We start from the raw sequence: 142719 nt of genomic DNA, 5'->3' as shown, positions 1-142719 counted from the left end.
CACGCCCGCAGCAGCCGCGGCCGCCGCCACCTCTCCCTCTGCTCTTTCCTCCGCCTCCTCCGGCGCCGTCGCTCGCGTAGGGCCCTGGCGTCAGACGCGCGTGGGCGGGGCGAGTACGGCGGGGGGTATAAGTAGAGGGTGCAGGAGGCGGTGCTTCCCCTTCTCCCCGGCGGTTAGTGCTGAGAGTGCGGAGTGTGTGCTCCGGGCTCGGAACACACATTTATTATTAAAAAATCCAAAAAAAATCTAAAAAATCCTTTGAAAAAACCCAAAAAAAATTTACAAAAAATCCGCGTCTCCCCCGCCGGAGACTTTATTTTTTTTCTTCCTCTTTTATAAAATAACCCGGTGAAGCAGCCGAGACCGACCCGCCCGCCCGCCCGCGGCCCCGCAGCTCCAAGCAGGAACCCAGAGATCGAGGCCTTCCTGCCGCCCGGACCCAGCACCGCCAGCCTCGCTCCCCCGGTTCCACGGCCGTTGAGTACGCGTCGATTCCGGTTGAATTTTGTCCCTCTGCGCTCGCCCCCGCTCCCCTCCCCCCGGCTCGGTCCCCCGGCCCCGCACTCGCTCTCCTCCTCTCACGGGAAAGGTCGCGGCCTGCGGCCCCGCGGGCAGCCGTGCCGAGATGAACCCCAGCGCCCCCAGCTACCCCATGGCCTCCCTCTACGTGGGGGACCTGCACCCCGACGTGACCGAGGCGATGCTCTACGAGAAGTTCAGCCCGGCCGGGCCCATCCTCTCCATCCGGGTCTGCAGGGACATGATCACCCGCCGCTCCTTGGGCTACGCGTACGTGAACTTCCAGCAGCCGGCGGACGGTGAGCGGCAGGCCGGAGGGCGGCGGGCGGGCGGGCGGGCGGGCGGCCATGCGGCCGGGGCGGCGGGCCTAGCGGGCCGGGCGAGGGGGCGGGAGGGCACGGCGCGGCAGCCCCTCGGGCCGGCACTTCCTCCTCTGCGACCATTTTCTCGTCCTCCGACGCTCTCAAACTTCAGGGCGATGACGCGCCGGGAGGCTGGGTTGAGATCGCCTGGCCCGCGCTCCCGGCGCAGTGGGTGGAGGCGCCGGGCCACCCTCCGCCTGGCCCGGCGCTCGGCCGGGGAGGAAGTGCGATTCCGTGTTGGGGAAAATACCACGTGTTGAACCCTGTAACCTCACAGGCCCGAGGCCTGCTCCTGCCGGTGGCCCAATCGCTGGGGGGAGCCCAAGGCTTTAGAAGAAAGTTCTTAGACGGTGCCTGGTGGTGGTCCTTAGGGTCGTGAGTCCATGCCTAGTGGCTTACCCTAGCCGGTGGACCGGGTAAGGCACCTTATGCCACGTGCGCTCGCCCGGGGTTTTCCCTGAAGTGGAGGAGGGGATGTGGAAGACTGCTCTCTAGAACACCTTACCTCATTTCAACCAAATTAGTTAGATCTTAGTTTAATAGAAGTGTTTCATGTATACATATCTATTTTTTCTAAAATAGCACCTGTAGTTATGAATTTTAAAAAACATGTTGATGTATATTTAAAATAGCACCAAAAACGTCGTCAGTGTTTGAGCAACATGTGACCGAGTTATGCTGAATTAGTAGCATTCTAGTGATGAAAGTTTTTCTTTTTTTAAAAGTGGTCCATGATATTGATGAATCTTGGGGAATGATTGAGCACAAATAACTGAGTTTATATTCTTCTGAGATTTGACAGTTCACTGAAACAAAAAAAAAATTCTAAGAATCAGATAAGGTTTATGGCCTGATAAGCAGTTAGGTTAAATCTAGATCAGTTGAGTTCCAGAAGTCAGCTTCTCTCTTGAGAAGTTCATTCGGTTGGTGACAATCAGTTTTTCATTGGTTAAAGCTGGTACTGAGAGTTTGGGTAAGCAGCATGTTGAATGACACAGTTAAAAAGTGTGAGCCTGCACAGCAGATTCCAGCCCGGGGCCAGAGTCAGCACGGGTGTAAGATGAGGGAAGGTAATGGGCTGGGGGATCAAGAGAATAATCAAGAGAACTTTAGGGTAACTTGAAAGTAACGAAAATCCAGTTTTTAAATGTCCCAGGATATGGGAAGTTAAACTTGAAGTTGCCATGGTTCTATAGTTTATGCCAGTGGAGCAAATATTACAACTACTCAGAATCTTGCCTCTCATTCTGACGTTCTGTGTCTGTATGTTCAGCATACCATTTTACAGTATTTCTTATGTACTGCAGTAGTGGATAGGGTTCTGTAAGTGAGCAGCTTTACTTTTAATGGGGAGAGGTGACTCATTAAAAAAACTGTCAAGCTCGAGCAAAGTCAGCAGGACCAGGGAAGCTGAGGAGGTGTGGCCAATTGATAGTGAGCTGGCTGCTGATTATCATCATATTCTAGGAACTGGAACTTTCATTTACAAAAAGTGGCTAGAGAGCTGGGCATGGTGGTTTCTGTTTGTCCTGTTACAGCACTGGGTTTGTCTCTTGCATTCATGGCCAACCTGGGCTACATCAAAAGCAAGAGCTATGCAGTGAGACCTTATCTCAAAAAGAAAAGCTGAAAAACTTGTCCTGTCAATAATTTTACAGTTAGTGAGAAAATTGAAATTTGCATCACTTGAACTGTCCCTTCTCTAAGGACTGGTCTTTTTAAGGTAATATTTTTCCATTTAAGACAGATGTAGTGGTACACACTTTTAATTCCATTACATGAGGCAGATGTGGGTGTCTCTGAGATCCAGGTTAGCCGGAGATATGTAGAGAGGCCTCTCAAAAAAGCTTCATCTTTAGCAATTTTTTTGTTTTTGTTTTTCGAGACAGGGTTTCTCTGTGTAGCTTTGCCCCTTTTTCCTGGAACTCACTTGGTAGGCCAGGTAGGCCTAGAACTCGTGATCCTCTTGCCTCCGCCTCCTTCAGCAAATCCTACCGGCGTGTGCCACCACAATCAGCAATTCTTGCACAATACAAGTAGACATAATTCAATCTTTTTATGGTCCTCAAAATTAATTGTAGAGTAGATGTAAAAAAAATGTTTTTTTGATGTGAAGCATAACTATCAAAAATAAAGCTACTGATATTTACCCTGGACATGTCTTTCAGCGGAGCGTGCTTTGGACACCATGAATTTTGATGTGATAAAGGGCAAGCCAGTACGCATCATGTGGTCTCAGCGTGATCCATCACTTCGCAAAAGTGGAGTAGGCAACATATTCATTAAAAATTTGGACAAATCCATTGATAATAAAGCACTGTATGATACGTTTTCTGCATTTGGTAACATCCTTTCATGTAAGGTAAGCAAAGATGTGACTGGTCAATATTTGCAATGTTGATCTACTTTAGTTGTTGAAGTGACATCTGTGATGACTGTTAATGTCTGTGTTTATTTCCAAAATAGCCAGGATTAGGTGGCTGGCATTCCTACAGAGTAGAAAAACAATGGCAAATAATAAAAGTGAGCCTGTCCTTTCCCCAGGTGGTTTGTGATGAGAACGGTTCCAAAGGCTATGGATTTGTGCATTTTGAAACACAGGAAGCAGCTGAAAGAGCTATTGAAAAAATGAATGGGATGCTTCTAAATGACCGTAAAGTGTACGTATAACTTTCAGTGAACTTGTTCAGTCTATTTTTAATAGTTGCACATCAATTTGAAAAGTAATAGGTTTTTGCTCCTAAAATAACAGCTAACTGGAGCTAGACATGATGGCATGCCTTTAATCCCAGCACTGGGCGGTGGGGTTGGGTAGAGGCAGGTAGGTCTCTGGGTAGAACCTGGTTTAGGGACAGTAAGCTACATAGACTCAAGTCTTAAAAAAGAGAGATACAGCTACCTATGTCATCATTTGAGAGCTGGAGACAGAAGGAACTGAGTTTTAAGGCCAGCCCAGCCAAGCTACATAAGAATGTCTCAAAAACCCACCAAAATATATGATGTAGCAAAAAGCACTAAACTACATTTGCCAGGTTTCATAATTGTTAATATTCAGTAATGTCACACAACATTCAAACCTAAGTTGAACCAGGTGAATAGGGATTATTTGGTCATGAGTGCAGTGTTGAACGGGATCCATGCAACCTTAGTAAGGAACTCATTCATTGGCTGGTTTCGTTTCACATTTGGAGAAACTAGCCAAAGTAATTTAATTGTAGGTGCCTTTTAATACAGTGAGTGAGCTGTCTGTACTACCAGTGGTCTGAAGTCAGCTCATTCTGGTGTTAGGGGAGGTTTTGTGATTAATCTTTCCTGAAATAAAACTTTTAAAGAGTTATACAGGCTTTAACACTGAAAACTAATCTGAAAGGCTGTTGCCAATGGACCCCCTCCCCCCCAGGGTGTCTCTGTGTAGCTTTGTGCCTTTTCTGGAACTCGCTTTGTAGACCAGGCTGGCCTCGAACACTCAGAGATCTGCCTGCCTCTGCCTCCCGAGTGCTGGCACCAATAGACCTCTTGATCTGTGAGAATTGGGCTATTAGGGAAAAAAAAGAAAAAGAGAATTGGACTATTATATAAGGCATATATGTAGTAAGTAAGTGAGTGGGTTCTCTTGTTTTGGTTTTTAGAGACAGAGCTTCTCTGTGTAGCCCTGGCTGTCCTGGAACTCACTCTAGACCAGGCTGGCCTCACTCAGATACCCTCCTGCCTCTGCCTCCCAAGTGCTGGAATTAAAGACATGTGCCGCCACCACCACCTGGTGAGAGTGAGTTCTTGATTTGTGGACTGCAATGGCATGAAAATGACGGTCATCAGATCATGCAGATTTAGGGACTAGATCAGCCTGGTGTAGTAGCATATACCCATAAACCTTGATCCTGAGAAACATGAGACCCAGCCTCTGCCTCCCAAGTGCTGGGATTAAAAGTGGGCCCCACCACTGCCCAGCTGGAGTACTCAGTTTTTAAAGTGAAAGTAACGCTGATCCCAGATGTAGAAATCTGATGTCCAAGTGTTCTCTGCAATCCAGCATTTTTTAAAGCATCAGCATGACAAATCAGATTTTGGCATACTAGATTTTCAGATAGAGGTGCTCAGTCAGTAAAGCCTACAAATTGTGAAATCCAAGACACTTATGCCCCAAGAGGTTACTCAGCTTTATCACAGGGGCTGATAGCTTGAGTAAAGATGGCAGGACCCAGGTAAGGACGGGCTGACTGCTGACTTCAGCTGCAGAATGAGGCACCACTCTGGGAAACAGTTTGATTGTTCGCAGAAAGCAAGCACTGCTTGGGAGAACAGAAAGTTGTGTGTGTCTGCAATGAAATGATCTCTCACTGAGGTTCTTCAAACAACTTGGAGGAAGCCCATGCTTTTGAGGATAAAGACAAATCTCCATGTTAGGAGTTGAACAGAGAACAAGACACCTTGATGTCATTTTTTTAGTTGTGGGGTTATAGAAGCTGGAATGGTGTGTGTATTGTATATCATGCACAGTTATATTAGGGAAAAATTGAGTTTTTAGTTATGTTTTTGGTTAATAATGCAATTAGGCCAGGCTGTTGTATTAGTAGAGAGACTTGGACATTTATTTTTATTAAGGAGATGGCACAATGGTAGAACCACTCTGAAACAATGATGAGAGCATTTATGTAGGTCTCTTCCTTGGCACTAAACAGTTAACTTCTGTTGACAAGAGTGAACCTTTTAACCCTAGGTTAACTGGATCAAAATGTGCATTGGAAGAAAACTTTCATTTTAATTATAGTTACTGAGACATTGTGGTATTTTCAGTGGAGACGTTTTCATTTTGTGGTACTTTCTGAAGCAGAATGATGTTCAAGTGCTGACATTTTCTCAGGTTTGTTGGACGATTTAAGTCTCGGAAGGAACGAGAAGCAGAACTTGGAGCAAGGGCAAAGGAATTCACCAACGTTTATATCAAGAACTTTGGAGAAGACATGGATGATGAGCGCCTTAAGGATCTCTTTGGCAAGTTTGGTAATGTGTCCAAGTTAAATCTTTACGCCTAAAGTAATCGTTGAAGTTTAATGACTAATACTTGACTGGAAAGTATTTGAAGTACTTTAAGCTAAAGTCCACTGCTCAGCAGTAGCATACAAGTGGAATGCTATGCAGCTTAAAGTTTAATGAAAGCATTGGGCCAATGTGGCCGGCTGAGTAGATTGTTTTTGCTGCACGAAGATACTTTTTATACAGTAGGACAGTATGGTAAGACTGGAATAAAGTATAGTCTCTAGTTATAGAATGGAAAAGCTGGCCCCTTTTGGTTAGTGTTAGTAACATGTTTGAGTAGTTTCAAAGAATGTTTGTCAGAGATCTAGATTCTTCTACTTGGAAGATCTTTTCAAAGTAAATTCAACCAGGCATGAGTGGTGCATTCCTATAATCCCAACATAACCGGAGGGGGCAGGGATTTAAGAGTTGAAGGTGGCCTTGGGTTACAGGAAACCCGTCTCAGATTTCAAAATAAGGAAGTACAAGAACCAGCCTCACTTTCAGGACAGGAGAAAAAGATGAGGAAATGAGAACTCTGGGTAACTTGCTGCTGTGTCTCTTTAAATTTAAGAATGGGCTTATATTATAGATTTTGTTGTTCAGTTCTTCAAATGGTAATTAGTGCATTTAATATTGTAAGGCCAGCCTGAGCTTGCTTATGTTGGTTCTTTTTAAGGACAAGGTCTCACTTCTATAGCTATAGCCTGCACCTTATAAGAGCTCTACCTCCCTCTGAGCTGGGGTTAAAGGCATAAGGCATGCACCACCACACCTGGCTGAATTCTCTTCTGAACAAAGACAAGTTTTGTTTTGTACCAAGATTAGTCATTTGACATGAGATAAATAACAGTCAAGTTTTATACCTTATGTAAGATTCTCCATTTTAGAAGTTTCTCTTTGGGTTACAGCTATCTTATCTCTCTCGCATCTAAACCTTTTTGTCTTTGTCTTTTTTTCCTTTGAGGGTCACTGTGTAGGCCAGGTTGGCCTTGAACTTGTAGAGATCAACCTTTTATTTTTGGTTTTTCGAGACTTTCTCTGTGTAGCTTTCCGCCTTTCCTGGATCTCCTCTGTAGACCAGGCTGGCCTCTGCCCCCCAAGTGCTGGGATTAAAGGTGTGCACCACCACCGCCCGGCGAGATCAACTATATTCTGCCTCCCACTTGCTAAGTTTGGGCTGGGCTGGTTGTTTTTAATTATACCTCCTCTCCCACACCCTGAGTTGACCACTGTTTAGTTACTTTTCTATTGCTGCACCAGTGCTCTGACCAAGGCAGGTTTATTGGGCTTATGATAGGGTCAGTCTCACCATCACTGCAGGGAGCATGGTGGCAGGCAGGCAGGCTACTGGAGCAGCAGCGGGGGGTTACATGTTAAAGTTCTACCAGCTGGGGACCAAGTTCAAGTGTATGAGCCTGTGAGCGCCGTTGTCACTGAAACCATCACTCCCACTTCTTTTTTTTTGTTTGTTTGTTTGGTTTTTCGAGACAGGGTTTCTCTGTGTAGCTTGGTGCCTTTCCTGGATCTCACTCTGTAGACCAGGCTGGCCTCCAATTCACAAAGATCCACCTGCCTCCTCTCCCAAGTGCTGGGATTACAGGCGTGCGCCACCACCGCCCGGCCCCAGTTCTTACAAGTAGAGATTCTACACCTGATGCATCCACCTGCTGTGGTCTCCTCCACACAGGTGCAGGGGAAGCTTGTCTTTGGAAAACCTCTTCCAGGAACTCAGTTATTTTCTGCCTCAGGATCTAGTATTTCTCTACTCACTTTCAAAAGCAGATGACCAAAGAAAAGCTTTTCAGGTTTATTCTTAATTCTGAGCAAGAAAAATCAGTCAAATTAGTTACTTAAAGGGCTATTCTACTGAGCTAAGAACAAAAACTTGGATAGGTTTGTAAGGCATCTCAATGTAAGAATTTTCAGGTGTGTATAAGATATATATAGAAAGGGTCTGTGAGAACATACAAAAATCTTAGAGCTTGGAAGGCTTGGAGTTTTTCCTCTGGCTGTTTTATGTTAAGATGTACTCATTAATTGTGGACTAGTTTTTATTCAAACACTTTTTCAGGGCCTGCCTTAAGTGTGAAAGTAATGACTGATGAAAGTGGAAAGTCCAAAGGATTTGGATTTGTAAGCTTTGAAAGGCATGAAGACGCACAGAAAGTAAGTCTGAATAATTCTTTTCTATTAAAGGTGTACACAAAGTTGTTCCTCTTGTGGAAATTTACATGTATGTATCTGTTTATGCCAACACACTACATATTATAATCAATTATTTGCATTTCATGTGTTAGAGAGTTGGGAGTGTATAGTGCCTTCAAACCTGAAGGTTTGGGGAGGGGGGTTATCTTTAATGTTGGCAAATGGATAAACTTTCCTTGTTAATGAGATTTACAAGTGACTGAGTTTCCTTTGGTTTCTGTAAGGCTGTGGATGAGATGAATGGCAAGGAGCTCAACGGAAAGCAGATTTACGTTGGTCGAGCTCAGAAAAAAGTGGAACGGCAGACGGAACTTAAGCGCAAATTTGAACAGATGAAGCAGGATAGGATCACCAGATACCAGGTTCATTTTTACTTGAACAAGCAAACTAAGACAGGGATGAGGAGCCCTATTTTACGTTCATTTCAGTTACTGCCAGGGAACTGAGAGTTTGAGAGGGGAAAGAACTGTGGGCTAAAGTAGTAGGTATGCTTGGGTACCACAGGGGCTTCCTACCTCTCTTCAGTTGTCTTTTTTCTTTTTAGGGTGTTAACCTTTATGTGAAAAATCTTGATGATGGTATTGATGATGAACGTCTCCGGAAAGAATTTTCTCCATTTGGTACAATCACTAGTGCAAAGGTATGAGCATAGGCTATATTTTTCTTACTGAAATCAGATGGGAGGCCTTGAATAATGTAGCTAAGTTACTAATTACTAGTAGCAGTTTACTGAGGCATTATCATCTGTTGACAAAGTTCTGGGTAGTAATCGTCCACCCAGCAGAAAATTTACCTTTAACTTGAAATCAGAGATTACAAAACAGTAGGATTCTGTAATTAATCTTTTTTGATTTTTAAGGCAGGGTTTCTCTGTGTAGATTTGTGCCTTTTTCCTGGAACTCGCTTTGGAAACCAGGCTGGCCTCGAACTCACAGAGATCTGCCTGCCTCTGCCTCCCGAGTGCTGCGATTAAAGGCATGCGCCACCAACGCCCGGCTGTAATTAATTCCAAAGCTTTGGTTTAGAAACCTGCTGTGGGTGTTTTACCTATTGTCCATGGTTTAAGACTGCCTTGCAAAGGCAGTTTTGCTGGGTTCAGAGAGTAGAGTGCACAGAAAAAACGGATCGAATGGGCTCTATTGCATTTTCTCAGATACTCCATTGACTAGGGTTTCTCAGAAACATTCAGAGGCGTGGTGGATGATTACAAACAAGGGTTGCAGTAGTTGCTTCGGCTTGTGCTTTTCTAGGATTAGATGACGGTGGTGCCTGAGAGTGGTTTGAACTGAATTTTGTGTGCTACTGTATGGGAGTATACAGTATCTTCTGGGGGTGAGGTGCTGGCAAGCTGAACTCCAGGATATCATTTGTTTATTAATATTTAATAAATAAAGCCATGTTTGCTAAGTGGCTCAAAAGGATGAATAAGATGGCGAAGGTCCTTTGTTCTCTGGTCAGAAAATGCACTTGTTAGTCTAGGCTTTCTTTCCTAACACTGGACAGCATTTCTGGTGGTGATGACTTCAGAGGGGAGACAGTTCTGGGTGTCTCCTACTCTATCAGATGGGTCAGGAAAGCAAGTAATAGTCGTCTTGTCTTTCAAATGTAGTTTTTACTGGTGTGTCTGTGTGTTGTTCATCTGCCTCGTGTTTCCGTTTGGATTGCTATGATTTAAGGACTTGTGCGTTTTATTTTTCTGTTATCGCAGATAACAGGTCCTAATGTCACATTTCTGCATCTGGAAAGTTGCTGTTGTGCAGCTCCCTCTTGCTGTTGTGTGGCTGTATTGTTTGCCTGTCATGCATGTTATGGTGCCCCAAGTATTGATTGTAAGGAAGAACTCAGTTGATACAAGATGGTTCCTGGCTCTAACAGGATTACTTGGTGCAGTGCCTTTGACTGTAAATGACAGCTCTGTGGTTTATTCTACCATTGCACTCACTCTTCCATTCTCCTTTATAGGTTATGATGGAGGGTGGTCGCAGCAAAGGATTTGGGTTTGTGTGTTTCTCTTCCCCTGAAGAAGCCACTAAAGCAGTGACGGAGATGAATGGCAGGATTGTGGCCACGAAGCCACTGTATGTAGCTTTAGCTCAGCGCAAAGAAGAGCGCCAGGCTCACCTCACTAACCAGTATATGCAGAGAATGGCCAGTGTGCGAGCTGTGCCCAACCCGGTGATCAACCCCTACCAGCCAGCACCGCCTTCAGGTTATTTCATGGCAGCTATCCCACAGGTACGTGCAGAAGAAAGAACTCATACCAGGTTCATAGAGCTAAGGCAGTGTGTGTCCTCCGATAATAAAGCACTGAGTTATTAGATGGAATTGGGGTGGCAAGTGTGGAGGGAACTGTTGTGAGAACAGACATTCATGGTTGTCTTGTGGAGGGTTACCCCACTAAAGCTGAGATGGACTTCTTTCCACAGACTCAGAACCGTGCTGCATACTATCCTCCTAGCCAAATTGCTCAACTAAGACCAAGTCCTCGCTGGACTGCTCAGGGTGCCAGACCTCATCGTAAGCCTCTTTTGGTTAGGACGGGAATTGGAGCCTGGGGGTGTAGCTCAGAGATATAACATGTAACCTACCGTGCTGAGCTGTGGGTTCAGTATACCATCTATGAGGCAAATTTATCCTGTTACAGTGGGAAATTGCTCTTGATAATTTATGGCTGAGAGATCTTCAGTTGGGGTTTGCTCTAAGTCTTCATTTGCCTTGGTGGCTGTAGTGTCAAAGCTCAGCCCTAGAAAAGCACTAGCATTCACTTGGTGAGTTTCTCAGTTCGCATGTGTTACCTTTAAATACAGCATTCCAGAATATGCCCGGTGCTATCCGCCCAGCTGCTCCTAGACCACCATTTAGTACTATGAGACCAGCTTCCTCACAGGTTCCACGAGTCATGTCAACACAGCGTGTTGGTGAGGCCTAACCCTTTCTATAAAAAAATTGATCTCCGATTTGAAATAGCACGATACCAAAATGTTTTTTCTTTTCTTTAGCTAACACTTCAACACAGACCATGGGTCCACGTCCTGCGGCTGCTGCTGCTGCAGCCACTCCTGCTGTCCGCACCGTTCCCCAGTATAAATATGCTGCGGGAGTCCGCAATCCCCAGCAACATCTTAATGCACAGCCACAAGTCACCATGCAACAGGTGTGATTCCATCGTTGGTTTGTGGGGCTGTGGTGCTTAGCTAAAATCAAAGGCGATTAATTAGCTGCATGGTCTGTGACCATCTTCCTTACTGTTTGATTTATGTGAAGAGGTTTTAGGACTAGAAAGCAGCCAGCAGTCTCCAAGTTACTGTGTAGTGCTTTGCTTTGATATGGATGTAAGGAATATGTGAAGGAAAGTTTGGTTAAATTGGTTTAGATGTCACCTTTTTCCTAATCATGGCACCAGAACATGATGGTATGACTCCAAGAAGACTTTAAAATGTAACTGTATCTCAAGGGCAGATGGTGTCATGTGAGTGTCTGTATTTCTTAGCCCCCAGCTGCTGTTTCCCTCAGATTCCTATAATTGCCCATTGATGGCTGACGGCCTTGTGTTTCATTGCTTTGGTTGCTAAGAGGTTTCCTGTTTTATATCTAGCCTGCTGTTCATGTGCAAGGTCAAGAACCTTTAACTGCTTCCATGTTGGCATCTGCCCCCCCTCAAGAGCAAAAGCAAATGTTGGGTAAGTAGTTCTGTTGGCCTATCAGAGTCTACACCTAAATGTGATGGCGTAGGGCAGTAGTAGGAAGGAATTCAAATTGGGAGCTAGTGGGAAGTAGTAGGCCACTGCTTACATTGACCCCCACTCCAACTTGGAACAGAAGAAGGGAACTAATAATGATAGTTGAAAATGATTCCACCAGACATGATTAGCTTGTGACAGATTGTGTTCAGATGGGTGTATTAATAAGGTTGCTAAACCCCAGGCTGATAATGGTCATCACTACTTTCTGATGGAGTTTTTTGTTTCTAGGTGAACGGCTGTTTCCTCTTATTCAAGCCATGCACCCTACTCTTGCTGGTAAAATCACAGGCATGCTGTTGGAGATTGATAATTCAGAGTTACTTCACATGCTTGAGTCTCCAGAGTCTCTCCGCTCAAAGGTACTTTCCTTTCTAAAGCTTTATTCTGCAGAACGTTTACATGGTATGATATAAACCTTCAGGTAACCTGTAGTGCTTGTTTCTCCATTTTGAATAATTCACCCAAAGCTCACATTGCTAGATTGTAAAACTTGCTCAGATGATCCTTTGTTCAGCTCCTGCGACCAGGTTGGTAACTGCTGCTGCTCAGAGCTCACTGGTGTGGATTCGTCAGTTATACTTTGGTCGCTTGTTCCTGAGCCGCTTATGTTTGCCCTAGGTTGACGAAGCTGTAGCTGTACTACAAGCCCACCAAGCAAAAGAGGCTGCGCAGAAGGCAGTGAACAGTGCCACTGGTGTTCCAACTGTTTAAGTGAGTTCTTGTCTGTCTCCTTGCCAGCCTCGCCCATCTATACCAAGATTGCCTGTACAAGTAAACATGTTAGTCATGTTTCAGAGGGGAAGATTCATAAGTTAGAGGGGCCTCCTCTGTCTGGTACTGACCAGTATTTTAAGTCAGCACTTGTTTTCACAGTAATTTGTATGAAATGGCCTGTAACAGAAGTTGGCTTTCACACTTTTTTTGTTTGTTTTTCGAGACAAGGTTTCTCTGTGTAGTTTTGATGCCTATCCTGGATCTTGCTCGTAGACCAGGCTGGCCTTGAACTCAGAGAGATCCACCTGGCTCTGTCTCCCAAGTGCTGGGATTAAAGACTTGCGCCACCACCGCCTGGCAAGTATTGCCTTTTAAAACAAATAAAAAAACCCACTTATTTTTATTTTATGTGCATTGGTGTTTTGCCTGCACTTATCGGGTTCCCTAGAACTGGAGTACAGACAGTGGTGAGCTGCCATGTAGGTGCTGGGAGTTGAACCTGGGTCCTCTGAAAGAGCAGACAGTGCTATTAGCTGCTGAGCCATCTCTCCAGCCCCCCAATTAATGCTTATTTTATTGGATGATGGATTCAGTGCTTTTTGGGGGGGGCTCTGTCCCACCACCAGGAAACAGTGTTGCTTGGTGAGTCTAGTGAGGTTAACTACAATTTGGCAAACCCTTTCTGAAAATTACTAGAGCCCTGGGTTTGTGGCCGTGTTTCTGATGTTAGAGTGGGTATGTCTGTGTGCCAGTAAAAACAGGCAGCCTACTGACTTACAGGACTCTGTAAAGGCCTTTAATTATGTGTTACTTTTTTTTTTTTTTTTTTTTTTTTTTTTTTACATTTACAGATTGATCAGGGACCACGAAAAGAAACTCGTGCTTCACCGAAGAAAAAAATATCTAAACATCGAAAAATTTAAATATTATGAAAAAAAACATTGCAAAATATAAAATAAATAAAAAAAGGAAAGGAAACTTTGAACCTTATGTACCGAGCAAATGCCAGGTCTAGCAAACAATGCTAGTCCTAGATTACTTGACCTAAAACAACAAAAAATACAAAAAAAAATAGTAAAATATAAAAACAAATTAATGTTTTATAGACCCTGGGAAAAGAATTTTCAGCAAAGTACAAAAATTTAAAGCATTCCTTTCTTTAATTTTGTAATTCTTTACTGTGGAATAGCTTGGGATGTCAGTTCTGTTTTAAGTAGCAGAACTGATGACTGAGCAAGGAAACGTAATTTGGATTATAAAATTCTTGCTTTAATAAAAATTCCTTCAACAGTGGATGGTTATGCTTTTATTTTCTTTGGTTCTCTTGACAGTAGGCGTGTGTATCGGGCTGGCTTAATAGTGCAGAGCTGGAAGCAGCTACAATCTGAAAATGAGCTGTTCTTGATTTGTGTGTGAGAGTGTGTGTGTGTGTTTGTGTGTGACAATAAGGCCAACCTTAGCCTCCCAAAGTTGGGTTTGTTGGGTGTGTTACTCTTTGACAATACTAGTATTTTATTTAGTTCTTATATATTAGAGAGAGAGAGAGAGTTAACTGGTTTATGTTAACTGGTTTTTAGTGTTTGTATAAGTTTATCACAGCTCTGACTTCTGTGCTACAAAATGGTTAGCTGTCTTCCTGCTGACGGTAGCTACTCAGTGTGTTAGAGAAGAGACAGAATAGACAAGATGACTACTGCTGGGCTACACTTGACCTCATCTCCTTGAAAGACTTGGCATAGTTACAGAATGGGACCTAATTTCAGGATGCTGTGGTACCTTGTCACCCAGACACTTAAGATGTAGGAGTTGTGGCTCGTATGGGGCTTGGTTTACAACATTGATAGGAAGCTGGTACCCAAGCAACTTGCGCATTTGAAATACAGTTTTGTTTTGGACTTCATCTACTTACCAGTAGGTGCTTTTTGTTTATTTTTGGAGACAGGGCCTCACTATGTAGTTCTGGCTGGCCTAGGAATTAGAGATTACCCTACCTCTACCTCCCACATGTGCCTATACACACAGACTAGCTAGCCTATTACCATGTGGATCAGGCTGGCTTCAGATTTGGCAGTTTAGCTGAGAGCTGGGATTATAGGCATGTACTACCATGCATAGCCAGACTTAACCTTGACAACCTGCAAATCTCATTTTACATGTGTGACACCTTGTGTAGCTTTTGTGTCCAGAGTGGTCTTCATTTTAGATTTTGAAATTGAAATCATTCATCTTTCTGAAATTATACTCTGAGCATTTTGACTTGGTTTTGTGTGGCCTAGACTATGTTTAATTGAAGCAGTTGAGTTTAAAAGGGAGGGTGCCCCACCCCCCTGCCCCTTTTTGACAGGTTTCTCTTGTCCTGGATGTCCTGGGTCTCGCTCTGTAGACCAGGCTGGCCTCAATCTCCTGCCTCCTGAGTGCTGGGATCCCATGTAGTTCTTCTATTTGTCCTAGGATTACAGAATGTCGTCTAACTTGGTTTTTGGAGGTGCTTAGGGATGGCAGAGAAATATGCCCATCTTAGAATTTTCGTACAGAAAGTTTCAGGTTTTGAAGTAGGTTCTAGTTTGAAAAAGTTTGTATATGAAGTTAAAATTTTTAGGGAGATAGGATTTGCGTAGACTGGTATTTTGTCAGTTAGTCGGAATTTCTCATGGAGTAAGAAATAGATCATGTGCATGTAAGTATCTTTGTTAATGGATGACTTGGGCAGAAGCAATAAATCTGTTAAGGTCTTATGACACTACAGAAGTTGTTAGAGTGCTCTGTTACAGATCTGTTTTTTTTTTCTTTTTTTGAGACAGGGTTCTCTGGCCCTGGCTGCCCTCAAACTCAGATCCTCCAGCCTCTACCTCCTGGGTGCTGGTTTTAAAGACATGCCCCACCACTGCCTGGTTTAGAATTATCTATTTAAATGAAAACTGAAATTCTGGTTACATACAGTAGCTTGTGGGGCATGTACAGAACAAGGACTTCATTTACCTAACTAAACTCCCAGATGAGGTTTGTGGTTTATTGCTTGAAGTTATGTCATAAACAGGTTGTTTAGGGCTGCAAGTACTTTTTTTAAGTGAACTTCAGGTGTAGTGCAGATGAGATTTTGTTTTTAATTTTATGTGTATGAGTATTACCTGTGTGTATCATCTGTGTGCCTGGTTCCCAGGGAACCTAGAAGAGTTTGAGCCCTTAGGACTGAGTAGTGAGCCACCATGTGTGCTGGGTACCCAAACCTAGGCCGCCTTCTGTGAACAGCACTAAGTGCTCTTAACCACTAAAGCCACCTGCCTATCCCTGAAAGAAGCCTCTTTAGAAGCAATAGGAAGAGTGATGTGCCCTCAGAGAAGTGGGTAGGTAAGCTTTCCCTGGACAGGAAGGACGTGCGTCCTAGCGCTGCTGGCTGAGTTTTGTCAGTACGTGTTAGAGATTTGCCAACCAGTTAATCATAAAAGGGTGTTGACTAGTCAGTCATATCTGGTAGCTAGCATTTCATCTATAATGTGGTTTTTGTTTATAATTTAAGTTGGTGTGACTTTATGATAGAATTTGAACTAGACAGCTGACTTAGACTCCCACAGTGCTGTGCTGAAGGTCAAATTGGCACAACTAGGTAAGTATGCTCCTGTGTAAGGGCTAACTGGAAACTTGTGGCTACAGTCTCTAAATTTCAGCATGTGTACTCAGGCATGCATAGAGAGATGAGTTCAATGTGCCTTGTTCACAGGACACAGCCTGATTTTACCCCTTTCTCTCCAGCTAAAGTTCACCTTGTGAGACCCCGGGGACATTGAGATTCCTTGCTCTTTTTTTTTTTTTTTGCCAGAGCTGAGGACCAAACCCAGGGCCTTGCACTTGCTAGGCAAGCGCTCTACCACTGAGCTAAATCCCCAATGAGATTCCTAGCTTGAATCGCCTGCCATGCCTTTTCTTTGTTTCATGTTTACCTGCAGCAAACAACCTGTCTGCACTTAATCAACCTCTGTCTCACTGTCACTTGGATGCCTTTCATTCAGATGGAGCTATGACTTTGCTAGCTGGTTTTTAAGTACCATGTAGTTACCTGGCAAAGCTATAGTAGCCTTACATGCTGTAGGTTGTGTATTTAAATTTGAGTGTATCTTCTGCAAGGGTAGGAAACCATGCAAGTTACTTACTGAATATTCGGGGGTGAGGGGGAATCCTGTAGCAGGAAGTGTCCCCTCAAACTAGCATTCCGTTTTGTAGTCAAGGGCATATGTATATTCAAAAAGATGATCATCGATAGGGCATATGTTAGGTGAATTTTTGGTTGTTGCTGATGGAATTCTAAGTAAAACATGGCACATGGAGTTTCGATTTGCTGATTTCAAATTGGCCAGGTATGTTAAGACATTCAGAAAGGTCTTTACCAGCCTTTGAATGGTAGCTGTTTCTCACATTACCTAAGTTAGTGGGAGATATAAAAAGTACTGGACTATGCTAAACATACATTCTTTTGAGTTTTGAACTACTTTTAATAAGTGTAATTTTTGTATAGGTAAATGACTTAAATAATAGTTCTTTACAATAAATGTGTACAGCATACGCAGGACACAAGCCTGTCCACTAGAGGTGGCAGCAGTTGGGACCTGTAGAGATTTTAATCCTGGATTGAATGCAGATGTGCATGCAGTTTGAGAGATCATGAGTCGACTTTTGCAACTATAGGCAAAAGTGGTTTAGATGAACAAATGTAATTGATAATAAAAACCTTCCATAGAATTTTCTAGGGAACTCTTGGCCAGGGTACTAAACTCTGCCCATGCATAGTAGGTATACACTACAGAGCAGCGCCTCTGGCTTTCTGATGACCTCTTTACAGAATGGCCTCATTTATTTTTGAGGTAAGGACTCTGTATACCTTTGGTTGTCCTGGAACTTAGTATGTAGATCAGTCTGCTTCCGCCTCCTGAGTGCTGCAGTACCACATACTGCCCATTTAGTTCTGAGAACCACCCTTTGGTACTGGATCCGGGACTACGTATGGAGCCTTTAAGAAAAGGCTTGCCCAAAGTGACTGTGGTAATGGAGGAGCTGGGGTTTGGCTTCACTGACCTACACAAAAGGACCACTCCAGGAATTTCAGGTATCTGGACTGGAAGACAAACACATGTTAAAGTTTATTAAAATAGGTAGTAGCTAAAGCTTGCTTTCCAATGAACATTTCTGAGGTAGTTAAGAGAAATGAAAAATGGGTCTCCATCTAGGCTTGACAAAATTTGATGACAATGTTTCCTCATGAGTCTGGGCCAATTGGAAACACCCCTTATTCTTTTGACAAATCTTTTTAAACCTGTGAAATCAGCATGCTGACCCTGTAAGTTTCTCTAACAGGTAACGATATTAACCTTTTCTGTTTTTAGAAATACACATGTTAAAATGCCGGGTGCTGTCCAAGAAGTGGCAGCTGATGGAGACGGAAGTAATCAGCACTTGATGATTGAGTTGATTGGTGTTCATTGGTCTGAGTGCAGAGAGATGGTGTCATGGCTCTCCACTGAGGCACCTTCTGGAAAGGATGGCATTAGTCGCCACAGAGAACATAACATACAGTACATTATAACATACAGAAGCTACACTGCGGTGGTCTGGTGAGCTTGGATCCCTGCCAGGTTAGCATACCCCTTAGCTTTGCTGTTTTTTTCAAAATCATCTTTTGATTTGACAGTACCTAGTTTTAATTTCCTTTTATATAAGTTTTTAATCAATGTACTGTTGAGTATTAAAGCAGCACATATGTATGAGGCTGGCCACAGGCTCAGGAGCTCTCCTGTTTGGCTTCCAGAGTGGTAGGATTACAGGTATGTGCTACCACATGTAGCTATCTGTGAAAATCATGCAGAATCTTTCTAGCTTCCCCTCACCCCAGTGAAAACTACCATACATTTGTGTTTGCTTTTGAGCTAGCTCACACTGTGTGCTGGGCTTCTGTGGGTCAGTATGTCTGCTTTGTTTGCATGTATGTAAACAGTGGGAATTTCTGTTGCTGTGTTGAGACCATGCATGAATGTCAGTTTGTCTTAGGGGAGAAACCTGGCTCTAGTTCTTGGCTGTAAAGAGCACAAGCTTGTGACTGGAGAGGAATGACGATGGGCAGAGTGGGGTGCTGGGCTGCAGTGACGGCAGAGTGTTGGGCTAAAGTGGCGGCAGAGTGGGGTGCTGGGCTGCAGTGACGGCAGGGTGGGGTGCAGTGATGGCAGAGTGGGGTGCTGGGCTGCAGTGACGGCAGGGTGGGGTGCAGTGATGGCAGAGTGGGGTGCTGGGCTGCAGTGACGGCAGGGTGGGGTGCAGTGATGGCAGAGTGGGGTGCTGGGCTGCAGTGGCGGCAGAGTGGGGTGTTGGACTGCAGTGACAGTTGCTACTGTGACTGCTAGCAGAACACAACTCGATTTATTGTACAGAGAGGAGGTCCAGAACTCCTGGGACAATGTAACATTGATTACTGCAGGACAGTTAATGTTTTCATTGATTTCCAAAGAAAGGAACAATTTCAGAATGTCTGCAAAATCAGTATTAAAATGTGTGTTCTTAATGGATTAGAAAGTTAAATGCTATAAAATGGATCCTATTTGTCAAGTTAAGATAAACCTACTACACTTTTTCTTTTTGAAAATTTAATTTTCTATTTTTTATTCTTTGTGTGAATGTCTTATCTACATTCATGTCTCCACCACATTTATTCCCTTAGAACTGAGGTTACAGATAACCATGTGGGTGCTGGGAACCAGACCTAGCTCTGTCAAAACAGTGTACTTAGCCTTGAGCCATCTTTCCAGCCCTAAAATTTAATTTCTTTAATAATATTTGTTTATCTTATCATGTACATCAACCACATCCATTTCCCTTTTCCTTGCTCATCTCATCAAATGTTAGGAGGATGTTTGCCACTGGGAGATGAGGCCACGTGACTGGCTACAGCAGGCACAAGACAAGGCGGCTTTGCAGTGAAATCGACCCCAAATGCTGGGATTCCAGTAATGTTGAGGATTTTCATAAATGTAAAAGTGCTTAACATTTGGCCACAGTTGTTATTTTATTTCCATCTTTTCCTCTTTGTGGAACTAAGCATGCTGTCTATTTTCTGTTTTGATTTTAGACATTGGCTGAGCTGGCTAGGTCAGCCTCATGCTTGAGTTCCACTTGCCTCAGTCTCCCAAACAGCTGGGATTACAGATGTTTGCCACTACTCAGCAGTTTGTTTTGAACCACTGTAAAATGGCAGGTCTTTGCCCCTTTCTCTCCATCTGTGTTTCCTTTGAAGAAAGTGTATTCTCTTATACAGCATGATTTAGGGGAACAAAAATCAACTTTGCCGGCCAGTACCAAGTTCTGTGATTCCTTGTCCTGCAGCATCTTTTTCCTGCCAAGCTAAGGCTGTCTTCTCTTACTGAGACATTATTTTGTGAGGTTATTCAATTTGGATTCAGTGTTACATCCTTAAAATTAGATTTCAGGTATTACAATCACAGTCTACACTGTGGCTATGTCTTAAGCTGAGTGCCACAGCCAGGCCAGACTACTTTTCCTCTGGTCCTCACTGGTGACTGTTGTGACCAACATGCAGCTGGGTTTACCAACGGGACAGTTACTTACCAAATTAACTATTTTTCCCCCTACCTCATCAGTTTGTGGAGAAACTGACTTGTGCAAAATTATCAAACACCCTATCCCTCCAAGCTTCCCCACCAAAACAAAACGCCACGTGATTCTTGATGATTTTCCCGTTTCACAAGTCTTCACGTTGGTTGCTGTAAGGAAGGGTATCTCCACAGTTACTAATTGATTACCAGTACAAACCCACAACTTCCACTTTCAAACTCTGCTCACAGTCTATTATGTCTTTATCTTGCAGCTCTCATTTTCTCAGACTTGATCTGTAGGCATCCTGGTCTCCGTGAGTGCATCATGATCCCCACTCCAGAGCTTAACCAAGAGCTTCAAGGTTTAACTTGTACCTAATTAACTTTAGCCCTAGAACTAGACGTATTTTATATCTATGTATCTTACACATTTTTAAAATTGTGTGTGTGATGTTTCTGGGTGGCAAGCACCCTTTCCTCTGGACAATTGCTCTAGCCCCCCACCCCCTTGATTGTAAAGAGTTCTTGAAGGGCCTCACAATGTAGCCCAGGCTGACCTTGAACTCACTGTACAGCCCAGTCCATCCCTGAACTTGGCTGCCTCAGCTTCCCAAGTGCTGGAGTTGTAAGCAGTGGTTCTCAACCTGTGAGTCATGAACCCTTGGGGGTTGAACAAACCTTTTCATAGGGGCTGTGTATCAAGTATCCTGCATTTCATATGTTTACATTATCATGCATAACAGCAAAATAATGTTTGTGCTTGGGGGTCACCACAACATGAGTAACTTGTTAAGGGTGCATTGGAAAGGCTAAGAACCACTGCTCTGGAGTCTGAGCTGTGGTTTGTGTCCGAGAGTTTGGCTTCTTCCGATTATTCCTTTCCTTGGTTGTGTGACTGTAGACTCCCTTCCATGCAGTGACAAATAGCAGAAATGCTAGAACTGCTCTGCTCCCGCCCTAGATTCTGATGTCTCCACGTTCGTCAGGCTGGCTGCAGGATATAGTGCCGTACAAGCACACACAATTCATGTAGTGTGTGTGTGTGCCAGTAAATGTGAATACATTGATGCTAAGGAAAATAAGTATTTGTGTATATGTCTACTATGAGCTGTGCTCTTGAATTCATTTGAATTTTTGTGAGCTAGTTAAAAATACATCCTTTATAGGCAAGTGAGGTCCATTCACATGTACCGGTATTTGTTATAATCACTAGATATAGAATGTGACATTTTTTAAATGAGGTACATCTTCACTACTTTAAAAAATTTTGTTTGCTATTTGAAGAAGCATATGTTTTTATTCTTTTTTGGTTTTTCAAGACAGGGTTTCTCTGTGTAGCTTTGTGTCTTTCCTGGAACTGTGTAGACCAGGCTGTCCTGGAACTCAGAGATCCGCCTGCCTCTGCCTCCCAAGTGCTGGGATTAAAGGCGTGCGCCACCAAAGCCCGGCATGTTTTTATTCTTTATGTGGTTTTTCTTGTTGAAACTTTTTTCCTCTTATCTGCCAATCTTTGTGTTTTTTGATTGTTGATTTGCTGTATAGCCCAGGCCTTGAGCTCATTCTGAATGCCAGGCCAGTCTTGACCTCACTGCCTACCTATTCCAGCCTCCCAGGTCCTTAAATGACAGGCCTAGACCAATAAACCTGGCTTGGTCTGTCAATTTTAAATACATATGTTTGTAGGTCTTATATAGCCCAGGCTGGCCTCACTGGCTCTGTTGCAGAGGCTGACTTTGAATTTCTGATCTTGCCTCCTCCCCAGTACTAGAATTCCAGGCATGCATTGCCATGCCCAGCTCTCCCCACCTCTACCCAACACAAAAGTTTATCAATATGAAATGATTCTTGACAGATACTTTATTTTGAAAAGTATCTCCATCTGGCTTGTTTTCTTCTCTGCATCCCACAATCCACAAGTGCCTAGATAATGGGGGAAGCAACTTCAAACATTGTGCACACCTTTAATCCCAGCTCGACAGAGGCAGTCGTGTCTCTGAGTGAGTTCCAGGACAGTCAGGGCTACACAGGGAAACCCTGTCTCAAAAAACCAAGGGAAAAGATTAATACTATTTTGGGGTGGGGCAGGGGGGATTTGTTTGTTGTTGTTAGTTTTATATAGTATAAGATAGAGCCTCTTATATTTGCTCAGTCTGGAAGGAGGTGACAGGACCTGCCTGTACTGAATCTACCAGGTTTAAATGAATTCCCAGGGGTGCCTTGATCCTGGAGGACATGGGAATGGAGGGGAGGGGCTGGGGGGAAGGTGAGGGTGGGACCTGGAGGGGGGAGGACGGGGGAACCCATGGCTGATGTATGGAATTTAAAACACATAATAATAAAAGAAAAAAAAATTATTTATTAAAAAAAAAAAGATAGAGCCTCACTGTGTATCCCGGGCTGGCCTTGAATTTGTGGAAATCCTAGGTAAGCTTTCCAAGTGTTGGGATGATAGCATGTGGCCAGCATGCCTGGCTAAACACACATTCTTTACTACTAATCTATCCAATCAGTGTGAGTGTGTGCACACTTCCCCAGTGGTTTGTGTATGTTTGTAGTCCTGTGAAGTGTACTTCTAAGACTTGCCTGCCTTTTTCTTTTTTTCTCTTTTGTTTCTTGGTTGGTTGGTTTGTTTTGAAGCAGGGTTTCTCTGTGTAACCTCCCTGGCTGTTGTGGAGCCTACTTTGTAGACTGGGTTGGGCTAAAAGAGATCTGTCTACCTCTGCTTCCGAGTAATGGGATTGAAGGTATGCACCACCACCTGGCTTTCTTTTTTCTTTTAATTTTTGGCGCTTAAACCTAGGATGTGAGTCAAATGGTCCACCACTGAGTTACATCTCCAGCCCTTTTAAAAATTTTACTTCGAGAGTTGAAATTAAACATGTGCCCTATCACACCGGGCTCTTAAAAATTGGGTTGATTCTTAATTGTTGAGATGTAGAAGTTGTCTCTGTGTTCTGGATACAAGTCCTAAGTCACATGTGTGCCGTGAATAATTTCTTCCATTTTGTGATGTGCATATTATCTAAATCATGGCTTCTTGAACTGCAGGTCAAGAAGGGCCATATGGAGTAACTGAATATAAAGATGATTTAAAAACTGGCAACAGTGGAAATAAGCATATACCTCTCATTCTTAATAAATACGAACATATGTGTAACCATAAATTTATTTACCAGGAAATGTTGGTTTGTATAGTTTTATACACTTGTATACCCAGGGCCATGCAGGAGTTCCTCAGTGGGAAAGGTCATGAGTGGAAAAAATCTTAAGCTCTACTCTAAATGGTGCCTTTTGATGAGCAGAAGATTTATATTAATAAAATCAGTATACTGATTTTGTATATTTGGCTCATGCTCTGTCCCATCAGTATTCCATAAGTAGGCGTGTTGTATGTACTTCATGTGGATGAGTGTCTAGATGGTGGCAAGCAGTACAGCCCTGGGATTAGCCCGGCAACAGCTGTAAACTCTGCTTCATCTCTCCAACAAAGCTCTTTTAAAAATCAATTCAGAACAAGTAGAAAGTTTCTTATAACTGGTATTGGGGTGAGAATGGAGTTAGGAAGTAAAATTCAAACAGCTTTTCTATCCTGAAGAGTGATTTTAACTTTATATTTTTAATATTTTAAAATGTTATGTGTACGAGTGTCTTGCCTGAATGGAGTATGTCCACCATGTGTGTCTGCAGATCCACTGGGACTGAAGTCACGTGATTGTGAGCCGCCACGTAGGTGCTGGGAGCAGGAGAATGTTGTAAGTGTAAAATAAATGAAAAAATCTAATAAAGTAGTATTAGATCTTAACAGCTGAGTCAATTCTCCAGCCCCCAACCCCAGTTTCTTAATTATATGAATATGACTGTGTGTGTGTGTGTGTGTGTGTGTGTGTGTGTGTGTGTGTGTGTCTGTCTGTCTGTCTGTCTGTCTGTCTGGGTATGTATGTGAATGCAGTGCTGGTGCACGTGTGTGTGGATATGTGTGTTTGAGTACAGTGCTGGTGCACGTGTGTCTGTGGATATGTGTGAGTGCAGTGTTGGTGTGTGTGTGTGTGTGTGTGAGAGAGAGAGAGAGAGAGAGCGCGAGCGCGCAGTACTGGCAGAGTCCAGCAGAGATCCCCTGAATCTAGAGCTACACATGACTGGGAGCTGCCCACTGGGGATGCTAAAAACCTAACTTGGATACAAGAGCAGTGTATGCTCTTAACCTCTGAGCCAACTCTCCAGCCCAGTGACTTTAAAGGAGGGTTTTAACATGGTCAAATCCAAACAACCATGTCTACATCCAAGCCTCAAATTCCCCGTGACAGACTCAAATGTTCACTCCGTTGCTGAGAATGACCTTTTTTTGAAGTTGAATTTAATTTTTTATTTGAAACTATCACAAAAGATGTAAAAGAAGTTTAGAAATATATAGTATGAAGAGTTTATTTTTTAAACCATTTGAAAGTAAGCCTGATGCTTCATGCCCTAACTCCAGAAGGGCAGTCTCCCAGGTAATAATCCCTCTGTCCCCAGCTGTCCTGATAATGTCCTCCAGAGTGGGAGACCTGGTTCAGAACTGGCAGACATTTGGTTGCTGTGGCTTTGTGTCTATCTCATTTAATTTAGAACAATTCTTCAGTTTCCCCATGATACTTTTGAACATTAAGGACCAGTCAGTCCTTCTATGAATAATCCTTCCTCATTTGGGGTGCTGGTGTTTCCTTATTGTTACATTGAGTTTATAGATGTAAGGGCATCACATGTTTTATGTTGAATTCTCTTCATTAGGTCATCAGTTTCTCACAATTTTATTTTGTTCCAAAGCTGAAGACACTCATTTTTAATATTGAAGTTGTCACCTGCCAAGGTAAAATTGTGGTTTTTCTCTGTGATCAATGGATGCTTCTAGTAAAGTCTTTTGAGACAAGGAGATATCTGATTCAAATAACCATTTTATTCACAGGCATATCTGAGGATCCATGGTTTCCTGTTTAGTTTTTCCCAATCAGTTATTGTTACTGACATTAAATTCCAAGAATTTTTCTTTTAGTGGAAGATGTCATTTAGAGACCCAGGTCTGACATGTGTTGTGCAGTCAGGATCTGAACCCTCTCCCTGTTAGGAGCAGAGCTAGGGAGGAGAGATAGTAGGTCTAGAATGCACTGAATAATCTGAAGTTTTAACCAGTGACTCACAGGCACATTAAAGCTAGGGAAGCCTTGCCCTCTACTGAGTGGACTGCAGCATCCAAGCAGCCGTGGAGTCCCAGACTTTGCAGGATTGCAGGTACTGAAGCAGAAGACAGGAGCTGAAGGGTTAGCCTCCTTTGTCTGGGTCTTCCTTTTAGTTCCAAAGTCTCAGAACAGTCCTGCGAGCCTCGTGTTGCTTGGAATTTAGTCACATGACTAATGCAAGGAAGGCAGGGAATCTAGGTCTGCTTTGGGGGGGGGGGGTTGAGATAGTCTCACTGGCACTCACTATATTGCCTAGGCTGGCTTTGAACTTTTAGTGATCCTCCTGCCTCAGCTAGATTCTGCATTGAAGGCCTGAGTACTTGATGGCAATCTGATTTCTTGGCTGGGCTCCTTGCCTCGTGGTTTGACAATATGGGTGATAGCTGCTGGGTACTTTACAAGAATCTCTGTTCTCTGGCCTTATTCGGTAGTGGCCTGTGTCTCTTCTAAGTAGATTGGCAAACTGCTGGTTGCGGCAGTCAGATCTGGGCAAGGAGACCATCAAAGCTAAGGAGAAAAAAATCCCTAATTACCCCCTTTCATGTAGACTGTTCCCCTTTCCTATCAGCCACACGTTAGCCCCTATGTGGAGCTGGGCCCAGAATTTGAAGAGCGGCAAGATAGAGGCACAGTAAAGCATCATACCTCAGGGTTGAGTCCCAGCACCAGTCACTGCTTACAGCTGGAGGGTTGCAGGAAGTTCCCTCTGCTCTCCAGTGTTCAGAGCCAGGGAGCCATCTAGATAGAGTGACCTCCCAGGTTGTCACTAAAATGTAATGGAAATAACTAATATACCAAATTTCAAGAGTGCATTTCCTCAGAGTAGAACTCCGCCAGCAGAGGCAGACCCTCCTCCAGAGCCAGCTGCCAGCTCTGATGTTGGGCTTGGGCCAGAGACCTGTTCTGCAGGAAATGTGACAGCCGCGGACTTGAAGTGCCTGCAGCTTACTGCTCAAGCCCACTATTCCCCCAGCTTAGGGAAGAGCACAGTGGCTGCTGACTGCGCATCTCTGTGGGGCCAGTTCCCAGAGCTCCTGCATCGCTGTGCTTCTGTGGATGGTGGTGTCTTCTTTACCTGAGATTGCCTGTGTCTCTTGACCACTTCAGTTCATATTTTTATTTTTAGAACAGGAGAAACAAACCAGCCCAAACCAAAAACCCATGAAGCAAACAAGCTGCCATGTTTAAGGCACTCACCTGAGATGGAAACCTGCAGCCAATATGGCCCATTGACAAGACCACACGCCACCCATCACTGGCTATGCAAAAAGCAACACTAGATTGTCTTAGTCAAACATCTGGGTAGTTTGGCTGCTTTTACTGGTTTAAACACAACCTGTTCCCCTGACTACCCAGGGGATCCTGAAAGACCGGTTCTTATCGTGGTAACTTTCTCCCTGACTTAGCATTTGACTTTAAAATCCTAACATATTTGCCAAAGATGAGTAGGTACCATTGAGGAGAAATATCTAAAATACACTGAGAATTCTTTTTCTTTTTAAGATCCAGAACTCTTAAAAAGAGCGACACCTGGGTGAAACACTCAAAGGATGCTGAGTGTGTGCGCGTTTGTGTCTTTGTGTTTACTCACAATGGAAATGAAATGCTCCAAACTGCCCCAATTCATCTCTCCTGCCACTTGCCAGCTTGGCTGATGCTGTTGGCACCAATCCCTCTACCTTTTCAACTTCTGTTTTAACTGGAGCCAAGATCTCACTTGCTAGGCCATCTCAGAGACCAGGCTGAGGATCCTGTCAGTGCTGGTACAGTTGTGTGCCCACGGCAGTGAACTGGACAGTGAGTCGTCTCCCTTAGGGTCCCCGGAAGCAGCAGGATTGCATATCTTGGCATCTTGCTTGATTCAAGTTTGTGGTCTCCTTAGGGGCTAGAGACTGGTCCCTCCATCTTCTCTCTGCAGTGGACTGTGGTAACTGCCCCTGAGGTCTGCACCCCCCTTCTCTTCAGGAGAAGTTCCCCAACTTCAAGAGAATCCAGTGAATTTGGTAAGTCACAGTGCCTGGTCATTTCCCTGGGGGTGACAGCATGGCTCATCCACGAGTTATCACCTCTGGGAGGTGTTAAGCCGCGAGTTAAAGACTGTCCCTAATGTCAGGCTCTCCCTTGCTTGTCCCGCTCAAGGCCCATCCATTCTAGTTCTTGGACTGTGGTCCTGTGGATCCAGGAACTCACGTCTTCCTCCTGGACAGCTCTGCTGTGCTGCCACCTCTGCTCACTGCTGCACCAGAGTTAAGGGCAAGTGTGGTCACCTGTGTCACCTGCTTGTCCTCCATTTCTATCCTGGCTGCTCACAAGCTCTGGGGACCTCTTTCCATTAGAGCCCTCTGCAGCCCCCAGCCACAACCCACAAGTCTCCCTGCACACAGAAAACCTCCCCCAGCTCTCTGCCTGGGGGCCCTTGGATGCCGGCTCTAATTTCCCTGACTCCAGTCTGTCACAGGACAGTTCACATTTGCTGTTCCATAGGGCTGGACATAAGTCTTAGCTACTTTTCTGTTGCTGTGACAAACACTGTGACTATGTAAACTTGTAGAAGAAAGTAGTTCATTGGTTTTACTGTTCCTCAAGTCCATGATGGTGGAGCTTGGGTGGTCTGACAGCAGGACCAGCTGAATACTCACATCTTGATCCACAAGTTGGAGATAGAGGGCACACTGGTAACGGCTTTTGAAACCTCAAAGCCTGGCCCCATGACACAGCTCGTTCAACAAGTCCACACCTCCTAATCCTTCCCAAACAGTTCCACCACTAGAGGCCAAGTATCTAAACACATGAGCCTATGGGCCATTCTCATTCAAACTACCATGATACAGTATTATGTTCGTTCAACTTAAGTCTTAAATGTGCTGGAGAGATGGCTCAGCTGTTAATGGCTAGGCAACCAACAATATAAAGCATGTGTTAAATGATGGACAGTGAGTGATTTGGTTCAGGCATCTAACACAAACCCAGCTAACTGGAGCCTTCCCCTCATTTCCCAAATCCAACCTGGAAGAGGAGCCATCTACCCTTCCACTGCGGGGTCCCTCACCACCAGCAGCCATGGCTTTTCCTTCAATTCTTCCAACTCCTATCTCTTCCCCCAAAGTTGTTCCTGATGGCAAAAGCCAAGGTGTCTTCTGTCTTACACCTGTTTGAGTGGGGGTTTTCTCAATAACAACAACTCAACTAAGGCAGTTACCCCAGTGACCTGGGCCTGGAGACATTGGGTTAGGCCACAAAACAACTGCAATTGTCCCTTCAGGAAGTGTCTGTTTGCCACCGCTGGTAGGCATTGGGGGTATGGGTAAAGATTTTACTAGAATACTGAATACACCCTTCACAACCAGTTCTACCTGAAGCCAGCCTGACATTCATGCACCTCACATGCTCTGGGCACTTCCCCTGAGCAACACTCACCCCACAGGGGACCTGGAAGAATGAGAGGCCCCTGAAAGGCCTACAGGATGCTTTGTTGAGACATGTGGAGTGAACATAAACAGGACAGAGTGCTCAGAATTTCTCCCAGGGAGCTGGAGTCAGGCTAGACAAGGGTCGAGGCAGCAGGAGAGCAGGCGCACCAGCCTGCAAGACCTGAGCGCCAACTCTGGCTCCACTGTCCTCTGCTGCAAATGAGGATGATAATGCCCTTGCGGCTACTGGGAAGATTCATGAAGATGATACATGAACTGCCCAGTAGAGAGGCATTCAGTCACATGAACTCAGTGTCATCCAGAGGGACTAGGAAGTCTGCCCGGCAGCACCTCGCCTACAGTCGCCACCTGTCACCTCCTTGGAAGCCACTGTACGTGAGTGACCAACATTAGGGATTAGTTTCAGGATTTATGTTTTGACTTCTAGAAGACCCATGGTAAAGGGCAAATGCACCACTTGAAAGTACAGCTATTACAGCGAGCCATTATCAAGAACTAGTCCAATCAATGTGGGCCTGGGGCCACAAGTCTGCCATTGCATCTACTCAGGAGACAGGCAGGAGGGTCATATGTCAAGGCCTGCTTGAAGAACCTGTTGAGCCCCTGTCTCAAAACAAGCAAATTAAAAAAGAGAGGGGCCTGGAGTAGCTGAGAAGGTGGCTCAGATGTAAAGTGCTAACTGTGCACATGTGAGGACCTGGGTTGGAATCCCTAGCACTAATGTAAAAGTCTGGGTGTGCTGGTGTGTACCTGTAATCCCAGTCCAGGGGGAGCCAAGATGGGAGGACCCCTGGGTGAGGTTCTGGGACAGCTACTCCAGTCATTCAGGGACTTCCAGAGTCAGTAAAAGATCCCCTTTTCTGTAGAGGAAGATACCTGAAGTCAAGCTTTGTCCTACCCATACATACACATGGACACACATACACATACAAACACAACCTGGAGATGTGCTCAGTGATATGGCATTTGCTTAGGCCTGGCTTCAGTCCTCAATAATAATAATAATAATAAAAATCAATTGATTAGCAAAGACTAGACTTGGGGAACAAAGTAAATGATAGTGTGACCCAGCTACCACAGTACCTATGCCATGTGCTTTTTATGCCCATCTGACCATGGACAACTGACCTATGCTCTTGGCCGCTCAGACTCATCATCCAAGGACTCTAAGAACGGTACATTTCCCTTGGAAGTGTCTGGGCAATTAGCAAAGTCAGTGCGTGCCAAGGACAGCTGCCTGGGCACTGTCTGGCCAGGGCGCACCCTGGAAGGGAGAACCCTGAAGGAGAAGGAGGGGGTCTTGGGTGTTCCTGAGGCTGCTCTTAACACTGTGGAGGTGTGCTGCTACAGGGATTTAGCTGGGTGCTGTGCCGTGGGACCCAAAAGAAGAGGGTGGTGCCGGACCTCACTCACCCTAATGCAGCCTATTCGGAATGTTTCCCAGTTATACAAAAGCCCATTTTAAAATATATTCTTTCCCATGCTTCCCCAGGCCTCTGACGCACTGCCAGGATGCCTGACAGCAATGTCAGCATGGAGCCTTCTGCACTAGTCCACAGGGGGGCATTGTGTGCAAGTCCGTAATCTGTAAAATGCTGCACTGTCTGGACGCAGGAGTTCACAAGTGATTGCTGCATGGATCCCAGTGTTGACACCACTGCTTGCTACAGTGGGGAGCCCTGCAAGGTTTTCTGAGCCACAGAGTCAGGGACCACATGATCCAGCTGCATCAGGACCTTCCAGGAAGTGTTGACCCCTGCCCAATCCCCAGGGGGAGCCTCATGGAGAACCTGGGTTGGAAAGCATGGAATAAGTTATGACAGCAGCGGAGCACCTGGAGTTTGATAACTTTTTCTCCCTCTTTGCTGACATTTTAGTGAGCTGTTGTTTACATAGGAAACAATTCACTCATTTAAAGTGTGCAGTTCTATGGGGTTTGCTGTACATATGCGTGGTTGTGTAACCACTGCCCCAATCAATTTCAGAACATGTAGCGCCCCTCAGACCACCCTCTGAGCCTGTGACCCCACTTCCCAAAGCCCTACCTCCAGGGCACTGTGGTTCTTATCTCTGAGTTGACAGTCAGGAGACTCATATAAATAGAGTAGTGAATGCTGTGCCTTTGTCTCTGGCTTGTCACCTTGTTTTCAAGCTTTGTCCCCATGGCACTTGTCCAATATTTACTCCAGTGTTTTTGAGGGAGAATACCATTTCGCTGTGTGATCATCAATGTTTTGCTTCTTGGCTCATCATTTGGTGGGTTTTAGGCATGATGATTCTCTTAAAAAAACATTTTTTAAGTGGGCATGGGCGTGGGAGTCAGAGAGCAAGCTTGCAGAGCTGTTCTTCCTTCCATCTTCTGCGGGCTCCAGTCACGGTACTCAGGTCTCCAGACTTGTACGACAAGTCCTGTCACCCACCCAGTGGCCTCACCAGCCCTTTTATATATGTGTTCTTGTAGGGACAGGATTGACTTATTTATTGTGTGTGTGTAAGTAGTGTGCTTGTGTGTGTGTGCACCAAAAGTTGCTCTCCAGTATCTTGCCCTGACCACCTTCAGTTATTGAGACAGTTTCTCAGTGAGCCTGCAGCTCAGTGCTTCTGCTCCTCTGGCTGGCGTGGGCTTTAGAGACCTGCCTTTCTGCACCCACAGTGCTGGGTGACAGAAATGTGTCACCATGCCCCGCTTTTCATTTGGGCTCTGGAGCTCAGAACTCAGGTCCTCATATTTGCAAGGCAGACACTTTACTGAGTGAATGACCTCTCCAGTCCAACAAGATTTATTTTTAAAGTATTCTCCTACATGAGTGGTTTTCAACCAAGAGCAATTTTTCCCCTCCGATGGACATTTGGCAATGTGGGGGAGTTTGGTTGTCACATCTGTGGACAGATGCTGTGGGTGGCAATGAGGTAGAGTCTAGGGAAGCTGCTAAACATCATCACGTTCGTGGGGGAAGCCACCCCACAACTGTCCTGTGCCAGGAGTCTTTTTTTCCTCCAGGGACCAGGCACACATTTGGGAGGGTTGGAAGGCTCCATGAGTCTTTATTCACTCTTCTTCACTGGAACTGATCTATGTAATCTCACACTTCTAAAAGCCATCCTTGGGCTGGTGGGGTAGAGCGGGGAGTAAAGGCACTGTTGGCAAGGCTGACAGCATAAATTCAATCCCTTGGCCCCACATGATGGGGGAGAGAGCTGATTCATGAACCTTAGTTTTTGATCCCCACAGATGTCTACCCCCTCCTCACCTCCCTCCCACTCTACCCCCATCCACTCCTCAGAGTGGGTAAGGCCTCCCAGGGTAGTCAACAAAGTCTGGGATACCAAGTTGAAGGAGAGCCTAGCTCCTCTCCATTGTATCAAGGCTGAGCAAGGTATCCCACCACAGGGAATGGGCTCCAAAAAGTCAGTTCATGCACCTGGGATAAGTCCTGGTCCTGCTGCCAGGGACCCCACAAACAGATCAAGCCACACAACTGTTGCCCACATTCAGTGGGCCTAGTTCAGTCCCATGCAGGTTCCCGAGCTGTCAGTCCAGAGTCAGTGAGCTCCAACTAGCACCAGTCAGCTGTCTCTGTGGGTTTCCCCATCATGATCTTTATTACCCTCCTCCTCTTCCTCCTCCTTTTTCCCCTTCTTTTTGAATGCCGAATGCCATTTATTGAAGGAGGGAGGTCTTAAATACAGGCTTACAGCACAATGAGAGAACCCCAGTGGCAGAAGTTTGCTTCTGATTTTTTTTTTTTTTTTTTTTTTTTTTAAGCTGAGGATCAAACCCCAAGCCTTGCGCTTGCTAGGCCAGCTCTCACTGAGCTAAATCCCCACCCCCGCTCCTGATGTTTTACAGTCTTGCATCTAAGCTGTTAATGCCCAATATGCTGGTTTTACAGTCTTGCATCTAAGCTGTTAATGCCCAATATGCTGGATACAGACAAGGAGCTTCCCTTAAGCATTCAGGAGGGTGGAATCTCACAGGGAATTAGCATAGGGAGGATATCAAGGTCAAGGTCAGCAAGCAATGCAACAGTTACCCAAAAACAGAGGCCAGGGACCTACAGGTCCCCCCCTTTTACTAAAAAAATGAGCTTCTGACTTAGAATGAGCTTCTGACTTAGGTTGTGTGGGACATCAGCAGATCACCTTACCCGTCATGGAGACACCAGTCCAGGCCACACAGGCATTCTGTCTTAGGTTGGTGAGCGCCCCCCAGGCATTACTGGTCACTGAATACTCATTATCATACAGGCTCAATCATGTGAGAGCTGCAGAGTTAACTGTTGCCAAAGATCTCTAAGTGGCGCTGGGCTTGCAATCTGTGTGTTCGACACAGAAAAGACCAACAGAAGTCTTAACCCACCATAGCTGGTAGGCTAAAGGCAGCTGAGCCATTCCCTTCCTTAATGAGCCTTACTACAAATTGGAGTCCTTGCAAGATGGTATCCTGAGAGCAAATGGAACTTGAGTTTGTAAATTTATAACTTTCAAAGCCAATCAAAATGTATATAACTATTGATTTAAATTTGTCATGCCAAATGGAATGAAAGATTAATTAACTGTGGTAGCTACTTTTGCTGCCAGGGTCTCCACTGTGCTAGCTGTAGTAACCAATTATGAAATGGCAATCCCAGAAACAGTAGTAGTGGTGGTCATTGCTGTTATAACAGCAACAATGGCAGGAGTGATGTCAAATCCCTTCTGGAGTGTGTTGGTATCTGTTAGCATGGACACAACTCCAGGAACACGAACCACCAAGGCCCATTTTTCTTGATCTCAGCATGACTTAAGCTGGCAACTCTGCAAAAGAACAACTAAGAACCATGAAGGAAAAACAGGCAGCTCACAAGGAGCAGAACTAATGATCTCATAATGGCTACATTCAGACTCACAAATTTTAAGGTATTCAAAGGGGGCTAAATGAATTTCAGGAGGCCAAAATATGTTGCACAGAGCCACTCCTGAGAAGCAGGTACTGCTCCAGCTTGAATAGGGTTGTGAGAATGAAAATGCTTAGCTGGCATGCTACTGTTACTAAATGGAGGTCAGTGATCTTCAGTGTTATCCTTAATCTCCAAGGTGTCTGGGTGACACGTTCTCAAACATACTTGAACAAGCAGTTACCTCTCTTTCTCTTCCTTCACTCTTGTTCCCAGGGACTGGTCTCTGCTCTCTTCTATGCCCCTTCTTTGCCCCTTCTCTCCCATCCCCTCAATAAACCTCCCTCATGGGCCCTGTTGTATGGTGTGACTCCTTCCCTGCTGGTTTAAAAATACATTTGGTGCTGAGATTTAGGTTCAGTCTTAGACATGCTGGGACCCTGCACCTGGTCCATCGATGACAGTCCGACTTTTTTCTCACCTAATGAATTGCTGGGTCTCTCCATCCAACATTGACAATTGTTTTTGTGAGCTCCAGGGAGTCAGCTTGGATCCACCTCAAACATCCTGACAGTTCCACAGAGCCTGGACAGTGAAGTGTCCGGCTAGCTACCCCAGGACATGGCCAGCACCCCAGATTTCTCAGGTCCCCCAAAGATGATTGATGTCCCCCAGACCAGCAGGACGTGGTTGGTCTCAAGAACACGGCACCCTCATCCCCCGCCTCACCTGCTACCCCTTTCCAACTCCTCACCTTTTTATAGTAAACAGAAGGGAGGAATGTTGGCATTTAGGCATCTGTACTAGCCTCCCCTTAGGATCCTGTCAGGATATATCCTCAGCTGCAGCCACTAACAGCACCCCCTGGGCATTCACTATGTTTTCTTATGAAAGGGGGCCTTGTACACCTCCCGTCTCTTTCTCTTCCTTCGATCTCATCTCCAGGTACAAGTCTCTGATCCCTTCCCTGCCCCTTCTCTCCCCTCCTCTCAATAGACCTCCCATGAAAAGAAAAAAGAAAAAAAAAAGAAAGAAAAAGCAGTTACCATACATTACCTTCTGGAGAATCCAACCGCATGGCTGCAGTTCCTAGGCTTATGTTAATGCTTGCCAAAGCTGGCCATATTGGGCCCTCAATCCCCATTGGCATTGGAAGGGGAGAGTTTTTCACAAAGGCCCAATAGGTTTCTGCCATGTTGGGCTTCCGCTGCAGCCACAGGGTGCACTCAGCGTTCAGAAACCCTATGAGGAATTTCATTGTCCTTAATAGTGTAATGTTTCATTGAGGGTTGCTCAGTAATTGAGTAATACCAGATCTTATAAACAACAGTCATCCTAGGGTCCTCCATGCCATATATATATATATATAGCCTTATGGTTCTGTGGGTATGCAGTCTGATTGTTCTTTGCTTTCTATCTAGAATCCCGTATGAGTGAGTACATACCATGTTTGTCCTTCTGGGTTTGGGTTACCTCCCTCAGGATGATTTTTTTTTCTAGTTCCATCCATTTGCCTGCAAATTTCATGCTGTCATTGTTTTTCTCTGCTGAGTAGTACTCCATTGTGTATATATACCACATGTTTTTAATCCATTCTTCAGTGGATGGGCATCTAGGTTGTTTCCAGGTTCTGGCTATTACAAATAGTGCTGCTATGAACATAGTTCAGCATGTATCTTTGTGGTATGATTGAGCATTCCTTGGGTATATGCCCAAGAGTGGTATGGCTGGGTCTTGAGGTAGTTCAATTCCCAATTTTCTGAGAAACCACCATACTGACTTCCACAGTGGTTGTACAAGTTTGCACTCCCACCAACAGTGGAGGAGTGTTCCCTTTGCTCCGCATCCTCTCCAACATTGACTGTTATTAGTGTTTTTGATCATTACCATTCTGACAGGTGTAAGGTGGTATCTCAGAGTCATTTTGATTTGCATTTCTCTGATGATTAAGGATGCTGAGCATTTCTTTAAATGTCTTTCAGCCATTTGTGATTCTTGATTTGTGAATTCTCTGTTTAGCTCTTTAGCCCATTTAGTAATTGGATTGTTCGGTGTTTTGATGTCTAATTTCTTGAGTTCTTTATATACTTTAGAGATCAATCCTCTGTCAGATGTGGGGTTGGTGAAGATCTTTTCCCATGCTGTAGGCTGTCTTTTTGTCTTATTGACCATATCTTTTGCCCTGCAAAAGCTTCTCAGTTTCAAGAGGTCCCATTTATTAATTGTTGTGCTAATTGTCTGTGCTGCTGGTGTTATATTTAGGAAGTGATCTCCAGTGCCAATAATAATAATTTTTTGATGTATTCTTGGATTCGGTTTGCCAATATTTTGTTGAGTATTTTTGCATCAATGTTCATGAGGGAGATTGTCTGTAATTCTCTTTCTTTGTTGCATCTTTGTTTGGTTTAGGTATCAGGGTAATTGTAGCTTCATAGAAAGAGTTTGGTAGTGTTCCTTCTATTTCTATTGTGTGGAATAATTTGAAGAGTATTGGTATTAGTTCTTCTTTGAAAGACTGGTAGAATTCTGCACTGAAACCATCTGGTCCTGGGCTTTTTTTGGCTGGGAGGCTTTTGATGACTGTTTCTATTTCTTTAGGAGTTATCGGTGTATTTAAATGCTTTCTCTGGTCTTGATTTAACTTTGGTATGTGGTATCTATCCAGAAAATTGTCCATTTCTTCCAGATTTTCCAATTTTGTGGAGTACTGGTTTTTGAAGTATGACCTGATGACTCTCTGGATTTCCTCATTGTCTGTTGATATGTCTCCCTTTTCATTTCTGATTTTGTTAATTTGGGTGCTCTCTCTTTGCCTTTTGGTTAATTTGGCTCAGGGTTTGTCTATCTTGTTGATTTTTTCAAAGAATCAACTCTTTGTTTCATGGATTTTTTGTATTGTTCTCTTGGCTTCTATTTCATTGATTTCAGCCCTCAATTTGATTATTTCCTGTCGTCAATTTCTCCTGGATGAGTTTGTTTCTTTTTGTTCTAGAGTTTTCAGTTGTGCTGTTAATTCATTGGTATGAGATTTCTCCATCTTCTTTATGTGTGCGTTCAGGGCCATGAATTTTCCTCTCAGTACTGTTTTCATAGTGTCCCATAAGTTTGGGTATGTTGTACTTTCATTTTCATTGAATTCTAGGAAATCTTTAACTTCTTTCTTTCTTTCTTCTTTGACCCATTGATGTTTCAGGTGAGCATTATTCAGTTTCCATGAGATTGTATGCTTTCTATGATTTTTGTTGTTGTTGAAATCTAACTTTAAGGCATGGTGGTCTGATAAGATACAGGGGGTTAAAAAAAAAGATACAGGGGGTTATTCCAATGTTTTTGTGTCTGTTGAGATTTGTTTTGTGACTAAGCATGTGGTCAATTTTTGAGAAGGTTCCATGGGGTGCTGAGAAGAAGGTATATCCTTTTGTGTTAGGGTGTTCTGTAGATATCTACTAAGTCCATTTGAGTCATAACATCTGTTAGGTCCTTTATTTCTTTGTTAAATTTCAGTCTGGTAGATCTGTCTTTTGGTGAGAGTGGTGTGTTGAAATCTCCCACTACTAATGTGTGGGGTTTGATGTGTGTTTTAAGCTTTAGTAGTGTTTCTTTTATGAATGTGGGTGCCTTTGTATTTGGGGCATAAATGTTCAGGATCGAGACTTGATCTTGGTGTATTTTTTCTGTGATAAATATGTATTGTCCATCCTGATCTCTTTCAATTGATTTTAGTTTGAAGTCTATTTTATTAGATATTAGGATAACTACACCAGCTTGTTCCTTAGGTCCATTTGCTTGGAAAGCCTTTTCCCAGCCCTTACTCTGAGGTAGTGTCTGTCTTTGAAGTTAAGGTGTGTTTCTTGTATGCAGCAGAAGGATAGATCCTGTTTTTTTATCCATTCTGTTAGTCTGTGTCTTTTTTTTTTTTTTTTTCGTTTTTTTGTTTTTCGAGACAGGGTTTCTCTGTAGCTTTAGAGCCTGTCCTGGACTAGTTTTGTAGACCAGGCTGGCCTCGAACTCACAGAGATTCACCAGATCTGCCTCCCGAGTGCTAGGATTACCGCCCGGCATCTGTGTCTTTTTATAGGTGAGTTGAGACCATTGATGTTAATGACCAGTGATTGTTGGTTCCTGTTATTTTTGTGGTTGTGTTGTATTGTCCTTCTTTGGTGTTTGCTGGTGTGGGATTATCTATTGCCTGAGTTTTCATAGATATGTTTAGTTTCTTTAGGTTGGATTTTTTTCCTTCTAGTGCTTTCTGTAGGGCTGGGTTTGTGGACAAGTATTGTTTAAATCTTGTTTTATCATGGAATATTTTGTTTACTCCGTCTATGGTGACTGAGAGTTTTGCTGGGTATAATAGTCTGGGTTGGCATCTGTGGTCTCTTATTGTGTGCATAACATTTGTCCAGGACCTTTAGCTTTTATAGTCTCTATTGAGAAGTCTGGTGTTATTCTGATGGGTTTGCCTTTATATGTTACTTGGTCTTTTTCCTTTGCGGCTCTTAATATTTTTTCTTTGTTCTGTATGTTTAGTGTTTTGGTTATGATGTGGCGAGGGGACTTTTTTTGGATCCAGCCTATTTGGTATTCTGTAAGCTTCTTGTATCTTCATAGGTATTTCTTTCTTTAGGTTAGGAAAGTTTTCTTCTATGATTTTGTTGAATGTTTTCTGTGCCTTTGAGTTGGTATGCTTCTCCTTCTTCTATCCCTATTATTCTTAGGTTTGGTCTTTTCATGGTGTCCCAAATTTCTTGGATGATTTGTGTTACTACTTTTTTGTCTACAGTGTTTTCTTTGATACATCTATTTTCTCTATTGTGTCTTCATTGTCTGAGATTCTCTGTTCCATCTCTTGCATTTGGTTGGTTATGCTTGTTTCTGTAGTTCTTGTTCATTTAGTCAGGATTTCTATTTCCAGCATTCCCTCAGTTTGTGTTTTCTTTATTGTCTCAATTTCATTTTTCAGATCTTGGATTGTTTCCTTCATCTGTTTAATTACTTTTTCTTGGCTTTCCTTGATTTCTTCCACTTTTTTGTTTGTTTTTTCTTCCATTTCTTTAAGGGAATTTTTTTATTTCCTCTTTAATGGAGTTCTTCACTTCCTCTTTAATGGAGTTTTTTATTTCCTCTCTAAGGGAGTTTTCTCTTCCTGTTTGATGGAGTTTTTCATTTCTTCTTGTTCAGGTCTTGTAGGTGTAGAATCACTAGGTTCTGATGTTGTCATAAGGTCTTCATGTTGTTACCTGTGTTTTTGCACTGGCGTCTACTCATCTCTCCCTCTGTTCGGTGCAGGCAGTGTCTGTGTCTGAAGGTGCCTGTCTTGTTCTAATTGTTAGTCTTGGTTCACTAGGATTTCTTTGTTAAATTGGTGCTGTTGGGCTCTGTTTCTTCGGGATCAGCTTAGTCAAATCATTGTTAGTGGGTTCTGTCTCTGGGAGCAGTTGTTACCCAGTGGTCTGATGGCAGACAGGAGCTTAGACCATCCCCTTATCCTTCACAGGAAAGGGGAAGTCCATAGGATCTTTTGGCAGAGTGGGTGGGAACACAGAGCATCTGAGTCAGGTGGACCGGAATGGATGTTCCGCCATCACTGGTGGTGTAATATGAGCAAAGACATTGAAGATTTTTATACTCGAAATGGGTGTCGATGGCAGTTGGTGAGCAGGTGCTCCCAGCTACTCAGGAGGCCAAGGTAGGTGACACAGAGGTTCAACGTTAGGGCCAGTGAGATGGCTCAGTAGATAAAAGCACTTGCTGCTCTGCCTGACAACCTAAGTATGAACCCCGGAACCAATGTTAAAAAAACAAATACTTTGGCGTCTGTAATTCTAGTCACTCTAGAACTCCTACAGGAGGCTGGGAAGCCGAGATGGAGAATCACCTGGAAGCTTGCGGGCCAGTTCACTTGGAGTTTGCCTCATCTCAGTGACAGAACAGGAGAGACACCCCACCTTAACAAGGTGGGAGGAGAGGACTGACTGCTGAAATATCTGCTCTGGCCTCCACATGCCCACTTCATGACATTTGAATGCCCTTTCCTGACACACACTCAAATAAGAAAAAATAAAAACTGTTTGAAGTTTCAAGTTACATAGAAAGTTCAAGGCCAGCCTGAGTAACTTAGGGGAAATCCTTCTCACAAAATCAAGAGCTGCAGAATGGCTCGGTGATTGAGAGCACTGACCGCTCTTGCCGAGGACCCGGGATTAGGTTCAAGCTCACAAATGCCTGCAGCTCCCAGCTGCCTGCAGCTCCGGTTCCAGGGAATCCCACGCTCTCTTTTGACCTCCGTGGCTACCAGGCACACATGGTGCACAGACATGCAAGCAGGCAAAAACACCCATACACACAAAATGGAAAGTAATTAGAATACTTTATTTTTAAAACAAACAACACAACCTTTAAGGGATTAGTTTATAACTCAGCAATAAAATGTTTGTTAAAACAATTTAACCCACTATTTATTCTGTAATCTTCTGTGAGGGAAGAAAATGAAGTGGGTGAAGGCACAAGACTGGAGGGCAGGAGGGGCCTGGGGAGACATCTCTAAGAAAGTGGCATTTGTTTGAGACGTGAAAAAAGTGAAGGACGAGGGGGTACAGTTGCAGCTCATCTGGTAGAAGGCTTTCCTAGTGTGCACGAAGCCCTTGGGTTCAAATCCCAGCATAAAATAGACCAGAATAGTGGCACAAGCCTGTAATCCCAGCCTTTTGAAAGGAGAGGTAGGAGGATCTGAAGTTCAAGGACATCATTGGCTACATAATATATGTGAGGCTAGCTTGGGCTACATAAGACCCTATTTTAAAAGAAATTAGGCAGGGAATGGGTCATGTAGCCATCAGGGGAAAGAACATCCTGGGGAGGACACAGCAGGAGCAAAGGTCAGAGGTGTGTTTACTTCAGCTGTGGGCTTGGGGAGAAGTAGGAAGAATCGAGATCAGAAGAGCAAGGGGCTGTGTCTGGCCTGGAGCAGGAGCAGGAGCATGGCCTGCTTTAAGGGGAAGATGAAGCTGTGAGCACAGCCCATCCAGAGTGTGCTAGCCCAGATCAGTGGAAGATGGTGATGATGACTCTCTGGATGTCCAAAGGAAGAGCCAGCAGGCTTGGTGATGGATTAGACCCAGGGTGGGAGGCAGCAGAGTCCAAGCTATCTCTGAAGTAAACAGCACAACTTGGTCAAGTCCTGTCAACACCTTAAGCCGTGCTTATACATCAAATGTGTTTGATTTTAAGCACCTCTAATGTGAAACTTATGAATTAAACCTCCTCCCAATACTTAAACAGCTATACAAATACCTAATGAATTAAGTATTGGCAGTGATTTACCAGATATCCAAATGTTACATTTTTGTTAATTGTCTCCACTACATCCTGTTTTGTCTTTCAGCTTAAGGCTAATGTCTACAAGTGATTACTCCATTACACACCTGAGCCTGGGGCCATACTCCAGTGTGTGTTACACACTAGACTTACTGTGTTCTTTTGTGTATCATACACATCATAGATAACAATTGATAAATATTTTGTAGACCAGTTCTAAATTTAACACTAACATAGTGATACAATGGCTACAGTTCTGGACTCTGAGACCAGGCTTGGAAGTTTCCTGGGTAAAGCCACATTCCTAGGGGGTGAGTGGTGTCACTATCTGGGCAAAAAGTATAGGGACATTAGTGTGAAAGGTGCCTTCTGATGCTTGAGTTGAGTCTGGACCAATCAAACAGTCTTGTTGGGGCACAAGTTTTAAAGATACTGGGGCAAAGTTGGAGGTGAGGGGCTCAGAAGTAAGAGCACTGCTGCTCTTTCATAGGACCTTGGGTCAATTCCAGCACCAGGAGGGGCTTGCAGCTATGTGTAACTCCAGTTCTGAGGCACCTGATGCCCTTTTTTAGCCGTCTGAGAAACCAGCATGCACACAGTGCACATAAACACACAAAAAACACATAAAAATAAATCAATAAAAATTATTCTAGGAGAACGAGTCCACCCTTCCTTCTTTTCTTCTTCCTTTCGTTTATTTTTGGGCAAGGACAAACAAGTTTATGGCAAAGGGAAAGGTTTCTTTCTTGCTCTCCTAGTGGGTTGAGACGGTTTAGGGATTGAATCTCCTAATTCAAATTACTTTTTGCTGTTGGGTATATGCCAGGATTTGAGAGATAAGGTTTTATAATTTCCACCCAGGTTGACTGGGCTCAAGCGGCTCACAACTCTGACTCCATGAAGGCGTCAACTGCAGAGCTTTGTTGGGGAAGAGGCCTGTATCCCACCACTGGCCCTGATTCTGCTAATGTGAAGTGAGGCCAAGGCCTTGAAGGTTTTTTTGTTTTTGTTTTTCATATTCAAAATTTCTGACATCAAAGTGTAGTCACATGTCACTCATCTGAGAAGAAGGGACAGTCAGTTACTATTGTCCCTTGTGTTCAGTCTCTTAGTAGTCATCTCAGCCCCAGCTGCCTGGCACAGTGGCACAGCATTCATGGTGTTCTAAGTTTAATCATTATGGCCCTCAAGGCTGAGTGGTGACTCGGATCGCCAGAGGCACCTCCTGTGAGAAAGTGAAAGTATAAGGCAGAGTTACAGGGCAATAAAGGCCCCGTGGACTTCATTAGCCCAAACTTCTGTTGTCCTATCGTATGATAGGTTTTGTCTCTAATGTCTTACTGTGTCTGATTTATAAATTTGTCATACATCCACTTATTGGGAGAATATGGTGTCTCTCTGTGTGTATTGTTCAGCATGATCCACTGGCAGTCTTGGAACATTCCTATAGATGAGGGGACAGCTGTCGTTACCTCCATTCTATGAGAAGATGGTAAGGGTGCTGCTGTCCAGCGTCTCCCAACTGAATCAAGTTCATGTACTGTGATTCTAACAAATATTCTTCTCCACTAAGTCATGTGACCTTCGATGAGATTCTAGAAGCACAACATGGATTTTGTTCATTTCCCTGGTTCTTAAGTTCTTAATTAGGTACCTCGTGTGGCTCAGGGCAGTGGCACTACCAACACCCTTCTGTGATGGAGAATTTCTCTCTTTACTAATGCAGGTTCCAGGTGCAGCCAGGGTTGCTGGAGGCGGTGACTCTTGCCAAGTCTCAGTACCGACCACAGCTTCCCACACCCTTCTAACTGAACTCCCAACACTCTTTAAAGGCTTGGGGTACCTAGGACCAGGGCTGACACCTGCCATCACCACCATTCCTGCCAGCATTGTGGAGGACCAACTTGGTGGCATGGCTCCCCAGGCCCTGGGTGCCACAGTGGGTCACAGAGATCTCTGTCCCCTGGGAGCTTACATTCAAGTGTGGACAATGGACAGACAAGCGCAGCAGCCCCAAGATAGTGACAGTGTGGCATTGGTCAGAGTCCACACTCCAGCCAGCGGGGTCCCAGGTACAGCATCGTGTGGTAGCAAACAAATCACTTAACCCTTCTTGCCCTGTTTCCTCATCTACAAAATAAGGAGAACAAATGTACAACAGAGTCAACCCTGCCTGACCTGTGAACTTTGCAAGTTAATGGCAGGAGAGTCACTGTTCACAGCAGAAGTCTTCGTGATGGACAGTGGGAGGATGCAGTGGGAGCTCTGTCCTGCACATGCTTTCCTGGAACCTACCACTGCTCTAAAAATAAAGCTTCTGAGAAATTAGATGATAGTAGCAAGTGTATTGCCAGCTCATAAAGTGACGGGAGAATTAGGAATGAATGCGTGCAGCCAAGTGTGGTGAAGCACCCTCATAATCTCATTGCTCATAAGATAGAGAGGAAGGAGCATTGGCAAAAAGCTTTTGTTTTTGTTCTTAAGATTTATTGATTTTATGTTTATGTATATGGGTGTTTTGCTTGCACGTATGTTTGTGTATGCACCACGTGATCTCTAAGGGAGGTCAGAAGTGGGACAGAATGCACCCCTGGAACTGGAGCTACAGACAGTTGCCAGCCGCCAAGTGGGTGCTGGGAACTGAACCTGGGTCTTCAGCAAGAAACAAGCACTCCTAATCACTGAACTGTCATCTCTCCAACTTCAGGACTTATAAGGCACTCTGGTCTACACATCAAGGGTGGGCCAACCAGAGCTACATAAGGAGACTGTCTCACAAAAAGAAGAATAGAATTAATGTGTATAAAATCCTCCAGGCAAATTCAGAAAACTAGAAAATATTGACTAAGAAGTAGCCATCTTTGCTCTAACCCCATTAGCTATTATTTTTGTATCAGATAGAGATATTATCTCGTTTTCTCCAGCTTTATGGGTAAGACTTTTGAAGGGAAATGCATCCGGTTAGGTGACTGGAGAGGTGGGAATGAAAGAGGATGAAGGGTCGGAAGGACACGTCAAATGCCCAGGAGCCAGAGAACATCGGAACAAGGTCCTGAGGCAGGTGGTCCACATCTAAGAAGAGGATGCAGGGCGGCACTGGGTGGAGGCCACAGGCAGAGCCCACTGTGTCTCCAGCTCCTGGGTGTGGATGCCAATCTCCCACCAGACCACCTCAAGCTGTGGAGCACGAAGTACTGGGGCAGGCCATGAAATATGCTCTCCAAATGTTAGTGAATAAAGAGAAATTATTAACCATGCCTTGCCCCCAAGAGTAAATTAGCATTTCAGTATTCTAGGTGTAGCTATCCCCCCCACACACACCAAGGTTTATGCAGAACCCACTGAGAGAGCTTCGCAGGCTTTGTTTTCATAGAAGGCAGAGTCTGCAGCCCAGGAGGACCATCCAGGGTCCACTGACGGAGAAGAACAGTGCAGGCCTGTGCTTGGTTCTATCAAGGGCACAGTTCTCTCTAGGGCCATTCTGACATGCAGCCAGGACTACCAAAAGAGTGCTTTGCTGGGGTCTCCCAGGGAGGACTCAGTGCTCACTGGAGTCTCCCTTGAACATGGTCCACAGAGCTAGGATTCCTGTCATTCTTCAGCGGGAACTCTGGCCGTGGCTTCCTCGCCTCTCCTTCCCATAGCCCATGGCCTTCCTGTGCACTTTTTGTTCTGCTCAGGGTGTTCTGTAAATCCTAAGAAGGTGGCAGAGAATGTTTCCTTAGCACTTTCCAAAGACTTGGGCTCCTAACTTGTGTGTGTGCTGTGTGCTCATGTGTGCATGTATGTGCACATATGGATATGCATGGGTGTATGTGAATGTGCATGTGTGGGTGTATGCATGTCTGTGTTTATGAATGCATGTAAGAGTTCATGTGTATGTCTGAGTATGTGTGTGTGCATCTGTGCGTGTCTGCAATGTATGTGAGTCTGTGTGTGTATATACTTGTTTGCATGTACCTGAGTGCATGCAGATATTCATGTTTTTGTATAAGTGTGCTTGTGTATGCATGTGTTAGTGTTTGGGTGGACATGTGCTTGAGTCTGCATGTGTGTGCTTGTATATGCACTCACTAATACTGGTGTGAGTGCACACGCACGTGTGCATTTGTGTGCCTGTTCATGTGTGTGAGCATGTATATCAGCACATGCAAATCAGTTGCTTTTACGTTGCTTTTCTTAGAAAGTTTAGAGCAGCAGGGCTCTAAGCTTGTTTGTTTGGATCTCTCTCTCCGCCCCATTTTACAGAAGTTTGCATATGCAGCCAGGTGTTGCATGGCGCAGTGGAACCAGTGTGAGTGACTCCACCTTGGCTTTGCCAGCTGGGCCAAAGCAGCAGCTTGGTGTAAACAGTGACCTCCTATGAATTTTATATGATGATTATTAGCATTGATTTATCTTTAAATTCAGTAACCCAGGATAGAGGGACATGAACACCAGGTGTTATGCTCTGGGAAGTCAGAAACAGCCTACACACCCTAGCAGGCGTGTTCTATGGCCATCTAGCATGACAGGACCATCCCTGCCATCACCTTCACTAGGCTGGGCTGGGGGAGTTGACTGGAGGCAGTGTGTAGCCCTTGGCTTTCACTAAAGGTCAATACACAAAGCAAATACAGTGTTTCATATTTGAATCTGGGCTTTGACCCTCATGGTTTGTGTATCTTTGGGTACATTATTTAATTCTTTCGCTCTTTACATGTGAGATAATGAAAACATACCACTTAGAGTAGGCTCAAGGTTAGCAGAGTCTAAGTCAGGTAAACATAAGTATTTCCTCCTAAGTTCCCCTTTCCTCTGCCATCTTGTGAGATTTGAAGGGACAGCCAGGGTATTGCCAAGGGGATTAGTACCCTTATTTTTATAATCAGAATTTCTTCCTAGGCACAAAATGATAGACAAGTGGGGGAGGGGCATTTTAGAGATCATACAGTTTGGGGCTTAATGGTCTCCTCCCACGATATCCTTCCTTCTGAAGGTTTTAGGAACCCCTGAGTGTACAGATATATAAAGCAGTTATACAAACCAGATATTTGCTGATAATAAATAATAAGAAATGTATTTTCCTTATTTTAGTGGAATTGCTTTGAGTTTCTCTCCGTTTAATTTGATGTTGGCTGTTGGCTTGCTGTAGATTGCCTTTATTATGTTTAGGTATGTTCCTTGTATTCCTGATCGCTCCAAGACCTTTATCATGAAGGGGTGTTGGATTTTGTCAAATACTTTTTCAGCATCTAATGAGATGATCATGTGGTTTTTTTCTTTCATTTTGTTTATATGATAGATTACATTGACAGATTTTCATATGTTGAACCATCCTTGCATCCCTGGGATGAAACCTACTTGGTCATGGTGGATAATTTTTTTAATGTGTTCTTGGATTCTGTTTGCCAATATTTTGTTGAGTATTTTTGCATCAATGGTCATGAGGGAGATTGTCTGTAATTATCTTTCTTTGTTGCATCTTTATGTGGCTTGGGAATCAGGGTAACTATAGCCTCATAAAAAGAGTTTGGTAATGTTCCTTCTGCTTCTATTGTGTAAAACAATTTGAAGAGTATTGGAATTAGTTCTTTGAAAATCTGGTAGAATTCTGTACTGAAACCATCTGGTCCTGAGCTTTTTTTTTGTTGGGAGAATTTTAATGACTGTTTCTAAAGAAATGTATTTTGAGATAATTCTTTAATATACATATAGTTTTCTATTATTAAAGATGAAGTAAAATTGTATACTAATAAGATGCATGCACTTATTTTCATAAAGAATTAAATCTTGGCTGAGTATTTGCAACAACAAGATATAGGTTATCACCATTTTTTGGATTTTGATCGTCCATAATGAGAATATCAATTAAGAGAAACATATGGCATAAATGTTTTCAGCCATTACAGAAATTGTTGGAAATTCTGCTCTAATTCCCAAGCCAAATTCACTGAATATTTTTTGTTTTTGTTTTGAGATAGAATCTCTGGCAGTCCAGGCTGGCCTTGAATTTGTGTGTATCTGAGAATGACCTTGATGTTCCTGTCTCTATCTAATGACTTTTAAAATGAAACTCAAGTCAGCAGCTTACACAGTGTCTCAATTTTCTCGTTTATTTTTGAGACAGGGTTTCCCTATGCACCCAGTCTTGCCAGGAACTGAAGGTAAGGTTCCTGCCTCAGCCTTCTAAAGTGCTAGGATGACAGGCGTATCCCATGAGGCCAGGTTCAGCTCAGCTCAATCTCAAGCCTTGTCTCTGTTCCCTCTCACTGTCTACACTCCTCTTTGTCAGCTAATCTTGGCTCACACTTCAACTTTTGAGTTAAAGGTCCCTGGCTCTGGTGACACTTCCTGTCCCTAGACACTCCTGCTCTGGCATAAGACTAGATGCTGGGACAGTGTCTGGCAGGTCTACCGTGGGCCCCACACCCCAGGCCAGAATCCAGACATGCAGTAGATATCTGCTACCTGAATCATTCCTCCCTTCTTGGCCGAAGGCCAGGCCACCTTCCCTGCCCCTCACAGAGCAACCACCCTTCACCTTGCCCCACCAGTCCCTGCCTGAAGATGCAGAAAATCCAGTTGTACCCAGTTCATGTCTATTTAACCAAGACCCAAAGTGCCCTGGCTGAATGGTAGCACAGGCTCAGCAGCTGGGACATGCAGGCTCACCCTCCTTTACAGGGCACCCTGGCATGGCTGAGGATGCTGGTCCCTTGTCCCCATCTTCTTCATGGGAACCCTTAACTGTTGGGGAGTCCACAGGTAGGGAGGTCTGCTCCTACTGCATCCTCCCAACCCCGAGGCAGTGACCTCTGAAGCAAGGAGGGCCTTCTGCGAAAGCCCTGGGCCATTGGCAGCAGTACTATGGAGGGAGGTCGGTCTCTGCCTTCTAACCCTCAAACTCAGATGCTATTCACTGGAAATCAAGTGTTCCTGATTTTTACTAATTTCCTTCCAAAGGCCAAAAATATTCATTTGTTGTTGTTGTTGTTATTATTATTATTATTATTATTATTATTATTACTTTATTTTCCTGGAGGACCAGACCCATGGCCTTGTGCTTGTTAGGCAAGCACTCTACCACTGAGCTAAATCTCCAACCCCTTATTACTTTTTAAAATTAGACCAATTATGTTCTGATCGTCTGTTGTTGGGACAGAAATCAAACTCATACCCAGAAACATTGTCAGTGACTGGATGCTGTGGAGTGGAGCTAGACATCTGGAGGGTCAGAGACAGAAAGATAATAGATGGAGTGTGGGAGCGGCAGACCCCCTGGGGCACGGCACCCCCCCCCCTACCTTTTTTTAAGTTTACAATGGTGCAAAAGCAATATACATTCAACAGACACACACTGTGATAAAATTTCTTTCTGATAATTTCTCAATGTTTTAGTTTTAGTTTTAGGTCTCCCACTCCACTTGCTGTGATGAAAATACTTGGAGGAAAGCAACTTAAAGGAGACGGGCCGGTCGTCAGGATGGAGAAGTCAAGGCAACAGGGGTGTGAGGCAGCTCATCGCAAGCATCCATAATTAGGAAGCAGAGAATGCCGAACACTAGTGCTCGGCTTGCTTCCTACATTTTCTGGGGAATGGTAACACCCAGAGTAGGCAGATCTCCCCAACTCAGTTCATGGGGTCAAGATAACACCCCACATGCTCAGAGGCCTGTCTCCTATGTGATTTTAGAGAACTTGACAATAACCAACACTGACCATCACAAGGGGCTCTCAATACATGGTCCAGCCCTCCCATGTGTCTGTGGGGAGTGGAAGCTGTTGGACCATGACACTCTACCACATACTGTCTCTCTAAGCTGGGGACACACTTCAAATGCATTAACCACTTACCGTCTTCCCAATTTACCACAGATTTATCAGGAACTAATCCCATCACAAACTGAGTAGTGTCCTTCCAGAAAGTTGTAGGAAGTGTTTAGCCTAAAGCAATAGTTGTAAAATATTAATCATAAGCCACAAATCATGCACAATGAAAGTGAGCTTACCAATAGGTCTAGACAAACACTTCATGGCGCAGATACACAGTGGAATACCACTCAGCAATGGAAAGGGGGGCAACTATGATGCGCAACATCACTAAGGGGAAAATAAAGAGGTATAAACTCTGCATATAGCCTAGAAGAGTCTCGGAATAACTGCTGGGCAGAGGGACCTAGGCCATACGGCACACACTGCAAGGTTCCACTTATATCCAAACAGTAAACTAATCCATAGCGACAGCGGCTGGGCGGTGGCTGAGGGAGGCAGGAGGAACCTGGTGACATGAGCCTGGGACTCACAGGGTGGAAGGAAAAGCCAGACTTTTGTAAGTTGTCCTGCAACCCCGACACATTCTAATGAATGCACACACAAACGAGTAAGTGTAATTTTAAAAGAATTAAAGAGTGCCAATTTTAAAAAATTTTGTTATTTTCTATATATGGTGTTTTGGCTGCATGTATGTGCCCAAGGAAGCCAGAATAGAGTGTCAGATCCCCTAGACCTGGAGTTACAGACATTTGTGAGCTGGGTGCTAGGAATCAAACCCAGGTCCTCTACAAGAGCACCCAGTGTTCTTAACCTGAGCCATCATCTCTCCTGCTTTCCAAATGTAGTCCTTGAAGAGGACCCCTCAGGGCTGGCGCATAAGACCCCTGCTTCATCTCCCTCCTTGATCATTTGCAAATTCTGCAATCGGGAGGCAGCGAGAAATTGACAGCGCTGGTGAGAAGCTGATTCTTCTTTTTATTCACTCCAGTTCCCAGAATGGTGCCGCCAAGTCCATGGAGGTTCCATCTTCCAAGCTCAGCTAAGCCAACCTATTGACAACCAACTTCTCACAGATGTACCCAGAGGTTTGGCTCCTAGGTGGTTCCAGATCCCATCAAGCTGACAATCAATAATAACCACATTCATAGTTAACATTAATACAAACAAGGAGGAAATGAGAGTCCACTGAAAGACCCAAGGAAGAAAGATTTATATGAAGCCAGCTACAGGGAGAAGCATCTACTCAAGATCAGGGCTCCTCCCGGTAAGAGAGACCTAGCTCACCTCCATGTTTTCGGTGTTCCTAATACATTAAGGGAAAAAGAAGATGTAAAAAGCAAAACAAAACACCAAAGCAGTGCGACATTCCATGTGGCATGCCATGATACATTTTAACAAGATAAAGACAAAAACCAAAACAAGATAAAAACAAAAAAACCCTGAGCCTAATACAATTGTGATGGTCATAGGATACTTCCAAGATCTACCTCCTTTTTTTCCTTTCTAATCTCAATCCAGTTTACTGTAGCCAGTGCTGGGTGATGCAAAGTTCTCAAACCGTCGAAGCAACCCCTGTAGAGATGCCAGCAGTTCCGGTATGAGGCAGATCTGAATGCCACCACATCCGCCCAGCTCTGGAAGTACACATTCCCTTAGTCACAGACACTAGACCCAGGCCCTAAAGTGGCCCCTTGGTGAAGCTGTTTTTCCAGGTAAGCTGCCTGGCTCCGATGATTTGAGGCAGGGTAGGGTGCAGGTGGGTCATGACTTTCTGGCAACTGTATAGAACGTTCATGTGGCTAGAGCCAAGTTCTTCACTTGGTGGGTTCAAGAAGCCCTCTGAAAGAAGATTTCGACACTTTCCGCCCACAGAGGCACGCTTTCCTCCTTAAAGTCTCTCAAATTCTGGCTGCTGGCCTCAAGGGTGACCCTGGCCCGAGAGGCTCTGGCGCTCCTCAGGGCCCCTCAACCCTGACTGCACCTCCAGTCCCGCCTGGCACCTGGGGCAGTGCAGGGGGCGGGGCGGGGCCAGGCGCCGGGCCCCGCCCACCCGCGGACCTCTTCCCAGAGCCGGAGCTCAGGGCGCAGCCCAGACTCTAGGGTAACAGGTCCAGTTCGCCACGCTGTCCCTGGTCATCGCCAGAGCCATGAAGATGCACTTCTGCATCCCGGTGTCCCAGCAGCGGCCAGACTCGCTGGGGGGCCGCTACGTGGTGGGTCTGGGGCCCGGGACGGGCTGAGTGGGGAAGGGCTCAGTGACCCTGCGCACCTCCCTCCCCCCCACACCCCGCATCATCATCCTTGCCTTGGATAACCCGAGTGGGTGTCTGTGCTTTCAGCTGTACTCCGTGTACCTGGACGGGTTCCTCTTCTGCAAGGTACGCTACAGCCAGCTGCACCGCTGGAATGACCAGGTGAGCCTGGTGGGGAAAGCGTGCCCAAGGGCTTGGGCTGTGTGACTCGGAAAGACAATGGACTGTGTGTGTAGCGGGGGAGGGGGCGTGTAGCCAGCCCCCTAATTTGTGAACTTCAGGCACTCTTTAAAACCCAGAGCAATCTCCTATGCCAACATCTCCAACATTAGCTTGTAACAGGAACAGGACCATACTGATCAGCTGCAGAAGTAACCTCCTTCTCTGGCTCCCTGTGCTCACAACCCTCATACCTCTCCCAGAGTGGTGTCTAGTGGGACCAGAGGAATTATAAAGGGTCCTTTGTGCAGTCTCTGTTTCCAGCACTGACTCATCAGACCCACCTCTCCAAACCCCTGTGCTAGCAAACCTGAGACTCACCAGCTAAAGGGCCACTCTCAGAGCAGACTGGGTTGTGGCATCTAAGCAGAAAGTCACAAGACTCAAAAGCATCTTGTGCAATCCAGGAGGGCTTCTGGGAGGAGTTGGGGGGGGGCTTGAGAAGGGACTGGTTCCAGGTTGTCCAGGAGCAGTCTTTGAAGCAGAGGACGTGACAGTGGCTGACAGAAGCAGGAGCTGAGAACAGGAAGAGACTGAGGCAGGGGTTAGAGAATTCAGTCAGACTTGTCTCAGCCCCAAAGGAAAAAGGGGTGGTGTGGGTAGGAAAACAGATTTAGCTTAGAATGAGGAAGGAGCCAGGTAGGCCGGCTCATGGCAGGGAGGGGCACCCTAACCCTCCCCCTGTGCAGACGCAGGCGTGCAAGTTGACATTGCCTTCGCAGACTTCTCTAGATTTGGGGAGAACAGTTCAGGAGAGAAGACAGAGGCATCAGTCAAACTGGTTGTATTTCTCTATAGGCACAGAGAGCTTGCCAGAGCACCTCACGGCAGCAGAGGGTACGCTGCCAGCCACTGAGGGAGTACCACTGGGGGACAGGGCTGCAGCTAACCATGTCAGAGAGCACAGGTCATGCCTCACCTCAGAGACACACCCTTCTCTTTCCAAGACTAGCTCTCCATATAGCCCGGTCAACAAGAACCTGGACAGGAATGCCTTCTTGATCTTACCGGTGTCCGATATGTGGGATATAAATCTAATTCACTCTTCCTTCCTTCCTTTCTTTCTTTCTTTCTTTCTTTCTTCCTTTCTTCCTTCCTTTCTTCCTTTCTTCCTTCCTTCCTTCCTTCCTTCCTTCCTTCCTTCCTTCCTTCCTTCCTTCCTTTCTTTCTTTCTCTCTCTCTTTCTCCCTCTCTCTCTTTCTCTTTTGAGACAAGGTCTCACTATGTAACTCTGGCTGTCCTGGAACTCACTCTGTAGACCAGGTTGAAGGACCTGCCAGCCTATGCCTCCCAAGTGCTGGGATTAAAGGTGGGCACCACTATGCCTAGCTAAATTCAGTTCTTGCAGCCAAAAACCATGTTGCTAAAGTTATAACCTTTATTTAACATAACACACAATAAAAGCTTCATACAGAGCTCTTAAGGAAATAAACTGGAAAGGAATCTATACTCCCCACATACATGTACAAGGCTTCCTTTTTCACAGTGCTTTGTGTTTGGTCAGATCAGGAATTTGGGGCTGGCAAAATGGCTCGGCCCCACCTGCTGCCAAGCCTGTTGACCTGAGTTCAATCCCACCGACTCACGTGGTGGAGGAAGAGCACCAACTCCTGCAAATTGACCTCTGACCTCACACATGTGCTCCACCCCCATCATTGAATAATATGATAAAAATGGTTTTTAAAGATTTTGGGGCCACTTCACATCCATTTAAAAAAAAAAAAGGAGGAAAAATAAAAACTGTCAGAGAAAGGTCTGGGAAAGCCTTCAACTTTTTGATGCCAGTCATGGGGAAGACACACACACACACACTCAGTACACATACACACTCACACACTCAGTACATATACACACTCACATGCAGTACACATACACATACACTCACTCACACACGTGCAGTACACAGACACACACACTCACATACACTCACACGTATACACACAGTCACACATACACACACACACTCACACACAGACACACTCACACACATGCAGTACACATACACACACATACACACTCACACAGAGACAAACACACTCACATACACAGACAGACAGGTACACACACACAGGCACACATGTGCGCACACACACACAGGCACACACACACACACACACACACACACACACACATACACACACACACCAGGCTGAGGATGGGGTTTGGTTGGTAGAATGCTTGCCCAGCACATCTGAAGCCCCAGGTTTGATTCCAGGTATTTAGTGAACCAGGCTTGGTAGCACGTGCCTGTGATCCTGCACTTGGGAAGCTGAGGCAGGAGGATCAGTTCAAGATCGGCTTCAGCCACACATTGAGTTCAAGGCCAGTCTAGGACACAAACAACAAAACAAACAGAAAAACTCAAACAGGCACACAGCCTGACGACAGCGGAAGAGCCGGGCTCCCTTCTGAGGTCCTTCATGGAGGTTTTGATGGAGACCGAGCTCAACTCTAGAGCTCTTGCTGTTCATATAGTGTTATATTTCTTGTCCGTCCGTCCCCCATCCCCCCAACTACCCCCCTGCTTTAGACTGCATACAAAAGGCCAGAGGTTTCTTGAGGAACCAGTCCTGGCTGTAAAACCTGCTGGGAAGAATTCTGCTCTGTGACAGGCCATAGATTCTCAACCCTGTTGACTTTTCCCACTTTATGGCTTCGGGGCAGGGCTCCCCTAGATTCAGTCCAGCAGATGGGTGATTCGGGCAGTCCTGTTGTCTCAAGGCTTCTGTAACTAGAGCCAATTCCAATTAGGGAATGTCTGCAACATCTATGGACACATATCAAAGAAGACAATTCCCTTTTTGGCCTCACTTAATCAGCTGCCAGCTAACCAAGAAATGATTGCATGGAAAGAAGACAAACTTCTGCTTCCATTGAAGGAAATGAGCAGAGATGGAGGATCAGAGCGCCCTGGTTGGTGGAGCAGCCCTGGCTGATGGCATTGCTGCTGGGCCCTTTGACCCCTGGGCGTGGCGGCAACATTTCCTTGGCTTCAGAGAAAACATGATTGCCACGAGAGTGTTTGATACCAGGACCGGCAAGAGCTGGGTCTGCAGGGTTAGGCAGGCCCGAGGCATGGTGGGAGTTATGATGCCGCCTCTCAAAGATGATTGCCAGAGAATGTGACCCCGTCACTTTCAGATCTTCTCATTTTCTGAAGAGAATCCAGAACATCAGGGTTTCTGGGTTTTTTTTCCTATAAGCTTAATTTTTGTAGCAATAGTTTTAGTTTATAAATAAGCACAGAGTTCCCCCACACCAGGCATCCAGTTTCCTCTATTCTTCAAAATATTTTAAAGGTTTATTTTAAAACGTTTTAAATGTGTCTGGGTATTTTGCCAGCATGTATGTGCTTTGTGAGAGTTTAAGTTATTTCTAAATGTGCTGTACCCTCAGAGTTCAGAAGAGTGTCAGTGAGATCCTCTGGAGATGGAGTTACAGACAGTTGTGAGTCACCATGTAGGTGTTTAGAATCAAACCCAGGTCCCCTGGATGAACAGCCAGTGCTCTGGACACCTTCTCAGCCTGGTGTCCTCTGTCTTAGACACCTTTAGGGTGCACAGTTGTTATAATGACCCAGTCAGCAAGGATGCACTAACTGCACCCACAACTTATTCAGATCTGATTAGCTTTTGTCTAATATCCAGTTTCTGTTCAGGACCCAGCATTCCATTTCATGGCCGTGTCTCTTTTGGCTCTCTGATGAGGGCACTTCCTTCAGACTCCATCTTTTTCATGATCCTGAGAGCTTCAAGGGGACCGGTCAGCTCTTCTGTGGCTGTCCATGTTTTACATGATGAGGAGTGAGCTGTAGGTTTTAAGAGTGAAGGCCCCCGTGGTAAAGTGCACTCTACCTACATTGTCTCAGAGCTGATGTTACCCATCTCCTGGATGAGGAGGCATCCATCTGGTTTTCCCACAGCAAAGTGCCCCCCAGACACACCCCAATGTTGTAGAGTTCTTTACATCACTGTGCACAACCCACCCTTCAGGAGTAGAAATTCGTGTTCCCTGATCTCATAAATTATCTGAAATTCTACATGAGAGACTGGCCTGTTCTTTCCTATTCATTCATTCAGTAACAAAGTTAGAGCACTGTGGGTGATGGGTATCGATGCTTTGGGTTATATTCGATGCTGCTTTGTTTTATTGATCAGGTTGTCTGAGCTTTGGCCACAGGAGTCAATGGTTGCTGCATCTCTGCGTCTCTCTCTCTTTAAGAGATTTATTTATTTATTATGTATACAGAAGAGGGCACCAGATCTCATTACAGATGGTTGTGAGCCACCATGTGGTTGCTGGGAATTGAACTCAGGACCTCTGGAAGAACAAGCAGTGCTCTTAACCTCTGAGCCATCTCTCTAGCCCTGCTGTGTCTCTCTTACACTCAGCCATTGAACACTTCTATACTTCCTGGTGCTCCAAGCTGCTCCAGGCTCTGTCTTAGAAAGGGTGATTTCTTCATGGCTCTATGGTGGCTTTCATTGAGGAATGCTTTTAGACATCAAGATCTGGGTGTCCATGTGTGCACCGCTCCTACAGTGTCTCGTCTAGGTCTTTATCTGCAGAGCTAGGAAGTGGATGCCATGTGCAGTAGCCCAGGCTGAGCTCTATGGATTTCTAGGATAGCCCTTTGTCTTAGTTACTCTGCTCGTTGCTGTGATGAAGAGCTGTCAGAAGTGACTTCAGTGAGGAAGGGCTTGTTTGGTTCACAGTTTCTATCGTGGCGGGGCAGCATTTGTGGTGATGGCAGCATCCGCAGAGGCTTGTTACAGGAGTGATCACAGACCTGAGCCACAAGTGCCCATTCCTAGTGACCTACTGCTGCTGGTTAGACCCCATATCCCAGATGTTCTATAACCTCACACACCTGGAGACCAAGTCCTCAAACACCGGCATCAGTGAGGGACATTTCACACCTAGTCACAGCACCGTCTGTATGTTTATGCCAGTAATCAGGAGCTCACATTAAGCATCCACACAGGTCATTCCAGCCTCTTACCCATCAGCTCACTGCAGCAGTGAGAAATCTGAGTGCCCACCACTCATTTGCTTCATTGCTTGAGTGTGTGTACCATACAGCAGCATGAGAATTAACTACTTCATCCACAGTCCAGCGCTCATGTACGGCTGATTTGTGTGCATTCTTCCTGTGGACCTCACATGTTCCCGACGTTCTTAGGTCACTGTCTCCCCTCACTCCCTTCAGTGAGGTGGAGCAGATGTTTGTAATGCTCTTAGATTCTGCTGTCACGTGACGCATTCCACCCTGAGGGTCTCCTGACTGCTTAAATGATCTTTAAAATATTCACATATGTCAAGCTTGTGCTGTAAGTCCAGCATGCCTGCACAAGGGTAGAGCATCACGCCCCCAGGAGTAGACGCTCGCACAGGTGTTTACCACACTAAAATGTCCGTGTGTTTTACCTACTCAGTACCCTCCTGTCCCACAGCCCTGGTGACAAGTGACCTTTTCCAGATGGTCATATAACTGAAATCGTACAGTAGCTTTTCCAGACTAGCTTCTTTCACTAGCAACATGCATTGGAGATTTACGTGTATCACCTTGTGGCTGCATAGTTCATTTCTTTTCATGGATGAACAATGTTCTATTGTAGGAATAGATCACTGCTTACCCTTCCTATTTTGAAGGACATCTCTACAGGGTTACAGATAAAGCTGTCACAAACATCTACAAGCAGATTTGAAACCTTAGGCTCACAAATGTAGATACAATATTTTATTTAATTTTGTCAAATACATATAGACTAGATATTATAATTGAAATTCCTGCTTGATAACTGTTCTATTATGTGTAATTTTACTATGTTAAAGTTAAAACCTTCCTTTTTGATGAGACAGAAAAGGGGAAGAGCTGTGGGATGTCTTTCCATATGCTGTGAATATGTGTTGTAATGATTGGTTAATAAAGAAGTTGCTCTGGTATATGGTGAGCCAGGTTACAGCCAGGCAGGAAATCCAAGAGAGAGACAGGAAGAAGAAAGGAGACAAGAGGAGACACCAGCCCACCGCCCAAGGAGAAGCAAGATGCCAGCAGACTGGCAATGCCACTGCCACGTGGCAACACATAGATGAATAGAAATGGTCTAAGTTATAAGAGCTAGCTAGCAAGAGGCCTGCCACAGGCCACACAGTGTGTAAGTAATATTAAGCCTCTGAGTGATTATTTTATAAGTGGTGCAGGACCACAGGGCTGGGCAGGAACAGAGAAACCTTCCAACTACACAGATTTTTTTTTTTAAAGATTTATTTTTATTTGTGTGTGGTGTGGTGTGGTGATGGAGGTGGTGGTGGTGGTGGTGGTGGTGGTGGTGGTGTGTGTGTGTGTGTGTGTGTGTGTGTATGTGTGTGTGTGTGATGTGTGGTATGTATGTGTGATATGTGTATGATGTGTGTGCAGGTGCCTTTGGAGGCCTGAAGAGGCTGTCAGAGCCACTGCTGCTGGAGTTACAGGCAGTTGTGAGCTGGCTGATGAGGTGCAGAGAACCGAACTCTGGTCCTATGGAAGAGCAGCAAGTGACCTTAGCAGCTGGGCTTTCTCCCCAGCACTACATGCAGATTAGTGAGGACATGGTCTGCAAACCTGTTCAGGAAATTTTTCCGAGTGGGACTGCTGGATTCTAGAGTGAGACTATGCTTAACACTGTAAGAAATTACCAAACTGTCTCCCAAAGTGGCTATACTATTTTGTATTCTCTGCAGGATATGTTTCAAAACTTGAAATCAAAAGTAACTGCTGGCCTTGAACATGGTTCTCTAAGAACTGAACAATGCCAAGCAATGAGCAGCAGGAAGCCATATTTGTTCGTAGCCAGACAGTTAGTGACCTCTCTATATTCAGACCAACATTTGGCTGGTAGAAATTTCTGTGCCAATAGAGATGCTATAAATGTACTCCGCCAATTTGGTAGCAACTTGACACATGTTACTGTCTATCAAACACATGGAATGTGGCTAGTATGACTTAGGAACCAACGTTAAGTTTATCTTATTTAAATAATTGAAGTGTAACTTTACTTACAAGTGACTAATTGCATTCATACAGGTGTCAGAGTTCTCGATCACTGGAACGATTTTGCCTTTGACTTGGGGCTGGGGATACACCACAGAAGATTCAAGGGGGTGTGATGATTCCACTCACAGTTTTGAAACATTACCTGAGATGCTGTGTTAGGAGACAGGAGGTCACAAGGGAAGCAGAGAGCCCGCCTGGAAGGCTGCTATTACAACCCAGAAAGCAAAGGCTAGCTCACACCAGCACAGTGGTGTTGGAGTGAAGAGAAGAGAATGGGTTCTCCACGTGTGTCTAAGCTAGCGATCATGTGAACGGCCAGGTACACACTATAATTATGGCAAAGGCACCTGAAATTAAAGGTCCCATCTGTTCGCCTGCTCCTTTCTCTTGCAGCTGGTTCCACTGTTAAAGCTGAGGGCTCTAGGACTCTGGCTGGTTTTCCTCTCTTTAAATATAATCATTGTTATTGTGTGTGCAAGCACATGTGTGTGTGTGTGTGTGTGTGTGTGTGTGTGTGTCTGTCTGTCTGTCTGTCTGTGTCTGTGTCTGTGTCTGTGAATGTAGGTGCCTGCAGAAGCCAGCAACATCAGATCCTCTTGGAGCTGGAGTTACAGGCAGTTGGGCAGTTGTGCTTGACATGGGTGATGAGTTAAATGTGAGTCCTCTCTAAGAGCACAGTGTGTTCTTAATTTATACACCATCTCTCCAGCCCCTAAAAGTTATTTTTGTGTATCTTTCATAAAAATAATTGCCTCCATAGTCTTGGGTTCTATATGGTGGGTAGAAGGAGAGGGCCTGCCTGTGATTCTATTGGACTTTATGTCAGCCTCATAGGACCTCTGTAATTAGCACCACCCTATAGAAATGACATGAAAGGCACATATTTAAGTTTAGGTGGCCACATTAATTAGAGTAAAAAGAACCAAGAATGGTCAAGCACACCTTTAATTTGACTTGGAAGACAGAGTGAGGAGGATCTCTATGAGTTTGAGGTCAGCCTGGTCTACACAGTGAGTTCTAGGACAGCCAGAGCTACAAAGTGAAACAAATCAAAAATTTAAAAAAAAGGGCCGGGCGGTGGTGGCGCACACCTGTAATCCCAGCATTTGGGAGGCAGAGGCAGGCAGATGTCTGTGAGTTTGAAGCTAGCCTGGTCTCCAAAGCGAGTTCCAGGAAAGGCGCAAGGCTACACAGAGAAACCCTGTCTCGAAAAATTAAAAAAAAAAAAAATCTAGTCGGGCAGTGGTGGGACAGGCCTTTAATCCCAGCACTTGGGAGGCAGAGGCAGGCGGATCTTTGTGAGTCTACAGAGCAAGATCCAGGACAATCACCAAAACTACACAGAGAAACCCTCAAAAAAACAAAAACAAAACAAAACAGATCCTGATTATAATCTCTGATATTCAAGATATAGAATGAATTTAAGGAAATGTGTGTTATGAGTGGTGGGCGGTCACAAAAAATAGTCAGTTTCACCAATGCAAGATGGATGTTGTGGGGCATCTGCAGAATGTACACTGGAGGGTGTCCCTCTCTCCTAAAGGGAATCTCTTCCTCCTCCCTCCCTCTAGCCACCAATAGGGATTGTTTTATCTTTCCCTTTAAAGAAAGTGTTCCAAGACAAGGCACTGTGTCTCAGCACACTTGGGTTAGTGCTCCAAGACAAGGCACTGTGTCTCAGCACCCTTGGGTTAGTGTCTCACTTTGACTGTGTCTTGGGACCTTCCAGCTGAGACGAGTGTTCGGAAACTGCCTGCCCCCTTTCCCACCAAAGCACTATCTGGCAATGACCGCCACCATGGCTGAAGAGAGGAGGGACCAGCTGGAACGATACCTGCAGAATGGTATGTACTTGAACTCTGTTTCATAGCTGAATTGCAGTGTAAATTCCCAGTCACAAAAGCCATCTGTTTTAAAGCCTGTGCTTGGCATTTTTAACATGGTTGTGTAATTGTGCAAACTGTACCATAATCTAGTTTTAGAATATTATTGTCACCCCACAGGAGACTTTCTGTCCACTGGCAGTTACTTCCCATTTTAGCCTCCTCCCACCAGGCCCGGGAAGGTACCACTCTACTTTCTATCTATACCTGCTCATTTGGGTATTTCCTGTGTATGCGATTTTACAATGGTGTTCTTCATATAGAGTATTTACTCAGTAGGTAGAGGCAGGTGGATCTCTGTGAGTTCAAGGCCAGTCTGGTCAATAGATAGAGTTCCAGGACAGCCATGGCTGTTACACAGAAAAATCCTGTCTGGAAAAAACAAAACAAAACAAAACATTAAAAAATAAAGGAGTATTTAAAGTAATTTAAGATTTACTCTGGAGTGTTGTATATTGGTTTGACTGTGGACCTGAAGAATTAAGACAAAATGATGGGCTGAGCTGAAGCTTGGGTGTAGGAAGCATCTCGGGGCACAGCATAAGTGTGTGTTGACTACAGTGCTGGCCTGGCACCTCAACCTTGGTCTTTATCAGGGTCATTTGGTCACCATGGATGCCGGAAGAGCTGCTCTCACCCCTGTGAGGCTGACAGGGTCAAGCAAGGATACAGTACAGCTCAGTGTCATAACTCGAATTTAGACTTCAGAGTTAAACCTAGAATCAAATTCCATTTCTGCTGTGTGACCTCAGACAAGGTAGCCACCTCCTCTGCGTCTCCGTGTTTCTCTGTAAAATGGAGGTCACGGTAGCTCTGTGGTGTGAAGATTAAATGAACTAATACACAAGGTGCTTAGCTGGCCAGCACCTGGTGCCTTGTACTAAGGACTGGTTGGAGAATATGTTTCTCAATAGCTTTCTGTTTTCCCAAGAATCTGTGCTAAGGAATGTAAACTCCCCCCCCCCCCCAATACTATCACTCAGGATTTGTTTGTTTTGTTTTTGAGATAAAGTCTTGCTATGTAGCCCAGGCTAGCCTGAAACTTATGATCCCCTGGCCTCTGCCTCCCAAGTGCTGAGATTGCTAGCACATGCCACCACACCAGGCTAGTAACACCTTTACAAACAGTTTCTCGGGGCTGGCAGGATAGTGCACTTGGTAAGGGTGTTTGCTGTGTGAGAACAAGGACCTGGGTTCAGATCCCCAGCATGTGTGTAGAAGCTGTTGTGGCCATGTGTGCAGACTCAGCGCTGAGAGGGTGGAGACCGGAGGAAGGGTGAGAAATCCTCTCTCAAGTGAATGAAGGGAATGACAGGCAGGACACCTGCCCCACTTTCTCTTTCTGTTGCTGGAATAAAATCCATAGGGCCAGGAGACTTAGGGTTGTTTCAGCTTACACTTTCAGATCATAGTCATCATTTAGGGAGGTCAGGCCAAGAACGGGAAGCAGAAACCGTGGAGCAATGGCGCTTGCTGGCTCACTCACACTGAGTGTGCACTCTCTCTCTCTCTCTCTCTCTTTCTCTCTCTCTCTCTCTCTTTCTCTCTCTCTCCTCTCTCTTTCTCTCTCTCTCTCCTCTCTCTCTCTTTCTCTCTCTCTCTCTCTCTTTATTTTTTTGGTTTTTCAAGACAGGGTTTCTCTGTGTAGCCCTGGATGTCCTAGATCTCTCTTTGTAGACCAGGCTGGCCTCGAACTCACAGAGATCCACCTGCCTCTGCCTCCCGAGTGCTGAGGTTAAAGGTGTGTGCCACCACTGTCCGAGCTACCTTTCTTATATGACCCGGAACCACTTGCCTGGCATGGCACCACCTACAGTGATCTAGGTCCTCCTCCATCCGTTATTAATCAAGACATTACCCACAGTCAGGCCCACAGACCAAGCTCATCAGTTGAGGCTCTGCTATCACACAACTGACAGTGTTAATCAGGACAACACGCAATGTCTTCCTCTGGCTTCTGCACATGCACATGTGTGGACATGTGCTGGAACACACATATATACACACAGACTCATATGCAATGAATATCTTCAAGCATGTGTGCTCTCCCGCGTGTTCACACACACACACACACACACACACACACACACACACACACACACACTCATGCGTAATGGAGACTGAACCCAGAGCCTTGCACACTCTACCACTGAACTACACCCTAGCCCATGCTGTCCCTCTGGGGGTAACCCCTTGAGAGCCCCCTGTCACGTGACGAGGCATCCTCAGTTGGTGCTTTGGGCAGACTTAAAAATTTCAGATTGCCAAGTGTCTTACCAAACTGGCTGTCTAGACTCAACTTGTAATATATTTTTGCTTTTTGTAATAATAGTTCCATCATCATCCCAGAGGGTAATGGCTACTGAGCAGTGTGGGCAGCTTGAATAGAGGGAGGTTCCCCGGAACACTGTGGTCTTGAACTGTCACGATGGATGGGCTCATATCGTCCAGGCCACCCCAAGGGCGCAGACTCTGTCAAGTGTCCTGCATTGAGAACTCTCCCTTCCACGCTGGACCACATTGCTAGGGCAAGGTCTCAGAACTCCTTGGGAGACACAGTTAATCGAGCCCTGCCCTGCTCATGCTGATCTGGCTTGCTTTCCATGTTTTTCAGTAACTGCGGACCCTCGTGTGACAAGAAGCGATGTCTTCACCCAGTTTTTAACCCTGGTGCAGATGGTAAGCTTCCTTCCTGGGGAGCTATCAGCCTCTACAGAGCATGCCCGCTTCCCAAATGCACAGACTTTCTGGACTTGGGTGAAGTAGAATCATTTCTAGTAAGCTGGAGGCACTTCCTGTTTGGATCCTACATGGGAGATGACATGTGTCACTCACATTTTGGCTTATGGTTTAGTAGATAACTTGTTCTGTAGCCTGTGTGCCATGCATCCCCATGCTGCTCTCAAGAAAGGCAGAGAAAGCTGGAGTTTTAGCACTCAGGGACCCCATACTGAGATGAGATCCAAGGGCTGTAGCCATAGTGCAGACTTCAGGACAGTAGGCCCTGCTTGCTGATGTCTGTCTGTCTGTCTTCCTGACTTGGTTATCCACAGAGAACATGCGGCCTGGACAGAGTGGCACAAAGCAGCTCCCTTCCATGGAGCAGCAGCCGCTGGTCACTGACCACCTAGGCCGAAACTTTGGCAAGCATTTGTTCAGCACACCTTTCATTCCCTTTGCACGTGTGGAGACATTTTTGTGCCTGTGCTTGGGACCTTGACTGAACATAAAGGGAATGAAGAAGTTACATAGTCACTTACTGTTGGATTAGATTCCTGTTTCAATTACTCCCACGGGCCATGACCAGAATGAAGGTCAGAATCAAGGATGAGATGTTCACTTTGGTCATCATTTCCGTCCATCAAGGTGGGAAGGGCTCAGCATCAGGAGAGTGTTGGAGAATGGCCACGCATATCACTGCAGACAGCACGCAAAGGACACACCGGAACCAGGACTGGACCAGAAATTCCAAAGGTCCGCCTCTAGTAGTAGGCCACACCTCCTAAGGGTTCCACAGCCTCCAGAAACAGAACCTCCAAATGGGAAGCAAAAACATAAACAGGAGCCTGCCAGGGGCTCCTGTCAGATCACACCACAGTATTAACCCCTCATGGGGGGAGTGAGACCTTGATGAGACTCCCAAAGACTCAGGAAGTTTTACTAACACAAGGTCCACATATGTGCATGTGTTAAATCAAATAGAAACGGCTCTAGAATCTTCCAGTATAGTGGTTTTATTTTGTAAGCACTCTTTCCTTTTTATCACGATGCTGGGATATGAGCAATTACGCACATGCGAGGCAAGTGCTCTGCACTGTGGTCCGTCTGAAGCCCTTGTACGTACTTCCGGTGGCTTAAACACACACAAACTCCCTTTTGATTGTGTTGTAGTAATGGTGATGGTGGATACTTCACCAGAATGCACACGGGGCAAAGCAAAGGAACTCTGCTCTTCTTACAGTCTCTCTACCCAGGAAAACTCTTCTTTTCCATTCAGTGTGTAGTCTTTCTAGATGATCTGGGCAGGTCCAAGAATATGAATACACATTTTCTTTTACAAGTAAGCACATTCTAGACACACTTCCTGTTTAGATATTGTATTCCAGGCTGCCCTTCCCCACCCTCTGTGTAGCCTGTGCTGGTCTGAAGCTCCTGCTTCAGCCTCCTGCGTACCGGTATTGTCGGCATGCACCAATGTGCCTGGCTCACACTTCTTAAAAGTTGCTTTTTAAAACTTGAAATCTGGGCTTGGAGAGATGACTCTCTGGAAAAGACTGATTATTCCTCTAGCAGAGGACCCCAGTTAGGTTCACAGCACCCATGTCAGATGCTACACACGACCTATAACTCCGGTTCCAGGGAGATCCATGCCTTCTTCTTCCTTCGGCTTGCATGCATGTGTGCATATGAGTGTGTGTACATCTGTGTGTGCGTGTGTGTGTGTGTGTGTGTGTGTGTGTGTGTGTGTGTGTGTGTGTACGCACGCTCACGCACACACACACCTGCGCATGAATGTCAGTACACATGAAGATAAGTTTGACATGTTTTGGGGGGGTACATTATAGCTTTTGCTTTTTTTTGCTTTAAGAAAATACCTCTTGTGGGCTATCAATGTTGTGGAGTTTTGTTTTGTATTAATTCTTCCAACAATTTTAAAGGGTTTTTGGCGAGTTTTAGGGTCTTGGGAGTTTTACTTTCTAGCTTTGTATAAAGCCGTGCTTTGTGGCGTCTTTGTGTGTGTGTTCTGATTAATTTTCACTCTGGCAATAACTTTTTCTTTTCCATTGTTTGTCCACGAGCTTTGCCAGCTCACTTTTCTACTCATTTCCCACCTCTTAGCTGGAGCCTGTCTCCACTCTTCTGAGGAGTTCATATGGAGACGGGGTGTTCTTACTGGTACCCCACCTCCTTGTCTGCACGGGCTAATGCTTCCTGTGCAGCGTGGCCCACCTGCTGGTCAGGCTTTCCTCGCTTTGCAGCTTTTGGTTTTGATTGGTCAGAGCCCAGGCCCTGACAGCTCATTGGCCCTTGTTTCCTGAGCAGCCACTGGCTGATACATACCGGAGAAGGACTGTCATTGAGTCGCTGGAGTCTGAGGTATTCCTGGATCTTAGGTCTTGTTTCTGAGTCTTTTCTCATTAATTGCTCTGTCCTAAGATCCCTGCAGCCTGGTCTCTCCAGCAGCGATGTATAAGCCACAGTGTGTCTTCCAGTGACCCACGTTTCAAATGCTTCTGTCCACTCAGTTGAGCAGCCACAGATCCGGCTTGATGGTGAATCTGGCTCAGGATCGACGGTGATATTTTGGTTTCTGTGACTTGGGATGATGTATTCAAACAATCCCCTCCCCTCTCCTCCCCTTCTCTCCCCTCCCCTTCCTTTTCCTATGACCTCTCCGACCCCTTCTCCTCCTCTCTTCCCATTTCCTAGTTTTCTTTCTCTTTTACAGACCTCACCATGTAGCACGGGCTGGCCTTGAACTTTCGATCTTGTTTCTGCCTCCCAACTGCTAGGATTACACGTGACAGCAACACTGGGTTTATTTAGTTTCTTTGCACGTCAGTTTCTCCAGCTGGAAAATGGGAGCCGAGCTCCTGTTTCAGGTCTCCTGGAGGATTAAACCAAAATGTTCTGAGCACTGGTGGTGGCATACTGCTACCTCGCAGGAGGTCAGCACTCTTGGGCTGACGCCAGGCTCGTTTCCTCTTCCTGCACCTGCCGGAAGGTAGTCTTTAGGGGCCACATCTCTTCAGATGGCCCCTGAGCCTTGTTCTTAGCCAAGCCTTTGGGATGAATTGCTCCAGACAGCTTATGTGGACTGGACTGGCTCCTTTGCTGGTGTCATGACGGGGTCCATTTGGCTGTGCTGAACAGCCACCCAGAGTGCCTTGGGCTCAGGCCTGGGAGTGTTTTCCAGTTTTCAAAGATGACTTCCTTTTCCTTGTTTTCTCCTTTCTTCCAAAGGGCGAGCAGTGCAGAGGAAGCCTTATTCCTGATGGTGTCTTCAGAAGAGGGTCACATAAAAACTTGAAAAGCAAATTAAGTTTGAATCAGGAACGTGGTCATGTTAGACACCATGTCTTTCTTTTAAATCCCTTTATGTGTTCTATACTCAGCAAATGTGTCTTAAGGGGTTGCTGTCAATCAGCACTTCACTAGAGACAGAAGACAGTGCTCAGATTGGCTCATGGGCTCTGTCGACTTGGGGTGACAGAGAACATCTCTAGGTGTATAAGAAGTGTCCCAGGCCCTGCCTGTGCTGCGGTGTCCCACGGGTAGACACTCAGGTCCAGCACTTTGGCCACATTCCTGGAGAGAGTAAACCTGTCCAGATGTTCATCCCCTCAGCCCTGGTACAGCATTGGCGGGCCCTGCTGTCACTAACAACCACTTACCTGAATGAAGTCTGGACATGCTGTTGTTTTCCATGAGGTTATGTGAGATCTAGAGAGGAGGGACCATGGTTGGGAAGATGATATAAAAAGGTGATGAATAAGCTGGTCTTGAAGGTTCCTAGAGTGGGCATGGCAGAGTATATATTCTCTAGCTCTGCCTCTCGTTGGGGATAAAAACAACAGAATCTGGAGGCGTGTGTGTGTGTGTGTGTGTGTGTGTGTGTGTGTGTGTGTGTGTGTGCGCGCGCGCGCGCGCGCGCGCGCTCTGGGCTGGTACTTGTAAAAGGGAAGCAGCAATTGGTTCCCATGGAGTGTGGGTCTGCAGCTCACTGTACGCCAGCTCACTGGCTGACCCACAGCTGGGGAATGGATTCGCAACACAGATGTCATCAGTAGGGAAGAGAGGGGGTGGCTGGGCTCACACAGTGAGATTGCTCCTGCAGGCTGGTGGGAGACTGGAGAACCATGATAAGCAGGGGTGTGTGGGTCTGCCACGCGGTCAAGGAGCCCTCCTGGATAAGGACAAGGGCATAAGGCAGCTTAGCCACCTGGATATTTGCACTGCATCTGAGAAGTGCAGTGCCTACGGTCTCTTGGTGCCAAATAATCATGTGGTTCCTTCTGGGAGAGCGTCTCCTTGCCTCTGGGCAGGGACATGCTGTATGGAACCGGTGTGACCATCTAGGAGCCCTTCTGGGAAAAGTTCCATCGAGGATGGCAAAAGCCCAGCTGCAAAAGTAAAAGGGAGTTGGCCTTAAAGAGGTGTTTGGTGCCAGGTTCCTTGTACCCCGTTATTTCTCATGATGTGTAGAGAGAGGTTATTTGAAGGTGACATGCTTCTAGTCAGCAGAAGATCTGGACCCAAACCCACAGAGCCTGGATTCAGAGCCCTGGATCCTCCACACTCCACAGAGCCTAGATTTGGAACCCCAATCCTCCACACCCCACAGAGCCTGGATTCGGAGCCCCAAATCCTCCGCACTGCTAGGTATTCCTGGTGGACACAGCTCCCTGTACCTCCATGCAATTTTCCTGGCCTTGTGTGTCCAGACTTCACTCACCAACTAACGATGCTCTGGATTTTCATTCATGTACGCTTTAGAGACAAACGGATTTTGAAAGGCAAGACTGAAGTCTGTAGACTGAAGATCTCTTCTCCCACCTTCTCAACCAATCACAGTGTTCCTTGAAGCTGTGTGAAGTACAGTTAAGAACAAAGAAGGCAATAAGAGCTCCTTCACCCCTGGGAACTTAGGACAAGTACTTACTTAGGAAGTTTTCCCTAATGGGCACATTGGGACACTGGTTCTCCATTTCCCCTAGAAAGGGATGATTAGGGCGCATTGTTCAAGCAGCAGAAGTGTGGACTGTGTGAGGTCATACCTGAGCTTTCTCAGATAAGGTACCTCAAGAAGGAACACTGTGAACTTCTGATTCTCCAGCCTCCACCGTACAGTTTTTATGGCACTAGGGTCAAACCTAGCGCTTTCGTATTCTATCAACTGAGTGCCTGGAGCTTCCCTGATGCCTTCATTTAATATCTGTTACCACTAAGTGAAATCAAAGCTGTGTGACTTTCTCCTCAATCCTACCCTAACAACAGGAAAACAATGTATATGGCACCTGAACATCTAATGCCGGTGACGAGCTCTGCTCCACGTTCCTTGAGCATCCCCTCCTGAACCCTTGCCACAGTCTTCTGAGGTAGACACTGTTGTATCCCTTACTATAGAGCTGAAGGAATGAGGTATGGAAAGGGGAAGGAACCAGTCTAGGTTTACACTAAGTCTCTTGCCAGAGATAGTAGAACCTCCACAAAATCCCCAAAACAGTGGAGTTAAGAGAACTTCCAGAGTGCTGAAGATGTGGAGATGCTAGGGAGACACTGAGGCCCCATAACCCTGAGTGTCTCTTCCATTCAGCTCTTCCCTGTCATCTCCTTTACAATATGCTGGCAATAAAGGAAGCCATTTCTCCAGACTCTTCAAGTCAATCTAGAAAATTATGGAGTTGAGAGTGAGACTTGAAACCCACCCCCTCACCCCCACCCCCACCCCCGTGAATCTGAAAAGAAAGCTGGGTAGCCTGGACTTCCCAGGTGTTACAATTTGTTGCTCCAAAACCTGACCTCAGTGTCTTATGCTAATGCTAGGCAAATCATGCCAGCACCAGGGTGAATTTCACTGGGAAACTGAGCTAGGCATTGGTGGCGCACACCTTTAACTTCAGCACTCAGGAGGCAGAGGCAGGCTGACCCTGTGAGTTCCAGGCCAGCCTGGGACCCTGTCTTGTAAAAGGGGGTGAGGGTGGAATTGGTCACTGTGGTGGAAAGCCCTGTCCATACAGAGTGTCACCCGAGAGCTAGACTTTTAGGGGTGCTTAGAAGCATCTAAAACAAGTCAATTCTGAGATTATTTAAGCAAGATGTGGATAGTTCTTATCAAAAGATTTTTTCCCCTCCCAAATGGATGTTCTGTTGTTATTTGGAAGCAATTCAGGCTTCACACTATTGCCTCGGCTCCTCTTCCGGCCCCTCTTCATCCCTACTCTGCCCCACCAAGAACATCCATTAAATTCTGCGCTGGGTGTTTGCTCCATTGAGTACTTACTATCTCCTGCACACAGCGGGGACAGGCAAGGACTGCTGGCTTCTTCTGTGCTGGGTGTGGAAACTGACAGCTGTCTTTTTATTTATAGCACACATTGAACATCACCACCCAGAAAACTACTCTGGCTGTATTTCTGCCCAACGGAAGCAACATTAATGTGGAGGTTCTCACGTCAGACACAGCTGAAAGGACTCTTGAGGTAAACTTGGTTTAGCTTCAGCTCCTGGAAATGCAGAAGCAGGGCTTATGAGGTGGAGACCTGAATGTGATTACCTTCCAGAAGTTCCCTGCCTATCCTTTTACTCTGTGGATGATCTGCAGAGGTCTGCATATAAATCACCCCTAAAGGAAATTGACCGAGGGAGCCAAGATACAGCCCATCCTCAGGGCCTCCTTGATTTTACCCTTCCTGAGACCTCGGAGGTCATCCTAAGGTTGTGGCTACTTCCCTGGCATTCACCAGGCTGGGCCCTGGAACTGTGCAGAAGCCTCTGTCTCAGGATGCCACATGGATGCAGCAGGAAGGAGGGCAGTGCCTGGCAGAGGTCATACCAGTGGGTAGTGGCAGGTCACACCTGGCAGAGAGTGCCAGGGGCATTTCTTTCTTGGCAGGGCAGGCAGTCTTTCTTGAAGACTTCTCTCATACACAGGAAGCCCCAGGAGCTTCATCCACAGGGTCTCATGCTGGGTACCAAGGGCCTGACCTGAGTTTGAGTAATTTTGAGGATGACAAAGAACATTCTCCCGCTTCAGATGTGGCTCTCAGCAGCTCTGCCTCCTGGGCCAGATCCCTCTGCCCAGCTGGGTTGCAGAGGAAATGCTGTCTTCCCACATCTTAAATGTGTAGGATAGGTGGAGGAGAGGGGTGGCCTGTGGTCCCTGCTGAGGGAAAAGCGAATGGAGGTACATTTTTGTGAGGCCACGCTTTGTGGTAAATATGAAGCCACAGCTATTGAAATGAAAGCCAGCTGATGTCGAAGAGGAGCGCCCTGGACCTAGAGCTGGAGATCTCCATGGCACCAAGGCCATAGTAAGTTACACTAATGGTATCTGAAATTTACACTGGACCAAAGCCTTGGTAAATTACACTTGACCATGGCAGGAAGCAGCAAAGAGGAGCAGGCCTGGGTGTCAGAGGAGAGTACCCGTACGTTTTATACACCACTGAACAGTGGGAAATGCCTTTTGCTTGGTGCACACAGGAAGTGCAAGCCCGGGGCTGGATGTCACAGAAAACAGATGTTTGTGGAGAATGCTGCCCTCCTCCATCAGATGATAAGCACTGGAGTAGTCCAGGATATATGTCCAAATTCAAGCAGACAAGCGGTCTCAGTAGAGGCCAGAGTGGCCACTGAGATGACACTGGTTTTGATTTTATTCACTCTAATTTCCTATCTTCCCAAGATTTCTAGAATGAACATTTCATTAGCTACTTCTCTCGATGCCCCAACAGAAACAGTTTCAGGGAGGAAGCTTTCTTTTGGCTCCTGGTTTGGGAGGGTGTAGTCCGTCATGGTGAAGCTCATGATGACAGGAATGTACAGCTGTAACTTCTCACATCCCTCTAGACCAGGATTTCAGGTGGAGTTTCTCTGTGTCCTAGCAGCTGCCCCCAAATAACCACACAGAGACTTGATATTAATTATAAATGCTTGGCCGACAGCTTAGGCTTGTCTCCAGTCCCTCTTACAACTTAAATTCACCCATTTCTATTCATCTATGTGCTGCCTTGAGACTCGCTTACTTCATCTATGAAATTCCCATGTTGCTTCTTTCTAATCTGGCTCAAAACTCCCCAGACTGTGCCCATCTTCTTCCCACCATTCTCCCTGCCCTGAAAATCCTGCCTAGCTATCGGCCAATTAGCTTTTTATTAGCAATGAGAACAACACATTTTCACAGTGTACAGAAGTATTATTCCACAGCATAGGATGGAGAATCTGGGCTAAAAGTAAAACTGGTCCATAACCAGTCTCAGTTCCACAAATTTACAATGGCTCCAAGTCCAAAAGTGTTCACAATTCCTAAATGCAGTACCACCAGCTGGGGACAAAGAGTTCAAGTGCGTGAGCCTGTGGAGACCATTTCAGATTCAAACAGTAACAGATATGGATGATTTTTAGATTACAAAATGTTTCTTTGAATGTCTGCTGGCCTGCAAAAGCATTTGCTGTTGGTGTGCACTGGTCCTTTCCAGTCCTGCCACCACAGCCTGGAAGTATGGCCATTAGCCTGAAATTCTCCCTTTGCTTATTCCTGGATAAGGTGGTGGCGCACAAACTCGGACTGTATCCAGAACTCTTGGGCTACTTCGGCCTCTTTCTCATTCGGTGTTTCCCGGAGGGCAAGATCTCTGGTAAGATGGAAAAGGGGAACAAAGGAGATGGACAGGTGTGAGCAGGGGGTTGGCCCTGAGGTGTGTGGGGCACCCGCAAAGGGACTGGCCACCCCCCAGGTCATGGTACTACTGTTCTCAGCCCCAGATCAAAGATTTAGAGAATGTAGCCAGGCATGGTGGTGCTCACTGTTTATCCCAGCACTCAGAGGCAGAAGCAGACGGATCTCTGAGACTGGTCTACATAATGAATTCCAGGACAGTCAGAGCTACAGTGAGACCCTGTCTTAAACAAACAAAGATTTGGAAAATGAAAGCTTGTGTCATTGCTCAGAGAGTAGGGACGAGCATTCCGTAGAGAGGTAGTATGTCATTTCAACTTCACATTATGGTGGCATAATGCCTGACAGAAACAACGTAAGGAAGAATTATTTATTTTTCCCATGACAGTAAAGCATGGAGGAATAGAAGTATTTTTTAACTCAAGCTACAGGGGCAGAGCAGAGCAGTTCACATCATGGCAGACAGAGGGTAGAGAGAAAAAGAGTAGGGAAAGAAAACAAAACAAAGGCACATGCCCAGGGGTCCACTTTCCCTAACTAGGCCGCCCTCTTTCTACCTTCCAATAATGCCATTATATTATGAATCCAAGAAGGAATGAAGCCGTGCATTACGGCATTCCCTTTGTGATGTAATTGTATCTGGAAACACACACACACACACACACACACACACACACACACACAGAGAGAGAGAGAGAGAGAGAGAGAGAGAGAGAGAGAGAGAGAGAGAGAGAGAAGGAGAGGAGTTAACCATCACAAGTGCTGTAGTCAAAACCTAACTCTAAGGCTGGTCCACTAACTGCACTTCCTCTGGTGTCTACTGTGGTCTTAACCTTGGGGTCCCCTCATCATCACTCCTGGCCTTGGGACTGACTGGCCGTGCCACAGCCTCCTGGTTGATGAGGTGCTAGACTCTATCAAGACAGATACCCCACAAACACACAGTGCCTCCCTGTTACGGAATATTTGTTAGGAAATGTGGATGGTACATGAGTGCTTGGATTCTTTTTAAAATTCTAACTGTGAAAGATGACAGTGTGCCTGGGACTTTTGCTTTCTCTCCACTGAATTCTAGTTGACACAAGGCCTTTAAAGCTGTGAAATGCTATCAGTTACTTTAAAGCAGTGGGGAGGTGGGGAGGTGTTTTTGAGTTGGAAATCAAAGGACTTGGGGTAGGCTGTACCCCAGAGTCTGTGGGGGTCCTGGCATGGCACTGGCACCCCTGTACCTAGCTCTTCACAGGGTTAAATACTTTACCCAATGTTCTTGGACTTGATGAGAATTAGATAGTATTGACTTTTTTGGGATGACTTTCAGAAAGCTAAAAATACATATACATGCAAGAGAGTATTTTTGTTCCTTCCTACCCCCAATAATATTGCCTTGCTTCTCATTTGAAAGCTGTTTGTAAACTGTGTGTGCTGTTTCAACCAGGTTGGACCACCTGTCATGAGCACACTATTCCAGAACCAGACAAACACGTTTGTGCTTTATCACAATGTCAGGTTTTGTGGAATGACAGACACTAAGTTCACAGGGAGCAGCAGTTTCAGTGGAAGCGATCTGCTGGGTTACCCTTCCTGCCCAGGTAACCTGGTAAAGGTAGCTTCCTGTGCTCCTTATCTTAATTACTAATAGTAACGCTCATATCACACACCATGCAGAAAACAGCTAATCCACCTCTATGTATTTTTCTGTATGTGGTTTCCATAGTGAATACAAGTTAAAGAGAAAGCAAGGGAGTACAGAGGTTGAAGAAATGGGTAACAGAAATGCCGTGGAGTCAGTGCTGCCAAGACTAGAAACCCGAACCAGCTGAGGGAGGTTGCTTCGCTGTGGACCAGGTCTCAGGAGACAGGGTTGAGAGGAAGTATGTAGTTAGCTGCAGAGAGGGACAGCAGAAGTGGACCCAGAGCAGAGGCAGGAGGTCCAGGTGGAAGTGGACAAACAGGAGCATGTGGACAGACAGACAGCAGCCAAGGGGGCTCCATCAGCATCGGGAACCGAGGCATGCTGAAGGCTTAGGGGCAGTTAGCTGGGAGTTCTCTGGGAGTTCCTTGCTGTAAACACAGGGTATCAGACGACAAGTTGGTGTGGGGTCAGGACATCAGAGCTTGGAGGTATCAACCACTTTATGGGATCCAAGTGAAGGAGTTCCACCCTTTCCTTGGTGTGTTGTCTCTAATAAGTTTTGGAGCCTTGGGCTGGAGAGATGGCTCAGTGGTTAAGAGCTCACCACCTGTAATGAGATCTAGTGCCTTCTTCTGGCCTGCAGGGACACATGCAGACAGAGCACTGTATACATAAACAAACAAACAAATAAATAAATCCATAGGTGAGAGAGAAATAAGTTTTGGAGCCTTGTTTCCCCAATATGATTTTAATATATCCATATGCTCCCACAGCCTCAATTCATCCTGGTAGGGTAACACCACCCCCCACCACCCCCACCCCCGCCAAGAAATGTCATTTCTCAGTCTGTGCTGGGTGGGTGATGCAAGACAGATGGTGGTGTCATCATCAGCCCTCAAAATGAAACAACAAACAACAAAACCCAAACAAACAAACTAAAGCAAAAGCTTTAATTAAAATGGAGTTTCTAAGGGCGAGGCATAGGCTGGAGAGAACAGTTTTACCCGATGTGGGATAACTCAGAGCAGGGCATAGCCTGACCTCCACGCTGCCTTTCCCTGTCTAGTTGTGAAGAAGCTGGCTGACTTTGAGCTGCCGTCCACTAGTCTTCAGAGTTCTGAGCTGGAAGACTGTAAGATAGGACTCAGAAAGTGGTGAGTATTGTGAGAGAGCCTGCCGGTCTCACCAGCTGGAGAGACAGGTGGGGGTGGGGTGGACTTAAGCAGATAATGGCCAGGAGCTGATGATGACCACGGCTTTGCTGAGGGATGGATGGTGAGCTGTAGAAACGGGAGGATTTGTTGATAATTACAAGCACATCTGATGTCTGTTGATCTGTGATATTCCTTGAAGGCTGGCTGAGGGGGCAACTCAGCCAGTTTGCACTGAATTTGACCCCTTAAGCATTCAGCTCACATTCCCAAGGGTACGTGCCAGGGCCACCCACATTTAATTCCTAGATTAAAAGGACACAAATGTCTCTGCAGAAAATGCTCTTTTTTTTTTTTTTTTGAAACAGAAGTCCTACTGAGAACAAATGAACAGAAAATCACAATGGAAGGCTTTCCCAGCCCCGTCCTACAGTCTGGGACCCCCAGCCTTTATTACCATGACTATGTTGAATTGCTACTCAAGTTGGCTCTGTCCAGCTCAGTTATTCTCTAATCTGAGGATACAAACTTAAAAAAAAAAAAAAAAAAAGGCATCTTGAAATCTGAGATTGTGATTTACTTAACCAATGTTATCTTGCTGGGTCTATCTTGCGGCTTTGAATTTTGAAGGGATAGCCCCAGCTATTCAGAAACTTTTGAGAGTCACTAAAACCTTGTGGTTTGGATATTGAAGAAAGGGAAAGGACTCTGCTTCCATTTAAGAGTTCAGACTATTCTGGAGCTGCTATACATCTGTTCCAATACTGTACATCTGAGCGTGGCTGTTCCTGGACACGCCCTAAGCCCCAGCTTGCCACACTTTCAGCCAAGTTATTTGAGCTCCTTAAGCCTCAGTTTACATATTTGTAAAATGGAAAATAATCCTCTGAGGACTGTTGTCAAGATTAAAGCAGTCCCACATACTCAATAAATGCTGTTCATGTTGTTATTGTCACATTGATAAGAAAGGTAACAGCTGTAATAACAGGAGATCCCTAGGCTTAGACTCCTCAAGTTCACACACTTTCCTTAGAGCTGGACATCAAAGGAGGTGAAAGTCCTTCCCCTCGCCTAGAAGCCTGAGTTAGACATTAGGCTGTGCCTAAGTCTTCCTCAAGTAGGTACATCCTAGATGGCCAGATGCAGATATGAGATAAGTCCGCCACGTCACCAGCCAGCACTGCACCCAACAGACTGCTTTTGCTTGTGAATAGGAAGAAAAGAGGCACAGTGCTGGAGCTGGAGCTGAGGTTAAGAGTTCCACAAGGGGACAACATGATTAACACCCTGGGGTGTCCTGCCCTCTCTCCAGAGGAGGCCTTTCCAGTGGCAGCAGGGAGGCCAGCTCCAATGGCTGCCTGATTCCGATGGGCGATGGGCGGGTCTTTGCAGAAGGGCCCAGCTGGAGTTTTAAGGATTTTTCTTCATCCAGGACTTCTCTGAGCGCTCTAGTGATGATATGGTTCCTCCTAAGCCAGAAGATGTTGGCCATGGCAGCTCAGAGCCCAAGCCTGGAATGTGTCTCAGGGATGTCCAACTGTGATGCAATTCTCAGCCACTCAGGGCCTCCGAGGAGTGTGGACATGTAGCTAAAGGGGAAGCTGGTTGGAATGTTTCAGTGGCTTCTCTCCGCCAGTATGCGCTTGTCCTTCAAACCCCACTTTCATCCTTTCACGGTCTGGTCAAGTCTCTGTGGTCACGTGAGGCTCTGACGTGGTGAGCTGCTTGGCTCTGTCTTTGGTGAGTTGTACGCCACCTATCTCTCCACTTTGTGCTTCTGTCCATTCTCAGAGAGCCACTCTACTTATGAGTCTCTGTTTATCTGGTGTTTCTCGTCTGACAGACAGACGTGGATCCCCTGACACTTGCAAGTCACTCTGCTAAGACCCAGAAGGGCGTCCCTAGGCTTAGGGCTGAGTCCTCTTATCTAGCATCAAAAGTTGGGATAAATTCAGGATGCAGAGGAGTGCTAACCAGCCTGGGGAGCAGGGCCCAGAGAAGGGGGATGCTGCTGCTGCAGAGCAGGCTTTCAGAGAAAAGATAAGTCAGGGAAGGAGGGGCTTGAGGCAGTGGCCTTGTAAGCAAGAGAGGGAGGAGGAGAAGGGGAGAGAAAGCGCGGTTGGAGGGCAGAGTTGGTGTGGGAAAGGTAAGGGATAAAAGGAATATGGAAGGAGAGGTGTACCACCCAGTGCCTCAGACGTGAGCAGAAAATATTCCAGTTCCTAAGACCCTAGACTTGAAGGGCTGCTCAGGAAGAGTCACACCAGGAGGAAGGAGCAGAAAGCCTGGTCTGGGAGAGTTCCTGAGCTGCTCCAGAGGCAGGAGAGGGTAGCCAGGTGCAGGGTGGTGAGTGTGGATGGGTGTGGGGGGGCAGGGGGCCAGGGCAGGTGTTATGCACAGTGGGGGATGGACTGCAGGATGTAGTGGCCGAGACAGAGACTAAGTGTGAACAGGATTGCATACCATTAAAGCGCTATCTCTCTCTCTCTGTCTTCTCTCTTTATCTCTGTCCCTGTCTCTGTCCCTGTCTCTGTCTCTGTCTCTGTGTGTGTGTGTGTGTCCATGCGTGCACACACAAGACCGTGACTCTAGAGCGCACCAGGTGAAAACTCACAATATAGAGATAATAAGACAAGGACACAGAAGGAATACAGGAATAAATCAAAGGCTGGGCAAGTATAACAGTATATATAGTTTATGAGAGAAGGGGACCCATCTCCGGGGGGGAGGACCCTTGCTTCCATGTCACCCAGGATCGTGTAATTGTGCAGGTACCTGGACCCGGCCCTGGACTCTGTTCTGATGGACTGCAGAGCAGCTGGAGACCTGCTGTACATGCAGGTGAGGTCAGCATTGGTCGCTGGGATTGGAATGGTACAACTTTCCCCAGTTTTGAGAATCTACATAGAATAGGCAATTCACAGAGATGCTCTAAGTGGACGTTCCCAGGGACTGGGGAGGAGAGGGGTTGAAAGGACAGCCATTATTTGATTTAATGGGTGGACAATGTTTTGTTGTGGTCACTGTTACTTGGGTTTGTATTGCTTGGAATACAGCCTTACTATGGAGCCTAGCGTGGCCTTGAACTTGTGATTCATCTGCCTCACAGTTTGGAGAAGAGTCCCTCTTCTTTCCTCCAGTTTGGAGTCTTTGTTAGGATCTATGAAAGGTTTTGGTGGAGCCGGGCAGTGGTGACACACGCCTTTAATCCCAGCACTCGGGTGGCAGAGGCAGGTGGATCTCTGTGAGTTCGAGGCCAGCCTGGTCTACCAAGTGAGTTCCAGGAAAGGCACGAAGCTACACAGAGACACCCTGTCTCGAAAACCAAACAAACAAACACAGAGCACTGCTGCTCCTGCAGAGGAGCCAGGTTGCTCCCAGCAGTCACGTGGTGTCTCACAACTCTAGTTCTATTTTCAGGAATTTGAAACTCTCTTTTGGTCTCTATAGGCACCAGGCACACACATGATGTACATACATACATACATATACATACATACATACATATACATACATAGAGGCACACACTCATGCACAGGAAAGGAATAAAGCAGGTGTGGTAGCACATGCCTGTAACCCCAGCACAGGGGAGGTAGAGGCAGGAGAATTAGAAGCTTAAAGTCATCTTTGGCTTCATAAGTGAAAGTTCAAGGCCATCGTGGAATACATGAGACCCATTTTTATAAATTTTTAATATTTATTTATTTTCATTTTATGTGCATTGGTGTTTTGCCTGCATGTATGTCTCTGTGAGGGTTTCAGGTCCCCTGGAACTGGAGTCACAGACAGTTGTGGGTGCTGGGAATTGAACCCAGGACCTCTGGAAGAGCAGCCAGTGTTCTTAGCTGTTGAACCATCTCTCCAGCCCGAGACCCGTTTTGTTTGTTTGTTTTTTGTTTTTTGAAACAGGGTTTCTCTGTGCAGCCCTGGCTGTCCTGAACTCACTTTGTAGACCAGGCTGGCCTCAAACTCACAGAGATTCTCCTGCCTCTGCCTTCCGGGTGCTGGAATTAAAGGCGTGCGCCACCACCACCGAGCTCCATTTTTTTTTTTTTTTTAAATTGGAGTCTGTTATTACTATACTCATTTATAACTTACCATGTACAAATAGCATGCTGCTTTTACTCATGTTGTTAATTGTCCTACACAATTCTGAAAGCTAGCATAACCAAACATTTGATTATATAGACACCAACTCAGCATCCTATTTCGGGGTATTTCATAATGCACTGTCTCACAAGGCAGGGATGGACTTGAAAGCATAAGAATATTGCCTGACACATAGTCAGTACTCCACAGCCATCTTTTCAGGGCCCACGGAGGATGGTACCATTCCTCCAGCAGCTACCAAACTCCAGGGATGTTCAAGACCCTCCTATAAAATGGGTCGCATTCCAACATAAATTACACACCTTGTCCCGTGGACTTTAAACCTTTAGGTTACTTACAACACTGAGTTCAATGAAAATGTCATACAGGTAGTTGTTGGATGCATTGTTTAGGTAGCGATGGTGAGAAAAGAATCTGCTTTGATCCTGAGAATCTTTCACTACAGTTCATTTAATCCAAGGCTAAGGAACCCACAGATTCAGAGCGCAGGCTTTGTGTGTATTTACCACTAGTCATAAATATGATCTTATTTTTATGTACAATAGCAGTAATGTTGGGGTTTTTGGGGAGTTTTGTTTTAGCAGTAATAGCTTTGTCTACATATTTTCCCACCCCCTCTTTTTTTTTTTTTTTTTAAATTTTAAAGACAGGCTCTCACTATATATAGCTTTGGCTGGCCTGGAAGGTGCTCTGTAGACCAGACTGGCTTTGAATTCACAGAGATCCTCCTGCCTCTGCCTCCTGAGTGCTGGGGTTAAAGTCATGCATTATTGTGTTTGGCTCCTTATGTTTATGATTCTTATATGTGGTTTTAGATTTGTATTGTCAAATTACCTCTAGAGGGTCACATGAATTAAATCTATTGTATATCACGCTGTTTCTCCAAACTCCTGTCAACCCTAATTGTGTATGTTTTAGCCTTATCAAGTTAAAAGGCAAAACACTCTTTGATTACTAATGAGGCTGTGTGTTTATATATGTATTTGTCATTTGGAAATCCTTTTGATCAACTGTCAATATTGATCTGCGGTCCATTTTTAATGATTTTACATGTGTCCTATTGTGTGTAAATGTTAACCCTTTGCCTGGTTTAGCACTTCCTTTTTCTAGTTTTGTTTCTGGTGTTTTGTGTACAGAAATTTGTACTTATATATGATTACATATGATTATTTCTGCATTCTACTGTCATATCTTTAAAAGATAGTCCTTCCATCAAGATAAACATACTCATTTTAAATTTTTTACTTTAAAAAAGATTCATTTCTTAAAAATCATACATGTACTTATCCGTGTGTGGGTTTGTGCATGGAAGTGCATTTGCCTGTGATGACCAGAGGTGTGAGACCCCCTGGCTGGTGTCCCAGGTGCCTGTGATGGCCAGAGGTGTGAGACCCCCTGGCTGGTGTCCCAGGTGCCTGTGATGACCAGAGGTGTGAGACCCACCTGGCTGGTGTCCCAGGTGCCTGTGATGACCAGAGGTGTGAGACCCCCTGGCTGGTGTCCCAGGTGCCTGTGATGACCAGAGGTGTGAGACCCCCTGGCTGGTGTCCCAGGTGCCTGTGCACCATCTCACACAGGTGATAGGAATGAACTCTGGTCCTCTAAAGAGCAGCACGCGCTCTTACAGTGGAACCATCTCCCCGACCCCCTTCTCTGCCTTTTAATGGAGTTTTATACTTTAATCTCTTAAAAAGTAATTTGACTGGATGATATTGAAGTTACTTTGACTTTCTTTGCCAAGTACTCTAATTGTCCCAAACTGCAGGACAATCTTTTCCTACTTGCTCATTTAATTGGCCAGCTGTGGTGGTGCATTCTGGTAATCCAGGCACTTGGGAAGATGAGGCAAGAAGATCATGAGTTTGAGGCCAGCCTGACCTACATAAAGAGTGCTCAATATTAAGATCTGTCCCAGGACTGTAGAGAGGCTCAGTTAAGAGCACTGACTGCTCTTCCAGAGGACCTGGGTTCAATTCCCAGCATGCAGATGGCAGCTCACAACTGTCTGTAACTCCAGTTCGAGGGGATAGAGCCAACATCTTAGCACAGACATACATTCAGGCAAAACACCAATGCACATAAAATAAAAGTAAATTTTAAAAAAGACCCTGTCTCAAAACAAACAAAAAAAATCAATCTTTATAACTGTCAAATCATTACGTAGATCCATTTGAGTCTAGGTTTTTAGCCCTTTATACAGATGAATTCATTTCTACTAAGGTTGTTAATTATATCATTGTTGTTTCAAGGCAGTACAAGACATTGAAATAGAATGGGTGAAACCCACACAGGCTCAGAGGGAGGAACTAAGGGTGCTCCAGGAGGAGGAGAACCAAACAAAGGTGAGTTAAGCCTTGTACTAAGAAAGAAGTGTCCCTCAGAAGCGAGCTCCCGCACACTGTAGAATCAAGCTGTTGCCGTCACTCACAAACCCATCAAGCGCCTCATGAGAGTGCCTCCGCCGATCTTTCTGATTCTGTAATTAGAAAAGTTTATTGTGTAAGGATGATAAAAAATATAGTATACTGCGTCTTTGGACAAGTTAACTTTGGCCAAGATAATTTAGACCCTCCCCATTATTATACAACTGTAGAGCATTCTCCTTCGTGATTCTGTTATCGTTTGGCCAGCCAGTTTCCTTTTACTGGAATTCAAGTTGTTAGCAGCTTTTGCTGCGATGAATCACTTTGGCAGCAAGTCCCAGGAGGCCCGGGACTGCGTCTAATTCACACTCCTCATCCTATTCCTGTGTGCACGTCTGGTGATGAACAGACATGCTGGTAGCACCACTTAACCTTGTGCTCACATGTAAGGAGTCTGAACTGAAGATGAATGAAAAGACTCAAAACCATTTGATGTAAATCAGACTCACTGTCCACTGTTCTTATAAATAAAGTTTTATCGGCACACAATGGCACTTCCATTTATGTGTGTCTAAAGTCATTTTTGCACTACAGTGAAAAAGGGATGAAGTTGCTGTAGAGACAGCAGGCTCCCTGATGCCATGGTGGGGACCACATCCAGGACCTTCCACATAATTTTAAGAGAATTAAAAGAATGGAATTCTCAAGTGTATAATCCTTAAGAGCCCTACCCTCTGGTTTCCATGAGTTAGTACCTCCTTGTGTATGGCGAATGCCAACAAGTATTTTGAGTTATATTGCTTATTCATTAGCTGTTTTGCAACATGTAGCTTTACTTTTAATTAAATACTTTCACTTCCTTTAATTCACAACAGCTAAAAGTTTATTGAATTTTTAAAAGGTTTTCCTTCCTTCCTCCCTCTTTTCCCTCAGTGCTGGGGATTGAACTCAGGCCTCATACACACTGGCAAGGGCTCTGCCTCTGAACCACCCCAGCCCTTATTTAAAATTTAAAGAGAGAGACAGAGTTGTGCAGGAAGGTGGCTTGGGGGTAAGAGAACTTGCTGCTCTCACAGAAGACCCAGGTTTGGTCCTCAGCATGAATGGTCCAGGAATAGGAAGAGCGGAACATAAGAATAAGATGGAAATACAGAAATGAGATAGGAATATAAGAATAAAAATTGTTAAGAGTTTAAGAGATGGAAGCCGACAGCCATCAGCTCTGCCAGCAAATGGGGATTACCCTTTAATTGGGCCTATCTTTGTTTTACGATGGGCAGCTCTGTCAGCAACCCAAACAAGCACTTCCATGCTGGTTCATGACATCCATAGCTCCCCCAGGAGATCTGAAGTCTTCTGCTGACCCCCATGGTACACACATGGCACACAAACATACACGCAAGCGCAGCACTTCTGAGGCAGGGTCACAGCTACTCCTGTTTCCTCCACACCGCTCTTTCTTTCCTTACCCGAGTGTGCTGCTTCCAAGCTCTAAGCTGGAGCAGGAGCAGAGCCAGAGTGGAGCGAGGCAGGACCGAGAGCCTCATTTCTATGCTCTGGAGGAAAGGGGCTTGCTGTGAGCCTACCCTGTGGTTTCACCAGCACAGCAGTAGCATCACCCCCACCTCCCCCCCCCCCCCCCCCCCCCCCCCCCCCCCCCACCTGCCCCTGTGAACTCTGTATCTGAGGAAAGTGGTCTCTTGCTTCCTTCCGCTCCACCCCACCTTGGAGCAGTTTCTGGAGCTGTCCCAGGAGGTCCGGCACTACGGGTACATTCAGCTGGATCCCTGCACCTGCAACCACCCAGAACCTGGCTGTGGGGCTGTCCTTTCCATCGGCAACAACGAGATCAGCTGCTGTGTGACCCTGCCGGACGGCCAGACCCAGGACTTTGCTTTCCAGATGAGCCGGGTGAAGTGCTGGCAAGTCACCTTCCTGGTGAGTATCTGGCACCTGCTTTGTCTGTACTGTAGTTTCCCTCGGCATGCTCCGGCTAGTCTCAGGGCTCACAGCACAGGTGCATGGATCACGGTGGTTCAGTCACCTTACAGGAACCCCATGGTGATCTGCCCACAAACTCTCACCTCAGCTTAGTGCGGCTCCCTGTCTCCTCAGCAGGCCTCTGTCTTCTTTGGGGCTCTCCCGCTCTGGGCATATCTAGAAACCTCTCTAGGCTCTCCCTTTCTCTGTGGCATCATCTGAAAACAGCTATTGTTTATCATCTGGAAACAGCTATTGTCCAGCTTGCTCTTCATACAGATTCTGTAAGACTAACATTTCTAGGCTATAAATCAAACCGCATTATCATCTAGCTTTGCCAAATCTCTTAAGGAATGCCCCCTGTCCGCAGGATGAAGTCTGGAATCCTCAGCTTTATTTACAGTCATGAGTGTCAAGCTCCTTGTTAACTAGCACTAGACACCTGTACATTCTAGTCAAGGAAAGGACAAGTTGGAAGGGTCGTGTTGATTACTCACGTGTCCAAAGGAAAAGGGAAGCAGAAGTTTAAAGTCAGAGCCAAAGAGCTTGGCGTTTCCAGGCAACGGGGACTTGGTGGGGTCTTCGTGGGCATCTCAATTCTGGAGTCAAAGGAGAACACATGGAGTATTTGTCCAGCTGACCTGAGCTTGGCCATGTGCCTTTCTCTGACATCATTTTCAGAGGGGTCTCCACAGCCTACAGAGGAAGAGGCAGCTTTCCTTAGGGGAGTTCAGTCTCCATTCCTAGGAGAAATGGATAGATGCTGTACAGGCAACCTGCAGCCTTCAGAATCCCCCTCTAGTCTGACTCTCTGGCCCCTCACTCCCTGTCCCTCACGTGTTTCCAACCTCCAGCCTCCTCATGCCTCAGGGGTTTGCCCTGACTCTATTCTGACAAAAGGAGGGAAGCTTCCTCTTCTGCTCACATGCCCCTCCTTCCGGGAAGTCTTCCTTTACCCTCCTAGCCTGGGCTACCATCCTGCTTCCTCCCACAGAGCTCTTCCTGCCTCCTTTCTACTACTATGGTGTCGTACTGTACTGCGCTGTTTACTTCCATGGCTCCCTGGGGGACCGACAGCCTTTGGGGGAATTGTCTCCTTGATATCAAGCCCAGGATGTTCAAAGGCACTCTGATGATCTCTTTTCCTCTGCAGGGAACTCTGCTGGATACAGACGGGCCCCAGCGAACTCTCAACCAGAACTTAGAGCTGAGATTTCAGTACAGTGGAGATAGTCTCCAGCCCTGGTTTGTTGTTTACAGCAAACAGGTGAGTTCTCAGACAGAGCCAGAGTGTGAAAGCCAAGGAGCCTTTGGTGCTGAAATACTGACCTGCTGGATGACAGGAACAAAGTACAGCTGTGTGTGTGTGTGTGTGTGTGTGTGTGTGTGTGTGTGTGTGTGTGTGTGTGGCGGGGGTCCTTCACCAGCATTGGCCTGAGAGATACTTTTGTTTTTATTTTGCTTTATTTTCCTGGTCACCCTGGTCATGAATTCAAAGAATCTACATGGTAGCCAGCACTGAGTTGAGATAAAGAACTCAAAACAGGTTTCTTTCAGCTCTCAATTCCAGAGGCTTCAGACTGTGGTCACCTGGCCCCACCAGGGGACCTCCTCTCTCCTCCAGATCCACTTCCTTCAGAGTAGTCAGGCCTCCTAGACATATCAACCAAACATGGCATCACGTTACAAGACTAGGCACATCCCTTCAAATTAAGGCTGGATGAGGTGACCCAGTAGGAGGAAAAAAGTCTCAAAAGCAGGTAAAACAGAGATACCCCCACTCCCACTGTCAGGAGCCCCACAGGAACACCAAGCTACACAACCATAACATATGTGCAGAGGACCTAGGTCAGACCCAGGTAAATTATCTTCTTGAGAAATATTCAAGGGGGTGTCAGAGATGCCAATCACCTGCTTTCAGTGTTCTTGTTAAGATAATAAACATCTGTATGGTCAAAGCAAGGGGTCAGAAGAAAAAAAATCCACCCACTGTGTGTTTCCCTTCCCTTTCTTTTTGTTTGGCCTCAGGCTAGCTTCAGACAGAGATGGTGGGAACTAGGAGGGCCCAGTGTGAGAAAGTAGATGACCGGAGGCATGACCTTCAGGGACTCTTTTTTTGTTTCCTGCCACTGGACCTGAGACAGTTTGGTTCACCACATGTTTCTGCCTTTGCCTGGAAGGAGAGGAGTGGAGGGCACTGGGGGTGCGGTGGGGACACGGGACTGCAGTCAAGAGAGGGAAAGAGAAAAAAGAGAAAAATAATGCCTCTCTTACCCGATAAGCAAACAGCTTCCAAGAGACTTTCCACTTGTCTCACTGGCTAGAACTGAGCCCATAATGACTCCTAGCTGCAAAGGAGTCAGGAACCAAGCAGCTTGCAAGGAAGGGACAGAGTGCATGATTTAGAGCAAACATGAGCCATTGCCTGGGGCCAGGCACATAGCACCCAAAACAAACAGGGTCTCTTAAGGGAGAAGATCAGTGGCTGTTTGCTAATTAACATCCAGATTTTAAGTGTTTGAGTAGAACAGAAGAGAGACACCCCCCGCCAAAGCAAAAGAACAATCACCAACAAAACCCCTATCTTAGCTATTTCAAGTTAGAATCAAAAGTCCAGGTGAAGCACACTGGCTGCTCTCGCAGAAGGCTTGGGTTCAGTTCCCAGCACCCACGTGTAACTCCAGTCCCCGGGGACCTGATGCCTTCTCTGGCCTTTGAGGATATCAGCATGCAGGCAAAAGCTCATGTACATAAATAAAAATAATAACTCTTAAAAGCAGGTAAATGATTAGCTCCAGGTGTTCTAAATTCTACTAAAAATATCAAGGTAAACTTTACATTGATGATGTATTCAACTTGAGTCCTGCTTAGTTCCACAGAGAATTTTGGTTTCTGGTCACCAAAGCCTGCCTCTAATACAGATGTGGTCATGGTGTCTGTCCTCTGTGGGGAAAAAAAAAAACAAAACCCACAATCCTAAGTGAAAGAATGGTCCTTAGGCTTCCTAGTTAGTGTTATTATTGCTGTGATGAAACACCATTGCCAAAAGCAACTTGAGGAGGAAAGGGTTTATTTGGCTTACACTTCCACATCATTGTTCATCATTGAAGGAAGTCAGGACAGGATCTCAAACAGGGCAGGAACCTGGAGGCAGCAGCTGATGCAGAGGGATGGAGGAGTGCTGCTCACTGGCTTGCTCTCATGGCTTTCTCATAGAACCCAGGATGAGTAGCCCAGGGATGGCCCCACCCACATGGGCTGGAACCTTCCCCCATCAATCACTAATTAAGAAAATGCGCTAAGGCTTGTCCCATCTTAAGCTTTTCTCAACTGAGGCCCTCCTCTCTGATGACTGCAGCTTGTGTCAAATTGTCATAAAACTGTCCAGCACAGCTGGTCTCCTTCAGTATGAAGCATCCTCAGGGAGATGGTAAAAAGTTTTGTGCAATTTGCAAGTAGTCAGGAAGACGGAGACTCGAAATCATCTTCCCTCACACTCTCCTCAGGACGCTGTGCAGTTAAATATAATCCAGTCTTTCCATCTAAGCAGCAGCAGGTGAGTTAAAGCCACCACAGAGAGGAGCAATAATCATTTTTAAAGCATTTCTAGTAAGATCTTACTTCCTTTGGAGGATGAACTGTGTAGGCGGATACCCAAGGGCTGCTTTTACAAAAGGCAGAAATGTGGCTGTGTGCCTTCCAGATACAGATGAGGGATAGAGCACAAACTCCTTTAAACAAAAGCTCAGGGTTTTTATTTTTTATCTAGCAAGGCTGGTCCAGTTGCTAGTGATCCTGGCCTACACACCTATGTGCATGGGATAGGAAAATAGTGAAACCGGTCCATATCTTAAGGAACACCATTTAAACATCCAAGCAGTGGCATCAGCTCAGGGTTTTATTTCTTTAACTCATATCTCAATTTTGCAGGTTACATCTATGTGCAGATGGCTGGTTGTTACAAATTAGGCTTGTACACACCACAGAGGTTACACTTCTTTTATCCCCTTTTTTTCTCTTCCCTCCTCCCACCCCTGGGGGGAGATTTCATTCTTCTTATGTTCTGTAGCCATGCAAGATGTTAGTCATAGGTCACCCACTTCCCCTTTAATTCTACTGTCTGTGGGACCCTCTGCGAGCCCTCGGCCATCACCGTAGCCTGGTTGTCTCTTTCTCTCCATCATCTGTTCCAGCAAAACAGCCATCACTGAACTTAAGGCAGGAGTGATATAGGAGCTTATAGTGGCATGAAAGAAAATGGCCCCGACGGGAGTGGCACTGTGGAGGTGTGGCCTTGCTGGAGGAAGTGTGTCACTTTGGGGGCGGACTTTGAGGTCTCTTTTGCTCCAGCTTCTTTCAGTGTGACACTCAGTCCACTTCCTGTTGTCCTTTTGATCAAGAAGTAGCCAACACCATGTCCGCCTGCATGCCGCCATGCTCCCCACCATGATGATAATGGAGGGAACCTTGGGAACTGTAAGCCAGCCACCCCAATTCAATGTTTTCCTTATAAGACTTGCCAAGGTCATGGTGTCTCTTCACAGCAATAGAAACCCAAACTAAGACTTTGGTGCCTTAAAACTTAATAAAGCCAAACCAAGATTTAAAAAAAGAACAATTTGAAGAGAAGGGATGTGTGGGAAGGACTGTGCTGGGCAATCACAAGGGACCTTACATCTGGCATACAAGGTACAGCAAAAAGGAGCCCTTGCTTCCCTGTGAGATACACAGCATGCCCATTGGGGCACTGACACCCTCACTTCCCTGTGAGATACACAGCATGCCCATTGGGGCACTGACACCCTTGCTTCCCTGTGAGATACACAGTATGCCCATTGGGGCACTGACACCCTTGCTTCCCTTTGAGACACACAGCACACCCACTGGGACCCCTGTGAGATACACAGTGTGCCCACGGGGGCACTGACACCCTCGCTTCCCTGTGAGATACACAGTGTGCCCATTGGGGCTCTGACATTGATGACTAAGCCACAGAGGAGGCTGTGGTAGATACCTGTCTGCAGGTGAGGGTTAAAGATCCTGGAGAAACAGAGTGAAGATTGATGAGTTTTGAGGGTGTGAAAGCAGGAGAACTGGTCCTGCCCCTTGCTCATTACTGTAAGGGGTGAACTAGCCAGGGTAATGTTGGAGAGCTCACCATGGTGGTGAGAACAGGGGAGAGCAGGTGGGCTGACCAACCCTGTAACTCCTGTAACTACCCAGGCCCAGAACCAGGGTTAAGAGTTGGCCAACCCCAACATCCACCCCATCTGTGATCTGTTGGAGCACACGAAGGGGCCGGTCCTGCAGACCCAAAGCTGCAGGATCTTCACGACACAGGGCAACAACAGGATATCCAAGAGGAGTCCCAGTGAGGGCCCAGCATTGGTAGTGTAGCAGAAACCAGAGGCCTCGAACCAGACCAATGAGTCTGCAATGAACGCTTGCAAGTAAAGATGTATGAACAAGAGTTTACTGCGCGACTCACTGTGCCACACTGCAGCTCCCATGAGGAGATTTTTTTCTTTTTTTTCCTTTTAAATTTTATTTTATTAGGGGGGAGGTTGTAAGGGCAGAGAGTAGATATGAAGGGATGGAGAAATGAGTGGGATGGAGATACATGATGTGAAAGACACAACAAACAAATAAAAAGAAAGTTTAAAAAGATTTCAGTAAGCCAGGCATGGTGGCACCTACACTCAGGAGGCAGAGGCAGGTGGATCTCTGAGTTCAAGGTCAGCCTGGTCTACAGAGTTCCAGACTACACAGGCTACACAGAGAAACCCTGTCTTGGAAACAAAACAAAATAAACACAAAGCAAAAGTTTTAATATTTTCATCCTAATAGACAAATTAGTACCTATGCCTAATGATGGTCTCTCAATAGTCATTACACCATTAATGAAGGACTTATTTATCTGATGATTACTGTGAATAGTTTGTTGCTTAGAAACAGAAGCTGCTCATAGCATAGCAAAAACATGGACTAGAAGAAGGATTAAGAGAGGAACGGTTAGGAATGTGGTTCAGGCCTGTTTATTGGCTGTCTTTAAAATGGACTGTCACTACATTCTTGTAATTGAGAAAACTTACATTTACCTGCTAATTGCATTTTAAGCCAGTTTCTGAAAGTTAAAGACAACATTCTTTAAAGTGTGCTGGTGAGTTGTAGCCTCCGTTAGGCAGTGAGAGATGGAGGATGGAGGGCTTTGTTGTTGTAAAGATTTGTTTATGTTTATTATTTTTTGTATGGATGGATGTTTCATCTGCATGTGTCTGTGTACCGTGTGCATGCAGTGCCCAAGGAGGCCAAAAGAGGGCGTCAGATCCTCTGGCACTGGAGTGACAGGTGTTTGTGAGCCACCATGTGGGTGTTGAGTCCTCCAGATGAGCAGCCAGTGCTCTTAGCCATCTTTCTGACTCCACATTTTTATTTGTTTGTTTGAGACTCATGATGAAGCCCTGACTGGCCTGGAACTTGCTAGACAAGGATGGCCGCAAACTCGCAGAAATCCTCTTGTCTCTGCCTCCTGAGTGTTGTTGGAGTTTTCCTGCCTGGCCCATAGTCAGGACAAGGTATAACACAGTCCGGCGGTGTTCTCTGGAGAACTCTGCTCGGTCTACCTCCTGCGTCCAGCGTCCCCCGAACCAAGAGAGCGACCTCCTCTTCATCCTCAGTCTTCCGCTCCCTCCTCTGCCCCACCTTGTGGGCGTGATCATTACTGAAGCCTCAATGGGGGTTGGAACTTCCAGGCCAATGCTGGGATGGCTATCCACTACACCTGAGTGCTGGGATCAAAGGCAAGCACCACCATACCTGTCCTAAGAACAATCTTTATTTCCGGTTTCTTAGGCTTTTTTCCTGAGTAGCTGCCTGAAGAAGATGATCTCAGAGAAGATGGCAAAGCTTGCTGAGGAGAACCCAGAAATGGTAAGAACTCTGAGATGTTGCCATGTGCTAACACACGAAGCCCAGGGTTTGTGGATCTTGTCCTCTAGGAAGGCAGCCACAGCTCACAGTGAGCATCTGACTGTGTTACCAGGGTTGTTAGGGGAGAGCCTGGGTCCTGGCAACTCTTACAGAGCGGCTGGGCCACTTTCAATAGTCAGCAGTAGGGAAAAGCAGGGAGAGGAGATTTATTCCATCCTGTAGAGCAGGCCTGAAATCCAATCAGAAAGCAGTCAACTACCCCATAACCTCACATCACTATTGTACCAGTGGGTGCAAGGTCCCTTTTATAGCAAGCAAGGTCCACTTCTGGGTAAGTCCACTGACGGTTTTCTCCCTTAGTGGCCGACATAGCTCCTCCTGACACCATGGAAGGTAATCAGTGGGAGGAAGTTTTGAGGCCAGTTCCAGGTTGATTTCTCTATGTCCTGCAACCAAAGTGTGTTGAGTCTTTAGCAATAGGGTCATACCATCTACATATGCTGAACATCCAGGGGCAATGGCAATACCCTATGCTGTTTTGGGTGCTCTGGGGCCCATCTAGCTGATCACTTAGGAGGTATACACTTCCTACAATGAGATTTTCATGTAATATGTTACCTAGATCTTCCAGGGGAAGCATTGTCCACTCATGCAGGATAACTCCACTCAAATGCAATTTCTTCTTTGAATTATATATTTTTAATTAGCTTAACAAGTTGTGAGTTTTGGCCAGGTAGTGGTGGCGCATGCCTTTAATCCCAGAACTCAGGAGGCATGGGCAGGAGGATCTCTATGAGTTTAAGGCCAGCCTAGTCTACAGAGTGAGATCCAGAACAGCCAAGGCTGCACAAAGAAGCCCTGTCTCAAACAAACAGTTATGAGTTTCACATTTCCTTCATTTTTCTTAATCCACCCAATCTGCTCCCCTGAGTCCTGGCTTATGCTTTCCTTTAGTCCCAGTACCCATTATCACATTGTTCTACTACGCCCTCCCCTTTCAGACCTCTTTGCCTCCCCATATTGTTGAAGTCAGGATTTTGAGGGGCTCTTTAACACAGCAGGGATAACCTTCAACAATCTCCCGAGTTTTCTAAGAGGAAGCCATAGCTCCTTAATACTTCCTGTCCACCAAGTAGGAAGCCACAGCCCCTGACACTTCCTGTCCACCAAGTAGGAAGCCACAGCCCCTGACATTTCCTGTCCACCAAGTAGGAAGCCACAGAGTGAAAGAAACTCTCAGGGCAGGTTTTTTTTTTTTTCCTCCAAATTAACTTTATTTTTCTGATCTGCCCGTTTCCATCAAAGGCCTAATAATGTAGAGAGGCTTGGTGCATATGCTATAAAACAAAGTAAGAACAAATCTGTGATTCTAGACTTTTATGATTATCTTATCATTACTATATAACCATGTTCCAAATAAGATAGAACAGGTTGACTGACATTTGTGTTGATAAATTTAATATTTTTACAGAAGGTTACTGATCATTTTAAAATGATTTATTTGTTTTATTTTATGCATGTGAGTGTTTTGCCTATCTATATCTATATGTATGTATGTATGTATGTATGTATGTATGTATGTATGTATGTATGTGTATCATGTGGCTGCCTGGTGCCCAATGAGGCCAAAACAGGTCATCAAATCCAATGGAACTGGAGTTACAGATGTTTTTGAGCTACCCCAGTCTTCTGTAAGAGCAGTAAGTGCTTTTAACTACTGAGCTATTTCAGGCCCACACATTCATCTTTAAAATTACAACAGAAAACATTGGAACACTTTCCCTAATGTTTTCATTTAGATTTAGTTCTTTATAAGTGGATGGGTGGCATCTTCACTTTAACATTAATAGTTAACCCCCCCAAAAAACAACAACAACAACAACAAGCCAATTGTGCTTTGGACTTAATTTCTCTTCTGGATCCAAAAATATCTTCTTAGGGAAAATAAACTCGCTGCCTCCTGGTGATTGAACAATTTAAGTTGTACGAGAGCAGTCGATGTAGGAGGCTCTTTTTAGAGTAATAAAATCTACCCTCTTAGGCATAGTGGTCTCTCTTAGGCTTTGGTTATTATATATGTACAAAAGAAGAAAGAAAAGTAATTAACTGAAGGAGGCTTTTTTAAAAGAGAGACGAGACATGCTCTCAGATGTAGAAGAATCAAACAGTGTCCACCTGATACAGGAAGTACTCAGATGGTGAATAGCTAAGGAGCCAGCTCACTACAAATCAAACAGGCCACACGCCTGTGGTTTGCACATCACTTGAAACTTACCATTTATTTCAGCAAACAACATCAGAATCAGCTCTTTAGCCAACAGGCATAGATTGGTTCATCAAAATATTCAACAAGTTTAATTTCCATGAACTCTTCATTTATTTTATTTATTTGTGCATGGCTTATTCTGGTTCTTGGAAAGAAATTGCCTTCAAAGACAAACTACGTGTTTCCAGCTGCATTTCCCCATAACACTTCAGGAACAAGGAGTCCCAGCTGGAAACTGCCTGGGCCGCTTGAATTCACGACTCAGGGCTGGGCCTCTTCACAGATGATAGTGGACTGAAGTCATTTTGTGACTTAAAGTGGCACTATAAATGCAAGACAGTGACATTTGCTCATTTTCTAGGTAAATACACACTTGGAAGAAAACATCTTACAGAACCCTGTGGAGAAAGGCAGACAGGTCTCTATTTAGTGACAATCTTCAAGACTCTGAGGCAAAGGGGAAAACCCTGGAGAACTTTAACCAAATGAGCCCTATGGTTAGTGTTGACAGTCCCCAGAAATACTGGGTTTTCCCATTTAGATGGAATGAAAGGATGAAGACATTTGGTGTCAAATCAAAATTCATTAGTCTTGTTAGTTTATGTAGTGATTTCAAAAGTAAGGCTTGAGAAAGGACAATAACTCCATGAATTCAGACCCCCGGCCCACATGGAACAGGCTGGTTGGGCATGGCAGCCCTCTGGTAATCCCAGAACAGGAGGTGGAGGCAGGGCTCCTCAGAGTGAGCTGGCTAGCCAGACTAATTGCAATGGCAAGCTCCAGGTTCAGCGAGAGACTCTGCCTCAATGTATAAAGTGGAGTACTATAGAGAAGGACTGTGGATGTCATCTGTGGGCCTCCACAGGCTTGCCCACAAATGTGCATGTGTGTGCAAACATAACACACATACACAAAAACAAAACAAAAGTAAACCTTGGAATGTTTATAAGAGATCATTATTTTTTTTTCAGACAGTCTTGCTCTATACCCCAGGCTAGACTTGAACTTATAGCTATTCTCCTGTTTCAACCTCCAAATGCTAGGATTACAATCTGCATCACCACAGACATCATTAAAATTTGAGTCAAACACTTGCAGTGAAGAACAGCATAAATGTACACCCACAAAAATATTTAGAAAATTTAAAAGATGTATTCGTTTTGTTTTATGTGTATGGGTATTTTGCCTGTATGCGTGTATGTGTATGCACACGTATGCCTGGTGCCTGTGGAGGTCAGGAAAGGGCGTCGGACACCCTGGAACTGGAGTTACAGGTGGTTGTGAGCCACCATATGTGTGATGGGAATTGAACTTAAAACCCCCTCTCCAGTCCCATATATTTAAAATTGTAAAGCCAATATTAATTATAAACCAGAGAGGTAGTGTGTGTGGGGGGGATATAGCATCCTTAAAGTTCTCCTCCTACACACAGGCCTGAGAGTTTCTCTAACATTTGCTGCTTTTTATATATAAGTAGGGTGCGAAGGCTTGGGAGGAGAAAGGAGACCTGAGCGGAATTATAAAGATGTTTTATTTAAAAGAAAGTCTGTTGGTGAGATAAAATCTAGCTGCATAGAGCAGGAAGCACAGCAAGTATCTTCGTTAGGTTTCTGTTGCAGTGATAAAACACTGACCAAAGGTGATGTGGAGGACTGGGGAGGACTGGGGAGGATTGGGGAGGACTACGGAGGACTACGTGCGTCAGCTCACGGCTTCCTGTCCATCATGGAGGCCACGGCAGGAGTCTGGCGGGGCAGGAACTGAAGCAGAACATGGGAAAACACGGCATACTGGCTTGCTCTCCACAGCTTGTTAAATTGGGGAGTATAATTTACTCCCCTAGACACCCCAGGAACACATGCCCAGAGGTGGCACTGCCCACAGTGGTATGGCCCTCCCACATCAATCATTAATCCAGAAAATTCCCCACAGGCAGGACTGATGGAAACATTTCCTCAGTTGATGTTTCCTTGATGTCTAGGTTCCTATCAAGTTAACAAACAAACAAACAAAAAAACCAAAGCCCAACCAAGACAGCAAGTGTCCTAAACAAAATGGAAGTACGCTTCTCTCTCATCTAAAAGAAGCTCAGGTAGGCCTAGACTAGGGCTGGGCTGCGGCACCGCAGTGTAATAGAGACCTTCCTGCTTGCTGTTCTACCTCAGTGTGAACTTCCAGCTCTAAATGCAGCTCTGGGGCCGGCCATCACATCCACTAATGCAAACCTGGAAAGTATGACCGATGACTCCTGTCCTTAAGGCAGACTCTCAGAAGTCTCACATCAACTTCATGCGTCTGACTCAGCAGCCCCCCAAGAACCAGTCACCCCAGAGCCTGCTGGAGTCTCTGGTGTTTTTCTTTCTGGCTGTCTTCTTTAGCAATAACAGTTTTATTTGGAGAGACAAAACACCCTGTTAAAAGTTACATTTACTGGAGCCTTGAAGCAGGCACAGGCCTGCGATGGGGGTGACTCTTGGCCACTGGGCCATAGGTGTGAACTGTGAGACTTCTGAGAGCCCTCCTTAAGGACGCAAGTTATTCTTCAGACCTTCAATAGAGTGGAGTGCTAGGCACTGCTGGGGAGGTGTACAGTCCCTGGCTGCTTAATAGTTCTTTCCTCTCCCATGAGGAAGCATCCAGAAGCCTGCCCCAACCCCTGGCAAGCTAGGTTACATTCACTAGGGATGCCAGGCACTCCTCCATCCTGGTCCATGCCCACAGAGGACCTCTGGATGCTCTATGACTTGGCTTCCCATGGGTCACCGCGTGGAAAAAGAGGTTGGGTACAGTCCTTGCCTTTCCTCACCTGGTCTTGACGGGTCTCTGCAGCTTTGTATCTCCCCATGAAGGTTGCTGAACACTAACCTTCCTCACACAGTCCTTGGGGGTCCAACACCCCTTCATGTGTTTTAACCCACCTCTCCCCTCCATCAAATGCTATGTAAATAGTTCTTTTGAAAACCCTCGCAGCACCAGGTGTGGTGGTCCAGAGCTGTGATCCCAGGATTCAGGGGTCTCAGGCAGGAAGATGGAAAGTTTCAGGTCGACCTGAACTATGAAGAGTACAGACCAGCCTAAGTTAAACAGCAAGAGCCTGTCTCAGGAAAACCCAGGGGTTTAGGCCAGCAAGATAAAAATCAGTGGGTGAAGACACTGCTGCAAGTCCTCACAACTTGAGTTCCATCACTAGGGCCCACGTGGGAAGGAGAGGAATGACTCCCCAGGGCTGGCCTCTGGTGTCCATACGCACGCCATGGAACACACGCGCACACGTGCACGTGCGCGCGCACACACACACATACAACCACACACACACGCACACATGCACACGCACACATGCACACACACGCACACACACAACCACACACACACAACAAACAAACAAACAAATAAAATCATAAAAAAATCACAGCTAAGGGTTCAGGATGTAGCCCACTGTTAGAATATTTGCCTTTGCACAAGACGGAGTGTGATCTACAAGTATCATTGTAATAACTATAATTATTGTTGTAACCCTGTCCTCAGCCCAGATTGCCACCTGCCTCCTCTGGACCCCTAACTGCTGTACCTTACACACTGGAGGTCAGCCCAGAGCTCTAGCCTGGTTCTGATTTGATGAATGGTGCCTTTTGACTGTGCAAAGCCCATCTGGCTTTGTTTCAATGCATGCATCTGTGCTCCATGGATGATCTTAGGTATTAGAAGTACAGTTTATTTCCTATAAAATCCTTTTAAAAGCTGTGTTAAATTACAGGATCCATAGGCAGCCACCAGTGTTAGACTAGTGTACAGGAGCCAGACAGATGTGCAGGTGCCAGACTGGTGTGCAGGTGCCAGACAGGTGTGCAGGTGCCAGACTGATGTGCAGGTGCCAGACGGATGTGCAGATGCCAGACTGATGTGCAGGTGCCAGACAGAAGTGCAGGTGCCAGACAGATGTGCAGGTGCCAGACTGGTGTGCAGATGTCAGGGGGTGTGCAGATGTCAGGTGGATGTGCAGATATCAGGTGGGTGTGCAGATGTCAGGTGGATGTGCAGATGTCAGGTGGGTGTGCAGATGTCAGGAGTATGTGCAGATGTCAGGGTGTGTGCAGATGTCAGGGTGTGTGCAGATGTCAGGGTGTGTGCAGATGTCAGGGGGTGTTCAGGTGTCAGGGGGTTGTTCAGATGTCAGGGGGTGTGCAGATGTCAGGGGGTATGCAGATGTCAGGTGGGTGTGCAGATGTCAGGGGGTGTGCAGATGTCAGGGGGGTGTGCAGATGTCAGGGTGTGTGCAGATGTCAGGGTGTGTGCAGATGTCAAAGAGTGTGCAGATGTCAGGTAGGTGTGCAGATGTCAGTGGGGTGTGCAGGTGTCAGGGGGTGTGCAGATGTCAGGTGGGTGTGCAGATGTCAGGTGGATGTGCAGATATCAGGTTGGTGTGCAGATGTCAGGTCTGGTGTGCAGATGTGAGGTGGGTGTGCAGATGTCAGAGTGTGTGCAGATGTCAGAGTGTGTGCAGATGTCAGGGGGTGTGCAGATGTCAGGGGGTGTGCAGATGTCAGGGGGTGTGCAGATGTCAGGGTGTTGTTCAGGTGTCAGGGGATTGTTCAGATGTCAGGGCGGTGTGCAGATGTCAGGGGGTGTGCAGATGTCGGGGGGTGTGCAGGTATCAGGAGGGTGTGCAGATGTCAGGGTGTGTGCAGATGTCAGGGTGTGTGCCGATGTCAGGTGGGTGTGCAGGTGTCAGGAGGGTGTGCAGATGTCAGGGAGGAGTGCAGATGTCAGGAGGGTGTGCAGGTGTCAGGAGGGTGTGCAGATGTCAGGGAGGAGTGCAGATGTCAGGAGGGTGTTCAGATGTCAGGTGGATGTGCAGATGTCAGGTGGGTGTGCAGATGTCAGGGTGTGTGCAGATGTCAGGGGAGTGTTCAGATGTCATGGGTGTGTTCAGATGTCATGGGGGTGTGCAGATGTCAGTGGGTGTGCAGATGTCAGGGGGGTGTGCAGATGTCAGGGGGGTGTGCAGATGACAGGGGAGTATTCAGATGTCATGGGGGTATTCAGATATCAGGGGGGTGTGCAGATGTCAGGGGGTGTGCAGATGTCAGGGGGTGTGCAGATGTCAGGTAGGTGTCCAGATGTCGGGGGGTGTGCCTATGTCAGGAGTGTGTGCAGATGTCAGGGGGTGTGCAGATGTCAGGGGGGTGTGCCGATGTAAGGTGGGTGTGCAGATGTCAGGTGGGTGTGCAGATGTCAGGGGGTGTGCAGATGTCAGGGAGGAGTGCAGATGTCAGGAGGGTGTGCAGGTGTCAGGAGGGTGTGCAGATGTCAGGGCGGTGTGCAGATGTCAGGTGGATGTGTAGATGTCAGGGTGTGTGCTGATGTCAGGGGGTGTGCAGGTGTCAGGAGGGTGTGCAGATGTCAGGTGGGTGTGCAGATGTCAGGAGGGTGTGCAGATGTCAGGGGGTGTGCAGATGTCAGGAGGGTGTGCAGGTGTCAGGAGGGTGTGCAGATGTCAGGGGGTGTGCAGATGTCAGGTGGCTGTGCAGATGTCAGCTGGATGTGCAGATGTCAGGTTGTGTGCAGATGTTGGGGCTGTGCTGGTGTCAGGAGGTTGTGCAGGTGTCATGAGGGTGTGCAGATGTCAGGTGGGTGTGCAGGTGTCAGGTGGATGTGCAGATGTCAGGGGGGTGTGCAGATGTCAGGGGGTGTGCAGGTGTCAGGTGAGTGTGCAGGTGTCGGGTTTGTGCAGATGTCAGGTGGTGTGCTGGTGTCAGGAGGTTGTGCAGGTGTCAGGAGGGTGTGCAGATGTTAGGTGGGTGTGCAGGTGTCAGGTGAGTGTGCAGATGTCATGTTGGTGTGCAGGTGTCAGGTGGGTGTGCAGGTGTGGGGGGGTGCAGATGTCAGGTGGGTGTGCAGGTGTCAGGTGAGTGTGCAGATGTCAGGTGCATGTGCAGGTGTCAGGGGGTGTGCAGATGCAGGCAGCTGTGCCTGCTGGCCAGCAGCTGAAGGATCACTAGGAGTATGACTGTGGAGGAGAGACATGTCAGTTAATGGATTATTCGTGTGCTGGCTTTGCTGTGCTTGCTGACATTTTACTAACCTATTCAGCAGATCGAGGTTCCAGAACAAGACAGAAGTAAGAAGCAGCCAAATCAGGTCTGTGAGTAAAATGACATAATTGATGGGTTGTAATTGGGGTGACTTTTCCCAGGCTCCTTTATCAAAGTCCTTGGCATTCAAGCATAATTACATAGCTGCTTCTTAGATGCCCTGTGCAGACAGGCGGGTGCAGGCCAGCCCCAGAACCGCCTGTTTCTTCAGCTGGGCTCAGGACAGGGGACACAAAATTCCTTTGTGATTTTCGTCTTCATCTGGAGTGTTCATGGAAAATCCTCTTTGTGGTTTACAGATTTGGGGGTTGACTTATCTGTTTCAGTCTCCCTGGTTTTCTGCAGTGCAAAGGTACTTCTAAGTTTGTGAGTTCTCTTGAGTGGTAGTTTGGAGGGCACTCAGCACCACCACCTTCCTGTAAGTTAATGCTCTCCTCCTCTTGCAAGCTGCAAATCCACGGAGGGATTAAATGGGCAGAGGTTGAGCAGTAATCAGTGTGGAAGAATGCAGGGCCTCTGACCACAGGCCTGCTTCCTTCATTACCCTGGGACCCTTCTTTCTGTGTTCCAGGACAGGGAAATGGGATAAAGTGCCCTGTCAGCAGCATCTGCTGGGTTTTCCCAGCACCTGTTTCAGGGTCTGGTGTGCGTATACAGGTGCGTCATATAGAAACACACACTTAAATATGTAAATACAGAAGGTGCTTTGAGCTTAGAAAATAACACAGTGCTGGTGAGGAGATGGTTAAAAGTGCCTGCCACTCCAGCCTCAGGACCCGAGTTCAATCCCTGGAGAAGGAGAGAACTGACAGGACACACACACACACACACACACACACACACACACACACACCCTCCTAATAAACAACCAGTGTGTCTGTAAGAGGCAGTCAGCTGACCCAATGAGTCCACTCCAGCGCAGTGACTGAGGTTTGATCCCTGGAACAATGGAAAGGCTGGCTGTGAAGGCACACACCTATAACTCCAGCATCTCACCATGAGATGCTGAGATAGGAGAACTGCCCAGAAGCCTGAGGGCCAGCTTGCCTGGAGCACACAGTGGGGCAGATCCAAGAGGCCATGCCTCAATAAGGTGGATGCAGAGAACTGACTCCCCCAAGTTAACCCCTGACTTCCACATGTGCACCTGGTGGCCTGCATGCATGCACACACTAAAATAATAACCATTTTAATGTAAAAAAGCATATATAAAACCTTTTGCTTTTATAATAGGCCTCTAGCTAATTAGCCTGGCACTTCTGCCCTTCCAAACTCTAAGTGTGCACCAGGGACTCCTGGGGTGTGACCAGCAAGGTTGATGCTGATTCCCAGGCCGTACCACAAGACTGGTGTAGCAGAACTAGGCTGAAAATCATCAGCTTTCTCACAAGTGACACCCAGTGCACCAATGGTCGATTTCCTCATCTACAGTTGTAGGTGATGACTCTAAGTCCACCCATTGCTACAGCACGCTCATAGTTAGCCCCTAGGATCTCAATCTTCTGGAGAATTCTAAAACCCAGCGATGGCTGGCTCCACCCCCGAAGTTAGCTCAGTCTGTAAGCACCTGTGGTGCAGCTATGAGGACTGTGTAAGCTGGGAGTGGTAGTGTGCACACGCGATCCCAGCACTTGGGAGTCAAACCTCACGGTGTCCCAGGGGCTTGCTGCAGGTTCCATGAGAGACCCTGATTCAAAACATAAAGTGGAGAGTGAGGAAAACATCTGATGTCGACCTCGGGCCTCCTTTGCGCACGCATCTCTGTCTCTGTCTCTGTCTGTCTGTCTGTCTGTCTGTCTGTCTCTCTCTCTCTCTCACACACACACATACACACACACACACACACACACACACACACACACACGCACACACACACAGGCACTTTGAGAGCTCATTAAGTACTGAAGGCAAATAAGCACTGATACTTTAAAAAGTCTGTGCTTCTGTGCACAAGAAGGTGAGGCGAAGAACGGAAATTCACGTGGCTCTTAAAGAGTGGGGAGGAACAGCAGGCAGGGTAAGTGATGGTGGGAAGACTCCGAGAGCCTAGAGAGCGTCCTGAGCTGGCCAGCAGGGGGCGCTGTCCCCAGTCCTCCCACAGTGCAGGACTGACCAGCAGGGGGCGCTGTCCCCAGTCCTCCCACAGTGCAGGACTGAAGCACCTTTGAAGGTGATCCTGGCTTACGCAGAGGTAACCTTTCGCTGTGCCCTTGATACTGTTTCAACCTCCTTGAGGTTTTCTTGTTGTTGTGGAATTTCTTCCTCTAGCTTACATTTCTGACCTCTCTGTTTATTTTCCAGCACAAGGACTATTTTAATTTTCTGAGAAAAAGCAAGATGAACAAAGACGAACAAGACTGTGTTTGGGGAACCCTCACAGGAGGGCTTTGAAGGCGTCTCCGTTAAGCTGTCTTGAGGGCTGTCTCACTGTCTCTGACCCTGAGGTGCCCTGTGTCCATCGGTCTAACTGTAACGCTCTGTAACTCTTAGGGTTTAAATGGTGTAGGAACCAAAGCTATAGATAGCGTTGGCATAAGTGGCAGGTTCAAATCCACCAACAGGAGGTTTGTTCTGTGTCCCTCTAAGGTAGATGTGTATTTGGCTCCATGAAGGCTTTTGTATGTTCTGATATTGCAGGGATAAAAAGCTTGTTCTAAACCATAAGAATGCATTTGGCACCAAGATAGATTCGCCCGTGTAGTTGAAAGCATTCTCTGGTCCTGCCCGGCCCCTTGGTCCCACAGCCACTTATAAAATAATCACTCAGAGGCTTAATATTATTTACAAACTGTGTGGCCTATGGCAGGCCTCTTGCTAGCTAGCTCTTATATCTTAAATTAACCCATTTCTATTCATCTATGTTTTGCCACGTGTTCCATGGCTTACCGGTCTGCTGGCATGTTGCTCCTTGGGTGACAGGCTGGCATCTCTCCACACTCTGCCTTTCTCTTTCCGTCTCTCTCCTGGGATTTCCCACCTGCCTCTAAGCTGCCTTGCCAAAGGCCAAAGCAGCTTCTTTATTAACCAATGGGAACAACATATATTCACAGCATACAGAAAGACATCCCCCAGCACACCAGTCCAGAAAAACATGGCTTCTCTGACCTATCCAGAGAGCAAGAAGAGGTAGTGAAATTCCGATCTGCTTCTTTGCCTGCTCCTGAGTCTAACACAGATGACCCCAAAGTGATAGCTGCCCTGGCCCGAGCCCCCCTGCATGTTGTTCCCACTCTTTTTTTGTTTGTTTGTTTTTCCCAGACAAGATTTCTCTGTGTAGCCCTGGCTAGCTATCCTGGAACTCACTCTGTAGAACAGGCTAGCCTTGAACTTACAGAGATTGTATTCCACTCTTAGGTTGAATCCTGGGCCTGGAGAAATGGCTCAGTAGTTAAGAACACTTGCTACTTTTGTAGAGGACCTGGGTTCAATTCCCATAACGCACATGGTAGCTCACAACCACCTGCAACTCCAGCTCCAGAGGATCCAACATCTACTGGCCTCCCCTGGCACCCATATATATGTGGTGCGAGCGCATGTACACACACACACACACACACACACACACACACACACACACAAAAAAAAAAAAAAAAAAAAATTCTATCCAATAATCATCATGCCTACTTAAATATTTTACAAATGTGTGTTTTTTCTACACTATACAACTTCTGGTATACCATAGTAATTAACATAATTATGTATGGAATTAAGAGCAAAGCAAAGAGGGGAAGATGGATATGCAAAAATAACTGGGTAAGAGTATAATATTTCTGTTCTGAGTTAGCTAATTATGAAATAAATATAAAATCTAATGAATATGAAGTTTGCTGATGAAAAATGTGTGGTTTTTTGACATGTAGAATCTATGAGTCCTCTAATATGTATAAATCAATGCCTATAACCATGACTTCTGGACGTTAAAGATCTGAATTTGTGTTCTAGGCTGTAGTGGGGTCTCTGTAGAGACATTCGGCATCATCTGCACTGGGTTTATTAGTGTGTTGGGATCACCGACAGAGTCTGATGGAAACTTGTCCACTATTTTTTCAATTTAAGAGTAGTCAGGATCCCTTGAAATCTATGCGGTATAAAGGGCCATCTCAGACTCTGGGAACAAAGAGTTTGTGCTGGGATTAGAAGACTGAACGCAGGATTACTGCTCTTGTAGGTTAAAAAATTATCTGATGCCCATTTTATGTTTGGATCTGACATATGAAAATAAGTCATCGTACAGAATGTATAGTGACCGTGCACCAAGGGCAGCTGGGAGCGCTCAGGCAAGCTCCAAGAGAGACCGTGGAGAAAGAATAGTGAGTGGGGCGGGGGAGGGGCCGCTAGCCGAAGGGAAGAAGAGTCAGCCATGGGAAAGAGAACGTGTTCAGGAAATGGGCCAAGCTGCTCTTCCCTGCTGGAGCTTCAGGTTAAGGCTGGGTGTGTGGTGCTTGTCTGTAATCCCAGCACTCAGGAGGCTGAGGCCAGAAGGTCACAAGTTCAAGGCCAGCCTGGGTTACACAGCAAGTCCCTGTCTCAAACAAAGCACATGTAGTTTTAAGTTAGGGGAGTCCATAGAGGATAAGAGGAAACTGCCTGCTCTACTAAGGCAGTGTCCCAGCAGTGTAAGGCAAGCCTCTGTCTATATAGTTTCTACCCGGAGTGCCTGCTGCATCAGCTGCCTGCAGCACCTGCCTCTTAACTTAAGGAGAAGTAAGCATCACATAACATTCCGGCCCCCAGCATCTAGGACTTTGGAAGTTTGACTGACTTCAGAATCTAAAGACTTGGTCATCAGTCTGTCACAGCTGCTGGAGTGGTCAGCCCCACTGTAGGCCCTGGGGAAGCTGTCGAGTGAGCCTCCAAAATCCTGGAACTGTCACCGCAGCTGTATGGACCCCACCACAGGACCACCTCGGCACTGGAGTGAGCGCAGGGCTGGAGAAGGTAGGCTGCAGTTTACTCTCGGGAAGGCCTTGGGCATTTGAGGAATACACCCTCCCTCCTTTGGTGCGGTCCGGACCCGCAGACTCTGCAGCGTGGATTTAGCTGCCTCTCCACCTTCATCCATCGAGGCTGCACAGGTCCTGGACATGTATAGACTTCACTTTTCCAGCATTGTTCCCTAAACACAGCACAGCAGGATTTCCCATTGTACTTGCTTTGTACTGGGTATGACATGTGACCCAGAGGGGGTTTAACATATGTGGAGCCACATGAAAGCTTCATACAGTGGCATGCCATTTTTCACAAAAGACACGAGCATCTGTGGATTTTAACCCCATGGGTCCTGAGGGACAATTGTATCTGTAAAAAAGTTCCCATCAGCTATTTTTTTTCTTCTGACATAGGTACATTATCCAATAGCTCGTCTAAAGCTAGGCTTTTTTTTTAAAAGACTGAATCTCACTATGTAGCCCTGACTGATCTGAAACTCACTATACAGACCAGATCAGTCTTGCACTCACAGAGGTCCACCTGCCTCTGCCTTCCATTGCTAAAATTAAAGTTGTGCACCACCATGCCCAGCTGCATTCTTTAAAATTTTGATTTACGTTCCAAAATAACTATCATAAGTAAACTTAAAGTGAAAATCCCACAAAGGCTTAATTGGGGTAAAAAAAGAAAAAAAGGGGGCTGATTTAACTGAGGTCAGTGCCATTGTCTGGGGCACTCCTGTGGTGGGGAGCAGGCTTTGCCTGCAGAGTGGGCAAGTCCCACCGCTGTGCTGTGGTCCATGTTAGGGCGGAGTACTGGCAACCTATACCTGTCCTCCCGTGAGCAATTAAGCAAGTTTTATGTTAAACGTCCCAGTTAGAAATAAATTAAGATCATCCCCAAAGTAAGTTTAAGGAAAGTTAAATGATCTAAATTTGTGGAAAACCAAATGGGTTTCAAGCTTTGGTGAGAAAACACAGACGAGAAGGATCCTACAATACAAAATGGGAGAAAACCACAAACAACTCAGCGGCAGAAGTATCTGTATGTTTCTGAACGCCTTTTGAGTTATCCGTCTGTCTTGTGGTCAGTGTGTGCAGTGCCAACCAGGCAAGCAGAGAGATGGCTGTGGGAGACATGCTGGAGAGTGCCTTTCCTTCAGGCAGCCTTGTTCCTGTGCTCAGTGAGCCGAGAGTCTCAAGGAAAAGGTGAGTAAGTGTGCCATAATAAAAGTGTGCTGCGTGAACTCAGTTATCCCGTGCATGCAGCTTTCGGGTCCCACATGCGCCCCAACCTTTATTGAGTTGCAACTGTACTTTGTTGACAAGTTTCTCTTTAATATAAGAAAATCTCTGAGACTGGATAATTTATGAAACACAGATGTGTCCCTTCTCTGGAAGCTGGGAAGATCATTACAAGGATGCTGACAGCTGGCCATCTCCTGCGGGTGCTCTCTGCTTCCCAGAAGCCACCTGCTCCCCATCCTCACTCAGATGGAGGGACTGCAGGAAGGGACTATAGTTCTGCAAGGTGATCATTCCGACCAGGGGCCTCTGCCTTTGTGACTTGACCATTCCCTAAATGCCTGACCTTTCTATACTGTCACACTGGTTACTAAATTTCACCATGCGGATTTGGGGACAGTACAAACAAAACCATGTGAATTTTCACTCATTCCTTACTTAGTCATCTCTTGTGAGCTAGAAGATGGATATGTAGTGCACATTTGTCAGGTTCTTAAAAAAATTCATCTGTGGTCACTGTTAGGGATCTTCTCATTCTGGATGCCTTATAACAAATGTGTGAGCTGAGAGCTGGCTCTCATTCCTGGCCCATCTTCCCTATAAATAACAGTCAAAAGTCCCCTTCTTCCTCATCAGAAACATGGGCTCTGAAGAAGTCTCGGTCTGCTTGTGTGTGCAGAAATCCCTGGGAGAGCTTGGTGCCCGAGTCTCCGTGATGTCAGTTTTGTAAAGGTGGAAATGAAGGAGAGGACTGGTGTTGGAAAGGACAGCAGGGCTGAGGCTGGCTCAGACGGGATAAAGAGTGTCCTTCCTTCTGTATAATAATCACCAAGCATTTGTTTTGAGATGAAAGTGGGAGTCACGTTCCCCTGGGGTAGATTTCCCTTCTGTGGAGTCCCTGGGGTGAGTTCAGCCTCACACTCTGGCTGATTCGAACCCTCCAACACAGACGACAGGAATCATCTCAGCAGCTCATCATGTGGACTGAGCAGACACTCCCAGATGTCAGGGACCAGTAAGAATCTTTAGCTTTTTCTGTGACCAATAACAAGCCTGGAACTAGCATGATTTCTAAGAAGCGGCAGGGTTAAAGGGTTAGCGGGAACTTGGGGTGGGAGTAGCCTCTGCTTGGAGCCTTTCTGATGATGTCTTCTCACCCTTCTTTGTTTCTCATAAGACTTTTAAATCTAGTGACTTTCTGGGAAGCAGAGCGGTTTGTTTCTGGTAGTTGTTAATTTATAAAAATATTCGAAACTTTCACACACACATTCCGATCCTGTTTACCCCCAACTCAGAGCTACTCCACCTTCCCTACATAACCAAATCCAACTGTGGGCTCCCTCCCTCCTCCCCCTCTCTTGCTCTCGCTCTCTCTCAATCCATCGAGTCCATTTGTGTTTCCCAGCTAGTCTTGTAGTGTGGTTAACCCCAGAGTCACAGTAGTAAAGCGCAGACACTCTCCCAGCCGCCACCAAATGCCAACAGCGCCTCGGCTGGGGTGGGACTTTGAGAAGGTTCTCACTACCTGGCTTAGGTTGGACTTAAGTTCATCATCTTCCTGCCTCAGTCTTCTGAGTGTCGAAGTTCTATCTATAGAACAGATGTGTTCTAGGGCACAGCTGGACAATAAAGGGAATGGCAGGTGCTGGGTAGATGCGTCGCCTGAAAGTACTTGCTTCATGAGTATAAGGATCTGCTTTCGATCCCAGAATTCATGTACACACACACACACACACACACACACACACACACACACACACACACACACAAATTAAGAAGCTAGCCATAGAGGTTCATGTTTGGTATTCCAAAGCTGTTGATGAAGTTACTGATGGATCCCTGGGGGCCACTGGCTAGCTTACTTGATGAGTTATGAAAAAAGAGAGAGAGAGAGAGAGAGAGAGAGAGAGAGAGAGAGAGAGAGAGGAGAAGAAGAAGAAGGAGAAGGAGAAGGAGAAGGAGAAGGAGAAGGAGAAGGAGAAGGAGAAGGAGAAGAAGAAGAAGAAGAAGAAGAAGAAGAAGAAGAAGAAGAAGAAGAAGAAGAAGAAGAAGAAGAAGAAGAAGAAAAGGAGGGAAGGAAGGAAGGAAGGAAGGAAGGAAGGAAGGAGAGAGGGAAGAAGGGAGGGATAATGTCTTTTGTACCAAGAAGTTTTGTTACCATTTTCAGTGACGTACAATGGCCTCTTCTGGACTTTGGAATCCATGTTAATACACCCTAAATTCCAAGCAAGGCTCTTCTTCGATGCCCAGAAGTTCCTATTGCATTGTTCTCTCCTCAAAGCCCCTATGAGCAGGCCTACCTCAGAGCTTTTGGAACAAGTACCACTGGCTTGTTCCGACAAAGGCAGGCAAACTGCTTACAGCCTCTCAGCTCGGGAAGGGGCCTTGCAGGCACTGCATAACATTTTCCTCCTGGAAATGCTTTCAAGTATTCACATTGCACAGAAGATGACAGGAGTGATAGCAGGGTGGCCACTCTGACCCTCACTCTCCTCTTCAGCTGATGCTGAGCTTGTTCCTGCTTCCAGAAGGTCTGACCTGGATGCTCTCAGTTTTCTGGCCTGCAAAATTAGCTGTAAGAACAGGTCTCAGTTTTTGCTGGCTTGGCTTATGTTGATAACTATGTTTCCCAGAATCCCCTCCCTGGAGTGGCTCCAGTTTAGAGTTGGACTGAAGAGGTCCTTGTGTGTAAGGTGGAAGGCAGGTGAGGGACGAGCCATTGCTCCTTAGATGGCTTTTCACAGTCAGATACAGTCCCACGCAGAGGGCAGTCTCTACCCACACTTCGAGCTTCTGGGCCCATGCTCCTGCTCACCTCCAGAACCGCAGTCCACACGTGTTGGAGGTCTGGCAGGGGCAGTAGCTATAGAGAGAGCAGTTCTAAATCTAGAATCCTCAGAAGGACTGCTGTGTGACTTTAACAAAATGATTTTTGCATCTGTCTGTCCGTCCGTCCGTCCATCCATCCATCCATCATCTTCTGTGTGTATAGGCAGGTGCATGTGTGTGTGCATCACAAGTTTTCAGAGATGACTTGTGGGACTTGGTTCTTTCCTTCCACCTTGTGAGTCCTGAGGATTGAACTCAGGTCAGCAGGTCTGGGGGCAAGTGCATTTGCCAGCCGGAAGTTAGTTACTGCTCCTCCAACACGCTGTTCCAAACCTTCACTTCCCGAGCAGCTGGCACAATTGCATAAGGTAACTCCCAGAGCAAATCTTTTATCTTATCAACATGTAGTTCTGCTTCTGTTCCTCCGCAGCCCAGCATCTCACGAGTCTCCAGTACAGGATTTGCAGGGCGTCAGCTCAAACCTTCCCAGAAGGAAATTGCTCACAGGGCTGCCTCTGTGTAGCTGTGGGAGGGAAGTTAATTAGTGCCAGACACTATCTGTGTTCCTGTAGAGTCATTTTGTCTGTGGTGAAGCTGGATGATTCTGGATGGTTCTGGTGTGGCAAAGAAAAACAATCTTCTTCTTCCCAGGGTTCCAGCTGTATTTTTGTAATTAAAAAAAAAATCAAGTCCCAAGATGTTTATTTTGTAATTAATAAGGGAAAGAGGTCTCATCTTGAAAGTCTGGCTTGAGACACTTTCTAATTACTCTGGTTCCTAGAGGCTTTGAATTTTTCCTCAGTTTTGCAAAGACGCTGCCTGGCACATGTATTTTCTTGGGGTTTAAGTGTTTCAAAGCGTTAGAGGATAGAGATGGATCCAATTTTAGTGAATGCATGCTATCGTGTGGCGTTCAGTGGTTTGCTCAGTCTGTGGTTCTGAGAATCCAGGAACCTTCCTTACACCTGACACAACCTGAGTCACAGTGGGTTAGACCTGTGGGAGTGGCTCTTCTCAGGAGCATGCCTCCCTCTCCTGGTTATTCGCCAGTACTACAAGAAACAAGATGGCCAGGGACAAGGACACTGGCCCTCAACGAAGCCCGGCTGTCCTAGAACTCACAATGTAGACCAGGCTGGCCTCGAACGCACGAGAGCTGGGACTAAAGGTATACACCACTAAGACTGGCTAAGGATGGGCCTCTTAGTTTAAAGTCCTGAGTGTTTTAAAAACACTCCCCATTCTGAACATATCTCTTTCTGCACAGAGAACTGGTTACAGCCAGAGGGCCATGCTTTTCTGATCAGGTCAGTAGTATTTTAAAAAGTCTTCTGCATTTTTTGAGACCATGTAGGAAGGCTTAATTGGCACAGCCCAGACTCATATTTCTCCTAAGAAGAAGGAAACCTCCTGGGTGAAGAAAATCTTGCCCTAAGCATTCCTGCATCCATTTCCTTGCTCAGTGATTCTCGCTCAGCCCTGTTCTCTGCTCAGCTCAGCCCTGGCTACATGTTAGAATTCCCTGAACAGCGACACAGACTCCCAGACTCTGCTGCCAAACAACCCTGAACTGGTCTTGACTAGGCACAGGTGATTTTAAAGCTACTGTGGTTAGAATGTGCCACTAGGGTGGAGGGCCGCCCAGCAACCATCCCCAAATACAGCCCATGTGCTGTATTTGTGGACACGTTGAACATTCGGGGGTAAAGATGTAACTTGGCCACATAGATTCTTTGCCCCCACCGTGGTCCCCCTTAACTCCTCAAAGCAAATATTAATTTGAGTCTCAGAATAAATGTTTATCCACAGACATCGCTGCCCTCTTTTCTCAATGGGAAAGGCTCCTCTTTTTCATTATTCAATGAAAATTTTACAGTCAGAACTTGGGATGAAGACAAAAATGCATGTTTTCCTGATTGGAATGAAATTTAAGATTCAAGGCCTCAGATGCATAAGATGGCAGTCCTTCCAAGATGCCCACAGCCCAATCCCCAGAACCTACACACACTCAACCTTGCATAGTGCCTTAGCTTCTTTTTCTATTGCTGTGATAAAATAACCTGACAAAGAAAACTTAGGGGGGTACTGGAGAGATGGGTCAGTGGTTAAGAGCACCAGCTGCTCTTCCAAAGGTCCTGAGTTCAATTCCCAGTACCCACATGGTGGCTCACAACCATCTGTAATGAGATCTGGCACACTCTTCTGGCCTGCAGGGATACATGCAGGCAGAATACTGTATACATACATAATAAATAAGTCTTTTAAAAAAAGAAAACTCAGGGGATAAAGGGCTTACTTTGGCTCACAGTTCAGAGTACAGTCCATCTTCGCTGGGAAGCCATGACAGCAGGGGCTGGAGACCAGCGGTCGGAGTGTATCCATGCTCAGGAAGCGAGAACAGCAAACGCCTGCTTCTGCTCAGTTCCCTGTCTCTACACAAGCCAAGCTCAGAGCCAGGGAATGCTGCCGCCCACAGTGGATCTTCTTACCTCAGTTAATGTAATCAAGATAGTCCTCCCCAGGCACCCTCGGCCTAGATTCTATCTAGAAACCATCACTCATGGGAAAGGGGCTTTGCAAGAGTGGTTATCCAAAGGTCATTCTAGATTATCTAAGTGTGACTTCCTGTAAAATGACAGTATGCAATTGCTTAAACAATCAGCTGTGTGGCAGTTTGTCACCCTGACGATAGGTGACCGAGGTACAACCCCTCTTATACAGACCCCCTCCAAGCCCATGAAGGGATTCTGGAACTGTACTCACATGACTATGTGTTTTGTGAAGTTAATATCTCAGCTCCCATTGATTAAGATTGCTACTTTCTCTTCAGACTTCCAAAGCAATTCTTCCCGGGAAATCAGCACCGGGTGGGTCCAGGCATTCTGAGGATCAACTAAGCAAGGACATGGTAGGAGACTCCAGTTTGCGTTTAGTAAGATGTAATCTTGTGATTTATGGTCCTTCCAGTAAGTATCAAGATATTGCTAGGATGTAAAAATACATCTATGAAGACGTTCTGTCCACTGAGTCAAAGTACCCAGAGGCAGTGACGAGGAGGAGTCGTAAGACACATGCAACTTACAGTCCATTTCCTTAATGTCATCAGAGGAAGAAAAAAAACAAAACCTGTCTTCACCATCCCTAAATTCTTCCTATTGAACAGAAGCCATAATTCATGAAGAAGAGAAGATAAATTAGAATATAAGCAATCAACAAACTCTCAGGTTATTTGATGAGCCAACAACTAGGGAAGAATAAATTATATGAATATAATTACCATTTAAATTACCCAATGATTTGACACAGTGCTGGGGCATAGATGAAGATATTATGAACTCAGTCACTGACAAACTGACTAATGTGTCACCAACTTAAGGAATATTTATGATTAGTCATTGTACAAGTAAATGTAAAATATCCTAACATGATTTGCAGCCCTGGGGATTGCTGAACTCAGCCTGCCTTGGTATCTTAGAATGTGTGTGTGTGTGTGTGTGTGTGTGTGTGTGTGTGTGTGTGTGTGTATGTGTGTCCGCCCTGGTATCTTAGAATGTGTGTGTGTGTGTGTGTGTGTGTGTGTCTGTGTGTGTGTGTGTCTGTGCATCCTTATGTGTCTGTGTGTACATGTATGTGCTCTTACACATAGAGGTCAGAGGTCAGCTTCAGGTGTCATACCTCAAGAGCCAACCATCTTGTTTTGGAGACAGGATTGCTCACTGAGGCCTGGGCTCTCCAGGTTGGCCAGCCAGGGGACCCCTGGGTTCCCACTGTCTCCCACTCCACAGAACTGGGATTACAACATATGGCCCCATGCTTGGCGTTTCATGTGGGTTCTGAGATTGACTTCTGGTCCTCATGCCATGCAAGTCCTGGACGACTGAGCTCTCTGCAGCCTCCTTATAATCCCCAAGGGAAGGAAATGTGAGATTCCCTCAAGCCAGGCTGTAATCCTAAACACTTGACATGGCAAGGAAAAAACTTAGACTGAATCCTTGAAGCGATGACACCTTCCAGGGTCGTCGGTGGGGTGGCTGGTGCTAGAATCCAGAGGAGGAATGGTTAAATGTTTGTAAGTCCCCCTGTAAGACTGGAGCTGATACAACGTGAAAGAGTGTTCCGGTAAACGGGTGTATCATCACTTTTCAGGTCTGGCCGTCACAGGTCATGGTAAGTCAAGTGTAAGCATTCAATCCGAAAAATAAACAACCCGTCGGAGTCTTATCTTAAAGTGGGACTGTCAGCCATTCTTTGCTAATATGTGGGCTTGAGTTTTAAACGTCTCTTCCGCAGCCAGAAACTAATAAATTAAGCCCGTGGCACTTAATAAATTTGCTTTTGCCTTCGAAATTTCTACTTAGTGGAGGGAGTGGACGTGCATTTAGAAAGAGGTGTCCAAGTGCGAGATGCTGGCGCCAGAGCTCCAGCGGGAGAAACCTCTCTGCACGGCAGTCTACTTCGTGGAGGCCGAGCCTCCGCGCCAGCCTCCCGCCTGCAGGGGGCGCGCTGCCGAGTGGCGCCAGGCCGCTCTGCCCCGCGCGGGCTCCCCCTCTGTGGCTGTCCGTGCCCCGCCCGCCGCCGCTGGAGAGGAGGAGGTGCTGCTGTCGCCGTGGCCTCGGGCTCAGGTACCAGCGCCGGGGACCGTGGGCAGCCGCTGGGCGGGAGCCGGTGACACTTGCCTTGCGGGCCCTGACGGCCGGAGGAGCCGGGCGCGGGTCCGAGCGGCTCCCCCGCGGGCGATGCTGGCGGGAGGGCCCGGGCCAGGCCTGGAGTACGCGCTCGCGGTTATTCGGGAGTCCCCGGCCGCCCGTCCTAGCGAGGCTCGGCTGCAGAGCGTAGTTAGGAAAAGGTGAAGTCCTTGGCGGGTCACAAAGGCGTGCGCAGTCACTGCCCAGGGTGCCCACGGTAAGACAGGATCTGCACCCTTTCTGCTTAGGCCTCAGGTGATCATGAACTTTCACACTGGACACGCGTCGTTAAAAAGCAGATCGCATACTTACCTGGCAGGGGAGATACCATGATCACGAAGGTGGTTTTCCCAGGGCGAGGCTTGTCCATTGCACTCCGGATGTGCTGACCCCTGCGATTTCCCCAAATGCGGGAAACTCGACTGTGTAATTTGTGGTAGTGGGGGACTGCGTTCGCGCTCTGCCCTGAAGAAAAAAAAAAAAAAAGCAGATCGTTTCCCTCCCGATTTCCCATCAACTGCGTTGGGGAAAAGACATTTATTCATTCTTTACTGTGTTCCACAGAACTTAGAATTGGCCGCAGAATGTAGTGATAAGCATGCACCACTGAAGAGTGATACTCCTCACTCTTGAGGACACACCGCACTGGTATCTAGGCACTTCCTAAGGTGCTGTCAGTGGCATGATGGTGTTCATGTTACAGTAACAGCTGGCTGTCTTCAGTCAGGTATTGTACCCAGTCATGTACCTTTTTAACATCTTTGCAACAACCCTAACAAGTACCGTCTCTCATTTGCAGATAAAGAAACAGAGGCAGTTTAATTTAGAAGAGGAAACAGTTTAAATTAATTTGTCTAAATCCAGAGAGTTGACAGAGAGTTAAATGGGGTCGGAGACTCCCAGGTCCCACTCTTGCATCCCATTTCTGTTAACTTCCAAACATAGTGTTCCTTAAGATTTTTGTTTGGTGATATACTTTGTAGCCTGAAATGATTTCTTTAAGACTTACTGTGTGTGACAGTATGGAAGAGCCTGTACCATTGTCCTTTTAATTTAAATGGAGTTTAATGAGAAAACAAGTTTGCCCTTTAAACTTGTAGTGATAATAAAGTTAATGTCCTGGGTCCTCCTGCTTCAGTACAGTTTGATTTGAAGTAGAAGCTCGTCTGTGTTCGTTCACACACATTAGTTATGTGTTCATTAATTGTATTTTCACAGTGAGTTTACCTTGCACGTGCAGCATTATGTCAAACAGAAAGAGGTGGTTTTTTGGTTGTTGTTGTTTTGTTTTTTCTTCCACAGTCAGCTAATGTTTTATAGGACACTGGGAAGATGTGGGACAGAAGCTGCCACCCAGTGAGGAATGAAGGATCCCCAGGGCACATTGTGTAGAGCAGATTGAGTTACTGGCTGCAAGGTCAAGGGTTTTTGATGTGAGACTGGAAATGGTTATTTTCAATCCTAGAGACTGGGACTTGTACTGTCTTCTTAGTCCCTTAACTACTGCTGGGATAAAACACCCCGGCAGAGCAACCCAAGGGAGAAGGCTGGTGACTCCGGGGTGCAGTCTGTCACTGTGGAGAAGGGAAGGTGGGGGCCCATGAGGCAGCTGGTCTGTTACAGCCACGGTCAAGAGCAGAGAGCAGTGAGTGAATGCATGCTGGTGCCCAGCTTCCTCTCCTTTCCATTCTATCCGAGGCCCAGCTCCGGAAATTGCCACCCACATCCCATTTGACCCAACTGAGGAAACCTCTCCTAGGTGTGTCCAGAGGCCAACCTAGTCTGAACACTCCCTCACTGAGACCCCCTCCCCAGGGGCTTCCTGCTTGTGTTAAGTTGAGCACTAAAGCTGACCATTACCAAGTCCCGACTCATTTAGCAGTACCAGGTTTAAGGGTGCATTGTCAAGGTTCATGTAGCATAAACACAGCCGTCTTTCATGCTGGGGCAATTCCAAGAACTAGGGACATAATGTAACCTAAGTCCTTGATCTAATGGAGCTAACATTCCCTTGGAGAAAGATAGGCCTAATAAAATGATTGGTTTAAAAATGGAAACATATCCAGATAGATGGAAACAGTTACTAAGAAGAAAAATAAAGGAGTGAGGGGTAGGAAGCACTGGGAATGGAACTCACACAGTTTTACGGTACGGAACGATGTCGCCGAGAATACACTGGTGTGAAGTTGAAGGCTTGCAGGGAAGCCCTCCGGCTGTGGGGAAAGTGTACAGCAAACACAGAAGTCCAGAGAACATCAGCCTGCTAGAAGACTAACAAGGAGTCCACCAGCTTTGAGCTGAGGAAGGGAGAAAGGAATGAATTGGAAGCTGCATGGATGCTAGGAAAGGCTGGCTTTTACTCAGGAAGAAAGAGACGGTCAGAGGGATTTGAACAGAAGAATAAGAGGGTCTGACTTAATGTGGTCAGGCTTGACTGTCAGAGCAAAGATGGAGTCGGAGAGACCAGTTAGGGTACCATGGTCATTCACTATTCCTGGGGATACAATCCAAGACCCCCTCCCCATGGATGCCTGAAACCTTCAATAATACCAAGTACTATATACAGTGTGCTATTTCCTTTATATACATGCATATGATAAAGTTGTCAAAGTAGGCACAGTCGCACTAACAGTAATAAAATAGGACAATTAATAGCATTATGCTGCAATAAAAGTTGCATGCATATGACCTCTGCCTGTTTAAAAGTATACATTGTATTCACCATCTCCTGTGGGGTTTGAGGTGATAAAATGAAGCAAGGTGAGTGATAGGGCATTACGACATGGGCCACAAGCATTGCATTACCGATACTGTGGCAGTTGATCTGTCCTAGTCCAGTTGGCAGATAGATGACAAGGGGTGAGTCATGTCTAAGCTGGAGGAGAGCTGGATGGCTTAAGATTTCATCATACTGTTCAGAATGGTGTGTTGTTAGAACTTAGGAATTCCTTCTGGAATTTTCCATTTATGTTTTGGGCTACGCTTGACCGTGGGTTCTTGAAAGTAAAGAAAGACACGGATAAGAGAGATTTGTATAGTTAACAGCAGTCATATTCTAGAAAAGGAGTTGCTGATAGATTGAGCGTGGATGTCACACAAGGCAGAAATCAGGTTTAGTTTAGCCATACTTGAGATGTCTGTTCAAATAGATTATTAAAAACTAGAGTTCAAGACAAAGGTTTTACTAGAAACAGAAATTTGATAGTTATCAGAAAGGTGGTTTATTGGCCAATTTTTACTCACTATGATAAAATTTCTGATATAAATAAGTTGAAAGGAGAAAAGATATATTTATTCCCAGTTTAGAGACTTTAGTCCATCGTCTCTGCTCTGTCTAGAGCTGTCGTGAGACAGAACATCACAGAGGTGGGAGCAGGTGGCAAGGCTGCTCTTCTCATGGAGACAGGGAGCCAGGAGAAAGAGAGAGTCACAGGCTCGCAGTGACTCACCTCCTCCAGCTGGACCCACACACTGAAAACCTCACAATCTTCCCAGATAACCTCATCGGCTGGGAAGCAAGCCTTCAGTACTTGGGCCTTTGGTGGGAACAGTCATGTCCAAACCGTAACAGGAACATCATGAGCTTGTGGCATCCAGACTAAGGAAATGAGAATCAAGCCATGGAGCCTTCTGTGTTCAGTGATGGGTGTGGTTAAGAACATTAAAGGGTCTTGGGAGGAGATGCTTTGGGATATTTGAGGGATGGGGTAAGTGTAGAGGGCCTGAGGAAAGTAATCAGCTGTGTCACCCTGCTGGTTTGACAAGCCAGATGGATGGATTTGAAAGGGGCATGTGATAAAAGGGTCTTAAGAACAAAGTTGGGATGCTTGCCATACAAGAAATGAAGAGCTGTTATAAACAGAGGCAATTAAAACACTGTAGCATCCAGACACATGGACCCTGTAGACTTGTGCACAGTGGAGAGTGGGAACAGGTGCATACAGTAATGTGTTATGTGCTAGAGCATGCTGCCTGTACAGTAGCTGTGGCTGCATATGTCTGTTTAAATTTTAGACATAATATAGTAACTGTACTGTATAGCCCTCAGCCTTCTGATGCTCTGGGATTTACTAAAATTGCTTAAAGTCTTTGATCTGAATTATCGCTTTAGTAAGCTAGAGGGGCAGTGGTACCCGAAGGAAGGAGTAGACAGAATTAGAGCACAGTCTACGAAATTGAAAGTGGGAGATCAGGAGCCAGGGACCCCAAAGCTGGCTCCTTGGAAAAATCAGGAGTCAATAAATCTGTAGGCAGCTGAAGAAAAGGGGGACACAGATTTCTATATGAATCAGGAGGCCTGGTGACCCATGCTCAAAATCTCAGCACTTAGAGGGCAGAAGCAAGAGGATTGTGAGTTTGAGGTCAGGCTAACCTGGGCAACATAGAGAGACACTGTCTAAATATGTATATGAATGAAAGGCTAACCTGGGCAACATAGAGAGACACTGTCTAAATATGTACATGAATGAAAGGCTAACCTGGGCAGCATAGAGAAATGCTGTCTAAATATGTACATGAATGAAAGGTCATCGTTACAGATCCCGTAGCCGTTACATGAAAAAGAGTACTATACTGTGCCCACACATTTTATAATCTAGATGAGTGACAGCCAGAAGCAGGCCCAGATGGATGCATGGGTGAATTCTGTCAGACATTTAAGGAAGAAGTTGCCAGTTCTGAGAAGCCTCTCTGAGGTGAATAATTACCTCATTCTATGAGGCCACTATTACCCTACCAAAACCTCACAGCACTTAGGAAGCTATAGGTGTATAACTCAGGTATAAAAATCCTCTAGAAAGTATTAGATAAAATGGTCAGCTTATAAAAAGGATTAGACAGCAGGCTAGAGAAGGGAAGAAACTGGATCACATTAGACGCTCAGTAGTGTGGCCTGCATTAGGCCTGGAAACAGCCTCTGACAAACAGAGAGGAACCCATCAGCTTGGTAAAGAGCATCTACAAACCCTTCAGCCAACCTTGGACTTAGACAGATGTTGTCTCTGTCTTTTCAGTGCAGTGGAAGTCCTGCCCAGCTGCAGTCACGTAAGGGATATGAAGGTCAGGAGGGAAGAAGTGCAGATTCTATGATATCGCTGCAGAAACTCTTATCAGCAACTCCAGCAGTGATGAGTAGCCACAGCAGGGCAGGGATACTGACGGCCCCAGTACAGGAAAGCTCTAGGCCACCTTTAGAGGCTACATCAGAGGCACAGTGTGGAAGAAAGGAGTACGAAGGTGGAGTTTATTAAAATTAGATTTTCTTTGCCCTGGGAAAGATGAACGCAAAGGCAAGTGGGAAGAGACTGGAAGAACATGTGTAAGACACACATGACAAAGGACTGTTAGCTAAGATGTGAAAATTCTTAACTGAATAATTAGAATTTAACCCAGTTTAAAAATGGGGTGAAGACTGTTGTGGTTAGTTCTGGTTGTTGCTTTGTTGTGTTTTTCCCACTTATTTACTTCATGTGTGTGTGTGTGTATACATGGCACACATGTGGAGACCAGGACAGCTTTGGACAGTTGTTCCTATCAGTCTGCCCAGTGTGTTGGGGCTCGAACTCAGGCTGCCAGATGTGACAGAAGTGCCTTTACCTCCGACCATCTGCATGGCCCCGCAGCGAGGAGTTCTGTTGTTTCCTTTGAGACTGGGTCTCTGTGTAGACCTGTCTGTTCTGGAACTGCCCTGTAGACCAGGCTGGCCTCGAATTCACAGAGATTCCCCTGCCTCTGCCTCCTGAATCCTGGCATTGATTGATTCATTGACTGATTGGTTGATTTTGGTTTTTTTGAGACAGGGTTTCTCTGTGTAGCTTTGGCACCTTTCCTGGAACTACCTCTGTAGACCAGGCTGGCCTCGAACTCACGGAGATCCACTTGCCTCTGCCTCCCGAGTGCTGGGATTAAGGGCGTGCACTACAACCACCCGGCTGAATCCTGGGGTTAAAGGCGTGATGGTTAGTGGTTTTATTTATTCATTTTATTTGTGAAATTATAATATAATTCCATCATTTCCCTCTTTCCTCCCTCCAAACCTTTCCTGTTCTCTTTCAAGTTTGTATCTGTGCAGGTTGGCCTGAGGACATGTTTGAGGAGAATTTGACTGACTGAGGTCGGAGGACCTACCTAGTGTGGGTGGCACCATTGTCTAGGCAGGTGATCCTCGCTGTGTAGAAGTAGAGAGAGTGAGCAAAGCAAGCATTAGTTCATTGCCCTCTGCTCATGGCTGTGGGTGCAATGTGATCAGCTGCTTCACGCTCCTGCTGCCCGGAATGGTGAGGCAGACCCTTCCTCTGTAAGTTCTCAGTCAGGGTTCATCACAGCAGCAGGGAAGGACACTGAGACAGGGACCTTAACAAACACTGTCCAAGAAGATACAGGAACAAATGGGCATGGAAACACTCCAGCATGTGCTGTCAAGGGAAGGCAACCTAAAGCAATGCTTAAGTAAGATGCTTAAATCCAGAACATGAACAGCGTGGGATGTTGTTGGTAAGAATGTCTGTCAGCAGCCTGGCATCATGGTGCTTGTTATAATCCCGCCCTGATGGGAGGCAAGGTGGAGACAGGAGGAGCTTCAACTGCACAGTGGGGTTGAGGTTGACTTGAGCTACAGAGCAGACATTGCTCAGAATGCAGCTGAACGTTTGAGTGTCTGAGTGCCATGCAAGGCTCTGCACCACAGGACAGAACAAAGTATACATCTCCAGGGTTTTATTCATTACGATGGGAAAGTAAAACAGTACAATCCACACTGGAAGACAGTTTGACACTTCTTACTGAACTGACTATTTCTGCCACAAAAGCCAGAAGTGATATTCTTTGGTAGGAGTCAAAACATGTCCACACAAAAACTTGTCTATAGGTATTAATAGCCCCTATGTTCAAACTTGAGCAAATGTGGAATCAAGCAAGATGTTCTTCAGTAAAGGAATGGATTAGCTGACTGGTACATCCAGACAATGTCCTATCATCCAGCACTGAAAACAAAGGAACCAGTAACCAGGTGAGACAGTAGAAGATGCTGATGTGTATGCGCTGAGTCAAAGCAGGGCAAAGGCCGTACTGACCGTCGGAGGCCGGCCTTGAAGCTGACAGATGGGACCGTACTGACCGTCCGAGGCCGGCCTTGAAGCTGACAGACGGGACTGTACTGACCGTTGGAGGCCGGCCTTGCAGCTGACAGACAGGACTGTACTGACCGTTGGAGGCCGGCCTTGAAGCTGACAGACAGGACTGTACTGACCGTCGGAGGCCGGCCTTGCAGCTGACAGACGGGACTGTACTGACCGTCGGAGGCCGGCCTTGAAGCTGACAGATGGGACCGTACTGACCGTCGGAGGCCGGCCTTGCAGCTGACAGACGGGACTGTACTGACCGTCGGAGGCCGGCCTTGAAGCTGACAGACGGGACTGTACTGACCGTTGGAGGCTGGCCTTGAAGCTGACAGATGGGACCGTACTGACCGTTGGAGGCCGGCCTTGCAGCTGACAGATGGGACCATACTGACCGTCGGAGGCCGGCCTTGCAGCTGACAGTCAGGACTGTACTGACCGTTGGAGGCCGGCCTTGAAGCTGACAGATGGGACCGTACTGACCGTCGGAGGCCGGCCTTGCAGCTGACAGACGGGACTGTACTGACCGTCGGAGGCCGGCCTTGAAGCTGACAGACGGGACTGTACTGACCGTCGGAGGCCGGCCTTGAAGCTGACAGATAGGACTGTACTGACCGTCGGAGGCCGGCCTTGCAGCTGGCTGAAGAGACTTAGCAACAGTTGTGCAGGCAGGTGTCCCCCTGTTTGGGGGTGGCCAGGGCAGCTCGAGCAGAGACTGGAGGATAAACTGAGGGAATGGGCTCTGGAAGAGGAGAGATTCTTGTGGGTGGTAGGAGGACAGCAGAGATGCAGTGAGGCTGGAGGGACTCGTGTGTGTGTGTGTGTGTGTGTGCGCGTGTGTGCGTGTGTGCAGTGATGTCACAGACCTAGTCATCTGGTAAACCATAATTAAAGACTAGAATCGGACCAGTGCGGCTAGCGCAGTGGCATGGGGATCTGTTTGAGTCCTGCTGCCTTGAACCTGAAAGTGTCCTCTAGTGTGTCTTCGTCTCTTCTTCTGCTTCTGTAGATAAAGATGCAGAACAGTTCTGATTTCAGGTCACTTTCCAAAATCCAGAATTTGTGCATCCTGAGATACAATTTGTTCTATGTATTCAAAAATATGAGACGTATTACAAATTTGAAGCCTGTGAGGCCATCATCTCCTGAAAGCCTTTTAAAGAACAATCTCATGTCACAGTGATCTTTCCTGAACAGCGTGGTTCTTTTGAGTGCCTGAACAAAAGGTCACAGTTGATTGGTAAGTGTTGTAGTCTGTCACGACCCCATGACAGGTCAGACAGAGCATTTTAAAGAGAGAACAATTACCAGTCTCCGTAGTGTTAGTCAGAGTGTAAATGACTAAATACTGGGTTTAAGAGATTGTGAACAAGAACTGGAAGGAAACTGAGCTGTGTAAAATAGCAGGGAGCTCTGACAGGTGCTGTCTGATTCTTGCAGGCCATTGAGGCAGGGGATTGGACTACACTAGAGGACACTTCCTGGAAGGTAGTGGGGCCGAGTGAGGCCTGCAGCCAGTGAGTCCTTCTCTACTGTGTTACGGTGACTCGTGAGCTTTTGAGCAGTCTGTAAAGATAGTTCCTGGGATGGAGGCTGAGAGCAGTGTGTTCTTCGAGAAGACCCTAGGTCAGCTCCGAGCACCCATGTCAGGCGGCTCATAGCCTCCTATAACTCCAGTTCCGGGGACCCGGTGCCTTTGACCTCTGTGCACACATGCACAACACTACCCCACCATATGTACACAATTCCTGGGAGCTACTCAAGAGAACCTCTGTTCCCATCTCTGAAAGATTCCCAGGGCTCTCTGGGAGACTGAGCCCTCCCGTTGTTTGCCGCCTTACTTGGAGAGACTGTGGGCCGGCTCAGTCAGGAAATGCTGCGCCTCATTGCTTGTCAACTTGAGGTGGTTATTCTGCCTGAGAAACTCTGGAAGCTGCTGGTCCTGTTTCGCCTCTGGGTCTTGGCATTTCCCACTTTCTACCCCACCAATTGGTTCCTACGTATCTTATTCTTATCCCCATAATCTGAGCTTGGAAAAACAGGAAGAAGAGAAAATTCTGTTTTCCTTTCTTAAATCAGATTGTCGCACTCACTCCTGTCTTCACTATCTAGGTATCAAAGGACAACCCCTCAGTGCCAAGAGAGAAAAGGACCAGCGCTCCCTGTAAAGCCTCGGGTACCCCTCCCATCCCAGAGGCTCCAGCTGTGAAACATCCACCTCCTGTGTGGAGGTGCTTCTCCCACTGCGGGGTCACTTAGCGATATGCCTGCCATTTTAAATGGCTCCTCAGCTCCTGCAGCTGTGTTAGGTCTGTGCAGAGGTCTCCGGGTGGCGTGTTGACAGTAGGGGCTCCAAGAGTGGCTGATGTGGAGGCTCTGGGGTCTCCTGATGGAATGGAAAAGTAGACCGTAGTCTCACAGCAGTCAGACAACCTCAGGGATGTCTACTGGCCCTCCCCGAGGCTGTGTGAAGGAGGATGTTGTGGTCCTCACACTCGTGCTATTAGGATGGAGGCTTTGCATGGAGGTGGGAGCCTGCCAGCACCTGTGCATGTTCCAACTGGATTTTCACATCCCCGAAGGAGTTCCGTGTTACTGAAACGAGACGGGCAAACCCAGAGGCTCTTCCCTGGCTTTATACTGGTGCCAGATGTGAAGTTGAACTTGAAGATGAGGTGGGTGGCATACTGTAACCCCAGGACTCAGGAAGCAGAGGCAGGAGGATCCAGAGTCTGAGACAAGCCTGTGATAAAAGGCAAGGTTGTCTGCAAAACTGAACTAAATTGAGGACTAGTGGACCCACAAGGTGGCGCTGTTGGGCCATGTGGGCAATGCTGTTAACTCAGCTGTTGTCCACAGCCTGACCTCCCGGGACTTCAATGTCCTTTGCCATAGGAGTTTCAAACACCGCATAATTTCATAGTAAAGAGTCTAGAAAGCAAAGGTATTAAGCTATCCAAACCAGCAATTGCTATTTTTTGAAAATTTTATTTAGACTTATTTAAATCTATTATCTTTTCTAAAAGTTCAATTGTGACTGTACTTTAGTCATTAAAACAATACATAATACGAATATTACCAGAACATATCAAGACACCCCTGTTTAGTGTTTTTGGTTTTTGGTTGGAGGAAGAAAAATTTGGGTAAAGGTAAGAAATACTTAGGAACAGCAAGTCCAGGAATTCAGTCACTTCCTGTAGAGGATATTTCCAAAGATTTTGTAGTTGTTTTTCCACAAACGCTTACTTTGTGTTCAGTGACAACAAGGTTGCTTCTGAACACTTGTACCCGGCTGCTTCCTGTGGAGCAGGGGACCCTGCAACCCTCCATTGTTCTGGGGTGAGGAGTCTGTTTGGAATGTGAACACTAGACTCAGGCCCCTTGTATGGGCTCTTTGATGGAAAGGATTCAGTTCATGGATCTCATGATCAAACACAGTGCCTGATGTTTTACTCAGACAGTGAAGGTCATGCCTAGCGCCCAACACTCAGGGTTTCTCTGAAGAGCAGATGTGTTATTTCAGGAGAAGGCGTGCCTGCTGCATAGTAACTTTATGTGTGTAGATGTTATGATTTCTACCTCAAATGTTACAGGCAGTTGTTCACATGATAAGACATAGGTGTAAGAATTCAAGTGTTTCTTGTTTTGATTTGTTTTTCCTTCTCAATAAGCTTAGTTCCCTGAGGGCATCTACTAAGTAATTCCTGATTAACCTAGTTTAAATTAGTTTGTGAATGCCAACATAATGCACTGGCCCTTTAAAAAGTATCATTCAGTAATTTATACATTTCTAATTCACCTTTCCCTTTGCTGTGTTAATGAAGTTTTAATTATGAAATAATTGATAGGATGGCATTGAGGAGGTTACAGAATTTAAATTTTAGGCCTTCAATGGAGTGCAGTTGGTAGGAGAGTTTTTGCCTCAAATGTGGGAACCTGGCTTTGCTCCTTAGTTCTGCACAAACTGGGTTTGATGGCACAAACCAGCTACACAGCCACATTCGAGGCCAGCCTGGGCTGCCTGAGGTCGTGTCTCAGAAGTGGAAACAGGGCTACAGTGTTAGAAGTGCCACAGAACATGGCTTCTCTGCAAGCTTGTCTGTAGAGTGCAATGTATCCTGCAGTAGACCCCGCTCGTCTACACATTGCCTATTGGAGTGTCTGTTGTTTCCCGCCTCGGAAGGCGGCTCTGATGGCTTCCTCCAGGGACCAGGCTGTGCTCAGGGCTGTCCACAGCTCCTTTCTCAGTTCCCTTCTCCAGTCTTGGAGAACATGACCAATTGCCCTCCTTTTAAGATCCCCGGCAGTGGCTGGACAGTGGCTGAGAGCACTGAGTTCAGGTCCCAGGAAGGGCTCAGGGGAGTCACAGTTTCCTGACCTTCAAGGGCACCGAATGCATACATATAAATAAAAATAAATCATTTTTAAAGGAAAAAATGAAAAAGCACCACAGGTAAATATTTGCATAATTATCTTTATTTAGGAGAGATAGCTCAAAGCTTAGAAGTTTGCATTTTAACCATAGGACTGATAAATAGAAACTTAATTCTCAGGCACTTCTAATACAAGAGTCCTAAAAATAAATAAATAAATAAGCTTTCAAATCCAGCGTAGTTTAAGGTGAAGCACCCACCGGACTCTAGACGCTTTCACAGTGACACTAAGCTTGCTGTTGCAGTATCAGGTGAGCCATAGAGAGAGGAGCCAAGTCCCAGAGCCACAGGCACAGCCAGCCTCATCTGGCCACAGCTCTCACCCACCTTGGAACCTGTGGTGATAGTCAGCTGTCAATCAAAAATGGTCATTTTTTTGTAGCTGGAGTTTTCTCTCCGGGTCCCGCCAAGCCCCGGCAGTCCGACAGCCCACTTATAAGATAAACACACAGACGCTTATATTATTTAAACTGTTTGGCCTAATGGCTCAGGCTTCTTGCTAGCTGTTCTTCTATCTTAAATTAACCTATTTCTATTAGTCTATAAGTTGCCACGTGGCTCATGGCTTACAGGTACCTTACATCCCCCTTGTCATGGCGGCGGCTTGCAGTGTCTCTCTGCCTCAGCCTTCCACCTCCCAGAATTATTCTCCTCCTTGTCCCACCTACCCTATCCTTCCTGCCTGGCTACTGGCCAATCAGAGTTTTATTTATCAATCAATCATCCACAGCAATTTTTAACTTCTCTTAGGCATGATTTAAAATGCCAATGAACTTGAACCTAGGTAATATGAGGCAAATAGCTTGTGTTAAGATTCAATAGGAAAATTGTGATACATGCATGTAATAGAATAATCTTCACCCATTAAAACTTGATTATAAGATGCCAGGCACATGGCTGTAATCTCAACACACAGGAGGTGGAGGCAGGATCAGGAGTTCAAGGTCAACCTTGACTACATAGTTTGAGGCTTTGGGGCTACGTGAGCCTTTGTCTTAAAAACTGTTCTAAGGCAGTGTTAATAGTGATGGATGTTTACAGACTAGTAAAGGGTTAACGTTGGTCCATGTGGTAAGTGTTAATACATATGTGAACAGAGGGAAGAAGAACTGGAGGCCCACAGCAGCAACTGTTGGACCTTTTAGGTGGTAGGAGTGTGGGTAACTCTCCTTTGTTCGTATTCATTTTCTGAACATTTGACCATGAGACAGAACTAGTCTCAGGAAAAGCTGAAACTTTGAAGTCCTGTGACAATGAACCTAAGTAAGGTACACTCAGGAAGGACTCAGCAGGTTCTCCTGCGTCTAGCCATCCTGAAACATTAGTGAGCTGAGCACCGTGCCTCTGCCAGGATACTCAGACAAATAACACCCATTTCTTGCCCTGTAGAGACGTGGTCTGAAGTTGTAGGACCACCATGAGCAAATAGCAGTTTGTTGTTCTTTTGAGTTAGGATCAGTCCACCCAGCTGACCCCCATTCCCTAAGCATGAGTTTTGCATGGACATTTGTTCTGGATTTCCTGATTGAATGTGTAGAGTTGCATGGGCAGTTAGAAATATTATATGAAGCTCCACTCTGTCACAGCATAGCAATAATGAGCTCATATCTCTGGGTCTTTGAAATGATTAAAATCACTCTATTAGGAAGAAAAGAGGCTGAGGAGATATGGGATTCCCCCTATGTGTTCCTGGCCTGAGACCTGTGAATCTGTGTAGATTAGGGTTATGAACAGTCACTGCTCACTGGGAGATCTGTGGATCTGTGTAGACTAGGGTTATGAACAGTCACTGCTCACTGGGAGATCTGTGGATCTGTGTAGACTTGGGTTATGAACAGTCACTGCTCACTGGGAGATCTGTGGATCTGTGTAGACTTGGGTTATGAACAGTCACTGCTCACTGGGAGATCTGTGGATCTGTGGCAGGACCTGACAGCTCCCTCAAGCTCTTGCTGTGTGGCTCCTTAAGGTTATATTCTGGCTGGAAGCCACTGGATTCCTCTAAAGATAAGACAATAGACAACAGGACACAGAGAAGCCAGACGGGCTCCATCAGCTCTGCTGTCTTCAACAGTAGACTCGGTAGGCAGTTAGGCTCTGACAGCCCCTTCTGGCTGTGCCAGTTTTTGCTGACATTTTGCTCCAGGGTCTTAGCTCTAATACTTCCTTCCAGTTGCTCCCTAGGTATGACGTCATCAGTGCTTGAACCAGGAATGTAACACTTAGTCATGCCTTTCCCAGTGACTTTCCAAATGAGAAACAAATCGATACAGTATGTACGGTTGTTGACATTGGATATAGAAATAGATTTAAGGTTATCAGCAAGTCGGACTGAAACAGAGCATCTTCCATTAGTTCCTGACCGCCAAGAATTTGATCCTAGAACTTCTGTACATTGATCCAAAACTGGATCCAGAATTTGGGATATAAATGGAAAAGCATGGTCAATAGAACTTTCCATCAAGTCAGTGACTTTCAAGCTTCCACCCAGACCTCCTTTCTGGTTTGTTGTTTGGGTTCAGGGTTTAGGTCAGAGCTGGTTGACATGGGGGAGAGCTAAGTGACTATTTCATCCCACAGAGTATGTAACTGCATCAGCGCTCTACATAGGGTAAGAGTTCTAACTGCACCCCACCCCACCCCAGACTTGACCCCATACTCCCATGACAGTGCCCACATATCTGCCTCTATTCCCATCCATGGACAGCTTCATGTATCCTGCCCTTCAAACCAGGGCTCTCATGAAGAGCAGGGTGCTTTCTGGGGCTTGGCTGCCTCCCCCACAGGCTACTCATGTTCCAGGTCATTGTGTTTTTACTCTACCAGGAGCCAGTTCTTTTTCCTGGAGGTTTTGCCCCCCAACTAGATGTCACCCCATTGCTGGAAGGCACTCCGTTACCAAGAGATGGATGTGCCTTGCAAGCTTGCCTCAGCATGGCAGGCTGCTGTGCTCAGCCTGGCATGGTGATAACCTGTGGACTGAGGGCTGGCTAAGCCATACAGCTGATGAGGAGCTGAGCTGACTTTACTCCCAGCGCCACACACATTCTGCCGTGGCCAAGCTTTGATAGTTTCTAGCACAGGAACACTAGCTGTGCAGTTCTGAGGTGCTCCTCACGGGAGCCAGGCTCGTCTCCCTCCCTCCTGCTTCCTCCATCTCAGAGTCGGCCCTCGTTGTCTACTTAGCTTTCAGACCCAGTTCAGGGGTCTGACTTAGCCCTTTGTGACGTCAGCTGTTGACATTCTTGTGAGTGCCCCTAACTTTGTGTTCGGGATGGGTCTTGGTAAGTACACCCTTTGGTAAATCCCAGGGCTTCTAGTAGTCCTTCCAAATGCCCAGTCCTACAGAGATGTCTATAAATAGCTTGTTCCTCAGAAAAATGTCCCAAAGATGACTTTGTTATGCTCTTTTTTGCTTGTGAAAGATGACACCATTGGACCCAGCAGACTTTCAGTCAGAATTTTTAGGTTTTCTTGCAGCCCAGTGGTTACATTCCTAACCACTTATCCTAGAATAAACAAGAACCAACTTCCCATAGCCTGTACACCAAGTCTGACAGCTTCACTGTGCGATGGCTCCATTGTGAAGGAAGGGGCCTGCCATCAAGCCTGACAACCAACATAGACCCCTGGTAGAAGGAGAGAACAGAAGGTATCCTCTGGTTTCCTCAGCCACACCATGTGCTCCACGGGCAGATAGAAATAAATGTGATACCTTTTTAACAGCTCTGATATGATCATTAATTCCCGTAACAACCAAGTGTCCTTCAGTAACAAGCTGATCAACAAGTGTTGGTTTGTCTGTAACATGGAACAGTACTCGGAGTGAAAGGGGCAGTCGCATATACAGCTGTGTATGGAGAGACTGACGTGTGCTCCTGTGTGGTTTCACTGACACTGTACTCTCCAGTGGTTACAGAAGTGGAAGGCACACAGTGGCTTGTCAGGGCTGAGAAGACAGAAGAAGTGGGGGTAGGGCTGGGCGCAGGGTTACACTGCTCCTGCAGAGGACCAGCACCCGGTTCTCTGCCATCTCTAACTCAGTTTGGGGGTCCAGTGCCCTTTCCTGGCCCTTGTGGGTACTACGCATATAGGTGATGATCAAGCATGTGTGCAGGCCTACACACACACACACACGCATGTGCACTCATGATACACATGATGAACATAAATAAATCTTAGAAACAAAACAAGAGCAGCATGCCAGCCCCCCAGTGTTGGGAATACTTGTGTTTTGGCCATGTGGGCGCGGGAATTCTACCTGTAATGTCCTCCTGCATCCTGAATGAGATGACCTTCCTGCTGTGGTTGATAAGGTGTTGTCACCAGGGTCACAGGAAAGGAGACACGGGGCCTCCTGTGTTATCGTACAGGTGGGTCTGGAGTTGTTTCCAAATACATTTAACTGTAAAGATCTTAGTCCCGACCCCTGGGGCAGTAGTTGACTTCTGTTCTGGTTTTTATTCATTTTAGGACAAGGTCTGAATAGATTTCTAGTGATTGGTGTATAGATTGAGATTGTTGGGCGGCTGTTTTCTCGTAATTCAGGCTGATGTGTTCGTGTAACATTAAACATGGAATCACATAGTTCTGATCTGTAACAGGACAAGTGTACCTAGTGCCTGGACACTGGTGTGTCAGAAAGACAGCAGCCTGGCTTTTCCTGTAGACCGGAGGGGACAATAGGGGTGATTGGGATGTAATTGTGTGGTCTGTCATTGGACCCACACAAGGGCACAGCTTGCTCCTTCATAACGTGAATTCCCTTCAAAACACCCGCTCACCTTTTCATACTGAAAACTAAAGCCAAGTCTATGCCAGAGAGGCAGTAGGTGACAGTTGCACTTTGCCACTCAGGAGGAGAGATGGAGGGTACTCAGAATAGTTGTCCAAGAACATCGAATTACATGCTTCAGTACAGGAAGTTTATCCAGATTGATAGGGAACCCAGAAAACTAGAAGCAATAGAGGATGTTGTATGCTAGCCTGTCTTTGGGATGTCTCTGGGCCTCTGTGGTCCTCACATGAGCTTGACAGTGTTGTCGCCAGCTCCTGTCCAGCACTGCCAGCCCACGTGTTGTAGCCTGATGTGCACATTGTAAATGAAGTCTTGCCAGATACCATTAGTGGTTTCTCCGTGTACATTGATTAAAGACAGTGGATCGCAGCCTTGCATGACCAACACAAGTTTCAGCTTCATGGTGACTCTGGGATTTGGACTTTATATGAAACCAGCTAATAAGACACATTTCATGCCCACAGTGAATTTTGTTTATTGATTGATGATGCTCTTCTGCAATCCAGGTTGGCTGCCTAGCACGCTGCTTTCACAGTTCTTCCTAAGAACTGAGTGTTTAGACAGTGCATTAGTGTACAGAGAGGCCACATAACAACTGAGTGGTCAGACAGTGCACTAGTGTACAGAGAGGCCACATAACAACTGAGTGGTCAGACGGTGCACTAGTGTACAGACAGGCCACATAAGAATTGGGTGGTCAGACGGTGCACTAGTGTACGAGAGGCCACAAAAGAACTGAGTGGTCAGACGGTGCACTAGTGTACAGAGAGGCCACATAAGAACTGAGTGGTACAGGGAACACTAGTGTACAGAGAGGCCACATAAGAACTGAGTGGTCAGACGGTGCACTAGTGTACAGAGAGGCCACATAAGAACTGAGTGGTCAGACGATGCACTAGTGTACAGAGAGGCCACAAAAGAACTGAGTGGTCAGACGGTGCACTAGTGTACAGAGAGGCCACATAAGAACTGAGTGGTCAGGACAGGTTGCACTAGTGTACAGAGAGGCCACGTAAGAACTGAGTGGTCAGACGGTGCACTAGTGTACAGAGAGGCCACATAAGAACTGAGTGGTCAGGACAGGTTGCACTAGTGTACAGAGAGGCCACGTAAGAACTGAGTGGTCAGACGGTGCACTAGTGTACAGAGAGGCCACGTAAGAACTGAGTGGTCAGGACAGGGAACACTAGTGTACAGAGAGGCCACATAACAACTGAGTGGTCAGACGGTGCACTAGTGTACAGACAGGCCACATAAGAACTGAGTGGTCAGACGGTGCACTAGTGTACAGACAGGCCACGTAAGAACTGAGTGGTCAGGACAGGGAACACTAGTGTACAGAGAGGCCACGTAAGAACTGAGTGGTCAGACGGTGCACTAGTGTACAGACAGGCCACGTAAGAACTGAGTGGTCAGACGGTGCACTAGTGTACAGACAGGCCACGTAAGAACTGAGTGGTCAGACGGTGCACTAGTGTACAGAGAGGCCACATAAGAACTGAGTGGTCAGACGGTGCACTAGTGTACAGACAGGCCACGTAAGAACTGAGTGGTCAGGACAGGGAACACTAGTGTACAGAGAGGCCACGTAAGAACTGAGTGTTCAGACGGTGCACTAGTGTACAGACAGGCCACGTAAGAACTGAGTGGTCAGACGGTGCATTAGTGTACAGACAGGCCACGTAAGAACTGAGTGGTCAGACGGTGCATTAGTGTACAGAGAGGCCACCGAAGTGGGCCCAGGGCAAGCCTGAGGATGAGATTTAAGAGCACAGCCTGGCAGCAGGAGGGTCTTGCCAACCAGAAAGGACAAGGATTAGAATAATGAGTTAAACCTAGTTAGTTTGGTCTAATGACAAGCTGTGGCTGTTTGTTTACCTTTTCTCCCTCTTATAAACGGTATTTTCTTTTCAAGAGTGCTTCTGTGGATCTGGGGATGTAGTTCAATGGGTGACCCCTTGCTTAGCTTGTGTGAGACTCTGCTTCCAAATTCTGTGGCCCTTAGCCAGAGTTAAAGGTCAGCCTCCACATCACTGCCATCCATTCTTCTCACCCCTGAGTGCCCAGCAGTCATGCGGGTGGTCTGGCACGGTGCTGCTTCACCTCAGGCGTCCTGGGGGCTGTGCATGGGCCCCTTGACCTGCTTGTGTGTCACAAAACTGTGTGTCCTTTCCTACGCCACACCGTGGCTGTAAGTCAAGTTCCTTGGCATTGCTGATTTCTTTGCTGAACCTTGTTAGGAATTCAGTACAGCTCCGGTGGCCACGGAAGGAGCTGTCTCACCTTGCACCTGAGGTATGCTCACAGCATGTGGCCCGCACTGTGGCGGGTCACTTCCCTGACCGAAGGGAAAGCGATATCTGCCTGTGGGAGTCTTCACTGTGGCTGTGGTGAAGCACTTCCTCCAGGACAGAAATGACCAGCTTCCTTTCTCACCTCAGCAGATAAGGATTCCCAGTCTGCACACCAGAAGACCTGAGTCAAGACACCAGGTAGATAGATTTTAAGGAGCATTCTTACAGAGTGTAGCCAACATGTCTTAGCTCTTGGAAAACACTTGGCATAGGCTCTTTTATTTCCAGGATCGTTGTGTTAGGTTTTTGTTTGTTTGCTTTGGTGCCCTAGTCAGTAAACAGTGCAGGGGGAAACTGGAGAATCTCTCCCAGCACTGGCGACTGTCCAATGAAGTCTCAAGATGGAGGTCCTTGTATATAAGCGAGAAGACAACCTTTACTCTGTGGAAACTGTGCCTTCTTAAGTTTCTAAACTTTTCTAGACTTATTTTAAGTGTAGGACTACTCTATTTCCATGTTTGTCTGTGTACCAAGTATGTGCCTGATGCCCACAGAGGTCAGAAGATGGCACTGGATTTCCTGCAGCTTGGGTTATGGATGACTGTGAACCACCGTGTGGGTGCCAGGCACTGAGCCTGGGTCTTCTACAAGAGCAACAAGTACTCTTGCTTTCTAATGATTTACTTATTTTATTTTCGGTGCTTTTGTGTTTTGCCTGCATGTGTCTGTGTGAGGGTGTTGGCTCCCCCACCACTGGAGTTACAGGCTCTTGTGAGCTGCCATGTGGATGCTGGGAATTGAACCCAGGTCCTCTGGAAGAGCAGCCAGTGCTCTTAACAGCTGACCTAACTCTCCAGCCCCGGGGATTAATTTTTAAGAATTTATTATTTCAGCTGGGCAGTAGTGGTGCACGCCTTTAATCCCAGCACTCGGGAGGTAGAGGCAGGAGGATCTCTGTGAGTTCAAAGCCAGCCTGGTGTACAGAGGGAGTTTCAGTACAGCCAGGGCTACACAGAAAAACCCAGCCTCAAAAAACCCCCAATTTAAAAAAGAAAAAAAAAAAGAGTTTGTTATTTCAAGTCATCTGTGGTGGCTGAGGCAGGAAAGAGTTTGAGTTTGAGGCCAGCCTGAGTTATATACGTCATGAGATTCTGTCCCAGACAAACCCCTAATCATGATGCTGTGTTATAATCAGTGTGTTTCATCTTGACCTCTGTCCAGAGGTGTCCTTACCAGTTGCTGAACCTTGGTCATGTTCTCTGTCCCTCTCCAGAAGGTCGCCTCTTCTGTCACTGCTTTGGGTAAAGATTCGGTCACTTCCTGTCCACTGGCCTACTGATGGCTTGCTTGCCTCTGGTCTTTCCTGCCGGAAAGCCCAGTAAGACCGTGCCATCTCCTTGGCTGAAGTCTGTAGGGCCTCTCGGGGAAAGTCAGGGACAGTAAAGCTTGCCTTGATGTTACTATGGCTACGTAGCAGTCAGTAACCACCCCATGTTGATGCCTGCTCAGAACAAACCCTCGGGATGTAGGCTGATACCTGCCTCAGAGCCAAGGGCAGCAGCAGAGCTCTGGAGTCAGGCAGCCCAGGCTGGAGAGCTGAGAATCCTGCCAGACTCACTGCCCGTGGGCTCTGCACTCCCAGACCTTGGGACGAGGAGTTTACAGTGGGTGGGCCTAGAACCCAGTGCCATTAGTGTCCCAGGAAAACTTCACCTGAGAACTGTGTGCAAGCCGAGCCTGCCTTTCTATAGGGGCTGGCAAGACGCTTCAGAAGATGAAGGTGCTTACAGCCAAGCTTGATGACCTGAGTTTGATGCCCGGGACTCACATGGTAGACAGAAGGACAGCACCAGCTCCCACAAAGCTGCTCTCTGACCTTTGCACACGCACCATGGCATGCATACATGCAGTGTGCACAAGTCTGCACACATGATAGGTAAATGTTTTCTAAAAAGAGCCTTCTCTGTAAATGCCCTGGTCTTTGCCTTTCTGTTTTCTCTTCAGAAGTTCCTTTTGGGAGACTTTCTTCTTAGATGAATAAAGAGTGAGGCCGGAGCCTGTGGAGCCGAGTGTCATGCGGCTGAGGCATGCCTGTGGTTGAGGCAGGGCAGTGCCAGGCTCAGCTTGGGAGTTCTCAGGTGCTGTCTCTGGAATACTGATGGGCCTGGGTACTAGAGCTGCTACTGTGTACCTAACCTCCAGGAGATTCAGGCCACAGAACCCCGTGGAGTGGGGCTTGGGCGGGACTGTCTTCCTCATCACCTGGTCCTTAGATACTGGGAGTTTGGCAAAATCAAATATTGATGTGACAATGAAACAACAGAAGGGGTTAATTCTGTAAAAATCTGTTGGTTTAATGACATTTCTAAAATCAGTGTGTTAATTCCTTTTCCTTTTTCAATGAAGTCTTAAATGTGTGCCTCAAATACAGTGTGCGTGGGCTTTCACGCAGGTCCTTCTGTTGACTCTGGAGGGTCTCCTTTAAGAAGAACACATGTGAAGGAAGAATCACCAGCAGTAGTGTGTACCTGTGAGGATGGCGGCTTCTAGAGCTTACGGCTCACGGGTGTTTTCGGATATTGTCATGAACTTAAATCTAAGCAATTATATTTTAGCTTCAAAAATATTCCAACACCTTTTTGTGATAAAAACTAAAAGAGCTTTACCATAATTTAATTGCCATTTTGACCCAGCGGATGTGAAGAAAATATTAGTGGAAAATGAACCATAGTTGATAATTCTGTGATTGTTTTTGCTTGGTGAGGAGATTGATTTTGAGGAAGAGGCCGAGGAAGATCAGTGTGTTTCTCTGGCTGCTTGTCTTTGCCTTCACCAGCTGTCACCCCCCCTCCTCTCTCACTGCAGTGTCCGTCCTCCACACCCCACAATGTCCTACGTTTTTGTGAACGATTCTTCACAGACTAATGTGCCCTTGCTTCAAGCCTGCATTGATGGAGACTTCACCTACTCCAAGCGGCTGTTGGAAAGTGGCTTTGACCCAAATATCCGAGACAGCAGGGGCAGAACGGGCCTTCACCTCGCCGCAGCCCGAGGGAACGTGGACATCTGCCAGCTGCTGCATAAATTTGGTGCTGATCCACTGGCCACAGATTATCAGGGGAACACTGCCCTCCACCTGTGTGGCCACGTGGACACCATCCAGTTCTTAGTTTCCAATGGACTCAAAATTGATATTTGGTGAGTTCTTTGTGCCTTTGAAGCCAGGTCATTTCTTCCTGTTAGTTGTTAGTCATGCAGGCTGGGGTCTGATCACCATCTGACCAGTTGTGACGACGAGTTCAGAAAGGCCTCGAAGACTGAAGCCTTGTTAAGGGAGTGTGGGAACAGGAGGCCAGCCCTGGAGTGTGTGTGCGTGTGTGTGCATGTGTGTGTACGTCTCTGTGTGTGGAGTAGTAGCTGGTTTCTGTCAGCCGAAGAAGCTTGTTCAATCAGCTTGTTCTAAACTCACAGTAAGTAGCTCTCGCTCTGGTCTCTTACCTTCATTTTTCATTTATTAGTTTTTAGATTTTTCCATCCAACTATTTATATATTGAGCTCACCTCCCTGCTCCGGCCCTCCCTTTTCTCATTTTATACACGAAGTAGGTAGGTCAAGAGGTCACACAGCTTACAAAGGACAGGGTTGGGGTCTGGCCCGAGCTCCTGCCCGCCGAGCTCCTGTGCCTCATCATAGCTCTTTAGGCTGCACAGTTGGAGGACACCAGGGGTTTGGTTTTGTGGGAAAGGCCAGAGCATCTCAGTACTGAGCCTGGACATTAATCTTCGGGTTCCTGCTGTCCTGGTGTACTGGGGCCGTGGCCACCTGGAGCAGCATGGCAGCGAATGTTCCTGTGACAGCGGGACAGATGGGGAGGAGCTGGCGTGATCTGAGGTCAGCTCTGGTCTTCTGATGCTGGTGCCAGATAGCTCGGTGCTCAAGGCAGCTTTCCACTCTTAAGCCATTTACCTGTATCTACATGTATACACGTATGTAGATACATGTGTGCATATGCGTGAATATACTCACAGTGTGTACAGAGACTGAGTCCAGGACTAGACTTTCCAATTCATCCCTAGGATGTTTTCTTTTTCTTTTATGTACTGTCATCTGTTCTTTCTTTTTCCTAAACAGTCTTTTTTTTCTTTTTCTTTCCTGGAAGGAAAAATCCAGTAATTCAAATGTCAGTTTCTGGCTTGCTTGGGTCTGCTCTGGGTTTGCCTTGTGAACCATTGGCCCACGCTTTCCTTGCTGATAATGAGCCAATGGGTGCCAGTGAGGCGTGGCCACTGCAATGCCTTTCTTTTTGTGACCTTTCTCAGCAATCATCAGGGTGCTACCCCCCTAGTTCTGGCGAAGCGCCGGGGCGTGAACAAGGATGTCATCCGGTTGCTGGAGTCGTTGGAAGAACAGGAGATGAAAGGGTTCAACAGAGGCGCACACTCGAAGCTGGAGACCATGCAGACGGCCGAGAGCGAGAGGTACTGAGGATGCAGCTGTCTGTCTGTCTGAGTGTGTGTGCATACCTGTGCACTAGTGGAGAGGCCAGAGGAGGGTTTCAGGTGTCCATCAGTCACTCTCCACTCATTCCTTTGAGGCAGGGCCTCTCCTGAGCCCGGAGCCTGAGTTTTCTCCACTTCTCCCCGTCCCTTGGAGCTGGGGTTATGGCCTGTGTGGGATGCCTGGCCTGGCCAGTGGGTGCAGGGATCTAAGCCGCAATCCTCAGGTTTGCACACAAGTGCTCGAAACTGTGGTCCATTTCTCCAGCCCACGCTTCTTCACTGAGAAAATGTTCAGGAATTCATGTTTCTCATGATGTGTTTGGAGATTTCATTTTGATCCTGGCCAGTAGGACTCTTTATCAGAAGTACACTTGGGTTTATTTTGCCTGTCATGATTACTCATTAAGGTATGATTAGTTGTTTGAGCAGCTTGCGAGCAATGTTAACCCCTGCTTTCCAAATGCCTGTCGTGGGAGTTTACTGTGTTATTTACAGCTCTGTGGTCACTGAAGCTCCTGGGTGTAAATTAGTAACACTGCTGCCCTCAGTGCCACAGTAGCTGAGACTAAATTCCATTAGAAAGTGACGTTATAAAAATACGAATTAAACCACAGGGAAGAGTACTGAACTCTGAGGATAGATGCAGTAGGCTGTCACTAGTGTTGTGGGGTTGTGGGGAAAGCGGACCCCTCTGACGGCAGCATAGAACAGTGAGACCACTTTGTAAAACATTCTGACAGCTTATTAAAAGTTTCACAGAGTTATCCTGTGACCCAGCAATTCCACTTCTAGGTACAGACCAAATGCCCATCAACTAATGAAAGAATAAATATTACCTGTTTATCCAAAGGAATATTACTCTGCCATAAAAATGAATAAAGTATTGACAGATGCTACAGTCAGAATAAATAGTTTTTAAAAGGGGCTTTATGGAAGAAGCCAGGAATAAAAGTTCTCACACTGTCTATTCTGTCGGTATGCAGAATAATTTCCCCCAAACAGGGAAATTCACAGGGAACAACGTTGGTTGGTGGTTACTGGAGTTTGGGAGGACAGTGAAGGGAGACTAACGGGTGTAGACTTGGAGACGAGCAGCAATACATGTTGGGAATCAGATAGTAGAGATGCTTCACACCTTTGAAAGGCCTCAGAACCCCTAAATTCATCATTTAAAAGATGAATTCAACCGGGCAGAGGCAGGAGGATCTCTATGAGTTCCAGATCATCCAGGGCTACAGAGTGAGACATGAAAAGAAAAAAGTTTTAGTATGAACCTTGACACTAAATAGAGTGATGGAAAATACTGAGGGATAAGCCAGGGAGTGGCGTTATAGCTTAACTGTGACCACCTTCAAAGCAGTGGATTTACCTTGAGGGCTCTGGGGACACAGGATAATGTGTGGGAGGACTTAAAAACAAGGTAGTCCCCATCTCTGTATATTACTCTAAGTTCAGTTTCAATCCTTTAAAAAAGGATTTTATCTTATGTATATGAATGTTTTGTCTGCACGCGAGGATGTACAGCACGTGTGCAGTGCCGGCTGAGGCCAGAAGATCCCTTGAAACTGAAGTTTACAGCTGCCATGAGCTGTCATGTGGGTGCTGGGAATCAAACCTGGGTCCTGGAGAAGAGCAGCAGTGCTGCTAACCATTGAGCCACCTTTCCACCCCTCGGTGTTGTTGTTGTTATGTGAGTCCAGGGTGACAAAGGCCGTTCAGGTGACATGTTCAAAAGCGCAGATGAAGCCAGCTGTGATGAGAGCCTCGTGATTCCAGCCCTGGGGAGACAGAGGCAAGAGGGTCACCACAGGTGAGGCTAACCTGGTCTACATAGTGAGTCTGAGGCCACTCCAGTGAGACCCTACCTCAAAAACAGCTTACAGTCACACCTACACTCCCACCCCCCACCCCCTCCTCTCCAGTGGAGTCTCATAGTCCCTGGACAGTGGGACAAATGTGCTGGATAAAACCTCTGTTCTTATTGGCAGAGCTCCGTGGACTCCTGAGGACGCTCACAACATTCTCATTTTACATAGGATCTGAGTGTGAGAGACTTCAGCTCAGGCAGGGAAGCTTCAGACAGGTCACACTGAGCCTCTTCGTTGTCATTGGACTTCTCAAAGTGCAGATCTTATTATAGACTTGCTGCGATGTCCATATCGGTGTGGACTCTTATGGCAAGTGTCTCATTTTATTTATTTTTAACATAAAGGAATCTGGGTGTGTAGCACACTGACCCATTACGAAGTCAGCAGCTGGAGACTGGAAGCTCATCTCCACTGATGCCTGCCCTTCGCTTAAGTGTGAAGAGGTCAAATCAGAGTGTACGATAAGAAGCCCCTGTTTGCACCGTTTCCCTGCGCTTTGCTGCCGTGTGCTGGTTCTCTTGTTCTGTGGCGGACAGGAAGGGAGGGTTTGGGGAGAACATGAGTTCTCATGGCCAGCTGGCAGCTGCTCTACAATTATGGTCTCTGCGGCTTTAGGCTGCATGCTGTAACCACATGGTGGCCTTCACACCCCAAAGGCCGAGTTCCCATTTTCTCTGTGGTGTTTACACTGCTCGTGATAGTGCCGTGAACACTTGAGTCTGTTTTAGACTCTTTACACTACTGTGTTTCCACCGTGGCTGAGTTTTCCTGCAGAAGAAAGATGAACTCAGTCCCTGTTAGGGTGTGTGAGAGAGAAAGTGACTAGGAGGACGCTGGGCATGGCGACACACAAGCCTGTGTTCCCAGTGCTCAGGAGACTGGGGCGAGATCGAGAGTTCGAGGCCCGCCTCAGCTACAAAATGAGTCCCGGGCAAGCTGAGCTGTGTAGCAAGACCCTGTAAATAAATATATAAAGCAGTAGGGGAAGCTGATGAGAGTTCCTGGCCAGCAAGATGACTCAACAGCTAAAAACACCTGCCATGAAAGCCTGAGTTGGAAGGAGAACTGAATCCCAGAAGTTGCCCTCTGACCTTCACATGGGATCATGTGTGTGCATGTGTGCACACATACAAAAGCACAGAGGATAGTTAAGAGAAGAATTCCTAAGACCAGTCCACATGTACTGTAGGCTGAGAAGTCAGCATCCATTGTTAGATTTTATTCAGAGAATTCTTAACTGGTGTGTGATTAAACTAAATTAGGAGAAATTCCCTTCCAACCTTCACACCCACATAATATATTGAAGTGAACTTTTAAATCTACTGATTTTTTTGTTATTTTTATGAATATGAAATCTCAAATTATGAAGTTGCATTTTGAGTACCTTAGATTTTTAAATTGTATGTGTTTGAGTGTTCTTCCTTACATGTACATATGTGTATTGTATGTGGCTGGTACCTGTAGAGGCCAGAAGAGGGCGTCAGATCCCCTGGAGCTGGAGTTACAGATGATTGTGAGCTGCCGTGTGGCTTCCGGAACATCCAGAGCTCTTACTTACCTGCTGAGCCTTCTCCCTAACCCACCATTTGAATCTTCTAACGGCAAACAAAATAGGTTTTGGTTAATGGCTCGATGGAGACAGACATTTGACCCATTTTAAGATCTCTGCTTGGGGCGTCTTCAAAAAATGTTTTAAATTTATTTTTGGACAGGTTTATACATGCTTACAACATATCTTGATCATATTCATTCCCAGCTCTACTTCAGTAATCTTTCAGTGTGAGAGACTTCAGCTCAGGCAGAGGAAGCTTCAGACAGGTCACAACTGAGCCTCTTCGTTGTCATTGGACTTCTCAAAGTGCACTCCACTTCCCCCAGACACCCACTGGGACTTCCTGACTGGGAATTTAATTTGCCTGCTGGATAGTGAACCAGGGACCCAGTCACTGTAGTTTATCGGTTTGTAGATTCGCAGGAGTTTGTAACCAGCACATTCCTGGGCCCGTGTATCTCTGTAGTGAGCTCTTTAGCACTGCACTGGGAGGCTGGTCTTCTCCAGTACCTTTGCTTGTCTTGTTCCGTGCTCTGTGGGTGACGTGTGTTTTCATGCCCCTTTCTCTCCTCTTCCCATAGTGCCATGGAAAGCCATTCTCTGCTCAACCCCAACCTCCAGCAAGGTGAAGGAGTCCTGTCCAGCTTCCGGACCACGTGGCAGGAGTTCGTGGAGGACCTAGGCTTCTGGAGGGTCCTGCTCCTGCTCCTGGTCATTGCTTTGCTATCTCTGGGCATTGCCTACTATGTGAGTGGGGTGCTGCCCTTCGTGGACAACCAGCCCGAGCTGGTGCATTGAGGGCTCACGGGGGTAAGGCAGGCTCCTGTCAGTATTGGTTTTCAGTTCTTAGACTATTTCTTAGCACAAAGCATCGAGGGCTGTGTTTTGTTTTGGATTTTTACTTATCATGACCCTTTGAGAAGAATGAATTGTTCCTTTGAACTTTGTCCTGTGGTCGGTTGGACTGCATCCTAACACTGCACCAGAATTGTGTGATCAGATGTGGTAGTGACCGAGTGGAGGTCACGGCAGAGGCTCGGGAAGCCTCTGAGTAAGGACCCGACCCTGATGGAGGAGCAGTGGCCACCGGAAAGCAGATTGTTTTTCCTATGATTCCATTTTGTTAGTGGACTGGTTTTCTCTCCTGTTCATTTTCTTTCAGGAGCCCTGTCCTGTTTTTATTTACTTGCCTGGGAAGAGGGTGAAAGTGGCACAACCAAAATGGCATTAGAACTGTTAGAAACTTTGAGTTTTAAAGAGCATTTTCCAGCTTGTGAGACAGCAGTCAGGTTTTGAGAAATAGCAGTCTTTCCTTTACCATGGAGTGATGATGGATCTAACATTTGGTTGCTGTGGGACAATTTTGATTCTAAACTGATTGTTTGCAGTGTGTGTGAAGATTAGCTCGTAGAGTTCACTCTGCCCACTCCCCAGTCTCCTCCCGTTTTTACTTTAAGATGTCCTAATCGGGAAACCCTTTGAGTGAGTGGTCACTAGAGAAGAACTCTCTCCTTCCCCGTCACGGTCACCCAGCACTGCTGCCTGACAGCCCCAGCAGCCAGCTGCGTCTCGTGGTCATCACAGTCACCCTTGGTCCCAGCCAATGCCATCAGGCCAGCCGGGGTCCGACAGTGGAGCTGGAGGGTGTTTCTGAGTAAGAGCCGGGAACGATATCATGCTGGTGTCCCAGTGTCAGTCGGCTACCGTGGCAGCCTGGTGTGACTAGGAATCTGGACCCCAAGCCACGGTGCAGCTTCTAACCGTGTGTTTGAAGCCCCCTTTGTCTGTGGTTCTGTAATATAGAAATCGTGTTTTTATGTTATTATGGGGTATGGAGGCTTAATCATTTTCATTGAGTGAAATCTGAAACCCACAGTGAATAACTAATGGTTTTCCTTTCTGTAGCAAAGGCGCCGCCACTAGTTGACTGTTTGGGTAGAGGGCCCTTCTGCCAGCCTCTTGCTGATGCTGTCTCCTCTGCTTTTAGATCCCAGCCTTTGACCCTTTTCTTCCATGTGGCCTTCCCTAGCTGAAGGAAGTGCTGCACAGCTCCTGACTGGCTGCTTCAGAGTCAGCTTGCAGGCTTGCTCTTGCTTCATCATGCTTGGTGGAGTGCGTGGAGGGAAAGCAGGCTTCTGCCTGGAGAGCAGAACTGCAGTCCAGTGTGTTCGCCACAAGCCGCGTTAGCAGTAGTTGCCCTCTGTAAATGCAATGTATGTAACATGTAAATATGGTGCATCTGAGATGCCTGCATCCTGCCCAGTTCTGGTTCCTCTGCATTGTGTGCTCTGTACTGTTCATGCAGTAATGCCAATAAATGCATTTATAAATCCTCAGTCACTATCCATGTTCTTAGTGTATCAGATTTCAGGACTTCGTAATGGATTGCAGGTAACTATTTTAGAAGCAGAGTGTTTTAAGCCCTGGTGTAGCGTATAAATGCTGCAGAGCTAATCAGTGTACAGTGTATATGGTCCCGTATGGTGACAACTGTCACGATGAGCACCTCCCAGTAGTTCTGTAGCATGCCTCATCTCATTTTACCTTGTCACTCAAGGACGCCACCTGTCCCCATCTCAGAAGATGATCAGGCTGATAAAGCAGCCCCTCGAGGCCAGGTTTCTGCTGGCCTGTGGAGAGCAGGGGCCAGCTGGAGCCTGGAGAGCAGGGGCCGGCTGGAGTCACCTGGGTCTCACTCTAGACTCTGTCCTTCACCTGCTTTCTGTGGCGTCTGGCCACAGCACTCTCTGTGGAGAGCGGCCTGCTGGCTTTCCCCAGGCATCATTGCTGAGTGTCCCCCCCTCCTGTGTCCTCTCCGTTCTGCATGTGTATCTCTGCACGTGCTCTGGGTGTGACTGACACCTGGTATGCCCTGGATGCCTCCCTGTTCTCACCGCTCACCGTGCTCCTGATGGTGCTCTGCTGTGCCTGGCTTGGCTGTTGCTGAGTACTTTCTGTCCCTGCATCACGAGCTTCAGGAGCGTAGGGCTCTAGGTAGACCCTCTGTCCATGATGCATTGCTAGAGCTCCATATGGGCAGACCCTCTGTCCATGATGCATCGCTAGAGCTCCATAGAGCTCCCTGTGCAAAAGTGCTGCAAGCGTTACTTGTTATGTATCTCTGTCTGTATATGTATGTGTACACACACACACACACACACACACACACACACACACACTCATACATATAGTGAGACAAGGTCTTGTGTAATTCAGATTGGCCTCACACTTCCTATGTAGCTGAGGATGACCCTGAACTTCTGATCCTTCTGTCTCTACCTCCCAATCTCTAGGAGCATGGTGTGTACCATGTCCAGTTTATGTGGTGCTGGGGATTGAACCCAGAGCTTCATGCATCCTAGGCAAGCACTGTGCCCACTGAGCCACATCCTGGCCCTCACTTGTTTTCAGATTCAGTAGCTTTTATCACCACGTGTTGCCCCAGCAAGCTGCATGTGTCAGCTGTGTGTGAACCGTGCCAGCCTTTGTTACACAGCTGCCAGTGACTTGGTGGGACTGTGCAAGCAGATACCGTGTGGCCCTTATCTACGGAGAAAGTGGACATTGACCAGGACTGCCTGCTACGGGGGCGCGCGCGCGCGCGCGCGCGCGCGCGCACACACACACACACACACACACACACACACACACACACACACACCATATGTAAATCAAGGTGCAGCAGTCTCCTGTTGTGATTTTGGTTCTGGTGGGTTGAATGAGAAATGTACCCCACAGGTTCAAATATTGGACACTTGGTGTCCAGCTGATGATGCTTTAGAAGCTGGAACCCCTGGTCCATCACTGGGGCGAGCTTTGGGAGTTCACAGCCACTTGAGTTCAGTCCTGAGGATGTGATCACTGCTGCCCGCTCTGGCCCTGCACATGCCGCCCCCCCAACTCCCATGGTGGACTCTCCCTCTGGAACCGGAAGCTAAAATAAACTCTTTCCTACAGAAGTTGCTTTCAGTCATGGCCTCTTATCACAGCGACAAAGCGTATATGCCATAGGTGAGGACTGTGGATGTGACAAAGGCCTTTCAGCTTCGGGAACCAAAGTCCAAGTTGAAGGCAGCACAGATTAGGAAATGGTTAGGTCATGTCACTGGAAGGTCAGCAGCTGGGTACTCCCCTCCCAACACACACAAATGATGTAACCTGAGGTCTTTGGCTTCCATCCTCTGTGCTTTGGGCTCTGCCTTCCTGTTGCTGAATCCTTGGGCTGGTTCAGGGGTGCGGATGGAATTTTCAGGTTGCATCCATGTGTAACATGCAGAAGAAACTTTCCTGTGACTTCCTTCCATGTGAAGTTCCCAACAGAGCTTCTTCTGTCACATGAGCTGACATGCATTCAGCACCGTGTTCTCATCAGCAGCTTGTGTATAGATGCATGAACTCATCATTGGTGCAGCG

At 46.4% G+C, this 142719-nt stretch overlaps 3 protein-coding genes and 1 non-coding gene across 5 annotated transcripts; all 4 read left to right on the top strand.

Moving 5' to 3' along the window:
* Positions 1-147: 147 nt before the first annotated feature.
* Pabpc1 (poly(A) binding protein cytoplasmic 1) lies at positions 148-13855 on the top strand. The gene is made up of 15 exons (XM_036208655.1): positions 148-818; positions 3050-3243; positions 3426-3541; positions 5743-5882; positions 7972-8066; positions 8330-8467; positions 8650-8745; positions 10068-10340; positions 10532-10622; positions 10913-11023; positions 11105-11259; positions 11701-11785; positions 12077-12207; positions 12467-12559; positions 13414-13855. The coding sequence occupies exons 1-14, from the start codon at positions 626-628 to the stop codon at positions 12557-12559; spliced, it is 1911 nt and encodes a 636-aa protein (XP_036064548.1). The 5' UTR covers positions 148-625; the 3' UTR covers positions 13414-13855.
* A 37036-nt stretch (positions 13856-50891) lies between these two features.
* Snx31 (sorting nexin 31) lies at positions 50892-98118 on the top strand. The gene is made up of 13 exons (XM_036208313.1): positions 50892-50957; positions 51084-51158; positions 59981-60095; positions 62749-62813; positions 69227-69337; positions 71404-71494; positions 74235-74322; positions 77091-77160; positions 80679-80771; positions 82527-82730; positions 83926-84039; positions 89625-89702; positions 98059-98118. Exons 1-13 carry the CDS (start codon positions 50892-50894, stop codon positions 98116-98118), a joined length of 1230 nt encoding a protein of 409 aa, XP_036064206.1.
* A 13488-nt stretch (positions 98119-111606) lies between these two features.
* On the top strand, positions 111607-140642 carry Ankrd46 (ankyrin repeat domain 46). 2 transcript variants are annotated; one of them, XM_036208274.1, is made up of 4 exons: positions 111607-111684; positions 133253-133585; positions 134707-134865; positions 138888-140642. In XM_036208274.1, exons 2-4 carry the CDS (start codon positions 133275-133277, stop codon positions 139102-139104), a joined length of 687 nt encoding a protein of 228 aa, XP_036064167.1. In that variant the 5' UTR covers positions 111607-111684; positions 133253-133274; the 3' UTR covers positions 139105-140642. The 2 variants fall into 2 exon arrangements, with proteins under 2 accessions (XP_036064167.1, XP_036064168.1); XM_036208275.1 differs by lacking the exon at positions 111607-111684 and adding an exon at positions 111755-111964.
* On the top strand, positions 112052-112215 carry LOC118597564. The gene has a single exon (XR_004946861.1). It is a non-coding gene; the product is annotated as a U1 spliceosomal RNA (small nuclear RNA).
* Positions 140643-142719: the final 2077 nt, after the last annotated feature.

The sequence above is a fragment of the Onychomys torridus genome, chromosome 16 (genome assembly GCF_903995425.1).
Source record: "Onychomys torridus chromosome 16, mOncTor1.1, whole genome shotgun sequence".
Taxonomy (NCBI): domain Eukaryota; kingdom Metazoa; phylum Chordata; class Mammalia; order Rodentia; family Cricetidae; genus Onychomys; species Onychomys torridus.
This window is presented reverse-complemented; position numbering and strand designations above follow the sequence as displayed.

Excerpts from the sequence above, each read along its gene's own strand:
- Ankrd46 (XM_036208274.1), top strand. The coding sequence starts at position 133,275 with ATGTCCTACGTTTTTGTGAACGATTCTTCACAGACTAATGTGCCCTTG. Across the intron at positions 133,586-134,706 it reads GGACTCAAAATTGATATTTG|CAATCATCAGGGTGCTACCC; the intron begins GTGAGTTCTTTG and ends GACCTTTCTCAG. Across the intron at positions 134,866-138,887 it reads CAGACGGCCGAGAGCGAGAG|TGCCATGGAAAGCCATTCTC; the intron begins GTACTGAGGATG and ends CTCTTCCCATAG.
- Snx31 (XM_036208313.1), top strand. The coding sequence starts at position 50,892 with ATGAAGATGCACTTCTGCATCCCGGTGTCCCAGCAGCGGCCAGACTCG. Across the intron at positions 80,772-82,526 it reads AGGAGGAGAACCAAACAAAG|TTTCTGGAGCTGTCCCAGGA; the intron begins GTGAGTTAAGCC and ends ACCTTGGAGCAG. Across the intron at positions 89,703-98,058 it reads CTGAGGAGAACCCAGAAATG|CAGATCGAGGTTCCAGAACA; the intron begins GTAAGAACTCTG and ends TAACCTATTCAG.
- Pabpc1 (XM_036208655.1), top strand. The coding sequence starts at position 626 with ATGAACCCCAGCGCCCCCAGCTACCCCATGGCCTCCCTCTACGTGGGG. Across the intron at positions 10,341-10,531 it reads TCATGGCAGCTATCCCACAG|ACTCAGAACCGTGCTGCATA; the intron begins GTACGTGCAGAA and ends TTCTTTCCACAG. Across the intron at positions 11,260-11,700 it reads CACAAGTCACCATGCAACAG|CCTGCTGTTCATGTGCAAGG; the intron begins GTGTGATTCCAT and ends TTTTATATCTAG.